The sequence below is a fragment of the Dicentrarchus labrax genome, unplaced genomic scaffold, assembly GCF_905237075.1.
Source record: "Dicentrarchus labrax unplaced genomic scaffold, dlabrax2021, whole genome shotgun sequence".
Taxonomy (NCBI): Eukaryota; Metazoa; Chordata; class Actinopteri; family Moronidae; genus Dicentrarchus; species Dicentrarchus labrax.
In genome coordinates this window covers 23,527,249-23,671,427 of record NW_026136702.1, presented here as the reverse complement: position 1 = coordinate 23,671,427, position 144,179 = coordinate 23,527,249, and the positions used below count along the sequence as shown (strand labels likewise).

At 40.4% G+C, this 144,179-nt stretch overlaps 5 protein-coding genes across 11 annotated transcripts; all 5 read right to left on the bottom strand.

The window, feature by feature from the left end:
* Nucleotides 1-65,631: 65,631 nt before the first annotated feature.
* On the bottom strand, nt 65,632-94,484 carry tbc1d12a (TBC1 domain family, member 12a). The gene is made up of 13 exons (XM_051418059.1): nt 92,690-94,484; nt 80,283-80,418; nt 75,714-75,868; nt 75,348-75,430; nt 74,944-75,061; nt 74,732-74,838; nt 74,058-74,141; nt 73,808-73,899; nt 73,512-73,583; nt 72,171-72,299; nt 71,960-72,069; nt 71,456-71,714; nt 65,632-71,367 (listed from the first exon to the last, which is right to left on the bottom strand). Exons 1-13 carry the CDS (start codon nt 94,168-94,170, stop codon nt 71,296-71,298), a joined length of 2,898 nt encoding a protein of 965 aa, XP_051274019.1. The 5' UTR covers nt 94,171-94,484; the 3' UTR covers nt 65,632-71,295.
* A 1,692-nt stretch (nt 94,485-96,176) lies between these two features.
* Nucleotides 96,177-99,919, bottom strand: LOC127373713 (SLAM family member 9-like). Of its 5 annotated transcripts, none has more exons than XM_051418442.1 (2): nt 99,799-99,919; nt 96,177-96,970 (listed from the first exon to the last, which is right to left on the bottom strand). In XM_051418442.1, exons 1-2 carry the CDS (start codon nt 99,901-99,903, stop codon nt 96,461-96,463), a joined length of 615 nt encoding a protein of 204 aa, XP_051274402.1. In that variant the 5' UTR covers nt 99,904-99,919; the 3' UTR covers nt 96,177-96,460. The 5 variants fall into 5 exon arrangements, with proteins under 5 accessions (XP_051274402.1, XP_051274420.1, XP_051274411.1 ...); XM_051418460.1 differs by having other exon boundaries at nt 96,177-96,653; nt 99,482-99,903; XM_051418451.1 differs by having other exon boundaries at nt 96,177-96,789; nt 99,618-99,903.
* Nucleotides 99,920-100,880: 961 nt separating this feature from the next.
* Nucleotides 100,881-119,609, bottom strand: slc22a15 (solute carrier family 22 member 15). Of its 3 annotated transcripts, none has more exons than XM_051418186.1 (13): nt 119,479-119,609; nt 118,087-118,236; nt 117,815-117,947; nt 114,729-114,893; nt 114,361-114,490; nt 113,960-114,020; nt 113,259-113,425; nt 110,864-111,004; nt 108,743-108,828; nt 107,302-107,410; nt 107,047-107,119; nt 105,307-105,465; nt 100,881-104,231 (listed from the first exon to the last, which is right to left on the bottom strand). In XM_051418186.1, exons 1-13 carry the CDS (start codon nt 119,560-119,562, stop codon nt 104,187-104,189), a joined length of 1,503 nt encoding a protein of 500 aa, XP_051274146.1. In that variant the 5' UTR covers nt 119,563-119,609; the 3' UTR covers nt 100,881-104,186. The 3 variants fall into 3 exon arrangements, 2 of the variants coding, with proteins under 2 accessions (XP_051274146.1, XP_051274154.1); XR_007886920.1 differs by lacking the exon at nt 100,881-104,231 and adding an exon at nt 109,046-109,142 and having other exon boundaries at nt 105,389-105,465; XM_051418194.1 differs by lacking the exons at nt 100,881-104,231; nt 105,307-105,465; nt 107,047-107,119 and adding an exon at nt 109,046-109,142 and having other exon boundaries at nt 107,288-107,410.
* A 110-nt stretch (nt 119,610-119,719) lies between these two features.
* On the bottom strand, nt 119,720-121,620 carry LOC127373674 (uncharacterized). Its single transcript, XM_051418352.1, has one exon. The coding sequence runs from the start codon at nt 121,482-121,484 to the stop codon at nt 120,600-120,602; it is 885 nt and encodes a 294-aa protein (XP_051274312.1). The 5' UTR covers nt 121,485-121,620; the 3' UTR covers nt 119,720-120,599.
* Nucleotides 121,621-123,069: 1,449 nt separating this feature from the next.
* On the bottom strand, nt 123,070-138,516 carry kif11 (kinesin family member 11). The gene is made up of 27 exons (XM_051418047.1): nt 138,364-138,516; nt 138,045-138,153; nt 135,700-135,829; nt 135,060-135,157; nt 134,683-134,761; nt 134,404-134,589; nt 133,965-134,089; nt 133,761-133,851; nt 133,368-133,513; nt 132,889-132,985; nt 132,627-132,722; nt 132,329-132,417; nt 131,545-131,632; nt 130,744-130,817; nt 129,895-130,009; nt 129,390-129,461; nt 128,129-128,264; nt 127,508-127,680; nt 126,803-126,928; nt 126,555-126,710; nt 125,704-125,843; nt 125,327-125,487; nt 125,112-125,230; nt 124,759-124,981; nt 124,452-124,627; nt 124,063-124,173; nt 123,070-123,355 (listed from the first exon to the last, which is right to left on the bottom strand). Exons 2-27 carry the CDS (start codon nt 138,116-138,118, stop codon nt 123,242-123,244), a joined length of 3,195 nt encoding a protein of 1,064 aa, XP_051274007.1. The 5' UTR covers nt 138,119-138,153; nt 138,364-138,516; the 3' UTR covers nt 123,070-123,241.
* Nucleotides 138,517-144,179: the final 5,663 nt, after the last annotated feature.

Here is a 144,179-nt window from a genome sequence, read left to right as displayed (position 1 = left end):
GACTTTTACTGTATTTTATGACTCTAAACCCTCGAAAGAACCACTATAAGGAGATTCTGCAAGCTGGGGTGCCCTGGTAGCTCACCTGGTAGAGCTGCTCCCCTGTGTACCAAAGTTGAGTCCTTGCTGCAGCGGCCATGAGTTCAAGTCAAACCTGTGGCCCTTTGCTGCGCGTCATCCCCTCTCCCACTTTCCTGTCCATCTTGAGCTGTCCTATCCAATATTTATAATAATAATTTATATGCAGCCTGGTTTTGATCACTTTAAACTCAATATTTAAAGTCCATAAGAACCACAAACATGAATTTCTCAGGTTAAAAACTGTTTTGAAGATTTCTTTAAGTCTTTTGCCTTCATACTCACCTGTATACACACACATTCACAAGAAGTATCCATTGAGACACACACACATAGAGAAGTTCATCCCCCCGACCCACTTCACCTCCCTTCTTCCCTTCCCCGCCTTTATCCTTCCCCTCCTCCCACTCCTTGTCTCTTTGATTCTCTCCTCCTTTCTCCTTGTCCGAGCCACTAACTGTCATCAGCAGCTCCCTCCAGGGAGGGTGTGTGTGTGTGTGTGTGTGTGTGTGTGTGCGTTGACCTGCTGTGAGGACGTTTTTGTTCATTTAGCTTCCAATGACTTCAATTTTGACTTTTGAATTTTGATGTTTCAACATTTTCATCCATAGTCTGTGGTGAAAGAAGTATTCAGATTACTTGAGTAAAAGTACCAATACTGTCATGTAAAAATATGTAACTTGGAGGAAACATTGCATATTTAAAATCGTACTTGTATACTCGTTCTGTAGTAAATGTGTCTGTCTGTGACTGATATGTGATTGACTATGTGACATTAGATTGTTACTGATGCAGTAAGAGGGCAGTAGTGTATTACTTTACGTACAGTTCTTAGGGGTTGTGAGATGGTTAATGTTGAAACATGTTTAAACACAAAAACGACTAGGTTAAGTTTAGGAAAAAGATATAGGATGTTAGGTAAGTTGACTTAAGGTATGTTACTGAAAATAAATGGTTTACTGTTGGTTTTACATTTCACGTATCTATACTATCTATAATATATCTATACTGTGCTGGATAATGACATCTAATAACTGGTGCACGATGGAGGATTAAGAAATAGCTTGAAATAGTCTCAGTGTGAGTCCTTCTGATTTAGCATGTAACTATATTGAAACAATAAGCAAATAATTCCTTTTTCTTTCTGTTGCTACTATTCTCCACTTATCCCAGTGGTTTTTTGGATCAGAAAGTTGGCTACATGACGTTGTAAACAATATGTTTTTACAGCTGATCAAACTGCAGGACTAGCAAACTAAACGCCAGATGATTGAACAATAAATGTAAGCGAGAAATGTGGAAACCCAGATTTTAAGACAGAAGGTGAGTAAGGTGAGGAGCACTGTGTCTGACCCCCGGGGAAGCCCCGGGGCGAGGGGTAACACCAGGACTACCGGTGGTCCACTTCCTTATCTTTCAGGCGGAGCGCCCCGCCGAGTTTGCTAGCCGGGTATCGGGTTCGGGCTAGGGCGAGGGGTCACGACCTCAGCCAGGAACAAGGGCTACTGTTCTGCTCCACTCGAGCTTTTAAAAGAGACGTCTGTTTTTAGAGAGGACAGGAGGCAGCAGGTCGAACATTTCAGACCGAGTCTTTATGTAATGCCGGGAAAATCAGAAGGTAAACATCCCTAAAAGATCTGACACACACAGCAATCCGATTTACTACAAATAACAGATATTTACAGGACTTCAGACCATCATCCAAATATCATTCCATCAGTTTTTAGACTGATTTCCTTCCTTCCAGAAAGCCTTTAGGTGTGATATATTTCAGCATCCTGTGAACATCAACCAGTTGAAATACAAGACCTTGCTTGAAAAAGGGACATGTCCTGTTGGTGCAGTTGGGGTAACCATCTGGATGTTGGCACACTCCCTTTACACCTTGCATTAAAGTCAAGCAGCAACCTCCAAATGAAGCAAACTTGGTCACTTGCAGCTGGCTACAGAAGTGATCAATATCCGTAAGGCTCCATGTTAAAATAACAGTACAAAGTTTACAGCTTTGTACAAAAGAGAACTTAATTTCCAAATGCAGAATGTTATATTTGGCGTATGGCTCTGTTCTTGGACCTTCTTGCCCTTCCACGTGCATTCGTGCAAAGTATAAGACAAGGAGAGCAGCAGCAAAGACCCCCCGGGTACAGAACAGAGCAAGCATCAGTGGCAACAGAAATGACATTGATTAAATCAGATACAGCATAAAAGGTGCCAGAAAGTCTTCCAGAAAGTGAAAGTAAAACTTAAGTTCCACAAGACATTGTTTCCCTGCACTGCCTTTCTTCATAATGTGTACTCCTTTGTGTTATTTTAGTAGTAGTGCATTTTTTACTTTTTAAAGCCAATACATAGAGCTAAGTATTAGTACTGTGAAGGTTTTGTTTGAGCAAAGCAACTGAGCACATATATAGATATATAGATATATATAGACATATATAGGACCTCACTCCACTTACGAAGGGTGCAATACTTGAATACTTGGGGAAACGTTACAGGTTCACTTGCTTTCACATGTTCTTCTGCTGCTGTTGATTAGCTAAAAACAGCACATAGATGCACCGAACTTAAGACAAAGAAAGTTCACAAACACTGCGTATGAATGGGGATACATAACCAAGCATTATGTAGTACTGCAGTATTAAAAAGTGTAACTCTAAAGTTCTCTAAAATATTATGCTAACTTGCATGTAGCAGTTTTGTGAAGCAAGTTAAAATCTGTGATTCAGGTACATGGTACCCGGGATCACCTCAGTTAGTTGTTTTCAACTTTACTTACTATCAAATGGTAAGTGAATGTAAGTTGAATATAGATTCAATAGGCGTGTGATTCAGATTCATTAAAATGCAAATGAACTCCAGCCTGAGGTACAAGACGTACTGCAAGGTTACAGTTCATGTGTGGTCTCCTCTCTGTCGTTAAGATGTCTAATTGGTGATGGGACACCTCTGCCACCAAACACTTGTAGTTTCTCCCAACCTCTGCTGTGGCCTCAGGGCTGACATACCTGACGGAGGGAAATGACCACTCCACTTCCTACGTGTGTGTGTGTGCGTATGTGTAGGAGGTAGCATTCTTTGTTTACTCTGATGAGGGAGTAAACAAAGGAGAGAGGAAGTGTCCTTTATGTCAAGGAAGAGCGTCCATCCAGCCCTTCAGTAACACAGCAACACCACCTGTTACATAAACACACACACACACATAGCTTCGGTTGCAGAGAAGTGTCCTCAGGCTACGATTACAGATCACACACACACACACTCACACACACACACACACACACACACACACACACACTGTGGTTGTTGCAATGACTCTAATCAGCACAGAGTTGGATCAGCTATGGTGTGTGCGTAAAGTTTATGAGCTGAGATGACGTTCACAGTGAACCACAAGGTAAGTATTTACCCCTGCGGTTTGAATTTGGGTGGGATTATGATTGAAGTGTGTGTGTGTCTGTGTGTGCCCCAAGAAAGAAGCACAGTTGTGTTAAAAGTAACATGTCCTTTTTTTAAGTGGACAAACTTTGTAAAATTGTTGTCAGAGTCCCGGGTACAGTTACAACGACAACAACAATCTTTCTGCCATACTCTTTTATTGCACAAGTGGAATGTCATACACAATATACTATAAAATATTAATAGTTTGGTGGTAAAGTTTCAGTTTTTATTCATAAATCCTTATTCTTAAAACTTCTCCTGGCTGCTTCATTGGGGTAGCTATGTCTCGGCAGGGAGAGCAGCTTGTAATGACTGACAATGGTTGTCAAACGTTTTTCATTAATGTACCATCTTTGACAATACAGTACAATACAGTGCTGTGTCATCAGTGTCTGAATTATTAAGAAAATAAAGTGCTAACAACTAATATGCTTAATTTCAATTGTTTGGAATGCATCACTGAATTCATGGCAAACCTATTTTTTGTCATCTTGTAATAACATTGAAGGGCATTGAAGTTGCACTGTGTCTTGTTGAGTCAGAAACATGGCTTGTGCTTCACAGAAGATCTTTATCATTCCCAGTTGCAGGGAGGCCAATCTGATAAACCACATTTTATATTCAATTTTCCTATTTTCAATGCAATTGTTAACTGCCGTTAAGTGTCAGCTGCAGTAAAACCTCTGGAAAATAGTTTGGTCACTGCATTAATGATTGCATTGAAAAAGGAATACTGAATATAAAATGTGGTTTATCAATCTTAAAGTTGCTTTTACATTTTAAGAAACCATACGTAATCAAAAGTACCCCTAAGGTGTACACGTACCCCCATCTAAGAGTGACGCTGACTTATTTCAGATACAGTATTTGTTTGAGTGATGGGTTGGCTTTTTTGGCTGTGACATTTTTAGATTGGCGGCCAGGGGATGGGGTTTTGGCCGTACTGCCTCTTGATGCAAGATTTTTCGACAAACAACCAGACAACCAGCAGACTGTAACTTATGTTTGTGTGTGTGTGTGTGTGTGTGTGTGTGTGTGTGTGTGTGTGTGTGTTTCAGGTGGCGTTGGACAGAGTGTGACACTGCTGTCTTAACGTGTGTGAAGCTGTTGGCAGTCAGATCTCAGACGTGTCTCACCCTCCAGCACCTGTTCATCCTGCTGCAGGTATGCACAGATTACTGCACTCTGTGACACTGAAAAAGACAAAGAAAGGGACAGACGGAGAGAGTAACAGTGATAGAGAGAAGAGGGAAAGCATTAAAGGACACAAGCTAGGCAAGGAGTGGAGAATGTGTGTTCACATGTGTTCTCTAAAGAATGCAGGAATTTGCCTCCTGTAAACCAGAACGTTGTCGGAGCTGCCTGAGCATCAGGGCCCTCATTTATAGAACTGTTCTTAGATTTACTTGTCTCAAGATAATTTCTGATGGTGTGCTTCTGTTCGATTCATAAAAGATACTGAGCGTAAAAAAAACCTTGTTTACACAGGTTGTAGGACGCCCATTTGTAACCTATGCAGCTGTGATCTATAAATTTAAAAGCAACTTCAAATTGAGGACTTCTTTTTCAAGAATTGTGCTTCTTTTTTTGTTGTACCAAAGACGTCTTTCTTTTCGTACGGCCTGCACTGCGTGCCAATGGAGTTCCACAGCGTACAGAGCTGCATATGCATCCAGTTGTGAGCTGGGTAGCCACATCACCCACCAGAGGCCTTGTGTCTGCCATATACTCAAAGCTTCAACACCAAACACAGGAGGACCTACCTTTAATCAAGACCTGGACTAAGGACTTGGCTGTTGAGGAGGAGGACATAAAATAGGAAATTATTTGGAAGAACATTTTTCAGGCGTCCAAGAACCCTAATCAGCTGATTCACTTCAAGTTGTGTCAGAGGGCCTACCATATTCCAGTTGTGAGTGAGTCCATATGAAACAAAGAGCTAGCCATTACTGTGACTTGTGCTCCCTCAGTGTATCTGGAACATTTAAACACATGCTATGGGACTGCCTGTAAGTATATGACTTTTGGATAAAGTTGCATTGGCTCTGTTGCTGTGGCAAACAAACAACACAGCACAGCACTGACTACCATCGCACAAACTATACACTAAAAGATGGTTGGATTATTTTCAAGATGTGGTTATGTTAGAACTGTCCACAGCCCAGGCAAACAAGGCCACTACATTGGAAATGTGGAAAGGGGCTGCCTCTGTAATAACAGACCTACTTCGGACTCAGACCATGAATTTGCATTAACAGTGTTAGTTTAAACCAAGATGGGGGGAGGGAACAGGGACTAGGCCACCAGGGATATAATGCTTGCACAAATGAGGGTTTAGGCAGGAATAGCCATGGACCAAAAGATACACATGTGATAGACATGTAGTGAATTAACAGAGTTATGAGTATGTGTTTGATTCAAAGTATATCCAATCCACCAACCAGCACTCATTTTAGTGAGATGTTGATTTTTGAAACAATCTCTCATTTCGCAGATTTCTCCCACTACAGTGAAGCTACAACAAGGCTGAGTGACCTGAGGAGACAAAAATGTAATGTTTGGACAGAAATACAGTTCTTCATGGATGATATTGATGCCAAGCAGACTGTCAACATATGTCACCCTTTATTTTGAAATTTTGGAGTAAGTAAGGAGTTCTTAAGTGTCATATTTCTTAAAGGAGATTTAAGGAGATTTTCAAACTGATATGTTTGTTTTATATGTTCTGTCACCACGACAGAAGCACTAAACTATGATAATGTTGTCTGACATCGACTGCTGTTAGTTATTGTCATCATCAGTGGTTTATTAATGTGTGTATTGATTGCTGATGGTGACTGATCAGGCTAATTATCAGCTTATTGTACTTGGTTTCTAATAGCAGTATGCAGTCAGTGGTTTTTGTCTTTTGCCCTTGTCTGCGTTTAAATGTCCCTCACTGCTGGAAGTACAGAACATTTTTTATATATAATAGTACAATGAACTGAGCTTTATAGTGAAAGAGCAGCTTTATTGAAGGCTTTATATTGCAGGAAATGATGCTTTCAGGTGTTAATTAAATCCGATTTATAAATGAGGCCCCAGGACAATAAGGAAATAATGATAGCTGTGTAGTTCATTTACACAGTGATCATGCATATTGACAGAAAGTTGTCCTTACTTTACTTATAGTCAGCCCCTGACCATGACTGGAGGACGGCTTTATCTGGAGATGTTGAGTGTGGAGGTAGTCTCACCCTCTCTCTCTCTCTGTCTTTCTGTCTCTCTCTCAGCAGTGTGTCCTCCTCCCTCTCCTCCCTAATCCATTTATCATTTACAGAAGGAAGCAACCTGCCACCAGTGAGTTATCTGTGCTCCACCCCCAACCAGTGCACACACACACACACACACACACACACACACACACACACACACACACACACAACACACTCACTCACTCAGTTCCTAAACCCAAACTTCCAGTGGTGGAAAGTATCTACTACTACTGTTCAGATTAATATTTTATATATAAATGGAGGATAAGCTTATTAAACATAATGCATTAAGAGGGATTGGAAGGGGAGGGCGACACAAGGTAGTTGCAATCTGCAAATACACTGCTGCCACGAGATCCTACACACTGGACCCTTAATCATCTTGTGACCCCTCAGTTGTACAGAAAGGTGACAAATTAAAGAAAAAACCTGAATGAATGAGTGGGACACATGAAAAATGCAAATGATTTCATGGTAATCAACTGAACATCTATGGGAGAATGGAGAGTTTTGTGTAGGTTTTTCCTTTAAATTGTCACCCTTCTGCATCTTGTGACTCTTTTGATGGTCCAACCCCTAGGTTGGAAACCACTGGACTAACACTAATAGTATATAAAGGTGTTGAAACTTACATAATGTTAGATGTACAACTCTCCTGCTGAGGAGACTGAGGTCCTTTGGTGTGTACAGGTTAAAGTCATTCGATTACACTGTGGTGGCATCTGCAATGCTCTGTGCAGTAGTCTGCTGGGGAGCTGGAAGCACAGAGAGGGACCAGAAAAGATTAAACAAACTGGGCGCGAGGGCTAGTTCTGTCCTGGACTGCCCTCTAGAATCAATAGAGTGGGTGAGAGGAGGATGTAAGCCAAGTTGACATCAATCATGAACAACATCACAACAGTCATGGGTGACACTTTAGTGCAAGATGTGTACTTTTACTTTGATAACCAAGTATATTTAGCTGATAATATTTATGTTTTTTTCTTTAAAGGTCCAGTGTGTTGGATTTAGTTGCATTTGGCAAACAAAGTAGCAGATTGCAACCATCTGAAAACAGCTCAGCCCTTCAAGTGTGAGAAACTATGGAGGCTGCAAAACTTCGGAAAGACCCAAAAGCCTTCTCTAGAGCCAGTGTTTGGTTCTAGAAATCTAGATTATCTGGGAATAATACTGACTGTTGCACAAAATGTGATGTGGGAAAGGATTAATCAAAGAGGATTTAAGGGGGATTGCGTGCAAACACAAAGAGCTTTGAACTGTTTTGTACAAGTTATTGCAAAAGTATTTTAAAGTATCTTATTGTTATCAGCCTACAGAAACCACATTTCTAGTTTCATCTTGTCTCGCTGATTGGTCATAACTTCCTCCTCTCTTCCTGGTACAAAGGATCCATAACTTTAGCTTCTAAAATCAATATATGACAGTATATTTTTGTCAGTAACAGGAACTGATCAGAAACCTGAGTGTGTTCAGGTGTGTGTGTGTGTGTGTGTGTGTGTGTGTGTGTGTGTGTGTGTGGAATGTGTCTGTCATGTCAGATGGAGTTTGTGAATGAACACCTGAACTCCTCACACACATACCTGGACTATAACACATGCACACACCCAACAAGACCTGAACACGTATACACAAACACATACACACCTCTTCATTCCTGGCTGCTCTCTAATTCCTGCCCCGGTGACCTCTGACCTCTATCCATCAACTGAGGTGCTACCTGCCCTGTGGCTGTGTATGTGTGTGTGTGTGTGTGTGTGTGTGTGTGTGTGTGTGTGTGTGTGTGTGTGTGTGTGTGTGTGTGGTGTTTATTTCCTGCATTATAAAAATATATATATAAAAATAATATAATGTTAGTTAGCTTAAATTAACCTTTTTATTTCTGATTGAGCAGTTTAATTGTGTATTAGGTTACCTTGGATAAAAGAGTGCTTTTATTTTGAAATAAAGAGAAACCAGGCTTATGGGCTGTTTGTCAGACAAGACATTTGAAGATGGGAAATCGTGATGGGCATTTTTTACTATTAGTGGATTCATTGAACAAATACATGACAAATGAATCAATAGTGTATTGTTAGTTGCAACCTTAGAATGAGTAGGAATGGAAAAAAACACGTTTTAAAAGGTATCCAGTTATCTGCCTGTCTTGTCTTTCTATATAACTGTCTATTTACTTGTTTATATCTGTTTCTATCTGTCTACCGGATCCTCTGTTTACCTGTCTGTCTGCTGTCACCCATCTGCTTCACTCTCTCAGCTCCTGATGTTCTTTTATGTCAGAAGCACATAAGCACCACAGTTCAAACGCACCCACTCTGACCTCTGTTTCGCCCTCACTGACCCGAGTCAGTCAGCAGCACTCCACAGTGTGGACCGATGCATTTGTGGAAATGGAAGCTTAGATCACACTCATTAAAACTGCTCTGGAAAAACACAGATTCCTCAGTCTGTGGTGGAATGTAATGGAGTATATTTACCCTATTTAGGTACAAATTTGAGTTTTTTGAGCAGCTTTAGTTCCTACAGTTGGATGTTTGGGCTTCACTGTGCTGAATGTGGAAATTACTTTTACTTTTAAACATATGAGACACACATTATTGTTCCAAGCCTCCATGGAAGGCGACCTGCCGCGTCTGTAGATAGAAACAGCTCATACTAACAAAAACATAAATGTTCTTATATTCAGCCAATTAATGAAAACATAATTATGAATATTATATACAATTTCTGCCAATAGAGTCTCCTAAATGTTACACATCAGACCGTTAAGTACTGTTTCCAATGTAGGACTTTTACTTGTAACTGAGTATTTTTACAATGTAGTACTAGTAAAGTAAAGGATCTGAATACTTCCTCGGCCACTGATAACAGTGAGAGTACGTTGTTGCTACAGTGTGGGGTCCTGATGCAGTGGCTTTACACAGAATTATCCACGAAAATCTTACAATCAGCAATAAATGCTCTGTGCTTGTACAAATGAGGGTTTAGTTTGACATATAGCGCATGCATCTTGTTTTTAAAGCTAATGCAGTTAGTCAGTTATATCCCAAACTGCAATACCCCTACATAAGCAGCAGGAAAATCACTTACATCAAGTCTAGACTTTGCTTAGATTTTATTTCCACGTCAAACTAAGGTTTTATTAATTACTACTTATGCATGGTTTTCTGTGTGAGTCATACTTAAGATCAAAATTGATCGTAAGTCCATTTTCTAAATGAGGCCCCTGGTTGAGTTCTTTGTTCTCTTCATTTCGTAGTTTAACTGTTTACTTGCAAAGTGTTTATGCATCTGAAGAGCTTTCACAATCATATTTTACTCAAACTGGACTGGATCAGATCACATAGTCTTAATTGTACTTGTAACAACACGCTCACACCAACCCACAGTGTTTCTTGTGTATTTCTCACTCGTGAATGCTCAGTGTGTGTGTGTGTGTGTGTGTGTGTGTGTGTGTGTGTGTGTGTGTGTGTGTTTTCAGATAACCATTCAATCCCATCCTGTCCCTCTGCTTTGGAGGTTGAAGCTAACAGCTGTAATTATACTGTCTGGCCCAGAACCACCTGTCGTGTGTGTGTGTGTGTGTGTGTGTGTGTGTGTGTGTGTGTGTGTGTGTGTGTGTGTACATTACACCACTGCATAGCAACACATTAGTCACCCCCACCTTATTTGCTGCCTTTGAAACCCGCCTGCCTTCTGGTTAAACACAGCATCGCTCTGAGTGACCGAGATCACACACACACACCTGTAACTAAAAACCTGCAGGTATTCAAACACCTCTGCAGTGGTCGGCACGTCATCCTGCATACTTTTAACATATTTTAGAGACACATCATTCTCTGAGCAGGAATGCTCAGTCTCTGCTCCTTTTGAAACTTCTGTTCAACACTAACCTTATGAAAGAAACAATTCACAATTCACTTACCACATTAGCAACAAGAGGGGCTGGGTAACAAACCTCAGTACTTTTTGTTACGTCTTACATTTGTTTGTTATGTGTTGAAAACTGTCAAATGTCTGCTTCTGTTACCATGCATACAGTTACCAAGGTTAGCATGCTAATGTTAGCATATCAGTATTAATCTCAAAGCACAACTGAGGCTGTAGGAATGACAAGATATACAAGATATTTCCACAGCAATTATTATTTATATTTCTAATATTGTAGACGGCAAACACTGCTTCACTATTGTGATTTGAAACACCGTCAAAAGGATGTCCACAATGGGAAGATCTGAATGCAGCAAAGGCATTGGCACTGCTGCATTGTTGATTGTTTTTCACTTCCAGTAAAGCGGCTGAATGTACAAAGAGGGTGAAAGTTTAAAAAAGCAAATGGAAAACATTTCAGAAACTGAACGTAGGCCCAATCCCAGTCCCCACCCTGAAACCTAAGCACTGAACCCTCACAGACTTAGCTGACGTCACCAGGTTATGTGCTTGAGCATGAGCGCCTTTAAGGGCCCAAAATGGTATAAATAGAAACAGCACTTTGTGACATATCCATGACATCTCTGAAACACTTCTCAAAACGTATCTCAGAAAAGTGTTTTTTTCATTCTAGCACACCTTTGTAATTCCAACAGGTCTTATCTGGTTTATTTTTAGCATTTGTCTTTATTGTTTGGAGTTTAACTTATATCACGTTACCTTGACGACACCAAAGATGTTACATGGCCTACAATTGTGAGTTTTATTTTCCGTTTTCTACTTGTACATAAGGGACCAACATTTGGATTGAGTGGATGAAATTGATCTTTCAAATAATCAATTTATTCGTTTTTGATTACACTTACACATACACTTAATTGTAAACTTCTTTTTTCTATTCCCCACTGTAGCCTCATGTTCAACATCACAGCACTATAAACTTACAGAAAGTGTGGATAAATGGATATGTCTGTTGAAGAGCCCTCATGCACTTGACTTTGACAGTGGGACAGCCCTAAGCCCTTGCAGACAAACTGGAAACGTGCCTCAAAGTCTATAAATCTGTTAGTATATAGATTGGGATTGGGCCATAGACAGGATAAGGAAGGACATTTAATCAATCAGAACAGAGCAAGATAGATAGATAGATAAAGTATTATATATATATATATATATATATATATATATATATATATATATAATTAACAGTAGCTACAGTAAACAGTGCAAATGAAAGTAAAACAGTGGAAATGGAGGTAGAAATTGTCCATTGTCTATTATCTGTTGTCCTCCCTGCCTTTACTGAGAGCTGTTGTACAGTCTGATGGCCAGGGGGACGAAAGAGTTTTTGAATCTGTTGGTGGAGCTGGACTGGGACAGCTGTCTGCCACTGAACACACTCCTCTGCCTGGTGAAGGTGTTGTGCAGAGGGTGGTGGGCGTCGTCCAGTATGACGATGAGTACAAACCGCCTCTGTGTCATAGATTGTGCCTTTTAAAAGGAGATTTAATTGTCCAACAGCCTCCATCAGGAGCAGACTGATGCGTTATCAATACATGAATTGGATAGTTAGATTAACTGTATGAACTGGTGTCAGGTAGGACGAAGCACCAGCTCGGCTCAGACTGACACAAACTGATGAGACGAGCTGCAGGGAAACGGCAAGAACAATGAAAGAGCAAAACACACCGGGAGCTCCCCCGCCTAATGCCCTCCATGGTAATTGTATTGGAGCAAGGCTGTGTGTGTGTGTGTGTGTGTGTGTGTGTGTGTGTGTGTGTGTGTGTGTGTGTGTGTGTGTGTGTGTGTGCTCTCCCCTGCTAGGTGTGGGAGGGTCAGCATCACTATGAAAAGAAAGGAGGAAGGAAGTTTGGCCAGCAGAATAAAAGCTGATTTAATGAGAAAAACCCTCAGAGACTCTTAATTTACTGGAACACTTCTCCTGAGTGATGGGTGGTAGAGAAGTGTGTGTGTGTGTGTGTGTGTGTGTGTGTGTGTGTGTGTGTGTGTGTGTGTGTGTGTGGCATTAAAGTGCATCCACTCAAATCCGCTTTCTAAATCTTTTGTTGAAATGCACATTGTTATTTTTCTATATTATTTTTTATTCATGGTGTAACTAACAGTAAACAATGTCCAGAATAAATTTCCTTCTAAGTCTCTTTGTGGATTTGTGTTGTTCTCATAACTCTTTTCCCACTGAAGGATAGATGTAATACACCATTGATGGATTTTCTCTGATTCTTCCCACCTGTGAACTCCAGATCCAGCCCTAATTGGCTAGATTGAAACTCAGTGGTGCACAACAGGTGGACAGCTCAGATCGTTTTTGCATTCTTCAGTTGAGTTGACTTTGTTGTCTGTTTAATTTTAAGAATTCACCTGAATTGGTTTGAAAAACAAATTTTTCCATTTAATGATATCTTGACATGAAGATTTTGTCTGTGAAGATTCTCAGACATTCAGACTAAACAAATCCAAAAATTTAAATTATTTATGGCAAGTATACCTGTGTTAAACCCCCTAACACCCCTTAACTGAATTCTTGTCTTAGAGTCTTTAGTCGTAAAATCAGTAATTTTGTATTGTGCTTCCACAACATCAAATATTCACCCCTAATAAACACAGCAGCTACTCTCACGCCAAAGGGTGCAACAGACCTGCAGAGCCACCAGAGGATACTGTGTCAGTGTCACATTTTGCCACACCTAGACGTTAAAAGTACACATATATGATGGTGCAGTCCCGGCATTAGTATAAAGACAACAAACTCCATGTTTAGAAGAGGTGCAGTGTATGGATAGGTTAGACCGGGGGTGCCCAAACCTTTTGTCTTGGAGGGACAAAACTAAAACCTAATAGTGGCCCATGCATTTTTACTTCACAAAAACTGAAATGACGCATATGGTGATTTATGCTTATCTTATCGTATTATAACATCCAAATTACTTTAAAATATTACTTTGTAAGAAACATCTAGCGGGCCAAAATGAACCTCATGGCAGATGGACTTTATCCCACTGGCCCCACTTTGGGCAGCCCAGGGTTAGACAAACACACGGCTTTCACCCAGGGGACTGCTGTTTGATTCCTGTGATAAACCAAAAGTCAGTGTTGAGTTTTTTTTAATTTACGTAATACATAAGTGAGTAAACGTATATTGTTGTTCAAATGTATTTATTTTGATAAACCCTTTGAGATGCACCATCTTATTTGCGAGGGGGTCCTAAATGTAGCCTAGTAGTTACATAACCTACGTAACTTATGTCAGGTATGTAATATAACAATATATATATATATATATATATATATATATATATGAAATTTACCTAAACCTAACTAAACTGCAACCTCAACAAGCTTTATTTTGAAAGTGTAACCCAACGTTTATTAATATTTATTAATGCTAACTTGACCACAGAATGAGAATGTGTTGTGAGGCAAAATGTAACACCACAGTGGATTGGGCATGATAGCGGTTCAGACCTGAGCAACACCATGAAAATGTCCCATGCATGTTTGCCTACGTGAAGCCCAGAGAAGCAGTCATAAGGCAGTTCGAACATCGGCAGCATTTTAAACTGAGGCTAAATACTCCATGATGAACTTGATGCCAACACAAAACCCACCACGACCCACAGCAGACAAACATCAGGATTAGGGGGGGTCCCACTGGGGCCACCGTAGTTAGCGTCTATGTACTCATGGGACTGGGAGGTGTCTGGATAAAAGCCTCCATTAAATCAGATGTTTGGGAGGAGTCACTGCTCTGCCTCACCTCTGGCTCCGCTCTGCTGTAATGTGATTATGAATCAGGTTGATGAATTATCTGTCAGACAAAGTTAAAAAAGACATTAGATATAGTGGTAGGAAATCACACACACACACACACAATGGATGCTTTATATAAGTGTGTGTGGCAGAATTAAACTGTGGCAAAGTAAAAGGAAAGAAAGTAAATGACTAAGACAGAAATTAGGAGGAGAAAGGAAGGAAAAAAACTAAATGACTAATTAGGAAGTAAAGTTGAGCAGACAGAAATGAAAACAAGCAAAAAGAAGAGTGAAATTAAATAAAGACATGAACAAAGAAAAGGAACAAAACAAGGGATCATCATCAGGTTCTTTATGTCTTCAAACCTCCCAGCAACAACACCAGTGCTGATCGGCCATTTTTGTTTGTTCAGACCTTCAGAGTGAGGTCGCCTGTCTGAGGAGACGGAGGTCAAAGTTCAAACCAAAAGACAACTCCTCTGTCCTCCTGGAGAACCTCTGACCTTCTGCTCAATGGATTCTGCTGCTGACGCAACTTGTGTCCTTCTTCCAGCCTGATCAGCATCAGCCTCAAGCCCCCATCTAAGTGAACCCTGATAGACCCTTTAAATCCGTCCGTATCACCTAAATGATCCCAGAGCCCCCCTCCCCTTAAAATGTGTCCCCTACAGGCTCCCAGGTAGCATCTTCAAATCTGTCTCCTCTCCCCATTGCCAGTCTTTATTACTTAAAATCTGTGAACCTCAAAATTCTGCCTATACATATAATATAATAATCATTAATTGATAGAAACGGGAACCAGCCCAGGGACTGCATCTACATCTAAAATGAAATAAAAAATATGAATCTAATTCAATGAAAAAATGTGAAATCTTTTGTTTTTCCTGATAAGTCATTTTACAAACAGCGAAAGTGGAAGTAGCATGCATTGTTACAATGTGGCAAAACTCTGGTTCAGTGGTTGATTGTATATTGTAATAGGGATGCACCCATTGGGAAACTCTGGGCAGACACCGCTGTCTACGATAGCAGTTTGGCCGATAGCCGATATTTATTCGCCCCTTTTCACTCTTCTCCTGATTGGTTTTGGTAAGAGTTTGGTATATGGTTTGTCGATCTGACTGTTTGAAGTTGTGATAGACGGTGATAGACAGATGGTTGATCCAATTACCTTCCAAATATATTTCAAAAGTGCTTGTCCCTTTTCCAAACAGTTGATGTTAGTCTGTAGAAGTACAAAAGTTCAGACTTAAAACTGAAAAGGCCAGAGAGGTTATTGGATCATTATTAAAGGTCCAGTCTGTAGGATTTAGTGGTATCTAGCAGTTTAGTTGCAGACTGTAACTGCCTTACTTCACCCTCCCCTTTCAAGCAAAGGAGAAACTATGTTGGCCATTAAATGTGCAAAATATATAAAAGCCCCTATCTAGAGCCAGTTTCTTGTTTGTCCATTCTGGGCTACTGTAGAAACATGGCAGTTAAACATGGTGGAATCCATGAAAGGCGACCCGCGGAGTCTGCAGATAAAAACAGATCCTTCTGAAGTAATGAAAACACAACAATTCCGATATTTAGGTGATTATATACGAATGAAAACATACCTTATATACCAATATTATGTTCCATTTCTGCCAATAGATCCTCCATAATGTTACACACTGGACCTTTAATGATCATATTTGGGATAACACTGATAAAGGTCCAAACAAGATTGCACAATTATACAATACTACTTATTAATAAGTCTAATACAATCAATTTAAACTTCAGAGTGTGTGTCCTCTGCGTGATGCAGTGATGTCATGTTATCAATGCAGGTAATTGTATCTAAAAAATGTCCGGTTTAGCTGCAGCATCAGGGACATAAAGAGTGACAACTTTTCTCAACTTAAAGTATACATCAAATATCTTTGTCATTACAGTGAACTTTATTTGACTGGTTGACTTGACAATTTCTTCCATGTTTTCATAAACATCACAACATTTACAGTATAATGCATAAAAGACCCTAGAAATTCCAAGTAAAATGAATAATGACAATATGTTCTAATGTAAATATCCTTCATCTTTTGGGGCCTGTTTTTTTAATTTATGTACAGTATTAATTCAGCAAGGTTTAACGTTTTCTTTTATGTTACAACCTGTTTCTTTTACCTTTTATGCAGTTATATGCAATTGCAACTACTAGGTTATTGACAAGCAACCACATTGGCACAAGGGATGCTAATAGATAATAGATAATAGATCCTATAAACAAACAATAAAAATGTTCCCTAAGAAGAAAAAGGAGATATAAATGAGGGAAGAAAAAGAATTCCCTTGCAGTTGATGATGAAAACCTGACATCTCCAAAGTGCAAACTCAAAAATGTCCTCTCTCACTGATGGCCTTGTGGGGGGTTTTAACAGGTCCGACCAGGTCACAAAACTCACTCAACAGGCAGACGACCGGGTCAACTTTCAGTTCAGGTAAGAGAAAGAAAAACAAGCGTTGCAGTTTTTGCAGCTTCTTCAGAGACGGGCGGCGTTTCGTTTTTTTCACACCGACTGCTGACACATGCAGCCTCTGAAAGGCAACAAAGATACACTGAAGGGGTCAATCATACACTCACTCAATGCATTCCTTCCTTCCCCCTGAGCTTCTGTCTTTCTTTCATTTCTTTTCTTCTAATGGTAGGCGGAGGGCGGTGGGGGGTTAGTCGCTGCTGCTGGAGCTTGAGAAAACAAAAATCCTGGAAGAAAGAGAGAATGGAGAAAGAGGAGAAGACAGAAAGAAAGAGAGGAGAAGAAGAAGAAAGCAGGAGGGCAGAAGTTAAAGTGAAGGTTTTTTTTTTGGGACAGCCACAAGTGGACGGCGTGACAGGTAGCTTTCATCATGAGCCGCCCTGTCATTCAGTATGATTAATGGACCGCTCAGGGACGACCGGCGCGTTCTGAATGAGAAATATGACTACTATCCTGCTAATTAGTTTAGCATTGAGCTACTTAGAGAGGGGCTGGCAGACGGCTGTGTGTGTGTGTGTGTGTGTGTGTGTGTGTGTGTGTGTTAGAGATAGAGAGAAAGAGAGAGAGGGCCCCATCCATCCTAGAAGAATCTGAAGCAAAAGATGCTTGAGCCAGCAACTGCGACACACACTTTTGATTGACACTCTGTCAATCAGAGGTCAACACAGGCATTGGGGAGGGGATAAAAAGAGAGAGTGGGGGGGAGACCAGTAGGGGGATGGCACCCTGCTGCACATTGTTAGAATGATTGACAGCTGTAGGAACCCAACTGGCAATAAAGTGCCAGCCGTGGAGCGCACATACACACGTGCACACGCACACACACAAGCAGCAGCATCTCTTCCTGTCGTATCGTGTTGTTTAATTAAAGTAATTATCTAAAAATGTCACCAGCTTTATGTGTGTGTGTGTGTGTGTGTGTGTGTGTGTGTGTGTGTGTGTGTGTGTGTGTGTGTGTTTCAGTGCATACTACCTCTAATTAATTGTCTGGGTTACTGTAAACTGTTTATCCAAAGTAAGTGAAATGGGGCCGACCATGACTGCAACAGCTCTGGTTCACATCTAGTCTGTCATCTCTCCACTGTCAGCAGGGAAATACAGGCAAGTTGCCATCATGATGCATTCACTAGTAACACTCTGACTGTGAAAAAATATATCATCTGTGTATGTGGAATTTCATACTGTGTCAAAACACAAACCTTAGAATCAGACATTATGGGAGATGTCTTATTCAGAACACACTGCACCATCCTGTCGCTGTTGAATTGATCGAAAATGAATGAAAAACTTAAAAGTGGATAAGGCATCTTAAAGAAGTTTTAAACAGGCAGATGCAGCTGACAGCAGCAGTATGGATGCGTTAAAACAATATCAACTGATCCAGTTTCTCTTCTGCCCTGGCAGAAATACAGAAGTAACGTTTCTGGCTAAAATATGTAAAAGAAAGGCAAGTGCTAAACAATGAGAAGGAGGACTAGAATCACTCATCAGGTCCATATACTGACAGCGTACACAGATGCAAACACTGCTCCTGATGTTCATGCAAACACTCTTATGCTACTGAACACACAAACATCCCCTCCACTCCACCTCCTTCTTCTGTACGTACACAATTGGAGCAACAACACCATGCGTGCCTGACTGATGCAGCAATGACTACGCAGCTTTAAAAACACCTCCAGACAGACACAGACTGTCTGTCTGTCTGACAGAGGAGAGCGGATCTTTGAAGCTAGGCCGAGGTGAGCCGGGGATCACAGAGATTGATGCAGCGACACGCAGCTTAAGAAACCAAACCCAGAGTTGTGACAAGTGGTGATTAGCGTTTGTGTCTTTAAGCTCCACCCTCTGTCTGTCTCCAAGAAAAGAACACACCCACCCATTTTTTCCGTTTACAGTGTATTTGTGATCCACACAGTAAGGGTCTGTGTGACTGTGTGGGCGAGATTAGGATAATGAGGTTAGGAGGAGATGAATCATAAAACACATTATCTCACAGATTTTCTTTATTACAATGGATGAAGAGTAGTCTCAGTTTTAAGGATTTTTATATATTTTGAGGTGTGGATAAAACTGCAATGCCACAGCGGAAGTTTATGTTTTATGGGGCCAACATAGGCCTTTTATTACTTCTGAGAGCCACTTGTCTGAGTTTAGCTAATAAGTTCAGTACTGTGTTTTTTTTTTTTTACTGTAGACAAAACACTGCATGAGATTCCCATTAATGGATCAATGAAATTATATTACAATAATCTGACCAGCATATATTTACACAGGTCTTATAGTGAGTGAGTCTCAACAATTGGCCCACAAAGATGTAATCTAATAAGAACCGATCATCCCCCCCCCCCCCCTTCGGCAGTGATGGTGGTTTTTTTTTTTTTTTTGTTTTTTTTTCCTCCCCTTTTTTTTTTTGGGGGCTCGCCTTTTTTTTTTTTTTTTTGTAAATATTAATTTCCTCCCCCTCCCCCCCCCCCCCTCCATTTTTTTTTTTTTTTTTTTTCCCTTCCCCTACTTTTAAATTTAATTTTTTTTTTTCTCCTCTCTTTTTGTTTTGTTGTTCCCTTTCTTTTTTTTCCTTTTTTTTTCCTCTCTTTTTTTTAATAAAGAATCGCCTCTGAAACAGTGAGCTAACCAAGGAATCAGCTTACTTTTAAACTAAAGTTGAATGACTGACCACTCTTAACTGGAGTTTGGTTACATTAGGTGGGTTAAAATAAGTAGCCTATGTAACATACACAATCTAAGTATGTAACATGTAACTATGTAACATATTTTAAAAAGAAGTCAATGTTGACTTTTGGTTTCACACAGGACAAGAGCAGCCGTCTCCTGGGTGATAGTCATGTGTTTGTGGACTTCCTCACTCTCTATACTACGTCACCTGACTTCAATGGCACATCAAAACATTACATTTTAGATGGGCGCATCCAGAAATGATTACATCGTCCTCATTTGAAGAGTAGGTCCACTGACCAAGCTGTCATAATCGACGAGTTGTGAGTGAGAACAGGCTGTACTTTTCACCTAAAATCTCAAAACAGGATGTGTTGATGTGAAAATTCCAGTTATAGGAGTTGGTGTGCATGTGTTTCTGTTCTGATACACAGTTTTTTAATAGCCTTCAGGTGCATATAATGACGCTCGTAGCTGAACTGTTTTTGAACAATGTAAATCGATTATGAGCTAATGTGACTTTAAAAGCTTCACACAGAGTCAATGAATCACAGAAGTTAATGTCACAACAGATAAATGGTTGTAGAGAAAAATCAACACCTCCAGAGGTTAAAACAGAGCATGTTTTTACAGTGCACTCCCCTGCTGCCGTTTGGCAGTGGAGGTGACTCTGAGCGGTCGGCAGGAGCGGATCTGAGCACTGAACCGAAGCAAAGCAGAGTAATTGTCTCTTTCCTCCTTAACAGGATTAGAGCCCAGCGGTGTGGCGGGTTCAGCCCTCCAGTCAACCGTACTGCTGGAAGCCGCCAGAGGCTGCCAGCTGGACAGCTGCTAACGTTAGCCGGGGTCACTGAGCTCCTCCGGGGTCTGGAAGTCTACGTGAGAGAAAAAGTAAGAGGAGGTCTGCAGGTTGTTACTGTATGTTTATAGTCGGGTTAAACTGGAGCAAGTGTTGTTTTTATTGTACTTGTGTGGAGGAGGAATACATTTCTGACTTTTGATGCAGGAATTGACTAATTATCAAGCAGCAAGTCAAAATTTTCAATAAGAGTGTGAGCTGAGCTAAATTTAGTGTTATCCAACAAGAACACTTGATTAAACGTTTCATCTGGGATTACCATCATAAATATTCTGTTGCTTAAACTTGCTGTTATAAAATGAATCTGCCAAAGAGAATTTATCCAGGCTGCCCACATTCATCTGAAAACAGAGACTTCTGGTGACATTAATCAAGCTGATAGTTGTCAAGGTATGTTGATTTGGTTAACAATGTTAGACAGACATTCGGACAAACTGACGGTCATTGCTATCCATAAGGGTTCAGCATGCTGTTTGCACACGTCTACTATACTTCTTCTGCTGCTGCGTGACCACTGTCTAACCCCTAATGTGCACTATATACTGCTGTACTTCTGGTTTTTGTGAGTCACCCTTTGAAATCATACCTTTGCAAGCTACCAATTACTTCACTGGAAGAAGTTGAACTACAGAGCTACTGTATCTAGTGTGGTTAACTGAAGCTAATGAGTTAGAGTAGTTACTTTGTATTAAAAAATAAAAAGGAGATATCATGTGTGACATATGGAATTATACATATATATATATATATATATATATATATATATATATATATTATTACTACAGATACTATTATTTCTATAGTCACTGCTCATTGTCCTACATCGTTGTTGTTGTCGTTGTCGTCATCATCTTCTTCATCATCATCATCATCATCATCATCATCAGTCACTACTATTGGTGTAGTTGTTGCTACTGTTGTTGCTGTGCACCTTTGTCTCTGTCTCTGTCCTTCAGTCTTTACCTCTGTTCTCTGTCTCTCTGTCTGTCTCTGTCTGTCTCTGACTATGTCTCTGTCTCTCTGTCTCTCTCTCTCTCTCTCTCTCTCTCTCTCTCTCACCCCAACTGGTCGAGGCAGACTGCCACCCACCTAGAGCCGTGGTCTGTCCGAGGTTTCTGCTTCTTAAAAGTGCTTGCTCATGGTGGAACTGTTGGGTCTCTGTAAATAATGTTCGTAATAATAAAGAGTTCGGTCTAGACCTGCTCTATTTGAAAAGTGTCCTAGATAACTTCTGTTATGAATTGGCGCTATACAAATAAAATTTAACTGAATTGAATTGAATGTCAAAATGTTGTTTTGGCCTCTTTACACTGGCTCCCAGCATGTGTTAGAATTGATTTTAGGATTTTACTGATTACTTGTAAGGCTCTTCATGACCTCTCTCCCTGCTATATCTCTGACCTGTTAGTACCGTACGTGCAGGCTCATACTTCGAGATCCTCATGCAGAGGTCTTTTGTCTGTTCCAGAGGCCCAGCTGACAACGAAAGGGGACAGAGCGTTTGCAGTCAGGGCCCTGGGGCCCTGGAACTGTTTTTATTTCCTTAAATGTTTTTTTGTTTGATCTGCTTTCTTGTTTATTTTCGTTAACATATTCTTTTTAAAACTTGATTTTATGACTTGTGTTTTAGTTTGTTTGTTTTTTGTGAAAGTGCTCCATAAACAAAGATTATTGTTATTATTACATTTAAGATTTATTATTAGTATTAAGAGCAACGACTGACTTTTTGCACATGCACTCCACAAAGTTCAAGAGTGTGGTGGCTATCTGCTCATGCTCACAGCAGTTAAGTTTTTAAGTAATAAGATCTGTTGGTCACACAGACAAGGTGACATAGAGCTGCATACACTTGGCTCCAGGTCCGTGCACTATATAATAATACAAAAATAAAATAAAATGCATTATGAACCCTTTCATCTCCACTCCCTCACCTGCCCAAGGGAATGGGCGTAGTTCAGGGGTGTGTACGTCATTTTTCGAGTTTTCACAGAATTGTATGGGTTTTACTGGATTTTGTCTGGAAAAAGTATATAAAGTATGTAAATAACTTATTTTGCAACTCTATAAAATGAGACCAGAGTCACTTATATTCATGGGGTGGCAAGATGGTAGCAAGTCTTTAAGGGGTGGCAGAAATATATGCTGACTTAACTCAACATTACGCACACACATTGGTAATTAGTAAAGAATTGAACAGAACTATCTAACGGTGGCATTAGAAATGTCACTTAGTTTAAAGTGATCATAACAGATCATAAAATGAATTTCTGTTTGGTAACATGTTATTATTGTGTTTATTTGTTGTGTTGTGTTATTTGTTAAATTTCACTGCATATGACATCAAACTGGGGTGGTCAGTCACCCCTCTACATCCGCCCCGGTCCACATTCCCATCAGGGTCTGCATGACCCAAAAATAGCCATCTGACCATGTTCACGAGGTTCTCCTAGCTGTCCACATGCAGCCCAAAATGTACAATGTGTGGACGTTGTGGGGCAGGCATACGTGTGAACATGTCCACACCCAATGTAGAATAAACAGAAGCATGTTCACTGTCACGTCCGTTTCCATGTCGAGGCCTTCAGGGAGGGCTCTTACAAAAACACAAACTGACACAAACAGTAATTACCAGATCATGAACTTACAAAAGGCTTTACTGACATTCAAAAGAATTAAATAAAACCACCCTGAGCTGCTTAAAACTAGGGCAGCACAGTTAATAGAAATATTTTCAAAATGGCAATATGGCCAATCGCAGAAGCTAAAGGTAAAATGTGTGACAAACAGCATTAAAAGGAAATACTATAGTGCTGCAGAAAACATATTTGGTACAGACCCCAACAAATGTCACGTTGTCATGATTTTAATTTTTTCAGTGAAAATTAAATCTGTGATGCAAAAATGCTGATTATGATGTTTTTACCATATCATGTAGCCCTACTAAAAACCCCTCCTGCCCAATCAGATACCCAACAGTGGTTTACAGGAGGGAGTCTTTTGTGGGTTGCCTGTGGACATGAAAGAGGGCATCAACCCTAGGTGGTCCATCCATTTACACTGTATATACATTCAGTATAGGTCCATCAGTGGGAGTGATTGTTCTGTCTGCTGTATATTCTAACCTGTCTCTTTCTTTCTGTCTCTCTGCCCAGGGCCTTTGTGAACCTGATATGATAATAACAGCACGTCGCCGTAACAGGTCTGATAAGACAAACTGAAGATTAATGTGAGGTGACATAATCACAGCAGGAAGGTTACATCTGCTGATGAAGGGAAGGGGAATAAAACTGCCTCAGGTACTGTGGTATCAACTTAGTAAGTGTGTGTGTGTGTGTGTGTGTGTGTGTGTGTGTGTGTGTGTGTGTGTGTGTGTGTGTGTGTTTCAATCTTTGTGAGGACCTGTTTTAGGGTCTCTTTGAGACAAGTTTAGAAAGTGAGGACAACTTGGAAAAGTAAGACATTTTTGGGAAAGTGAGGACATTGTTGAACAGTGAGAACATTTCTAGGAACAAAGACATTTTTGGGAAGGAAAAGACTTATTTTGAAGGTGAGAGAAGTTTAGAAAGGAGGGACATCTTGGAAAGGGAAGACATTTTTTGGAAAGTGAAGACAGTTTTGTAAAGTAATGTGATATTTGGTGGACATTCAGGGAAGAGAGAGACATTTTTGGAGAGGACAGTCTTGCAATATAAAGATATTTTGTCCAATCTTAACCTCTTATTATATAAGTAAGGGTCCTTGCAAGTATAGAAATAGAACAGGCATGCATTCACACAATGCACACATGTGTCAGTGTTTTACAGTATACACACACACACACACACACACACACACACACACACACACACACACACACACACACACACAGATCAGCAGACAGTTGATTAAGTTCCAGGGTTTCAGGAGACTGACCGCAGACATTAAAAGTTGAAAAGCTTGGAGCCCTACTCCTCCTCCGCACTTTTTCTTACCTCTGTGCAACCCCCAAACCACCATACACACACACTCTCACACACACATCTTCACACGCTAATGACGCTCATTACAAGCAATTACTTGACATATCTTGTGCTGTTGCCCTCCAGCTGTGTTTAAACCATGTTGATTCAGAGGAAGGTACATTGACCTGTGCTGAAGGAACAGCTGAGGGCCTCACACTGAGTCTGTGTACTTTTTGGCTTAAAGGACCATACTACAGTTTTGTGTGTTTTAGCTCATAAATATGACTACAACTATGATATCTCTTAGATCATTTTCTAAAGCATCTCGTCGGTGTTTAGACTGATTTCATAACTCCCAGGCAGCTTTTGGTTTCAGTTCAACTCTATTGAAATAAGCTCACAGGGGAACATTTCTTTTTCTTACTCAACTCCCTGTTGATGCATTCAAAGCTGGGACATTTGATGTTTAAGGAATAAACATTTTAACAATGAAATCTACATCATTATCATTTCAACATGTACAACATGTAAGAATTTAAAGTATCAATAACATTTAACATACAGAAATATGTATAAAAAGAAAAAATACTATAAATACCTAAAACTTTTGAATATTGAAGCCATTTGGTTTTTATGGAAAGTGAGGGCATTTGGGGAAAGACCAGACTTTTTCAAATTTTTTGGAAAGGGAGTAAATGTTTTTTAAAAATGCATATGTTTAAAAATATATATACATATAAGGCATATAATAAAACAAAGAATTACAAATATGTGCATCAAATTTGAAATATGAAATATATTGAAATTTCACTTCTTGTTAAATTTTGATTTTGTAATATTCACTTGTGCCTCTGCCATATACAAACATTTACAAATAATATTAAATTTCTTGCATATAAAGACATGGATCAGCACTTCTGTGCCTGACAAATTACAAGAATATAAAATTATTTAATTGTCATTTGACAACACAGGGTTGTATAGTGAAAGTTGGGTTCTGATTCCCTTTATGATACTCGTAAAACCAAACAAAATACAAATTCCATTCAGTAAAATGGATTCATAAATACAAAAAATAAATGAACAATTGAGTAATACATGTTTAACACTTGAGTTAACATCTGAATGAACAAACCCGTCTGGAGCTGACTGTGATGCACACATTGCAGAGGCCTAATTACAGTGTGTGTGGTTTCAGTGGCAGGTTTAATCCCAGCAGCCATTTGAACACTTATCTTATCTGCCTCAATGAGCTCAGATCCATTTCAGTCCAGTATGCAAATCCCACTGATGTAACTCTGCTACTGTAAATGTTTGACTGAGTCATTGTGGGGGAATGAATGTGGAGGAGGTGAAACCCAAACCTGACGCAAACATCTGTGGTGAGAAGCTAATCTGGGTGGGAGACTTACAGGCGAGCTCAACTAATTACATTTACTCCAATTACCAGCATTGTTGCAGCCTAAAATGCCTGATTTCACGGCAGCTTTTCTACAAAATGGCGATGCATATAGCAATGTTTTTAGGCTTTTTTGTTTTTAACCAAATTGCGAGATTTTTGTATAATTAGTTAAAAATGGATGAAAAAAAAAAACGTAATTTTGGTGACTTATGGCTCAACGTTTTGTGCTTCGGGGACTGCTATGATTGGTGATTGGTTACAATGATTGGTCAAATTTGCAGAAAAGTTGCAGTGATTAGACAAAATTGTAAGGTTGCAGCAGTAAACTTTCATTTTCTAGGCTCTGACCTGCTCACTCCCTGCAGATATGTTTACATACAGATACTGGGAAATGATGGGAAAATACTTTAAACACCCTAGTCAGAGCCTACAGGTGGATGCTGGGGTGGTGGTGGGGCTTACAAAACAGGCAGAGATACTGATGCAGGGCGGCAGCCACAATGAAATATCAGAGGAGAGCTGGGAAATTTTGCAGCTTAAATAGACCAAGGAGCATTTCCAGAGGGGAATCTGATTGGCCACCCCAAGTGCCACCCTGACCTCTTCTTTCAGAGACTGTAGCAGGCTAGATATACTGGTATCATATGAAACTAAATAACCTAACACATTCTTTGGTGCCAACAATGTCATGCTAACATATCTGGAATCTCCAAAGTAAAATTTGGCAATGGCAAAACTGGCATGGCCATTTTCAAAGGGATCGCTTGACCTTTGACCTCAAGATGTCTATATAAAAATGGGTTCTATGGATACCCACAGGTCTCCCCCCTTTGCAGACATGCCCACTTATCAATAACCTAATACAGTTTGGGGCAAAACCATGCAGTTCATGCATGTGGTATGAATGTTATTTTTGCCTAGTGTATTATGAATATTTCTGCCTAGTCTGGAGACGCCACTGAATAGACCGCCAGATTGGAAGGGTGTTTGGTTTGTGATTATAGAGAGTGAGACATGTCGTGTGTAAAGCAGTGCAGCTCGAATTGACTGCCTGAACTAGCTTGCTGGCGTCGCTCCTGAATTACTAAGAGTGATGCTGGTAGTCTCTCTAATAACCCTGTGCATGTACGTGAAAATGTTTTAGCATTTAGACTAATGTTACTGTAGTAAAAGTTTGAGTCATGAGCCTCAGTACTCAATATTGGCCACCCTGAGTTTGAGTATTGTAGCGGGGAGAAAATGTCAGAACAGTGTGTCCCTAGTTACTAAGGCTGCGATACGATGCGTATCACGAATACGGGGTTACGATTCAATATATTGTGATAGTTTGCGATATTGTAAGCATGGCGATATATTGCGATTTTTTAAAAAAAGGTTGTCATCAAGGTTGTTCCAACATCTTAGCCCTCAGTTTACGTTTACAGCACTGATATCTAGAGGTTGGGGGTTTAACCACAAAAATCAATACAGTGTTTTTGAGAATCGATACAATATCACAAAACAAAATATCACAATACAATATTTTTCTATATTTTCTTACACCCCTACTAGTTACTACAGCTCTTTCAAAAATGATCAATTAAATATTTGTGATTGTGTGAAGTGTCTCTCACACTCTAAAATACCCTCAACTGATTAACAGAAGTCAGGGAAAATCCTCTCCTCTAATGTATGTGTTTAGGTTATCAGTGTGTATTTGTGTGTTATCAGCAGCAGGGCAGTTAGTGAGCTGATAGCGCTGATGATCGCCTGCTGTCTGTGTTTACTCTCCATCCTGAGCTCCAGATAACAGCAGATCAAATTATCTGCTGGTTCAGTCCATTCTTAAAGCTAAGCTGCTCAGATATTGGCTCCCCTTGCACCCGAAATCTGGTCAAGCTGTAATAAAATGTAAAAGGTTTCAGTGTTTCACAGCCTGTGGCCAGGTTATCGCCAATATGTGAAAGCATGTTCACAAAACTGTCCTCTTCCTTCAATTTTTTGTTTATCTGTGATTGGCAAACCACAAGTGGTAATCTGGTAAAAAATGAGGTTGGATGGTTCAAACATTTGAACAAACATGGCGGGTTCCTCCGTTCTGTCTCCTCCAACTCTCTGTGAGAGCACCAGATCACTCAATCCAGGTGTCGCCAACCAAGTCTGACAGTAAGGAAGAAGAAGAGGGGCTGGAAGGTAAGAGAACAACAAGCGGGGAAGGAGGGGTGCATATTGTGGCTGAATCAGGCCGGTGCTGAAGTGTTTACACAACAACCCTTTCAATTAGCAACAGGCGACAGCAGGCTAACTGTGCTGATTAGCAGAGCACTGGGGGCATGTGTAAGTGTGTGTGTGTTTGCTGTTGGAAGGGGGAGTTACCTGTCTGTCCTGATAAAATCATGAATGAAATTAAGACCTAATTACAACACAGCAGGCTGCTGCACATGTAGAGTGTAGGAATGTAGCTGATGCAGGAGCAGAAGCGGGGCTGTTAGTATTGGATTTTTTAGATTAACTGAGAATGAAAAGTGAAAATATGAAAAATGTCAGCACGCCCTGACAAAGGGACATCTTCTGATGTCTTATTTTGTCCAAATAACTGTCCTAAATTCAAAGTTATTTCATTTACAATGATATAAAACATTTCCTCCATCCTCCATTGTCTTAAATGATTAATCGATCAGAACTGTTCGATGGCCCAACAAACTGATCAGTATTTAAATGATCCTCCATCAACAGTTTCTCTGGTATGTACACTCTGGTTTTTTAGGGTTTGTAGTTCCCACAGTGGTTTATAGTAGCTCAATTTAGCAATATAATAGCTTACATATTTTATCTATAATTCAATTCAGTTCGATTCAATTTTATTTGTATAGCACCAATTCATAACAGAAGTTATCTCAGGATACTTTTCAAGTAGAGCAGGTCTAGACCGAACTCCTTATAACATTATTAACAGAGACCCAACAGTACCACCATGAGCAAGCACTTGGCGACCGCGGCAAGGAAAAAATTCCTTTTAAGAGGCAGAAACCTCGGACACCCTAGGTGGGTGGTCGCCTGCCTCGACCAGTTGGGGTGAGAGAGAGAGAACAGACAGACAGACAGACAGACAGACAGACAGACAGACAGAACAACAGGGGGGGTAAAGACTGAAGGACGGAGACAGAGACAAAGGTGCATAGCAACAACAGTATCAACAACTACACTAATAGAAGTGATTGACGATGATGATGATGATGATCATGAATCGATGGGGGACAATGAGCAATGAGGTATTAGTAGTTGTAGTAATAATAATAAAAATAATAATAATAATATCAGTTATATCAGCAGTGAGAGTCACTGGCAGTCAGGTAGGACCATGGCAGGAGGCTCCACCACGATCCATGAGAACCTGCGAGACGAGAAAGCACAAGAACTCCAGAGAAGAAGTGAAGTTAATAACATGCATTAATGGAACATGAATGAGTGCAGAAAGAGAGAGGAAGAGAGGAGCTCAGTGCACCATGGGAAATCCCCCGATAGTCTAGGCCTATAGCAGCATAACTAAGGGATGGTTCAGGACTCACCTGATCCAGCCCTAACTATAAGCTTTATCAAAGAGGAATGTCTTAAGCCTACTCTTGAATGTGGTGAGGGTGTCTGCCTCCCGAACCACAACTGGAAGCTGGTTCCACAGGAGAGGAGCTTGGTAACTGAAGGCTCTGGCTCCTGTTCTACTTTTAGAGACTATAGGAACCACAAGTAGCCCAGCATTCAGAGAACGTAGTGTTCTAGAGGGGTAATAGGGTACTATGAGCTCTTTAAGATATGAAGGGGCCTGACCATGAAGAGCTTTATAGGTGAGGAGGAGGATTTTAAATTCTATTCTACATTTTACAGGGAGCCAATGCAGAGAAGCTAGTACAGGAGAGATGTGATCTCTTTTTCTAGTTCCTGTCAGTACTCGTGCTGCAGCGTTCTGAATTAATTGGAGCGTTTTAATGGACTTATTGGGGCAACCTGATAATAAAGAGTTGCAGTAATCCAGCCTTGAAGTAACAAATGCATGGATTAGTTTTGTCTGTGATAGGATAATGTGACCAAATATGTCTATAAAAATATTTTATATTTTATAAGAGTTGCAGTAATCAGCCTTGAAGTAACAAATGCATGGATTAGTTTTGTCTGTGATAGGATGATGTGACCAAATATGTCTATAAACATCAATTATTTTGTCTTTTGCAACTACATTTACCAATGTAAGCATACAACTTAGCTGCATTTTGGAAAAAGTTTGACTTTTGTTTACTTTTTGCAAAGTCAAAATGTCAACCATAAAGTCAAAACATTTCAGAACAAATTGGACTTTTCAGGATTAAAGTGGAAAATATATTTGCTTTCTTTACCAAATTATAAAATCTTTTTTATTTCTGCGGTAGGACATAAACATTGCGTGTCAACTACAGAAAATGGCCTCATATCTCTTGCCATTTCTTGTCTTGTTATCTTCGTACATGTGATTTTCTGACTGAAGCTGCCTCACCTCTAATTTTAAAAGGATTGTGCATTCTCAATTTCACCTGTGGCCACCATGTGTTTGCGTAACACCGTAGGATCTCGAACAAGCAAAGTCAAAAGCAGATGGCACCCCCTGCTGATTAAAAAGTATATCACGATTCACATTTTAACTCACTTTTCTGAATATTCACATATATGTATCGCAATTTACGTGTTTGGCGATACATTGTTACATTCCTAATCTGAACATTTTTACGCTTTTCTGTAAATGTATTTCAACTCCATTCTCAACATTTTTCTTTATTCTCAAATTGTATTTATTTTTTTCTTATGCCTTGCACTTATACTGAAAGTTTGCCTTTATTCTCAACATTTTGACTTTGACTTTTAATTTTGGCCTTATTTGTTTCCGTATAATCCAGACTCCTCTACTGAAGAAAAAAAATAAGATTACAGACAATGAACAAAGTAATGGGATGAAATCTGTACTCTCAGACGATGTTTTGTTGTTTTACTCGCTACATACAGCTCAAATAGCTCCTGAGGCAAATTGTCTGTCTGGTATTTAACTGATGACACTGGGCGAAACCTGGAGCATTATATCTGTGGTGTTTCCATACTTCTGGCTCACTCACCACACAACAAATTAAAATGAATAAAACTATTATGCTCTTATCTAAATATTTTAAGTTTTTGTGCAATATTTGTGGTCAAACAAAAGGTGAAGCTGGTTCCAGCGATGTCTGCGGAATGAAGGTGATTTAAAGTGTATTTTTGTGTCTCAGTCACAACAAAAGAAAGAATGTGAAGGATTCCTCCGCAGAGGCAGCACATCTCCTCTGGACGCTGCAGATTTGTTCTTACCTGTTTGCCGTTGCAGAAGACACATACCTGCTCTGTGAGGCGTGTTTTGCAAACAACGATATTGCAGGATGCTACACACTGACATGTGACAGACACACATACACACACACACACGCTCCTGCACAGAACATCATACACAGACACTGAGCTTTGACATACTTTCAGCATACTTTCATACAATTCTGGTAAACACACACACACTTAAATACATACAGAGGTGTGACATGTACTCACCTTCACATATGAGCACACGTTCACACATGCTTTTTGGGGCCTTGAGTACAATCCAATTTTTAACCCCCCAAGTTTAGCAGTTTCAGTTTGATTCAGTCACTCAAATCCCTGTAATCCCTGTCCTTGTACTGTCCAGGATCCAGAGAAGACAGGAGATGATAAACATGTTAATACACTCAATTATTTCTGTACATTTAAAAGCTTCACAAGCAGTGACAGCTTATTAGACTTCCTAAGGCCCTGGGTTTCATCTTTTAGGCTACACACAGGCTGCCCACTTCAGCAGAGTGGTGGAGGTTGAGCTTCCAGTGGTTTAAAGTTGAATATACCAATCCATTTATTTCTTAAATTAAAACAAACAAACAAATCCTTTACAATAAACAAAACAACAACCAACCTTGGCACGGTCAAAAACCATATGCCTTGCTGTGCGCCACACCTGTACCAATTAGTGTGCACCTTTAATAGACTTCTGGCCACCCACAGCACCAACCCCAGTTAAACATATAAAATGTCTTAATCAGTGGAATTCTCTTAGATTAAAGGTTGTTTTTATGAAGGCGTCATTGTATCCCCCACTACTGAAACCAAACAATGCTAACAATAAAAAAAGAATAAGGAGGTCTCATAGTACAATATTATTAAATATTATAGAATGTAATGTAATAACATAATATATAATGTCACTATTGTTTCATAAGATAAAGTGGTAATAAAAGATTCTATAAAAGTCTACCTGTTCTCTTCACACTGTAAAAATGCCTGTGGGCTAAAATTCATAAAGTCATTCCTGGGCAGGGTGGATGCTCGCCCACACAGGGGCTCGATCATAATGTTGGAGAAGAGCGCATGATGAAATATATGTTTGAGTCAACAAACACTTTAGAAATGACTCACAAGTTCAGCAGGTGAAGGCGTAAAAAGCGCGGTTGGATCGCGCTGAGGTCATGACCTTTGTTGCAGGTCGTCCCGCCCCTCCCATCTTTTCTTCTGCGGTGCACGCCGTCTGTCATCACACATAAGAGAGGTGATGGAATTATGCTCCATTTGGTTTGAGCTTTACCTTTATCCGCCCTCACCTTCAATCCTTCAGTTTCTTTCCTCCTCGTTATTTTCCAACAGTCATCCTTTCTTTTCCAAGCTGTCTGTGTTGATTTTGGACCGCAGGTTTAATTCTCTCCGCGGTAATGTAATCTGAAAGCTTTTATCGCTGTGAAAACACAGACACCTACACCTGGGATTGTTTCCTAATGAGCTATTGTTACAGCTTGTAGGTGTGTTAGTGTGTTACACGCTCAAGGGCTGAGATTCTGGACAACTACTGCAAAAAGCGTAATATATAATATGTGTTTATGTGATGAGACACAGTTGTTCAGTTTTTGTATTTGAGTTGAATTAACCTCATTAACATTAGAATGAAAGTTGTTAGGAATATACAGTGCTTTGTATTTTTTTGGAATTGTTCCGATTTAAAACAAATTTGTTTGTCAAAAAAAAACTTTGTCCTGAGCGTTCTGGGAATTTCTGAAATTCAGAACAAACAGCTTGTCATACAGTAGCAATTCTGGCTTTTATAATTCAACCAAATTTAGCAATGTTTTGCTTTTTATGTGCATAAATATCACATATATTATTCAATGTTTGTTCTATCCTTATTATTTCCAGAATACCACAAGTTTATATTATACGTGGGATAAAAACCTTAAATACTGTAAAACCATCAAACACTATTACACATGTGTACTAAACATTTTATTTATATTATAACTTCATCTTTGTCATGGTTTCTGGTATCTTAGTTTATTTATTAATTTATTTTGGTTTGTCATTTGGTCATGCTCTCACTCTGTTGGCAGCCAGTCTTCTTATTAGAGTCACCTCACCAGCTCACCAAACTCACCTGTTTGTTATTACCTCATTTGCTCCCAGCATATATACTGGTCCATCCTCTACTTCCCTGCCACATTGTCTATGTGCTATGAGCCTTAGCTTTCTAGTATCAGTATTTTGGCTGTAGGTTTCTGACCCTGATCCAGTTTTTGACCAAGCTTGAGTATTTTGGACTCTACCTCAGGCTAGCCCTTTTTGAGTTTATTTATTTATTTTTTAGTTTTAGTTTTTAACCCTTGTAATATCTTCAAGTAAAAACTCTTAAACTGTTACTTTTGCCTATGAAGTTGTGTATTTGGGTTCTGTTGGGTTTTCTTTAACTCTGACCGTCTTGTATGTTGGCTAACGGCACAACATAGAAAAGTCTCACCATGCTTGGGTCTGGTTCTTACCAAAGTGAAACATTTCTGGATTGCCAAACAAATGTTATACTTTCATTCTGTCTTATATTAATATATTTAAAAAATATAATTTAATCCTCCTTTAGATGGGAGCCAGCTCTCACTGTTCACCTGATGAAGATGACACATCTTTACTCTGCGCGTGTGAGGGTGCTGGGTGATTATCATGTCTAAGAATTTTTAGAGCCAAATGTTTTGGAGCTGCCTGGGAGGGAAAAAAATCAGGTCTTTGATGAGTAAATGTTATAATTTTGTAAATACTCGGTTCCCATATATGTAGTGTCTGTGGATTTTCTTTAGTTTTTCCAGCGTTGAACTGATTCATCAGCTCCAAACCCCACCACTGCAGTGTTGTCAGATATATATCTTATATACAGTATATTTATACTGGTGTGTGTGTGTGTGTATATCTATGACTGTGTGTCTTTTTAAACAGTCCTATCAACACCTTCAGTGTCATAGTGTGTGTGTTTGTGTGTGTGTGTGTGTGTGTGTGTGTGGTATATTAATTAAAGTCTGCATCACCTCTTTATGATTCTCTGCCTGCATGTGGATTTAATCTGAGATGTTTTTTTTCTAATTGAGACCCCAGAATGCAGCCATGACCCCTCTGATCCTGAACAATCATCACCCGCTTTCCCAACGCCACCTTATCATTGACATCATTATTTGTCTGTGGGATTACAGCAGAACAAAGGTCATGTTAATGCTTTGGGAAACGCCTCCGTCCCTCCAGTGATCAGCATTTCTCCTCACAGTCGTGGGTCTCAGTGCGGGCTTAAAGGTTCAAGGCGTCTTCGGCTCCATGGCTTCCGTGTCTTTTGTAGACAACCTTGGGAGGCTTTCTATTCAGCCCGGGGTGTATTATAGCCGTCAGCACTCGGGCTATATGTAATTAGTGTCGGGGTCAAAGGTCAAGGCGGGATTTAAGCCTGAGACCTACTGGTCAACAAACCTGAGGACCAAATCTCCTTGGACTCCGGGGACGGAAACCCCGCTGATGACAGATCTGAGCCACAGAAACACACACACACACGAGTTTGTTAGAGTTAATATGGGAATACACACACAAAACAGGTTTAAAGCACACACACACACACACACACACACACACACACACACACACACACACACACACAAAAGTAAGGTAAGCACAAACACAAACAAATAGGTTCAAGAATGATTCAGTGACCAACATAAGAACTGTGGAGCTGTCTCATGCTGGTTTTTGTAGTCACGGTACTCGAATAAATGCACAAAAATACAGTACTATCTAAAGTTGTGATGACCCCTCCCCCCCAAGGTCCTTGGTTTGATGCTGTCTTTGGTTTTGATAAATGCATTACCTTTTTCCACACACAACACTTCACCCATGTCCACACACACACACTCACTACACTACTGACAAAACTGACTTACATATATATTTTGTACTTTGTTTAGTGTGAATATTTGTTTATTAAATTTATTTCTGGCTTGAAACAGTCAAACTGTCTGTCTGGTCTCCATTCTTTGTCATGACCTAAGAGCGGGTTCATGGCAAAGTTCATGTGTCAAAGATACAGTATGACAGTATGCAGAAGATTGCAGACTGGATCTATACAATATGATATGATGTGCAGACATCAACCAATTCTCCAGTCGGAAAACCAGAAGAAGAGGGTGACAGTCAAACGCTAAAAAATGCAGAAAACAGGATGGAAATATGCCATTGCTGTTAGTTTCATGTGTTGATGTAAAGAAGGCTCCATCCGATCTGTGTCAGCGATCATAGATTTATGTTGAGCAGAAACAGTTTATAAGTCATGTGAGTTAAATGTTTGCTATGTCAGAACTTAGGCGACTAACTTTTTTTTTTAATCAATGACTCTTGAGGATGAATGTCTTATTGGTTGAAATTGGTTGGTTCACACTTATGTAAGCACATGTCACATTTTGTTTTAGAGGAAGGAAAAAATTATTGGATTTATTTTTTTACTTTGTTTTGGCATACATTGTTATATGGGGTCATATATGACATAATGGTTAAAAAGACATTTTTAATTTATTCTGGACTTCAAACAGAGCCCTGGAAAACCTGGAATATCTGGAAATTTAGAGACTAGTTCTTCCAGGCATGGAAACACCTGGAAAATGATTAAAATGACCAAATATCCTTGAAATAATCTGCAATGTCATGGAAATGTTTTAGCGATTTTAGCCCCTAACTAAGATCGCATATTTAGTTTGAAACTCGACTGTTGGTAGGGTGAGCTGCGTGATACTTCAAAGCAGGTTTACCAGACGCGGAGCTGAACTGACTTCAGAATGGACAATCTTTTCGACAATCTTAAAAAGGAGGAATGAAACTGGAGTTCAGTGTGTCAATACTCACCCCAAAATTCCACTGGACATGTCTTTATAATGTCCTGTCTACAACACGGTTATGCTATAGTGTGTTCAGAGCATGTTGCCTGCCATACGTTGTTTGCTCTTGCATTTTGTCTGCTCTAACCTGCTTTCGACTGATTGACGTCTGACCTGGTCTGCACGTGGTATTCTATTTTGAAAATTGACCGGATTTAGATCTGCTCTATGCTGCTTGATGAGAGTGGCTTCAGTCAAATAGACTAGCTGCATATTCCAGGCAGAGCAGAGTGGAGAGAAGCTTCAGGGACGCACTGCAGACCATTGCCTGGAACGGGTGCGATCAGTAAATCATATGACCGTTTGTGAGCGAGTGCTGTTCTGTATTGTCAAGAGAACTCCTGGAAAATGTCTTGGAAAGGTCCTGGAAAAGGATTTCTTAAAAACAGTGATAACCCTGACTCAGATTATCGGTTTCAGTCTGATGGGCGCCGTCTTCTCACAACTCCACTCTTACTCTAAACTCTTGTACACAGTTTACTTTCAATACTTGTTTACTTTTACTTAAGTACAACTTTAAATGCACTTATAATGATGTGTTTTGTGGTAATACCACTGTTAATTAAAGGATTTCAGTTGTTCTTTCACACACACATTCATGCAGGAACACACACACACACACACACACACACACCCTCCCTCTTCCTTTTTCCATGCAGTTGTATTACACAACAGTGGGGGCACAGCAGTTCACACCTGTAGCCAGGAGGCAAATAACAACAGCGACTGACAACATAACACACACAAACACACAAACACAAGCAGAAACACACGTTAGACACGTACATACGTAAACAGAAAGACATATTGTACAACACGTAAACACATAGTCAAAATCAAAACACACATATGCATCAGAATAAATGCCAGTGAAAATCGAAACATTCACACACACACACACACACACACACACACACACACTCAGGATCCACCTGCTTGTGCCAGCTTCCACACCAACATGAAAGCCTATAATTTAATCGTCATAAATGCCTGAGTGCGTGGAAAGTTCAGCAGCTTTTCTGAAACCTCGAGGCTCCTTCCTGCGGTTCCTTCTGATGTCAGCACGTACTGGTAGCCACACAGCGGCAGCGAATGTAACCCCCCAATCTGTCAGCGGATCAGAGGGAAGGACTGATCAAATCCTTTAAAATAGAGTTCAATAACAAAGACCACACCAATGAGGATATGGAATTAAAATGTATTGCATATAATGGATGAAGGTGAAAACATATAGTAAACTGCAGGAGGGATGAAGGGATAGGGAAAGGGTCGAGGGATGGAGGATGAGGGATGAAGGGGTATGGGAAGGAAGAGGAGGGACTGGGGGGGAATCAAGTTTCTGGACGGATGGATGGATGGAGGACTTTGGGTGAGAAGATGGGGGCAACCGCGTAGGCGTTTGGGGGGGTTCCTGTATTTGAATGAGAGAGAGGGAGAAGGGGGGGGCGAAAAAAGAAAGGGGTTAGGGGAAAACTGAATTAAAGAGGGAGTGAATGGATAAGGTGTGCCTAAGTGTTCTTTGTTCCCGAGCCTAGTTATAAACCTTCATGTAGTAATAGCACATTGGAAACGCTTTGGATAAAAGCACCCTGTAAATTTAAAGGTACTCTACAGCAGCATGAAAAGGTTAAATGGTGTCATTTTATATTGTGTCTTTTAGTCTGACTTGAGTCCTAATATTTCGTGACAGCAAAATGTATTCCTCAAATACCAGAATGACTGTCTATCACACTGTCTCTGTCTGTTTCGTGTTTATGTCTGTTTATGAAAGCGCAAAGAAACGAACCATCCAGCAAAATCTGCAACCCAAAATGATCATTCCAAAATGGAAAAGAGCAACAATGTGAAATGCAAAGAATTGTGATTTGTGTCTAAAATATAACTGCACTGCCGGTCTTTTGTTTAAACGTATTATTTTAGTTTGCGATTTATCGTTTTTCTCTGCGTTTGTCAGTTGATCTTTGTGTTCATGAGCTCAGTCTCTGTGGTAATCGGACAAACCTTCTGCTGTCAGTCATATCTTGCCAGGAAGCTGAAGACAGGAAACAGACAACCCTCAGAAAGAGATTGAAGACTTTTACAGTGGGAGGTCAAGTTACTGGATTTTATTGTGAGTGAACGCTAGCAAACTTTTTAGCTTGTTTGTTAGCTTGCTAGCTACAGCCATGCTAAGCCAGGTAAATCTGGAGATGCTGTGGAGATGCCTGGTCTCTTCACTTACTGTACAAAAACAACACGACTTTACTTAAAAAAGTCCAGTTTTGTATGCAGTGATACATCAACCCTTACCGTTAGGGAGTAGGGGACAAAGTCAGTGACAATAATAATAAATGTGTCGTTGTGACACGGTCGCAGTTTGGTTAGGTTTAGGCACATCACAGATCATGATGAGTTAAATATGTAATGTTAATTAACTTACATAAGTTATAATAGGTCAACGTTGACTTTTGGTTGCATACAGAACACAAACCTCAGGTTAAAGTCCTGTGTTTGTGTGACTCATCCATCCACACCAACCTCCTCCACACGTGGACTCGCTCTTTATCCTACGTCACTTCACAGAGGGTAATGGGAAGGATTGGCAATCTGCACGCAATATTGGACTTTGGCATAGGCCTACAGTTTGCACTGCACGCTTTTTTGAAAAACTGTGATGCATGTTGTGATGTTTTTTGGCATTTTTGCAAATTAAATTGCTAAAAATTGCAATTTTTTAAGGGGTATAGTTCATAAAAAATCGAAGGCAATTTGTTCCAGTGAGAATAAAATTTTACTGTTTTTGGTGGTAAATGAGATGTTTGCGCGCACGTCTGCATCTTCACAACTAGAAACAAAGGAGTGAGTTTGGTGACATATGGCTCAACATTTGCGGCGTTTGTGAAAATGTTTTGAAGAATTCACAGGGATTGGCTGAATTTGCATTATTACTGCAATCTCAACATCACAACTTCCTGGAAGGACTGGTAAAGTCATGTTATTGGTAAGATTGGTTTTCAGATCATTTTGGTAAACATCTTCAGTGGGAAAGAAATTTGTCTTGTTACTTGTTTGTTCAGCAAACTAATAAAACTGTCAACATTTATTGAACAGTGCAACAGGCTTTGCTGTCCCCTAACCCTAACCCTAACATCCAGTCAGTCCTCTCCTGCTCGGCATCATCACCTAATGTGACTAGTGTAGGAGAGCTGAGGCAAACAGTAAAGTGGCTGTACTGAAAAATCGAATTTGAAAATGTGTGATACGTTTTATAAATTGTGACGTTAAACAGCAGTATGATAACAGATTATTGGTTTTAAGGTTAAATTAAATGACATTGCCTCGTTATTCTCTTTTCTGATTTCATTTATTTTAATATTTTCATCTCATTACATATTTTTTTTTGTCTACTGATAAATCAAGTTTTATTGTTATCATAATAGATATTGTTGAATATTTCGAGTCAACATCGAGCCACCATTATTCATCTGTGGTTCTAATCGTCGGGGTATGAAAGTTTACTCTTCGCTTGATGTTTACTGTGCTTTCCCAAAACTTCAGTTGTGCAACACATAGCTGACAGAGATTTTTTATTATCAGTAATCTGCAGCAGTTATCACCCTCCCACCCCTCCCCTCAAGCAAAATTGGCTTTGATGAAACATTCCAGTCGTGTCGTGTCACATTTTACCGATTAACCCTTTAGTCCAATCAGACCCATACTTCTAACCTAAAAGAGGATGACTTTATCTTCAAATTGAGAGTGTTGATCGCCCAGCTCTCTGAGCGCTGTCTGGTTTGTATGTTAATAGACAAATATGAATATATAAAATAGAAAAACTATTTCTAAATCCATTTTTGCAGAGGATTGGTGATTGTGTGTCCCTCCCCTGATTGTTAAATAGATACAGAGTTTGTCTGTGCAAATTTGTCACGGTCATAATTTGTAAAGTATAAATTTCACACCAAATGTCTAATTTTAATTTAATTAAATACAGACATCATCCTATAACATTAGTTCTATGTCAGTAAGCAATACACTATTTATCTTCTTTGTAGTAATTGTGTAATTTGTTTCTTAATTGTTGATGCAGTAATTTCCAATTGCTGCGTCTTGATTGCTTTCCTTGCTAATGTCATTTAAAATATATATTCTAATAATAAGAAAAAAATCTGTCAAGAGACAGTCAGTGCTGTCAGAGAAAAAAAACATTTTGGTGAAACAATGTGCAAATACATGTAGTGCAAATGAATACATTTCATTATGTTCCCAGGTAGCAGTTGTCCAGTGCAAATATAACTGAAAGTGTGGAATATCCAGTCTAATCTGGTGGTTGATTGGTGTCACCTGCACACATTTGCATACTTCATCCCCAGTTAGGCATTTGCAGGGCAGCTGGGGGGTTGTTGGTGTCCATGGCTCTAGACTGAAGGACCTGGCATGCTGCTAAGTCCTTTTTAATACACGACATAGCTTACTTAATTCTAAGCTGACATAACCAGGCTGACACAGAGGGGGGTCCAGAGATAGAGAGGAAGGAGAAAAACTGCTCTGCTGACCTGGAACCAGAGCTGCATGTTGAGTTTCAGACACAGGAAACACTCAGCAGAGTGTGTGAGTTATGGCAAAATATTGCATCAAAAGTAAAAGAGAAGCATGTTAGCACATACTACTTTTGATGCACTGATCTGACAGCAGCAGCTGGATGTTATAGCTGATCCAGGAGGTTCTACTCAGGTGTGAAACTTGGAAGTGGCTCGACTGCTTATAAAATAAATCCAATAGCTCCTCCTAAATGTTACACTGGACCTTTAAATCTTATAAATAACCTTTAAGCTGCAGCTCTTGTGTGTGCTATGACAAGTTTCATCCAACATCAATTACAGGAATTGGTCAAAAATCAAGTGCTGCTTTTGACCCTGAAACATTTTTAAACATAAAACTGTGGACAGCTGTGGCCACTTGGCTTTCAAAATAAAACCCTCAGGTGTCCCAACTCCTTGAGACAGAGGGCTCAGAAACATCACCACAAACTGCGGATTGTCGCGACTGTGTTGTTGTACATGTGAGGCCGGACGGAGCGGAGAGGCACTGAGGCTCGGGGCTTCATTAAGTGAACTCATGAAGTGTGTGAGAGGTCAGAGCCCACGCAGCGCTGCCTAATAAGAACACTACCACCCCTCCACACCCCCTCTGCCCCATCAGACACTGGGCCTGTCAGTTGGCATCTCCTTCTCCTTACTGGTCCTCTGTTCCGCACCAGTAAGCCTGCCTGGTAACCACTAACCACTGGGTGGTGTGTGTGTGTGTATGTGTTTGCGTGTATGTGTAGCTGTATGTTCACACAGGTCCTGTAAATCCAGTTCTTTGTCATATCTGGTGTTCTCTTGTCTTGTTTGAACAGGAATCTGATCTGTTTAATCTGATTGGATCGAATCTTTTAAATTAGACACAATGCTTGGGTTGAAGTGCAGCTCAGTTTGACCACTGTGATTCAGAGCTTTATCACCTTCATGATACCTCTATGCACTCACCACCACAGGTGAGTGGCTTATGCGACATATGAATGCGTTTTGGATGTTTGAATCTAGATCCTGCCATTGCTTTAACTTCAGTCATTTTCCAGCAGGTATCTTAACTATAACCCAAGTATTTCTGGAGATCATTTTTAGGGCATGTTACATTTATATGACAGTTGGAGACGGGCAGAAAACATGGGTATAGTGATGCAGCAAAAGTCACTGGCTGTATATTAATCAGAATTAGTAGTAGTAGAGTTTTTTTTAGGTTTTTACACCACTGTATTTGGGTATGTGAGGATGTGAGGTGTGAGAGATTGGCGGAAGGGGAGAGTCTATTACAGTCTATCAGGCACACTTACATCCAATCCACAGCCACACAAACTTATCTATTAAGTTGATAATATATAGAGTTGAATCATGAAAATGATAAAGATGGGATTCTTACATTGGATTGTAGAGTTGCATCCATGTAACCCTAATAAACTGGGAACTCTTATTAATGTTGAGTTGCTGATAAATGTTTAACATTATAAAAAAACAGCTGGGTTTGTGGCCCAAAATTATGAATTTTTTTTATGCTGAAGTGAGAACGCCCTGCAGATTGATTGTGGAGATTGATTGTGGATGGATGGGTCAACAAACATCTATAATCTGTAACATTTCCTTATTAAAATGTCTATAAATACTATAGATATGTTCTATATGAGTGCCAGAAGCTGTCATACATTGACTTTTTATCCAGTCTGAAGCCACTTCTGTACCATCCACATGAAGGATTTTAGTCATCGGACGTCTGGATCTTAAGTTATCAGAGAAACAAGCTGAGCTAACGTTAGCCTTTGTCCTTTGTCTGTCCAACAGTGTGGGAGAAGCAGTGATTTTTAAGGTGGAACTGCTTTATTCAGTGTTTTAGTGGTTTTAATCATAATAATATCTAATATATTGGATAAATTACACATAAAAATAAAAGTATGCAAACAGACACATACTCATATGCATAATACATAGACAAACATGATATTAACAATAAACAAAGCTAAAGGCAAACAGAGTGTTCATAAAAAGGCTAACCAATACAAATGAGCAGTTGCTTAAACCAAACACAGATTCAGCGTGTCGGATGGAATATAAACATTGTTTATATATATATTATAAGCCCATCAGATGTGACGTTCAGGAGGGCATGGAAAAATGACACATTTTATCATTTAATTTTAAGGTCTTGATGATAAAGTTAACCCTACAGTTTCTGAACTTTACCTTAAAATGCTTCAAATCAGCTGCTTTGTCAAAGTAAAGGCAATAACAAATCCCAAAAAATCTTAAAATGCTTCAAAAGCCCCAAAAGCATCTACAGTATATATCATTGTCACACATACATTCTGACCTCTTCCCCAATGCTGCTTTGAAACTTCATCACAAGTGAACAACAAGGGATGCTACATCCATGAAATGGAACAATTATAAAGGGCCTGTGCTTTATTTTCCACACATTTTCCATCCAGACAGACACATGAACGCACATGAGCTCCAGCAAAGTGCTTCAGTGGCTGATCAGTGATCTGTGCGTTCGTCTTGTAAAAACATCAACACTTGAAGTACTGCTGGCTGTTTCCGGGCTCTGTGTGTGTGTGTGTGTGTGTGTGTGTGTGTGTGTGTGTGTGTGTGTGTGTGTGTGTAGATGTTTAGAATCAGAGTGTGTAAATCACTGGGACAGGAGGCAGCAGCTCTGCGATTGGCTCTGTCCACTGACCACACACACACACAAACCTAACTAACCTGACTACATGCCTAACCACACACACACACACACACACACACACACACACACACACACACACACTCCAGGCTGTCCCTGCTCTGTCAGTAGCTGGCAGCCCCTCTCTCTTTCCGACTCGAAGCTGATGAAAGCGGTGAGACGGTTGCCGTGACTGCAGTGGTGGTAGCGAGCGAGAGAAGCCGTCATTAAGTGCCACAGCTTGTTTCCACAACAACATGTCAGTGATTATTATATGGTGTCACTTCCTGGTTTGGCATCCCCACGGCGACAAACAACCAAAACTATTAAAGAGGAGGGGCCGGTCGGGCGCCAGTAACCTCTGAGGTGTGTTGAGTTGACAAGATTAGAACAACAAATACACAACGGCTGCAGGAAGTCAGAGAGCTGAACCTCCTGTTACACAGTCCATCACTTCTCATGTTCATCTGATCCTCCGAGAGCTTTCACTTGCACGCAGTACTCATTGTAGAGGTGTTACGGCCTAAAATGCCTGATTTCACAGCAGCTTTTCTAAAAAAAATTGAGACGCATGTAGCCATTTTTTGCCATTTTTTGGAATGAAATTACAGGAGAAAGTGAAAACATCAAAAATAATTGAATTGAAATTACGATTATTATTATTGTATAATTCATTAAAATTCAAAGCCAACTTGTTTCAATGGGAACCAAATCACACTGTTTGCTCAACGTTTTGCACAGGAAACTAGTCAGATTTGCGAAAATGTGACTCGGGTGCCTATTCATACATGAGATTGGCGTGTTCAATTAGATTTACTAAAGGGTCAGTGTATCTTTTGCTTATTCAGTTTTCCTTTCAGAAATGGCTAAAACAACAAAAACAAGTTATTTGATTTCTGTTTTAAGATACAAAAATTTAAATGGAGCGAAATTGTAAAAATGGTTCAATTTTCAAATTTTCTATTTTGTATAATAAAACATAAAAGCTGTTTTTATATTCTCAGACCTGATCAAATGTAGAATTGCCAGTGTGTTTCTTTAGCTCACACTAAAAAGCCTTTGGAACCCTACTCTGATGTGAAATTAGACATGGCAAACGGGTCCTGTCTACCTGCAGAAATGTGTGTGAGCCATCATTTGCAAAAAAATGTATAATAATTTAGGGAAATCCAGCTCAATTCATACCATTCATCATTTTCCCCAAATCTAAACACACACGGTTCTACAGTCGGGAGGCATGTAAAAATAATACATTTAGGTCTGGGACAAAGGAACTGGCACACTGGCAATACATTTGGCTCTCTCGTCTTGTAAATAACCAAAGATTTCTTTTTTGTTCCTGTTTTCTTTTGTTTACGAAATAAAAAGAAGGAAAATCAAAGCATTTTTAAAATTCTGCTCATCCCTTTTTGCCCATGAAAAAGAAAACGCCTTGTGATTGTGTATTTTAAAACAAAAGTCAGATAAGCACTCATTTTTGTTTTGTTTCTGAAAAGGAAATCAAATCAAAAGATACACTGACCCTAAAGAGGTGCTGATCTGACAGGGACTAATGAGAGAGAGTTGAGTGTGAGATGCCTTCGTACAAAGATAAACCTGATTTAGTAAGGTCTTCCCTCTGGAGCCGCTGTCAGGACAAACTTTACGTGTTTTGCCCCATGACTTGCAGTCAGGGTCTATAAACATTAGGCCTACATCTGAAAGTTATCTTTTTTCATCCATCCAGCCAGTGTGTGAACTATACATGGCTTTCAGGAGAGCTCACTTACAGGGAGCTGCAAACATGTATGCTTACTTGCAGCACATCTGATATATAACAAGTTAGTGGCATACTGTACATACATACACTAATAATAGTCTAATTTTACACATAATACACGATGATGATGATACAGAAAAATAGAAGTGCAATATTTTAGAACCCTCCAAAATGTCACAAATCATGTTTTCAGCTTGTGTCTCATTAAGAAGAGCCAAGCTCCCCCTGACTCCCCTGTAGTTCTCACCCTGCATCTATTGCTATATGCTATTTTGTTTTTTAAGTCTTGTTTAAATTCTATACTGCATTTATCACACTCACATTCACATCAACATCATGCCATCTGAGGCCAGAATGAACCTTCAGACTCTGTTGCTGTTTTTCAGCAATTAATGGACATAAAAATGATCTTGAACAACATCTGAACTGAACACATCTTCAAATCCCACCGAGAGCGTTTCAGAGGCGGAGTGTCTTCACTGCGTGTTGTCTGTCCAATGAATTGAAATGAATTGAATTGAAATGTCTTTAATGTCCCCAAGGGGCAATTTGGTTCACAACAGGTAGCCAACACATACACATTTGCACAAAAACACATAAAAACATGAGATGATAAATAAATAAAAACATAAATACACATGTACACTATATATATATATATATATATATATATATATATATAAAAATAGTGAAAAAATTTGCTGTGACATGGGCAGGGATGGAAGATGACCTATAGTTTGTTGAGAAACCCAACAGCTGATGGTACAAATGATCTCAGGTATCTGTTAGACCTGACACGTTTTCGGGAGGTATACCTCCTTCCTGATGGTAGGAGGCAAACTCAGAGTGTAGTGGGTGAGTGATGTTGTTTACTTGTGAATTTTTTACTTAAAAAGAATACAAAACGCTGTGTTTCTCTGCTTAAAAACTACTCTTACCTGTCTCTGACTGACTTCTGGCTTGGTGCTGTTAAATCTACACTGTGTTCCGAATTATTATGCAAATATGATTTCAATTAAAAAAACATTTGATTTTTTGTTTTTCAATGAAAGTTTTCAATTGTGCTGCTTCCCATGTCTGTTTAAATCACTGACATCAATCTCAGACAGGTTTGTCTTTATTAGTTTGCCAGGTGAGCCTAATTAATGGGAAACTACTTAAGGATGTTGTTCCACATTATTAAGAAAGTCACAGGTTTCATGCAATATGGGAGGAAAAAAAGATCTTTCTGCAGTTGAAAAGTGGAAATAGTGCAGTGTCTTTCAATAGGTATGAAACCACTGGATATTTCACAAAATATTAAGAAATAAGAAATACATGAAGACTGTCTAACAATTTTATTCACTGATGAATGCCATGCTACACTGGATGGTCCAGATGGATGGAGTTCTGGATGGTTGATGGATGGCCACCATGTCCCAACAAGGCTGTGATGTTTTGGGTTGGAATCATGGGAAGTGAGTTGGTAGGCCCCTTTAAGGTGTCTGAAGGTGTCAAAATGACCTCCGCAAAATATGTGAAGTTCCTAACTGCCCATTTCCGGCCATGGTATAAAAAGAAGAACCGTGCCTTTCGGAGTACAATCATTTTCATGGAAGACAACGCACCATCCCATGCTGCAACAAATACCATTGTGGCCTAGGCTGCTATGGCCATTAAGGGAGAAAGAATCATGGTGTAGCCACCATCATCTCCTGACCTCAACCCTACTGAGAACCTGTGGAGCATCCTTAAAAGGAAGCTCTATGAGGGTGGGTGGCAGTTTACCTTAAAACAGCAGCTCTGGGAGGCAATTCTGGCATCCTCAAAGGAAATACAGGCAGAAACTGTACATGGACTTAAAAGGTCAATGGATGAGAGAGTTGTTAAGGTGATATCAAAGAAGGGCTCCTATGGTAATATGTAGCTCGATCTGTAAAGATGTTTTTGATTCAAATAGCTTTGATTTGAGAAAAATGATCCCCTCTAATGCAAAAAATACAACAGATTTCGGTTTTCAATCCTTTAGATACTGTTAAGTGTTTTGAAACTCTTTTTGCATGATAATTTGGAACACTGCATTTTGAGTTATTTTGCAAAAAAATCGATTGTCATGATTGGTAATTGTGTTTAATAAAATCCAGATTACGATATAATTGTTGAGGAATAAAAAATCCTTTTGACTGCCAAGTAAGAAAAAGAACAAAAACAGTATATGCATAATAATTTGGAAAACAGTGTAGTGTGAAAATGCAGAGTCTGCACGCAGTATTTCATTTTGAAAATTTACCGGATTCTCTATGCCATTTCTGTGTCTGACTACCTGCCAGTGCGAGCAGAGCAGAGAGGCGCTTCTGGGATGCTTCTTTTTCCTTTTTTTTAGCACTTTTGACACTTTTTGACCCTCCAATGGACTTTGATACAAAACGTCAGCTAAAATGAAAAATAAAAGACATGTATGAATAAGGTGAAGAACAACTGATGTTGTTTTATAGTTTTGTTAATCCAGCTGCTTGTCATTTTAGAAAAATCAAGGTGAAGTTTCATTAAACTCTGTTCTCATCAGCAGCTCCACTGACAGGAGCCTCCCATCCATCCCTCCCTCCATCGTCCGTCTCTCCCTCCATTCTTCAGAAGGGCACAACCTGCACTAATCCGCCACCCGGCGCTGGTTCGTTCCCTCGTTCACCCTTCTCGTTCATGCACAAGAAGAATACCGGCTCCTCTTCCCTCTGTTTTTCTTTCTCATTCTGTTTCTGCTGCTCCGGGGTGAGCGGCAGGTCAGCCCTATTAGCCTTTTTCACTGTTAGCGGTCCGCTAAACAAGACAAGCTTTTATTTCATTCACAGAAAGAGACACGCACACACACACACACACACACACACACACACACACACACACACACACAGTAAACAGGCAGGCATGAATGCTTTTACATCAACAAGCTCTGTTTTATCATTCATCTTTGTTGATTTGGTCATGTTTTAAATCTCTTCTTATCTTTTTTTCCTACCCTTCATCTTTTCTTTCTTCCTTAACTCTGAACAACATATAAACTGCCAGACCTTTCTTTTTAGCAGGATAGCAATGGAGATTAAATGCTCTAATGATTGCAAAGGATCATGGGTACAACAGTTTGCTTAATTTCTCTGTGTTAGAAGGAGATGTTACATAGTGTCATACATTAAAGTTAATGATATGATTCATAATTTCAGATGATATATAATACATATAAATTATTATTATTATTATTATTAGTAGTAGTAGTAGTAGTAGTAGTAGTAGTAGTTGCTGTAGTAGTAATAATTATTTTAAAGTTAAACCTCTAAAACCATTAATGATGTGGCTGTGGAATAATCTCCTATCCCATTAGCAATTTGGGGAAGTCGCTGTTGCTGAGACACATTTAACCATCTCTGTGCCATGATAAGACCATTTGTTTGCTCATCACAAGGCTCAACCAGGAGACCACTGTTCAATGTTCTGTGTGAAACCAAAAGTCAGCAATTAACATGCGTAAATTCATTTACATAAAGTAGAAGAGAAGTTTCGTTAGATAAGGTACATATGTATTCTATGTTTTATTTATGTACTTAAGTTACATCAGTTGTGTAATGTAACGTACGACCTTTTCCCAAAACTTATCAAGTAGTTTTTGCGCCTCAACCTGTGAACATTTCACAACATAATGCTGCATTCACATTCAATACTTTCCTCACTGCATGGGAAAAACAAACAAAACACGCATGACAATATGTTGCGGTTTGTGTCCTTTACAAATAATATATATCCTTGCGTGAGGGAGCTATGTGACATCCAATTTTAAATACCGTTGCAGAGGACAGCAAAACTTTGGATGCCAATGACATCTACTGTAACGGTTCCCGGTATTGTCTGCCAGCTAATTTTACCATCCTGCTTTCATCCACTAACATGAAATCCGGTTTGCAATCTACCATTTCCCTGAATCCATCTGAATGCATCATTGATCATGCAAGCTTTATTTTGAAAGTTAAATATTCATTCTTGCTTGACCAGAAGTTGCAAAAAAAAAAAAAAGACCAGAGGCCGCGGAGTCCTGTGTGTCCAGAAATGGCGCTATAGGTATCCCTTATATTTTGAAGTGGCCAGTGATCAAGCAGTGCTGAGTGTGTGTTTTTATGTTGGCTATGTTGTGATACCTGTTGATGTTAACTTTAACTGAGATTAGTGTTATTGAATTCACTGCCACCCAGTGAAGAATCTGTTTGTGTAAATTGAGTCCAGAGAGCTTACATAACCCAACAACCTCGGACCATGTGAGCTCAGGACAAAACGAGATGTATTATGGGAGGTTTCTACTGAAAAGGACAAGGGGAGGTCAACTGGACAGGAATCTCATCAGTGCAGATCCTATTTAGGCACTCAGCCGGTGGCCTTGAAGTTACAGGAATTGGTTTGTGGCTGGAATGTTGCCGGTTCAAATCTCCCCACTGGTACACAGCATCTGGACAATGTGTTTCTGCTTATCTGTGAGGTGCCCTTGAGCAAAATGCTCAAAAGACAAATCCAGCACTCTACTACTGTTATATATGTATTGATCTTTTGTGAATGTACCACTTTGTGTATAAAGTTAGAGAAGGACTTTCTTTTAAATTCAAGCAGTAGGAATAAAATCATTAAACACACACACAGATTTTTGAAAGTAAACAAAATAAAATATAATAAAAATGACTAAGATAGATCTGTTCAAGGACAATCTATTATTATACAGTGCAAGGCTGTACAACTACATGTAAAGTTTGCAGTATCTTCATGCTACACACAGAAAAAGACTGAAGAAACACTGTCCATCCCCTTTGACTGCATTTAAGCATTACCATCATCGATATTAACACAGAGTCCGCCTCCTCTCGTTGGCTCGGAACACGGTCCACCTGTCACGGATCTGGGATGTGGAAGATGTGCCCACAAAATGTGTTTGATTTCCTGTTGAGTCCCATTTCATCTAGACCTGACGTTACCCAGGAGCAGCCTTAAGTCCAGGCTGGGCTAGTATGGCTCCTACCTGGCTCTCTTCCTCTCCTCCTGGGGTGACAGCACCTGCTGTGGAGGGCTGGTCTGGCCAATCTGGTCGTCTCAAGGTTCCCACTGCTTTCTAAATCAAACAGCATGCTTCCCTTTCCAGTGACTGTAGCATCTGGATGTGCAGCTTTTGCAATAGTCAAGATCTCTTGGTCAAGTTAATTTGAACAATTTTGGCTTAGCCCTTAAAAATCCAATGTATTCAGTATGTGGAAAAAAGACTGGTTCTCTGATCACTTGGCAAACTGTTACAGATTCTTTGGAGCTGTGACCACAAACACCTGATCATGTCTGGTCACCCTTAGTTTTTCATTTTGTGATCACTTTAAAGCAATATTTTTTGTCATCATCAAATTTAAACTTTTATCAATACAAGATGCATCAGGATATGTCAGCTCAGAGGATGAATCTTGAATCGTACAGGTCTCGGTGTCGGTTGTGTAATCGCCACTTACACATGTTTTACTTCATACGTCTGAATCCAGCATTTTTGTTTTTAAGCAGCCAAAGTGGGTTCTCTTTGCTCACTTAACAGTCCATTTCACAAACCTTTCCATACTTTGCTAGTATATGTAGTATCAAAGTACCTTTAGTGTATTCAACCTTGACTGCGACAGAAGTGTGAGGGACCACAGGGTCAGTGGTTCTTATTGACAAAACGATGATTCTTGTGCTTTTATTGCTTTAGGAAAATCAGAGAGTGTGGGCTTACCTTACACCCATGCGCATATTGGAGTACTCGTACTTTGTCAGAAACTTGTTTTCTCTTAGATTTATCTGACCCTCCTCTAGCTTCACTACTGTCTTTCTGAGCATTTGCCTTAGGCTGCCTGGTTTATGGTTTTTTTGGCTGGTAACCCCAGTCCTCCTCTCTCCCTGGGTGTGCCAGCTAGGAGTGGATGTGAACTCTGGGGAGACGCTGGAGCTGATTAGGCCATGTCCTGCTGCTGTCATTAGGACACAGTGGAGACACTCAGCTTAATGGGGGAGACACATCGCAGCTAATTGCCTCAATTTGGATGAAGCCCTGTGACAGCTCGCTGGTGAGGAAGGGCACACACAAGGTCAATTGTCCTGCGCCTGAATGCTAAACTCATTTCTGATGTGTTATGATTGACTGAGTAGACACTAATGAACAAGGAAGGGTCATTATTTCAGGGTTCAGGGAGTACAGAAACCGCGGCGGAGCACATGGAGTCCGTTTTCCGCCTCGGTGCACCAAGCTCAACGAGCGAAATCATATCATTTCAACTTTCGTCATACCAACGTCAGCCTTTGTCATTTGGAAAATGACCTGCTATAAAGTGATTCCCAGGGCTTGCTGTCTTTCTCTTTTGTGAAACATTCATAAAACAAACAACGTAATCAAAAGTACAAGATGAACAGTTGACCCAGACCTTCTGAATATGACAGCAGACTGCCAACTCCAACAGATGGCAAAATGTGATGATGTAAGACGTCACAAGCATAATTTTTTGACAAAGTACATTTCCATTATCGAAATTGAGAGTAAACCATAATGAAAAGTACAAAAGGAACAGTGGACCGAAACCGTCTGAATACAACGCAACACTGCCAGCTGCAACTGTTGGCAAGTTGTGACAATGTATGACGTAAAAAAATCATATGACGATCGTAATCACCAGAAATGACCGTCTTAGCCCATGCAGGTACTTTAACTGGCTCCACAATGTGCAGTTGGGATGAAGAAAGGAGAATAGTTAGAGTAGCAAGGGGGAGATGGTAAAGGACTAGACAGGGAATTATAGTGTCATGATTAATAGAAGCAGAAAGAAAAGGTAATCAGCAAAGAGGAGGTGGGAGAGATAAAGTAAGACAAGGAAGGAGGGGCAGTAGCTCACGAGGCAAAACTGAGTCCTTGAGGTGGCCCACGTTTGAGTCCGCCTGAGGCCCTTCACTACATGTGAAGGCCTTTTCTGTATCTCTCTACTGTCTTGCCATACCAAAGAATACAAATAAAGTATTCTTTGGTATAGTTTGTAAGATTGGAAAGATGTGGGCGGAGGGGGTCCCCTAAGCTTTTTGACCAACTAATCCAGTGGTTCCCAACCTGGAGGAGAAGAGACTGCTCACAGGTGTCACTGGTTCCTGATTCTTCACAAATCAGTTGTAAAGATCATGATTGTGGCTATATTTAAACTTGTAGTGTTGAAGGAATGGCCGACTCTGAACGTCATTGCAAACAGCAACGTTATCCATTTTGGAAACTTAAAAAGATCTCCACACTGTGCAGACATACTTGTCCCTCTTTTACGAATACAGACGTTATCTTTGGCTCGCAAATTTTGCCTAGTTAATAATATAGTTTAAGCATCACCTTATCAGCCTGTCATATTGGCAGAAATTCTAGATGCCGATGTTGTATTTCAAAGCCTTTATCAGCCAATGCCGATGACGTGCCGATATCATCATGCATCACTACCCTCCAAAATGGAAAGCTGTTAACGTAAACACAAGACTGATAAATTCACTAATTTAGTCTGTTTTATCTGAGTAAAAAGACAGGGTGGAGAAAGGGGAGGAGGACTAGGATTTAAAAGTAGTTTAAAAGTTTAAAAGTTAGACGATAATTAAGGAGGTGGTGAAGAAGATGAAACTATGAAGGAGAGGACTGGGAAATGGAGAAGCCAGACAAGAGGAAGACAAAAGCAAGGAGAATGAAGAGACTTAAAGTTATAGAATCTGGAGTAAGAGGAGTAAAGATAAAGGAAGAGGAAAAAAGTGTGATGAGGAGAAAGAGGAGGTGGTATTCTAAAGGCGGGCGGAGGTAAAGAGACATGTGGGAGCAGAACAGGGTGCGTGCCTCCATTCCAGACACACTGGAGACACTTTAACAAAGACAGGAGATGAGACGACATGCAAGCGCAGCACACTAATGACCTCCATCACACAGAAAACAGGCCTGACAGTTACAGAAGTTTCTACCCAAACGCATGAATCCTTCAGTTCACATCAGATCACGTTTTACTGATACAGAGGAGGAACTGTATCTGTATACACATGAAGTACTTCATAGACATAAGCATTAAAAAGAGAGAGAGGAGCAGAATTGAAAGAAGATGTCAAATAGTTTGTTAAAAAATAAAATGTATAATATATATAATAAAGAGTAATCCACTTAACCAATTATGACTGACAAAAATAATTTAAAATGATTATTATGATTGTTATTATTGTGTTTTATATGACTGATTATGCTTCATTATTATTAAAACTTATATAAGTATATAAGTATGTATTTAGGTAAGCATACTTAAATTAATAAAAAGTATAAAAACTCATTATTACTACCAATAATAATATTATTATTAATAATAATAATAATAATAATAATTGTGGTGATCGTGATGATAATGACTAGTACAACAATAATAAATAATAATAAGACTCACTCATTAATTTAGGTATTATGGATACATTTAAAATAAATATAAGACTTTTGAAATTAATTTAGCTATGAACACTTAATTGAAAAGAAAAATTCTAATGAATAATTCTGATGAAATTATTAAATCATCCACATGTTATGCTAATATAAAAAGCAATTGGAGCTGTGATAGAGAAACTGTGAAATAATATATGTATTTGTTACATTTATATATATATATTACTTTTATGTAAGCAGAATGTTCACTTTACAATTAAATTTCATTAAAAAAAACTGTTAATAATTATAATTTGAAAAAAGTGCAACCTTATAATTGCTGAGTAAACGAAACAGCTGATTGCATAACTGCATAAGCATTTGAGTAAAGATGTATTTATACAGCACTTTTCAAAACAAAATGTATACAGTGCTTCACAATAAAAACATCAAATGTAGCTAATACAAGAACAAGAGAAACAGGTTTTAGGACACATTTTAGAGGATTCATATTTATATTGGTTTAACTGTTGTAGCAAGCTCCAGTTAAAAGAATGTGTTACAGTGTAATAATTAAGTTATTTTCCTTAAAAAACAAATAAATCAATAAATAATGTCCAATTTAAATCTAAACACAGTATCAGTTTTATCCGTTTTTTTAAGTGACAAATTCTATTATTATTTAGGTCCGTTTCAATTAGGGAAAACTAATATGAATCCCCCTTCGGGGACATACATGCAGTGGGTGTCATATACTGTATACCCATACAGAAGAGACAGAAGAATTTCAATTGTAACTTTGTTTTGTTTTTTTAAGTACACAACAGAATAATTCAATTTCCAACATTTGTGAAAGATGGGAGGAAGGAAGGAAAACAAGGAGTGAGAAGAAAACAGCAAAAGAGGAGAATAAAACAGAAAAGAGGAACAAAGAAAAGAGAGAAGAAAGAAGAGAAAAAAGAAGCGAGCCATGTTTTGTTCCACGATGCCCTTTTCCACTCTGGGACACCACTGGTGGCACGTTCAACCGCTGAAGCTGCTAGCCAATCGCCTCTCCTCGTTTGCCCTGTCACCCTGCATCATTGGGGTCAAAGGGCGCTATGCCTCCCAATTAATGAGCCAGTGAGCGCCTCAGTCACCCCCCCTCCCTCCCCAAACTCCCACAATTCAGTGGGAGACTAAATTTAAGCAGAAGAGAAATCGACTCGCCTCAGCAGTACCTTCACCTGAGCGTCCCTCCAACTGTTTTGTCTCCTTTTTGCTGATCCTCCAGCTTGCTGCAGAGTCCCGGTGAGGCGGAGAATTTGTTTTCATTTTAAAAAACTGATCACAAATAAGCGCAGTTGCACATTGCGAGTTCCCCTTTTTCCCCTGGTGGTAACTGTTCACCCTTGTAATCAGATCATGCCTGCTGAAGGGTCAGGAACAAAGACATGCAAATTCTAATTAAATGTGCAGCGTTGGGACAGGCCCTGTTTGATCGCTGAGCCCTTTCATGCCCCCTAATCACTCCTGACAGCCCCTTCCAACAGATTCTGTGACAAACTTCTCGATTCAACTGAGGGGGATTTTTGAACTTTGCTTGCTCCTGCAGCCTTGGCTCCCGGTCTGTCAAACAATCCAAATCAATGACCCAATTGACCAGTGGTCCCCTTGTTGATAACCTCAATGAGCTCTATGTTGCCATTCATTGTGTCAGAGGACTAAATGCTGATAGCGTTTTATGGTAATTAAACACTCCTTTGGTTCCTAGCTTGGAGGGGGGGTCCGGAAAGCACGGGGCAACAATTGGGGGGGTGGGATGCAGGTGCAGGAAAAGGGATGTTGGGATGAAGAAGAGGGGGGGCCACCAAGAGATTGGTTCAACGGCGGGACTTTCCCACCAACAAGGCCCGGCGCCACCGGCACACTCATTAGGTCATTACAATAAGGAAGGGGGCATTTTTTTGTTTTATTAAAAATCTCATTAATCCCACAACAAAAGGCACATAGTGACCTCATTGGTGCCCCTGTTATCTGAATATGCCTTTATATAATGGAGCGTCTAATTGCAACTTGGCGCCTAGTGGCTTTCCCTCTGTCTGACCCAGCAGTATTTGGTGTGTGAGGAGTGAAAGGGGAGCTAAAGAGAATTGGCCTCTCCAGGCGACCACTGACCTAATGGGAAACCAGCTCGGACGTGATTTTTAGCTGTTGCTGTAGTTTCCACAGGTGTGACACCCCAGGTTGAAGTGTGTTCAACCATATGAGCTTAGGTAACACTACCTTTCTAATACCGCTGTCTTTTTTTAGTTCAGTAAACACTCAAAAGGGAAATTAATATGAGGGTCTCAAACAAGTTAGCAAGTTTTTCAAGAATAATTATAATCTAAGCCACAGACTCGACAAGTGCACCCCTGTTATTGAATGGACAGGTCAGTAGGATCTGCAGCCAAGCTAGCAGCTCGGCGGGGCTGTATTTAGGTACAGTGGTGCTTTGAGCTAAATGCTAATGTCAGCATGCTAACATGCAGGTTTACCATTTCAAAGTATTGTTAGTGTTGACCTGATGGCATCAACATAGTTTTATATGTGGACGTTGCATCTCCACTCCCTCCCACTGTACAAAAATAAAGCCAAAATATCCCGGATACCGGATTCAGCTACTGCCATCTTTCGACGCTTGAAACCAGATTGTGTGCAGCAGGGATTGGGGCTGATGCCCAGTATCAAAGTCCCGCCCATATGCCTGGCTGACTCAATCACTAGCACAGCTTAGCTGTCAATCATGACCTGAAACCCCCTTTTATACCTTCAAATAACTAATCATGAATCAGAAAAATTAACACTTGAACATACACAGCGTGATAAGACTTAACTGAAATGCCAGAAACCATCTTTGGGAAAAATGATGTCCCATGGGCAGCTAGCTGTATGACCTATACTGCAGTCAGCCACCAGGCTTCACTTTTGTAGAGCTGTCAGGTTGCCCTTCTTTATATATGCCAACGATGTGTTTATTAAAATGAATTAAAAAAAAAAGTATAATAGTCAATTGTTTTTATTTATTTTATCATTAGATTCACATATATAATTTAAGTTAAAGGGATGAATAGTTCACATTACTTTTGACTTAAATAAACTAAAGAGCAGTCATGTTGTCCATGTTTATATTATGTCGATGCCTGATGGTGCCACTCGATGAAAAGTCATTGGCTGTATCAGATTTCAGGGCAATCAATCCAATATCTGTCGATACAGTTTATTGAAAACAATAAATGTCAACCTGCTTGCGGCGCTGGCAGAAAAGTCAGGGGATCACCAAAGTCAGCAGGATTCATCCTCTGGTCATATGCATCAAACAGTTACAGGATATACATATAAAGTCTGATCCTGTATTTTTCATGAAAATTACAAAACCAGCGATGACTCTATCCTACTGGCAAGTATTATGTGTGTCTGAAGCCTGATATATCTTGTTCCTCTGTGCCATCTCAACATAAATACCCACTAGCACATCAACATTTTTTTATTAAAGTTTATTATGTGGCTGAAAACTGGGCCCAACAAATTCTCTTTCTGCTTCAGTAACATTTGCAGTGTCCAGTTTTTTGTTAGTTTTTTTACATAAACTACTTATTTCTGAGCTGTGTTTAAAGTTTATTAGTCAGTATGAAGGGCCTTGATAAGATCGTGAGTTAAGTACCTGAATGTAAATGTTAAATGTAACCTTTATATTGTTTCCTGCCTGCTGTGACATCACAAAGCACTGGCATTTTTAATATAATCCTCTGCATGTTTGTACTGGAGGACAGCGACATGTTTGACACTGGGAAAACAGGGAAGACGACGCACACATGAATGAGCTGCCGATTACAATGTATCACTCATGCAAAACCCTCCATTTCATGATAAAAGCTACGGTAAAGTGCTGCGTGTATGACGGACTGTTTTGTGAAGCAGGCGAGAGGTCATATGGAAAGATATTTAGTGGAATGACTGAACAGGAAGTTGATCAGATCGCTTGTTTGTGTTATTAAATAATAGGTCAGATGGAAACTGTCAAAACAGGAAATTCATCTTTTCATCTTTGAAAATTCAAATCTGATGTTTAGGTTTCTGTCATCTCTGTAGTGGATGGATGACACTGCCGCGCTCACGGCTGTCTAGATGGAGTGATAACACGTTCGCAGTTACATCATCGTCCGGCAACCACAGCTGGCTCCATTATGGAGGTCCAACTCAGTCAATGTGTCCTCCTCCTTTCATACCAGTGAAACTTTATAATAATAAAGGAAAAATCAAATATTCAACCTTTTTTATAAAGGAAGTCAAGGAAATAAGGTTTAATTGTTACACATTTTGCATCAAAAGTCACACCTTCTTGTGAACTTTGCATTATCTTTATAAACAGTGTGATAGGAATTATCCTGTCCTAAGTGTGAGGACTTGATTGCCAGATGTTGAAAACCTGTGGAAATGTGAAATTGTTTAAAAAAGTTTACTTCTAGTGTATTGTGTTGATAGATAGATAGATAGATAGATAGATAGATAGATAGATAGATAGATAGATAGATAGATAGATAGATAGATAGATAGATAGATAGATAGATAGATAGATAGATAGAAAGAAAGAAAACAAGTTGTATCTAATCTCTGAATTCATCTAATTTTACGACCTTTAGAAGAACTGGAGTCTTCAGTGTTGGCTGACAGGTGACTCTCTAGTTTTTACCTGCCAATCAAACAGTGTGGTAGTCATGGTAACGGTGGTACGATCACTGGACATCCCTCTGCAGAGGTTAATGTGGACTGAAACCAAACAGCCTGTGGTGACTGAGTGATGAGTGGAGGAGGAGGGCGAGAGCGAAGGGAGAGATGAAAGAGTGCAGGAGGAGAGATGAGTGATCCAGTCATCCAGAGCTACCAGACATCCCAGAGGACAGGAAACACTGTGTTGACCCATAGTCTGCACCCCCACCCCCCACTCCTGTTTTTTCCTTTTCATCCCGTGCTATTCCTGCTTTTCCTCCTGAGCGCCATACACAATATATGTATATATATATACATATATAGAATTAACTTATTTTATGATTCCCATTTCCATACTCATCAATGACAGGATGGTTCAGATTATTCAAAATGGGCATCCGTTTATACATCCAGGCCCGAGTTTATGTCAGAAGATAATTATTAAAGGCACAGTCATCTTCTATTCATGTTTGATTACTCACAATAATTAGGAAAACTACATGTTTGCAGCTTTAGGTATACTCTGGTAGACATTACTGACATTACCTAGAGCCGAAGGATCTCTCCTAGGTTTCTGCCTTTTAACAGGCAGTTTTTCCTTGCCCTTGTCGCCAAGTGCTTGCTCATGGTGGTACTGTTGGGTCTCTGTAAATAATGTTATAAGGAGTTCGGTCTAGACCTGCTCTATTTGAAAAGTGTCCTGAGATAACTTCTGTTATGAATTGGCGCTATACAAATAAAATTGAATTGAATTGAATTGAATTACTGCCAAAGTGTATACATCAAAGTCTGTGCTTTGAGACAAGTGCTTTTGAGTTTGTTTGTTTTTTCTGGCATTTTTATGACTGACAACCAGTTACCATGGAACTCTGTTGGAAAACTAGAGTGTAATAAATGAGACTTTCAGCCAGAATAAAAAAATTAGCAGTTTTAGTCAGTTTTTTGGATGAACAGTGATGTCACATTGTACTGATGTATCCTGGAGTACAGTTATAAAATACTGCAGCAAAGTGAGACGTGAAACAACATTCTTTTTTTGTTTCTGTTAAGTTGTTCTAAATTAATTTCTCTTAATTATATTATTGTTATTTAATGTTTTGCTTTCTTTTTTTCTTTCCTGGAAGCCTTAACTGCAGGAGATGCATCCCAGCTGTTATAGATACTTGAGCAAATATTGCATTATAATATTAACAATATACCCCTCTGGTGTACCAGAAATGAATATTCTGTACTGTTTTATCTGAACAGATACTGTTACATCATACCGTGCATGTGCCAACAGATACCCGTCAAGCTTTAGAACACAACTGGAAATTCTGTTTTATTTTCAAGCTTCACAAAAAAAGAGTGAAATGTTTTCCCAAAGATTTAATCCATACTTTATGTTAATCATTTGCAAAGAAAGCAGGAGCAATGTGGAATGACAGTTTGGCAGTGTAGACTTTATTCCATAGCTGAGCTTAAAGGAAAAGGAATAACAATATATTTACATTTTCCTTGGCTACCGGATACCGAGTAAATAAACCACTGAATTAAAATAATCTATACAAAATAGAGGGTCCAATTCTCCAACAGTATGCATACAAACATTTATAAAAAGGTAAACTTGTTGTAAGGTAAAATGCTTTTTTCTTTAAGCTCTGAGGACAGCTCACAGTTGTCCATTTCTATTGAGGGACAGCGTTCATCAACACTGCAGCTGATTGATTAATTACAGTTGTTTACACTCGATTGCTGCTGTTTTTTTCCTGCTCTTTAAACACTCATCCATTCCCCTCCAAGCAGCCTCCTTTGCCCTGACCTCGGCCTCCCCGCCTCCTGCTGTGGTATCCCTGAGGCCCCCGGGGCAACAGGCTCCTTCTTCCCCTCCAGCCCAACCTCTACAGGAAAGCCCCCAGACTGCTGGCAAATACCTCCACAGATTCTTCCTCTCACTCGCAGATGCGGCGAGAGGCCCCTCGCGGCTTCGCCTCACTTCCACCGCAGGCCTCGGAAATACCTGAGACCCCCGAGTGCGGCCGCCGTTTATCTGCAGCGCTTTGACCAAAATTGACTACCAGGAGGTTCAAACCACAGATGTTCACGCTCAGATTTAAATCACTGCTCAAATTTTATTCTCTCAATACTGATTTGATCATTTCTAGGATGTAACCGACACAAAACCACTGAACTACCTGTGATGTTGAAAAGGCTCTTAAAGGGACTGTAACTGTAGCAAAAGATACTACACTGTAAAATGATGAAGTTTTTTTAACTCAAAAAATGTTGAAACTGATTACATCTAAGATTTTAAGTAACACTAACTCAATATCAAAAGTTACAGAAACATTCCTGATTAAGTACTTTTTACTAGGTGTTTTGTTTTCACAGTACAAATAAAGATTACAAAATTCAAGTCAGTGTCACTTAAAATTACTAGTAAAAGCTGCTTAATCAAGAATGTTTTGAACTTACAAAATTTAGTAAGTGTTACCTCTATTTTCGATGTAATCTGTTGCAACAATTTTTAGTGAGTTAAATTAACTCGCAAGGTTTTACAGTGATACGTCGATATTTGTAATTTTCCAGCTGTTATACAAATGTTGCTGTGCTTCAGTCTTTCTGAAAAGCTAAAACATGACACTGGGGTTTTCTGTCTGTATTCTAAAACAAGAACCTACAGCTGAAGTTTACAGCACAATTGAATCACCTCCTCCTTTTAAGTTAACTACAACTCTCATAAGACTGTGTGCTAAGGTGTGTGTTGTTGCTCATTTCTGACTAAATAATAAGAATATTAACATGAAGTGAATTATTAATCTGAAAGAGAACATTATAACTGAACTGAACCCTCACACATACTTTTCCACGTGTAGATGCTTAATGAAAATTCATTCGTCTCACAGTAACCTGATGATCAGCCCAAAGAATGAAGCTGTCAGGGTAAAGCTGGTCATCAGACTCCATCTAGTGGTCTGAACTGCACACAGCACAACTTTGCAGGAGCAACTAAATCTCAGTCACTAAAGCAGAGGTTTTCCAGATGTTTAGCAGTGGAATGTACATGTACTCTGTACCATTGTACTTAAGTACAACTTTGAGGTACTTGTTCTTTACTTGATTTTTTTATTTTATGCTACTTTATACTTCAACTTCACTACACTTTTTTATTATTTATGTTTATTGTATTTTTGCTCCAGTTTGTTTATTTGACAGCTGTAGTTGCTTAAGAGAACAATCTTGTGATCAGGGAATGATGCATTGTTATAGATTAAACAGGCCGGTGGCAGATGACTTTGTTAAATGGTGGGATGGGGCCTTTCTGAAATAAGACCCCTTGTCTTATTTCAGAAGGAAATCATCCCATCCACCATCTCAGACCTTCCTGAAAGGAACTGGCATTGAATTTAATAATAAAGATAATAACTTGAAATTTGATATAAATTCTGATGCAGTCTATAAAAAGGGACAGCAACATTTACTTCCTTATAAGAAGTTAATTCCTTTAATGTGCACAGGGAAATGACGTCCTTGTCTTTATTGAATCTGTTCTCATTTGTTCTGTGATTGCTTGGTACAGTAACCTGAACATAAGGGATAAAAGACACCTGAGCCACATGGGAAGGTTATAAGTGTCCCACAGACCCCACTGAAGGCTATTTGTGATCAGCAGGTTCTCCAAAAGATACCAAGGATCAAGTGCAAAGGGACTAAAAACTCTCAACTTTGTTCCATGTGCAATTATGCTGCTTAATTTGCACGTCATTTTAGCATTGTTGTTGTATTATGGTGTAATGTGTATTGTATGTATGGGAATCATTTTTGTACGTTTGTTTTTGTCTGTACTTGTGTTGCTGTTGACTGACCCATCTGGGATAATACAGTGACTGAACTGAATTGAACAGTACTGAGAAGCAGATAAAACTAGCCCCACTGTAACCACATTTAACTATCACTGGTATGTTACTATGTCAATGACAATGATCCAATAATACAAAATTACACAGACAGGGGCCATTCTGCATAGTGACTACTTTTCCTACTTGAGTGCATTTTGTTTCTTATACTTCTGTAATTTTACTTAAGTGAAATTTTGACTTTACTTTTAATGGAATATTTTAGCGTGCGCTACTTACAGTAATACTTATGGAAGCCCATTTCCGCTAATGTGACGGGGGAAAAAAGGATTCTGTCAATATAATGAGAAACTTTCTCAAAATGTTGTCTTAGTATCTCAAAATACTACGCTTCTCAATATTTTGAATTAGTATCTCAAAATACTGTGTTAATAATAGTGATGTCAGTTAGTTTAGGTTTAGAACAGAGCCGTGGAACATTAAATCATCCATCTTTGCTTACCACATCTCAGCCTTTCTTACCTCAGGTGTGCATAAACTACAGGTTACAAACTTATTTTTAAAATAAAACACTTTGAAATGATCAGTTATCTTATCAGTATCGGCCATGAGTAGGAGGTAGTATAATGGTGAAAAAAATCCAATTTGTGCATCCCGAGATATAACTCCAGAGATGGTTGTTATTTTGCAGTTTACACAGGAATGATGTCAAATGTTACTCAGAGGGGCTTTTATAACCATTCATTCGCCATTTCTCTGTTAATGACTTTTCATTTGATCCTGACTTGTAAAGCACTTTATAAAGTCTGATTCAGTATGAGCTGTATAGATTAATCATTGATCATCCTTCTGGTAGATACACGTGACGAGATAGCGGTACCAGTGCTACAGCCGTGCATAATGACAGCGGCTCTTTTCTTCACTGTAGCTTTAGTCTCACTAACCAGCTAATGATTGATGTAAATTAGCTAATTATCTTGCATTTTCCTTACTTTAGCTAACTTCAGATGTGACTATAAATTCACATCACTTTGATATTTTAACCATCTTCATAATGTGGTTGTCTTTTCAACACAAACTAGCCTAGCACATAGCATAATGAATGTACAGGAAAAGGAGAAAGCTGAGGTCAATTAGATTCTAGTGTAATCCGTCTACAGGCAAGTATACAATTCAACAGACCATATATATGGAGCATAACATTTTCCAATAATAAATTAATAAGGGATGAAAGTTTTTCTTTGACTTAAAAGGAGCAGAAATTAGACGAAATTCCAATTATTCCAATAATTAGAATCCCACTGCATACTTCCTTCCAGGAAAAGACTGAGCCTCATAATAAACAATTACCAAATGTAAAAACTCCCAGTGGCAAACCCTTGTGCTGCTGTTCCAGTCTGCCTCCAGTATGTAGTGAACGAACTACAGTGTCTGTTCAGTATCTTTCTTTGTGACATGCCTCACAGCTCTGTTCAGTAGATTGTTGTTATAGTGTCTTATCTCTACTGCTCAAGATTGTAGTTTATCTTTCTGCTGCTCTGATTATGTAAGACATGTGCCAGTAAAATGTGAGAAGAAATGACATCATGTACAAAAGCTTTTTGGGCAAGACTTGGGTTGGAGTTTTATTTTACCCAATGGAAAATCAAATCCTTTCTAATCCAGTGTCTAAAATTAACTTTTTGACTCACCAGCCAAGGGGACTGCTAGATTAAAAAATACAGGCCAAGCATATTTTTCTATATTTTACCGGCCAATAGAATACATTGCCTTATTGTATCACATATACATTGCCCAGCATGGAGCCGGCCAGCATGTAAACCATGTTAAAAAAAATCAGGTTCCTCTGGCTCCTCCTAGTGCTCCTGATGGTATTTGCAAGAATCTACAGGGCCTGAATGAAAACAATCATTATAGAAATGTTGTCGATTTAGTCTCATTATCAGGGCGTCAAAAACAGACGCTTTGGGATTCCGGGAATCAGACTCGACAATCAACTATCTTCAAGTCTCCAACCCAAAGAATCTTTCTCAGCTCTGATTGGTTGTTTTCATCCAGGCCCAGTGGATTCTTGCAAATGCCATAGATTAGAGCAGTTCATTTGGGTACTTTGGTCTTGCGTCAAGCCACCAGGTAGTCATGATGTTATGCCCGATTGGTGTATATGGAACACTGAATTCATTAATGAATGGCAATATTAATTGTAGCTGCACTAATTGTATAGTAGCAGCTTTCGAAGAGGTACAACAGTAAAACTGCAATAACAAAAATAAAACAAGAACAATCCAGAAAATGTTGCCGTTATCTGTGGCAGCAGTGGTATCAGTAGCATTAGATATTCCTGAGTCTTTGCTGCAGCGGTCATGGGTTCAGGTCTGGCCTGTGGCCCTTTGCCATCCCCTTTCCTATCTATCGTATGTTGTCCTGTCAGAAGAGGGCAGACGTCTCTATGGCCGATATCTTGTTTTGAAAACGCTGTTTCCATCTCGTAGACCTACCAATCTAAAATGTTCCCCGTAGATCCTCAAAAGGTTCTCTAAGGTGAGGAGAAGAGACTCTCTCTCATCACTGGGAGGGCTGAGGCAGCTGCAGTTTGAAGCTGTGTAATTCTGTAAGATATTTCACATCATGGTTCCGACACCTGCTAGAGCCTGCTGGATGGGTATAAACACCGGGACGTGCAGCTTACCCTGTATATCAGTCTTCATAGTCAAAGATATTTTTATAAAAGTGACCTACTGCAGCTATAATTAGGGCTGTATAAGATTGGTTGGTTGGACGACGGGGCCTTAAAAAATTTGATTTTTCTGGCTCGTAGCACTCCTAATGACATTTGCAAGAATCCACCGGGCCTGAATGAAAACAAGTTGGAACTAATGATTTATTCATGTTAATGTATAATCATTAATTAATGGTTCATAGTGTAGTCATCATAAGCTATTAACAAGGATAACTTCTGGCAACCCAACAAGATTCACCACCTAACAGTGGTGGACACATAATAGTGAAAGCTATTAGCCACAGTATTATGATCATGTGCTGTTATTTATACGGCAAACAGAATCCACTGCTGTCCTGTTCCTGTTGTTTTATATGTTACATACAGTATGCAGAAGAAGTTAAGGTTTTTGTGTATAATTCATAATAAATCATATACATACATACATACAGCTCATGGTCTTCATCGTGTCCTCTTTGACCCCTTTTCGGTGGACTTCAGACAGCTGATCATTAGGTCAAAGCACCAGAAAAAGGTAGAGTTCTCTACTCGAGATGACTTAACCTTACTTTGTGTTATTTATGACAGAATTTTGTGATTTATTTAAATTTCTCTGTGATTATGTGCAGGACTTTGTATTGCAAAGTTGCATATTAGAAAATGATCTATATCAGTTGAACCTTTACGCTTCCTGCAAAGACATTTAAAATGTGTAATTTGTTGTAGATGTCAGCAAATGTCTCTTTTAACCCATGCTGAATCCTTCTTTAAGTTTAAATTTAAAAAGGACAGAACTCAGTTTGCTTGAGATATTTATTTACACATTTGACTAGTGGCCATTATATGAAAAGAACAAACATTTTTACAGTTTATTTACATCACCTGTAAGGCATTATGAAAAAAACTGTACACTGAAATTTGACAAGAAAACAAGAAAACACACATAAAACAAAAAACAAATCTAAATGAATTTACATTAAAGTAAAAAATACAACTTAATCAATGTGGGAACTTAAATATAATGAATACATGGAACATATGGGGGGATATCACATTAATCTCGTCCTCCCTCTGCAGCTGTCTGAGTAGTTCATCAATAATCTGGAGTGAGTCAATGTATCTCCTGCCTAAACCCAAGACCATATTGCACTTTTATATCCAAACTGAGGAGTCTAACAGAGTGAACGAGTACAGACACACAGATAATATCCTCTTTCAGCTTCAACACATCTGTGTGTCTATTTGGGGTTACACATCTTCTTACTTCTCAACGTTAAATATGCATCGACAGCAGCTGATGTTTACCATCATTACCGCCCATCAATACAGTCTGAAAACATCAAAATGTTTTTTCCTTGCATGTTTAAAGCTGCAGTAGGTAACTTTCGGCTAACACTCAGCTCAGATTGGTTGTTTTCATTCAGGCCTGGTGGATTCTTGCAGATGCCATTAGGAGCACTAGGAGGAGTCAGAGGAACCTGACTGTTTCACAGATTATCTGTCTCGTGTACTACTGTCAGGATATAGTGAAAGTTTCAGCAAATATGACAAAAATCTATTTTTATAAAACTTACCTACTGCAGCTTTAATTCATAATTTGCTGTAACACTATAATAATTGAATTTGATTTGACTTTGTTTTTCGTTAAGCATTATGGTAAAAACTGTTTTGCACAAACAGAATATTTGCAATTAACTGACGTGACAACAAATAGTGTATTGTGTACATAATACTGGAACAAACCCATAACAATCTACAGGCTCAATTTAAAAATATCTGTCATATAAAAAAAGGCCTTGTTGCTATTAAAACATGCAGGTGTTTCACCCACAACTTTACACGTTCCAAACAGAGACAAAACCAATTTAAAATCAGAAATTGTTTGTTATTAAAATTCAGAGTTACTTGTTAAATTCAATGTTGTCAACATGAGGATTTTTGGGTGGCAAATAGATATTGCTATCTAAGAACCATGTAACTCCAACTTTGTCCATTTCCATTCTCAATTTAAGGAAACCTTCTCAGGATCCATCAACAGTCCATCAGGCTGTAACAGACCAGGCTGTTGACAGTTTGGAGATAAAAGGTTATTACCCCTCTAGAATAAAATACGCTCTTCATTTACTTCACTGTAAACTTGTGTTGCCCCAAACTCACAGATGTGTTGAGAATAGGGATTCAGAAAGTGTTTTCATACAAAAATGAACCACACGTTGGTCACATTAGTCCATCTGATTTGTGTTTGGAGTTTTGTTATTGAAGTTAAAAAAAGATTTAAGATGGAACCCTGGCAATGAAACCTGTTAATTAACTATTACCTGCAAACTGATGTTAGTAATAATGAGAAATCACCTTAATGGAAAAAGATTTGTTTCTCTGCATTATTGCAAGTTCATTATTGAGCATCTTGTAATTAGTGTACCTGCAAAAACAAAAAATGTTCACAAAGTGCTAATTTCTTTCATCTTGCCTTCTATGATTCATTATGAAAGGAACTGAAGTGTGTAGACCAACTGGAGGTGTTCTGAAAGTTTGCAGAATGTGGTAGTTATTATCTATCAGCAATAACCTCAGTCGCCCTGAGAAGCTGAATAGAGCAGATAGTGCAGTTTCTAACTGAGGAACCAGTGTAGGCCTCTTGTTCAATTGTCCGTAGACTTGAAGAACATGCGTTGGCTGATGCATGTTTTTATTATGTGACTTTAGAGTTAATGGGACTGTAACTGTATGAAACCATGCTGCTTGGAACGGCTGTAATCGCTGACTCCATCTGGGGAAAATGTATTTATAACCTGAATTAATTCCCAGTCTCTATCTTTATTGCCAAGTGCTCCATTAACACTTTAGTCAACTTCCTCAGTTAACTTCCTAAATGGCTGAGACAGATAACATTTTACATTTAGTGTAAAATAATATTTTTAGTTAAGTATCACCTCCACTGAATCTACAGCACTTCTACAATGAACACAGCGTTTGGCAGTTCATACAAACACCTACAATACAGTTGGATGGTGAGTTTGTCCCCCTAAAACAACACTAACTCGTTTGTCATCTTGCACTCTTGCATACTGGCTTCTGGTCGGTTCATGTGCAACAAACCCCTACTTATGGAGTCATTTGGTGTGTAACACTGGTAAGATGCAGAAAAAATCACCAGAGAAGAAGCAACCTGGAGGAAAAGGTCTAACTGTCTCTCCTCGATCATTCTGACGCTCGACACCTCTCGCTGCCTTTGCTCAAACTCTTCTCAAAGTATTTCCATTTTATGGCTCTACACAACAGCAGCAACAGCAATCGCTGTCCTGTTGCTCTTTCTCTGTTTGAGCTTTCACCTTGTGTCTCCCCTTGTGTCTCTTGTTTCTTTCTACCACCTCCTCTTCCTCTCTCTTCCTCCAGGGTTGCCTGCTGTCTACAGTGAATTTTCTGCTTTAACACTACAAAGCGGCTGTTGGTCCACATTTATAAGGCCCGCGCATCTGCTGGTGGGTAAGTGGAAAGTATCATTAGTTGTGTGTGTGTGTGTGTGTGTGTGTGTGTGTGTGTGTTATCGAGAGGTAGGGATGAAATGGAGGTGAAGGTTACATTTATAGTGTGTGTAAATCAAAGGAGTGTTAAAACACAAAGTGACAGAGACAGAGGTGACGTAAAGCACTTCAACAGGCCACAACAGGCCCTGACAGGGCGACGTACTGTGTCTACTGGATTATAATCCAGATTGAGATCACTCATACAGGGAATCACTCTGGGCTTCAAGCACAGGCTGATCTTTGTTGCTTTCAATGACAACATCTGTGTGCACGATAGAAGCATCCTTTGTTCATTCGGAGTGCTGGATGTGTGCGTGCTTAGGAGTTAATGCGACTTATCTGCATAAAACTTATTATTTTCATTATCATTACATTTGGCAGTTTTCTCAATTAATGGAACACGTTTTCTGTAAATCAACAAATTGTTTCAGCTCTAAAGACAATTAATCTGCAATTATTCTGAAAATGAATTCATTGTTTTTAAGCAAAAATGTTCTGTTTCCAACCTCTCAAATGGGAATATTTACTGTTTTTTAGACTTCTATGACAGTAAACTAAACATCTTTGGGCTTTGGACTGTTTGTTGGTGCTTTGGGAAATTGTCAGACATTTTTCATAACTTTCCTGACATTTTTAGAGCAAACAATCAGCAGATGAATCGATAACGACAATAATCGTAATTCGCAGCCTTAATTGTTTTCACTATAAAAATGTCAGAAAATATTTTTATAAATGTCCCAGAACCCAGCATGATGTCTGGACATGTTCTATCCATCCAGCAGTGTAAAATCAAAAATCAAGTCAATTTACAATAATATAATATAAACAGAAGCAGAAAAACATTTAAGAAGCTGGATTCAGAGAATGTTTGCATAATTATTAAAAATAACTGTTAGTCAATTAATTTTTTCATTGGCTAATTGCTTTAACTTGAGTTCAATTTGCAGTTACGCCAATAAACAGTGGGGGCAGCATATTGGGATGTGAAAAAAAGTCAGCAGACTGTCAACAGAACATAACAACAGAGGAAACATGGGAGGAGTTACCTTTAGTCACAATCTGAAGTTCTAGAGGAAGATATTCTGGTGTTAGAATCAAGTACATAAGCAATCTCCCAGGGGAAAAATACTAAACCTTTTACTTCCTCATATGGAAATGCTGTGTGTACGAGAGCTGTTCAGAGATTTCAATTTCAGTCTATTGCTGAAGTTTCTTTTTGCATTTTCACAGACGATGAAACGAGCGAGAAGAATGCAAAGAATAAAAAGCTTCATTCTCAAGCAGAAACTAGTAAAAGCTGAAAGCCAAGCCAGTAGTGTTGCTGCGTTCTGCGTGATGCCTATGTGTTACTATCTAATCTACCCTACGGGAAACCATGGCGGTCTAGTTTAATTCCCTCTAACCACTGACGGACAACAATGAGTCACTTAATGCCCCGTTAAATTAGTTTGAAAGTATCTTGCACCTCTGGCAGCCAGGGTTCATGATGTAGCTTCAGTGCTGCATTTCTAAAGTGCTCTGAGGGTAAATCTGGATCTCTGAAACACTGATTAAGAACTGCAATGGTCCAACACTTCTACATTTGGCTCAGTAAAGATTTGTACGGAGAATTTTGACCATTTGGATATAAATCCACATTTCATGAATTCATGTTGACGAGTCGCTAACTGTGGTAAACGGGATACAGACCAGATGTTTTACTTTTTACTCTAAATCATCTGAAAATAATCTGTCCGGTTAAACACCAGCAGTGACGGTGAACTTCTATATTCACCGTCACATTTTTGTATTCAGGATTTCAGGACATTTTGAAATTATTTAATACATGTAGGAAAGACTTCTTGAGCCCAGCGGACCGTTTAATAATTAATTTCCTATAAAGCATAAAAATCACAAAATAATTACTCACAGTCTGCATGAACTTATTTAGGATCACTAATGAGATGTGTATTATTATTTTAGTCCTACGTAATGATTAGAAAGACTACAATGTACAAAATTATTATGTCCGCGCCTTTTTCCCCTTGAGTTTTGCTTCCAAACGTCCCATTGTTTGTTTGTTCTTTTGTCTAGATGTAAAAATATGATAAGCTAGGAGGGGAGGCTGATTTCTCAGCTACAACCAGGGATATTAGCATCAGCCATGCTACTACAGATTCCCACCAGTTTTAGATCCAGAGGCCTGGTTCAAGCTAAAAATGCAGCAAATGAATAATAGTGTGAAGTCAAAACCACAAGGACCCTACATTAACGTTTAAACCACAGAGGTCTTTTTTTTTTTTTTAAGCCTTTAGAAAATCATTAGCACCGAAAATTAGAATTTGAGTCTTTGAGAATTACACAGGGCATAATGCTCAGTGTTAGTGTAGTGGTGTTTGTGTCCCAACATGGACTTTGGGCTTTCCCTCCCAGCTGGCCTGGGGATATAACACATAATGTTATCTGAAAGTCAGTTTGAATTTTCCAGGTTTGGTCGGCTGGTACAATAGTGACACTGCTGCAGAAACAACCAGTCGCTTCTCCACAAGTGTAATCTGTCTGGTGAAATACTGACAATGGCTGTTGGAGTTTAGAAAGTAACCAACCGCTCTGGTTTCCCGTTCTGGTTCCAACACAGATTTCGGGAAACGCCGGAGCCGCTTCTTCCTTCTCCTGCACGTCTCGTCTCATCTCAGCTCAGCTCGTGTTTGTTTGAGGCTCGTTCAGCCACTAACGTCAGCTCCCACCTTCCTGGCTGGCTCGTGCTCACTTCAAGCTCCGTAGCTAAGCCTCTGGAGGGAGAGCTTCGGGCTACGTAGCTTCAAGCTTCACAGCTAGCCTCCGTTGTTAGCTTAAGTGCTGACGTGGCGAGCTAGCGTTTACCTCCGACGGTCATGACGTTCGCGGCTGAGTTCAAGTTTGAAGAATGTTGGCATTAGCGTCAAGGTTAGCTAGTGTTAGCTTCTCAAAGCCGGGCTGTTGTTTTTGTCCACCTCTTTATTTCCATCCTTCATCAATGCAGAAAACACCTGAGAGAAAACACAGAACGTTTTTGGTTTATTGTGATTCAGAATCTGAGACACTCACTTTGCCCTGGACTCTGAAGGCGGTGCTGACCTGAGCCCAGCGGCGGTTTCTGCTGATCATGTGCGTGTTGGCCATGGCGGTGAAGAGTGTGTGTGACTGCAGGTCCTCCGGCAGGCGGGTTAGGAACTGAGCGATGTGGATGAAGTCCATCTGGAGCAGGACATCCTCGAACAGACGCAGGATACCCAGTCCCGTCCGAAACAAGCTCTCTTCTCCGTCCCGGCAGAAGACGTCCCACACCCGACACGCCACGTCCAGAGGGAGGGACTTACTGTACAGAGTGAAGATCCTGGACAGAGACACACAAAAACATACTTATATGGAACTCTCATTCGAGGTAAGTAAGTTTAGGTCTCAGTGCATTTACAGACTAGAATATAATAACATTGTGAAATATAGAACACAAAAATAAAATCAGGGTTACTGCAGGTTTTAGTATATTAAATTTAAGACCATTACGAATGCATTATTTTACGTCCATACTTGGCAAAAAAAATAGAATACCAATAACCAATAAAAATGGTAATAACTCACCAGTCGATGAGATAGAGGTCGGGGGTCAGGTTGTTGGTTTGGAAGTGGCTGAAGAGACGAGGCAGATTCTCCTCAAAGAAAACCTCAAAGGCTGCAAAATACTTCAACATCTGACACAGACAGAGAGAGGAGATGAAGGACGAGGCTCTGAAGTGAACAAACTGAGTAACCAGAATAACAGTTTTGTGTCTGTGTGTGTGTCTGTGTGTACCAGCTCGTGGTCGACTCTGAAGAAGGCCATCTGACAGGGTTTATTGAGCAGGTTGGCGAAGGTGATGAAGGCTTCGGCCTCCTCCAGGTTAAGGATGAGCACAGCAGCGATGAATGACATGCCCTGGACCTGAAACGCCACACAAACCAACCCCAGATCAGCGTGAAACATGGACTGTGTGTGTGGATTAATGTGTGTTTCTGTAGCAAGGATGATGAATTTAACCGATAACATTCTGTTTTAAATTACTGAGCCGATCCCTAGTAGAGATTTTCAAACATTTGAAACTGAGTTCTATTGTATATTTCACCTGAGTAAAACCCAAATACGGAGTATATTAATGATGGCATACAACTGTCACATGCTGCTTTTGAGTTGGTCCTTTCAGATTTAACAAAACACATGTATTTTCAAGGAAGTAATTTTAAGTCTCTTCAGTCAATTTGCCTTATGTTTCTTCCTCACTATCTAGAATAACCAAAAATAACAACCAGTGTGGGTTCTAACTGAGAGTCAAAGCTCTTAGAGATGTATTGTGACCATTTCAACATGCTGCATTAAATATAACTCGGGATCATTGACAGTATAGAACTGGACAAAGATTCAAGGTCTGTGAAGAGAAGCCAATGCAGAAGAGTTTTAAACATGCATTCTACGCAATGGCCAGCAGGGGGCAGCTCCATCGGCTGCAACAAACATCTGAAAGAATAAGCACTGAGTCTTATGGAGAAATGACCCTACTTCTCTAATGAGTTTATGGTCTCAATCTCTAGTTTCAGTCTTCCATACAGTATGATATTCATTTAGTAAATGATGGTCCTATTTAGAGTAAAATAGACCATAAAGCAGGGTATGCTTTAGGGCGGGGCTGCCTCATTCCAGCTCAATGCACCAAACTCAGATTAAACTGGCAATGCTGATCAGATATGAAGCAAAATTCTGTTACTGCGTTCACTATTTCTCTCCTCAAATCTGTTCACAAACATATTTCAGTGTACTGTAGCTGTAACGAGATTGTGTGTGAGCAGGCGAGCCGCCATTGTTTCCTGCTACGGATGGGTCGAAACTTACTTAAACTACTAACTTATTTCGTTTCTGTTTTTTGATTTGATTTTTGGCTTCTTTTGTTAATGAAAAATGTGTTTTGTTGACAACAATTTGAAAATAATATCATTTTGCGCAGGTCTATCTCAACTGGTATTTAAACAATACCCAGGCCTAAATGCTGGACACCAAATGTCTCAATGTAAAGACAATCAAATCGTCAGTAATTTCAATTCTGTCTGTAAACAGCTGAACATCGACTATTAGTGTTGATGGTGGAAGAAACAGTAAACTCACGTAGCCAATGTCTGGTCTGTAACATGTGTAAGCCCCCAGTACACTGTGGAGGAGGTCGTGGTAGGGACCGCCCTGCAGACAGAAAAGAGAGAGTTGAGATGAATAGATAGATGGAGGAGGAAGAGAAGAATAAATGAAGGACTAACTCACTCAAAGTAAGACTTTTCTGCAGCTTTCAACAGGTAAAATTTGATACCTTCCATTAGTGCCGGGCTTTTCTCTTATGAAATTCTAAAACTACCTGGTTCTCCCAATGGTAGAAATACAAGAGCACACACACTCCTTCCTTCTGTTACCTTCTGGAAGATGAAGAGAGAGGGAAAGGTTCTAGAAATGTCCAGTTTGATGAGGTCCAGACTGGACTCTCTGTCAGCCAGAGACGCCCCTTCTAACAGAGAAACACAGAGGACAAAAGATTCAACGTGTTATTTCAGTCTAGACAGCTGTTTTCAGTTGTTAGCCAGTAGAGGCTCATCTCAGACCTGAATATTCACGGCTAAAAGTTTTTAATATGACATCTATATAAGTGATTTGTTTGAGTTTTACCACTCTCACTGTCGTTGACTGAACTAGTTTCGCTGTAACTCCTCCACTTCTCTTTGGCTCGGGACAGGAAGATCTCATACAGCTCTGCATAAAGAGGAAAAACACACAAAGATTCTAAGTGTTAACTCCATATATCAGGTTTAACATGTCCAGTGTGTTAGATTTAGTGGAATCTAGTGGTGTAGTTGTAAGTTGAATTTTAGATTTTTATATTTAAAGCATATGTCTGGATCTATAGTTTTCTTTTGTCAACAAATCCTATGAAAAGACTGAACCAAGAACGTTTTAGTCTCTCTCAAAACTTTCTGACGTCCTGTTTGTGGCTCTCAGCTCCAAGCCAATTGGGTCCTACTGAAGAAGCTTACTAAAACAGCTGCTCATTGTAGATTTTAAAACAAATGTTAAGTAAACAGGAGGAAATAACATGCATCAGGCACTATTTTCAGTGGCGGATTAATCCACATTTAGTGCTCTAGTGAGTATTTGGGGCAGTAGGATGGTGTGTGTGTGTAATGGTAACGATGAAACGTGTTACCCAGTGCAACATTGTGGCAATGGAGCTCTATGGCACAGGGGAAGAAGTATTTACATTGTTGGTTGGAGTATGCATTTGTTGAAAGGAAGAAACATTTCGCACAGCAGCAAATACATTTAACGTGTGTATCTGTTTGTACCTGGTGTGATGTTGAGCTCGTTGCCGATGGCGAGGCTCCACACCCTTCCTCTGACACTGGGAGGAAGTCCCTGCCACCAGAGTTCCCTGACCCGCCTCGTTCCCTTCCTGCACACACACAGACACAGGCACAATGAGTTAAATAAACATGCTGCACAAACAAGCTTGCACACTGCATGTACGGCATACACACAAAGAGCTGTGGTTACGTACATGGTGTCCCAGTGTGGCAGGATCTCGGAGTTCCAGATGACCATGGCGTTGGAGATGCTGTCCTCCTGTCTGTGTCTCTCCTTCATCTGACGCTTCTTCCTCTGGGCTTCCTTCATCTCTGAGGGAGGGAGAGAGAGGTAGAGATCTATCTTTAGTCTTCTTGATGACTAACTTTGTCCCTGCTGGCCACTGTATATCCGTCTGAGCCAATCAAGTCAAAGCAGGAAAATGGCTGGGCATCAAACAGTGTGAAATATGTTTCCACCAGTAAAAAATGTTCTTGCCAAAAAAAATCTCTGCTGGCTTTTGAGACCAGTGAGGTCAAGAGGTCATTTTACAAAGTGGTAACAATTAGCTCTTGAGATTTTCTGTGTGTGTGTGTGTGTGTGTGTGTGTGTGTATACCTCTCCTCTTGGCTCCTGCCACCATCTCCTCGTACTCCATTTTGTGTCTCTGGGTTTCCTCCAGAGACTTGGCGGGTAGGTTCCTGAAGAACAGTGACACAGTCAGTCAGTCAGTCAGTCAGTCAGTCAGACAGACAGGCAGTCAGTTTGTGCTGTTCTTCCTGTCAGGTATTCGGCCACACACAGTGACTCTGTGTGAGACAGTGATTGCTCTCGCCAGATGCTCACTGTTGCTAAGAGATTTCAGTTAAAAGCATCTTGTCAGTTCAGGTTCTTGCTGCAGATAGTATCAGTAGAATACGAAATCAATATGAACCCAAAGTAAGCCACATTTTCTGGGACTGGATTTTAGTGTCTGGTACTCACGCTGGCCGGTCCTCCAGGATGAGAGCTGTGGTGGAAAGTGGCTCAAACTCCAGGTTCTTCCTCCTCCCTGCGCCCGGGGGGAGCTGAGGACACGAGGACACACCTGAGTCCTTCTCCTCCTCCTCTTCCTCCTCCTCCTCCTCCTCATGTGGACACTAAACAAAGAAAAAAGCTATTACAGAGAGCGGAAATCCAGCCCGTCTGTTTCGTAAGCTTCTCTGGCTTTACAGAGAGACCAGACTAAATTAACTTACCAACAGGTCCATTATTTGTGCCACATGATCTTCCCCAGCAGAAAGAGTTTACCCAGTTGTCATGGCATTGTAGATGTTCAAATTTCCATATTTTGTGAGCGTAAAAAAAGAACTTATTCCATAACAGCTACCACATGGACCTTGTTGTGATGTTTCCAAAGTCAAGAAAGTTGCAATCTTGACTTTTAAGGCAACATGGACAAGAACTCTTTACAGCGCTCAGAATTTTTTTTTTTTTAAACACATACAGGTTTGTGACTGTTGGGCAAAGTCTAATTGCTGAGGAACATGCTACTTAAAGGTCAAGGAGGAACCTGTTGAAGTTTTATGTTTTGATCCATAGCTATTTAAAATAATTTAAATTCTTCAGAATAATCAATTCTCTAGAATACCCTATATTGTACACTATATCTAACTGCAACTGTCATCTGTGTTCAAACATTTTCCTATAAAATGTATTTCCAACATATCTTTGTCACAAAATGTTTATGTGTGATGTAAATACTAACAATAGAGAAGTTATATCAGACCACAATCTACAAACAGCTATACAACAGGCCTACACACACACACACACACACACACACAGAGATAAACAGAGCAATTGTTCATCAGCTTCGGCACAGAGAGATGTTGGTGTGTTGGAGGAAAGGCTCTGCTGAAAGAATCACTGAGTCTGAATAAATCTCCTTCTGTGGGAGACTGTGTGTATGTGTGTGTACGTACGTGTGTGTATGTGCACTCAAACGAACCGACAAAGCTACCAAGCACATTTGTGGTGTGATTTGTTTCCGAGTGGATGAGTGCATGTTCATGTGGCGTATCTCGGCTGCTGAATAAATGTCAATGATTGTGTCCATCCGTGTGTGTGTGTGTGTGTGTGTGTGTGTGTGTGTGTGTGTGTGTGTGTGTGTGTGTGTGTGTGTGTGTGTGTGTGTGTGGGTGTGTGGTGTGTCTGCGTGTGAAGAGCCTGCACAATCAATAGTTCATTCATAGGAGCAGGGCAGCTGTGGGTCAACAAGACAACAAGCCTTTTATAAACTGATTTCTGAGCATCACCAGCAGAGGGAGACGGAGTTCCCCCTCTGACTCTGAAGAGTTGGTGCTCTGTCACCAGTTTGTCTATGAAGTGAAAGTCATATGTATAAAATCATGTGACTGATCCAGTGATTTCCAAGTAAGCTATGCCATGAAAGCTGCTCTGTATCATTTACAGAGCACGAGGGGAAATATTGTGATTGTGCTGATGGCACATTGTGGAAGGCAAATGGAAACATTACTACTTCTATAAGATCAAGTATAATATAAAGTATATAACATACTTATAATATTTCTAGTTTAACCCTGACTATGCTGTTTCTAAGCCCTTTTTAGTTTTCAGCCCCTCCCCCTCAAACAGCCTGAGTCAGAGCATCAGCGAGGTCCGACTCTCATGAGGCCTTCAGGTTCATACCAAAGGTGTTGGATGGGGTTGAGGTCAAATTAACACCAAAAGTGGGTACAGGTGGATGGTAAATAATCTGGAATCACAGCCAGGTTTACATCGCAGTGTTTTTTATGTGTACTGGCTGGGACTAATGTGGTCCTCACTGTCCACCGTACGTATCGTGACATGAGCAAATTAAATCAAAGAAGATAACTACCATTTGGCCCTTTCTACACAATGTCCGCTTATATTTTTGCCCTAAGAAACATCTGTGTTACATATAATTAGAGATGTGGCGACACGTTCCCGGTGTTAAACCACCATAACGAAAACATGAAGAGAAAAGTCACAGAGGACTGCGTTTTTGCAAGATGAGGACCAAGATCCTGGCTAAACTATGATGCTCAAAAAAAAAAGAAAGCCTCTAAACTTTAGGAAATTATTTTAGTCAAATGATGCATTAAATGTTTCATTAATTTTCTCCATTCAACTGCAGATGAGCCAAAGAGAAAGTTCACTAAGGACCCTGTGGCCAGTCAAGTTCTTCCACACCAAACTAGGAAAACCATTTCTCTATGGAGCTGGCTTTGTGCACGGGGGTATCGACTCGTTGAAACAGGAAACACGGTTGTCTAAAATATCATTGCATGCTGTTGCGTTCATTTTTCCCTTTATAGGAACTATGAGGCGTAGACCAAACTATGAATGTTAGTATCTGAGTGGATCAAGCAGGATCTTTATCAGCTCTGATCGTGTGGTACATATTTGTCACCATAAGAGAAAAATCTGTTCGTTAATTGCAGAGCTGCGGCCAGTGAGTGTGTTCTCTCTATTTTTAAATTCTGTTAGGGTCGACGGCGAGTTTAGAATGTAACCTATTATCTTTTCTTTTTTTAACTAATTTATGCACATTGGGTTTGGATAGGTTTTCCACAGATGTTACAACCCCTACCTCAGGCCAAATATAGACAAAGACAAAAGTATGTTGACAGGGGCGTCCACTGACTTTTGGCTATAGAGTAGATCACATCTAGGACAGGATCTGGAGTAGACAAAAGATGAAAAATGTGTGCAAACTACAGAAATGATACTCCTCAAATGATGGAGGCTGATGAGAATGACTACACATGAACAGCAGGATTATTATTTTGGCAACTAATCCCTGGTTGTCCCTCTGAGCTAACTGCGTTGCTGCACAACCTGAATTCAAAGGAAACATTTTGAATGAAGTCCTCCCCCTCCTCCTCCTTCTCCTCCTCCTCCTCCTTCTCCTCCTCCTCCTCCTCCTTCTCAATTTTGTGTCTGACGTGTCAACCAACTGAAGCCAAACCACATCTGGCCGGCTCCTTTCCTGATGAATCATCTGACTCTGGCTGCCGTCATGTGAGCAAAGCGGGCGCAAAGGCCAATGGCTGTCTGATGGCCTTCATAGTACACAACAAGGTCAGAGGTCTACCCTGGAGCTGGAACAAGGATAGTCTGGATTTGGGTTCTTGCTCAAGGGTACTTCAACAGATGGGATTGTGTCCTCCAGCTGATGGATGATTAAACTGACGATTGTTCGGTGTGTGAGACAGCTGCTTTTCAGCGTTTGTCTCATGTGAAAACCAGACCTCATCTAATTAAATTCACCCAGAGAGTAGGAAGCTGCTGCTGTGTGTGTGTGTGTGTTTGTCCAGGATACCACCTGCTCTAAAGGACAGGAGAGGAACAGCTGTGTGTGTGTGTGTGTGTGTGTGTGTGTGTGTGTGTGTGTGTGTGTGTGTGTGTGTGTGTGTGTGGTGTGTGTGTGTGTGTATCATTGCTGGCAAGGCCTTCTACAACGCAGCAAGTGGGGGATAGAGGGGTGAATTGCATCTGTGTGTGTGTGTGTGTGTGTGTGTGTGTGTGTGTGTGTGTGTGTGTGTGTGTGTGTGTTTTTGGAGTGGGATGGGAGGGCGAGGGGGTAATAATCTGCATCTCAGCTGCAGGCAGTGTGTGGAAGTTGCCTAGCGACCACATACACACACACACACACACACACACACACACACACACACACGCACAGGCAGTAAATCCATTTTACAGTCTTATTTCAGCCACCATGTTGTAAACAGACGCAGGCTAACAGTATTGGCCTCTGGAGCATCGGGCTAGCAAACACATCATCACGCTGCACTTCACTGTGTTTGTAGGGTTCAACTTCTTTAGTCGGATAAACAGTGAGGACGTCACACTGGAACATGATGAAGCATCTGGACTTAATATTCAACTGTATATAAAAAGATTTACTCAAACGCAAATGCTCCGTGTGTTCTTTGATATGATTTACTCTTGGGCTGCAATAAACGATCTTTGGATTTATTGGCTGATCTCTTAATTATTTCTTAAAAATTAAAGATCCAAGCTCTAAATGTTGATGTCTTGAACTCCAAAACACAAAGATATTCAGTCATAAAACTAGAAAAAAGATTAACATGTACATTTACATACAGAGCTGCATGCTCAACCATTCATATATGATCGCTGAAAAAAGTGGATTCAAGTGGACCTTTGAAGGTATAGTAAACTGCATCCAAACCGGAATTAAGTGCTACTAAAGTCCGCCTCTTGCTTTATTTGATTGCCAATTGTAACATTGATAAGCGGTGCAACTCTGTGCCTTGTACTTTAAAGTTGGACATATTGTAACTACTAAAATGCACCTTGTGAGTTGTGTGTAACTTCTATCCTTTTACGTCCACAGTCTTGTTCCTTTGACTTATTTTCAAAGAACCAGATAAAGTCCAACCAACATCAGAAATGACTCCTCCAACTTCACTACTCCATTCAGACTTTCACCAACTAACACCCTGAAAACGTTCCCAGGATGATGGTTATTATGTCAGTGTGTGTGTTTAAAGAGCCAACCTGTTGCGTGGACAATGTGGAGGCAGGGTCTTTAGTTGGATCGCCCTCTCTGGCTGCTGTCTTGCCAAACAGTCGCCACCCCGTTGCATTATGGGACAGCGCCTTGGGCTCTTTGGATTTCCTAGAAAACAGGCTCCTGAAAGAGAGACAGAAAGAATGGGTTTAATCATTATTACTGCTCAACGGTTCATACCAAACTTTAGCAATACTAAATTCTCTAATTTAAAGAGAGCTGGAAGCAATGAAGTGGGTGTATCTGCACAGTATTTTATTGTATCCCATAAATATAACATATCTTTTCTCATATTTCCTTTAAAGCCTCACTGGACAAAATGTTTACCCAAAAACCTGAATGTCTAATCAGCCTTAAATCACAACGCGTGTGTGTGTGCTGCAGAATGTTGCACATTCTCCCCATTTGTTCAAATTTAAAGCCGATGTGGGTGATATGATCGCTGCAGGAAACCGTCTCCACACAGGAGCACAGAGCCACAAATCCAAACATAAAAGAAAAATCCAAATGTGTCTCTTTAACAGCATCGAGCGCAAAACTTTCAGATTAAACCAGATTAAATGGTTGTGATCTGCAATTTCACTGCTAGAAGCCCATAAATCCTACACACAGGTCCTGTAGGTTAAAGCTGTCAGTACATAATTTATACATTAAAAATTACATAAAAATGTACTGAATCACTGTAAACATTCACCAGTGTTCCTTTCTTCTTTTAAATCAACCTAATGTTTATGCTGATGCATTGAAAGCCTGTTGGTTTTTTATGGGTCACATAGTCTGCTATTGTCTTCCTTGAAAGGAACTGACACTCGTTTTTAGGGAGGCTCCCTGAAGGCATGTAATTTAGTAATGGTGATAGGGTAAATGGACACTGCCCATTTTTTCCTCTGTGCTCCAATAAAAGCCTCGGTCAGAAACAACTTTTCTCTTTCCTGTACTTAGATATGCTATGTGCTAGGCTAGTCTACATTGAAAAGACACAAACCATGAAAAAAAAATAAAAGCAATGCTATTTCCATGAAAACTGAGCAAATTCTATCCACTGAAAGGAACTGTGGGATGTGGTTGAAAGCCTCAGAAAAAGTTAGTAGGTGAACCTTTAGTTACATCTATATTTTCTTATAACTAATTTCGAATTACAAAAAAAAATGTCCTATGCAATTATTAGGAACATATTATGGATGTAAAATAAAGCATTACTGGCCTGTTTTACCGAATCAAGACCTTTAGAATAAGACCGATAATATTTGTTACTCTAGTTATTAACTTTTGTAAATGCTCTTTTTTGCTCAGTCAGACATCCTTTCAATTTCCATCTGGCATTCATTTTCAGAAATGGTGAACATTATAATCAGAGTATTTCATTATTACTCCACCAGCCTCTAAAACATAAAACTGTTGACGTCAGACTCCAAAGCTCCAGAAAAACTATTCAGTTCCTCAACAAATGAAGGAAGAAGTGCCGTTATAAATAGTGAAGACGTAATACGGTGAGAATTAATCCTCATCATCATTCTGACCACAGTCGTGCAGTTGCAGCAGTTTCTGAAGGGATGCTGGAGAAAAAAAGCTGCCAGATCAACAGTTTTATTTGTTTCAGTGGAAGACTCTGCTGGTCGGTTGGTGGGAAGAGAAAGAGGGAAGGAGGGAGAGGAACTGGAGAAATTTAGAAAAAGTGGAGCTGCGAAGGAGAATAAGAGCGAGAGAGCAAACACACACACACACACACACACACACACACACACACACACACACACACACACACACACACACACACACACACACACACACACACACACACACACACACACACACACACACACACACACACACACACACACACACACACACACACACTCTGGTAGACAGCCAGGCAAATATTATTCCTCTCCACTCTGCGGGCTCAAGTTTCTTCACTCTGAAGTGTTTGTGTGTGAGAATCCAGTGTCAGAAACAAACGCTTCCTTTCAAAGACCAACAAATGGACGTCTTGGTATCACTAAGTGTTTAGGAAAGTATTTTCATTTGAATGTGAATGTGCTATGTCTGTCACTTTACAACCTACTGTTTGTAGTAATTTAATCTATTAGAACATATTGCACGTTTTAATTTTAAGCTCGATTCATTCAAGATTCAAAATCTATAGCACGGTTCAACATTTATGGTTTTTTTCCATGTCTGGCAAGTAGGTGAGAAATCTACTTGCCCAAAGTTCCTTTTTACTGTTGGCTCCTGTTACAGAACTCCAGCACCGTTTGTTGGAAACTTGACGTGCCTTTTATCTGCCTTGCTCACAAACTTGTGGCAATATAATAATATAAGATAATACACAGTTGGAGTTTCACAGACACATCTTCTAACGCTACCCAACAGAAGTGAGAGGAAAGCAAGACAGTTCACTCCTTAGCTACTTCCATCAAAAAAATGCTTAATTCTCTTTTATCAGGAAAGTGAGCTGCTAGATGCAGAAGCAGGCAATCCTTACTGTTGAGCCCTGTATAGATTTAAGTACTGTACATCACAGAACACTAGGAATGTAAAGATACATTAGTTCAATTGTAATACAAATATGTGAAGATTAAAATCGGTATGATAAAAAAAAATCATGATATCAGTTGTGGTATCAAGGTGCAAAGAGTTCAGTGTCACTTCCCAAAAGGAAATATGCATTGTTTTGCACAATTTATACCCTACCTCAGAAATAAAAAAGCATTCTATAATTTGATGAAGAAAATATAAGAGAAAATACATTTTGTAGATTTTATCGTAGATAATTTGTATTGAATCTCATTTTGTTAAAACAAATTGTACCATAAACCCAGTATCACGATTCAAAATGGTGAGTTGAGTGCATTGTTACAGCCCTACAGGAAACTGAACATAAAGGGATGCAGCTGTGAAAAATGTCAGCTACATCTTCTTTTTCACTTGTAGTTGTTGTGCAACAAGTTAAAAAAAAACATACTAGAAACAGAAAAGAGGAAGTTACTTTCTACATGTCCTGCCCATTTGGTCTGGCTCTGCCACCTGGTAGGAGCTGCTGTTTAAATCAAATTAGTCCTACTCTACGTCACATTAGACTTTTTGGTGCAGTAGTGGGTAGCCTGAAGGTCACAGACAGAAAGTAGAAAAATTCAGAGGATACTGAATGGACACTGAACCTACTATAGTATCAGACAAATGTGGGTCATGTATTTGAGCTGAAATGCTCAAATACACTAAATAAATGTACCTGCCATTCGGAAAGTAGAACAAGGGCTGCTACCAGTGCTGCTTGTCACTATTCATACAGCATGAGAAAAATAAAACACAATGTTTTCCTTTGTATGTCGGCTACATCAAGCCTGTTCCTTAGATGAGAAGCAGCCTTGTTCTCCCGGCGGTGTCAGACACCTGAACAGCACACCTGTAGCTGCAAATCTAAAAGGCATTACATTGTGATGGAGAGAGAAGCCATAAATGCAAAGTAACAAATACAGTGTGAGCGTGTGTGTGTGTTCGGGGTTAGGGGTGTGTGTGATAGGATCTAACCTAATTCCCAAAGTGGAATGAACAGGATGTGTGTGTGTTAATAATTAATAACGGAGGTGATTAGAGCTAATTTAAGTGTGTGTATGTTAATGAACAAAAGGAAATGCTGAACGAGCAGCTGTTTTGGTTTTGGTCATAACATTTGGAAAGAGATGCTGCTGATGGGTTTTATAAGTGCATTTATAGACCATCAAGTGACAGCTGATAGCTTAAAACGGCAGCAAATTGCCATTTCGTGATGGTTAAGTCTCTCGACAGGAGTTCAAGTTTTTTTTATTTTTGGCCTATCTGCTCTGATATTCTTTATCCGTTTGCCATTATATTATAAAAAAGTCAAGTTTTCTTTTAAAACAAACCTTGTACTAAAGCCAAAATTCAGATTTAGTGACAAACTGCTATGCTAGGCAATGTGATGTTATTGTTTCATGCAAAAGTATTCAATTTTAATTCATTGTTTTTTAGAGCAATTTAACTACTTAAACTACCCCTACAGATAACACCAGACACCAGTAAGAATCTCAGTACAGATACAGCTGAAACTGTTCTGGAAGTATAATGGAAGTTGATTAGGATGGGATTATTATTATTATTATTATTATTATTATTATTATTATTATTGTTATTATTATTATTTCTATGATTCTAAGGCTAGATAAACTGAACCTTATGCTATAGGCTAATAGTTGTATTTTCTATAAAGTACCATTCCTGATTGTATTCATTTTGAGTGGATTTTATCTTCTCTGCTCTCAGCACTGTGAACCAAACAGCCAGCGTGGAGGTTTCCCAGCAGGGCTGTTTTCTCCTCAGCGTTCCTCTCCATCTGTCTGGATTTCCTCTGAGACGCTGTGACATTCAAGCCAGCTGCTGCGGCCCGCGTCCAAACCAAAACCAAGCCCGACACAGACTGAGATTTAGCAAACAGAAGTTTTCCTACACCTGCCAGACAGGATTTTACTGCATGGTAATCAAATTGAAAAAAGAACCCCTCTGGGTCTGAACTGCACTGGTGTCTGCTGGAATTTGCAGGACAGAAAGTGCTCAACCTTTACTCCTCTTTCACTTCCTGGTAGTCTTTTACAGGAATGCTGGCAGGGTGCAGTGCAACTCACTTTACTATTTAGCACTGCTGCTGATCAAATATTTAAATTGCTTGCTAATTAAATTGCTTTGAACTCAGTCTAAGTCACACTGGATGAAGACATCATCGCCATTTAGTGCAGTTAGTAACTGAACATGAAAAACTGAACCCTCCCCTAGTAAACAATACAAAACACAATACAAGCTATCATAGATAATCATTACCAAGGACAAATCTGATGCTGATCGCTGAAGCTCATCCCCACTGGTTGCCATTTACCTGGCTCTGGTACAGGAAGATGATGTCCTCCTCCTTAATTTCAACAACCAACAGCCGTCAAGAAGAAACAATTTGACACTATTTGAAAACTAATCACTTAAGAAATCAAAGATTTAAGCATAAATTCAGTAATTAAGTCTGGAAGCAGTATAGTACTGAATAAATATACAACTGAAATAAGTACTGGATCTGACCCTGTGTCATCCACAAACACAAAAACAGTTTAACACTGGAAATCCCAGATTCACACCACCTTAGCAGTAAGCCAAGAGTGGCAACTTCTCAGCCAGGTACAGCTGTTCCACTAGAGGTCATGCTTACACTTAAACATTTTAAAATTCTTTTCACTTCTAATAATCTCATATTTTGAGCTAAAGACTAGCATGGAAAATGGAAATGTTCTTTATTTCTGGGCTTCTTGTCATCTGTCTGTTACACAGTAGCTTTGTATTGGTAAGAATCTGGTGCTACAACAGCATCAGGAGTTAAGATTCAGAATGTATAGTGGACAGAGCTTCCGCGTCTGGAATGTGAAACCAATGCAGAAGTGTGTGAAACATGCATTCTATGTAATAAGATGAAGTCTTAGAAATGAGAAATGACCCTACTTCTCATTGGATTTATTAGCTCAATACACAGTTTGCTAATGAGTTTATAGTCTCAATCACTAGTTTCAGGTCTTTAGGCTTGAAACTAGCCAATGAGAACAGCTCAACTCACAGTACGTTACTACCGCTGGCTCTGAAAAAACAACTTAGAGTATGAAGAACACCCCACTAGGGATGGGGCCGATCCGATCCCGTATCGGTATCGGGACCGATACCAGCGTAATTGACGTATCGGAATTTCCCGATCCAACCTGCGCAGATTTCCGATATCCATGAGCCATGTCTGCGCTTTAATGTTGTCTGCTGAAATGACTCCACAGTTGATTCCTGCCGGCCAGTCTGCTAGCTGGCTGCAAACTGTGGAATGGATTTCCTGAACGGAGGCGCGGCTCAATGAGACACTCAGGAAATCCATTCCGCAGTTTGCAGCCAGCTAGCTGGATAGCATTGAGCAGCATTGTGGCTAGCCAACATGTCCGCTGTATGGAAATACTTTACACTGGAAACACCGCAGAGCAAGACAGCAAAATGCAATGTTTGCAAAGCCGTAATTCAGAGACGCGTACAACACTACGATCAAACATTTTAAAAAAGCACCACACGAAACAGCACAAGGATTTTTTAGGCGAGCTGTCAGGAATCACTTCTGGAGTCATTCCAAAAACAAGGTAAACTCCAGGCAGACAACGTGAAAGCTAAAGGGACCAAGTGTGTGTGTGTGTGTGTGTGTGTGTGTGTGCGTGCGTGCGTGTGTTTGTGTGTGCGCGAGCGTGTGTTAGATGTTTACAGTTACTGCACTTTTCTTATATTTCAAGACTCAAATATTTGACATTTGGGGAATTTAATAAATATTGACATGACAATCAATTTGAACCCCGTTGCATTTGTTTTCAGAATGGATTTTCCTGTTAAAAGGATTTGTTTCACTTCCACCTTATAATACCCAATCCTTCGGGACATACAGCAAACACCAACCCGTTGAGGAGTTTATTCATATTATCTCATATAAAATCAACAATAAATAATAATAATATTAAAGAAAACAGAGCTCTGGTATCGGAATAGTATCAGTATCGGCTGATATCCAAATTCAGGTATCGGATCAGAAGTGAAAAAATGTGGATCGGTGCATCCCTACACCCCACCATATGCTTAAAATCTGAGTAAAAAGGTTACTATTTTCTGCAACCACAACAGTGTCATCTGCATTTGTATTTATCACAGTTCCTGTAGTCTGAGTGTTTCTAAATGCAAAGCAGTTGCTTGAATGTACGCCCCTTCCGTCAAGGACACACCTCACCTGAAACAATGCTCTTCCCCATTTCTCCTCAGTAGTGAAACAAACTGGGGATATAGTAAATCACTTTTTAACACGGAGAGAGCGTTTTAAAACAAGTCACCGCCCTCAAGACTTTGGATTGGTTCTGCAATGCTGTTTTTCAACTCTAATTAAACAAAAGCTGGGAGAAAGGCCTGAGTTTCTATTGAGTGTTTAGAGACTGGCCTCAGTTTAGAGACCTCAGTTTATGTTAACAACACTGCTATCTAGCTGTTTGGAGTTTAAACACAGAAAAAAAATCAATCGTGTTTTTGAGAATCAAGTGTCGTGACACTCAAGTGTATCTATATCGTACCGTTTTGGGCTTTTGGCCTTGGCAGCAGGGATAAGAGCTGTAAAAGCAGTCTGAACTATCCAACCTGCAGTTTCGAAGGTTTGAACAAACAGCCCTTCAGTCATCAGTCGACCTGTCTGCCTCCAGGCTGCCGCTTTGATCTCCTCAACCAACCTGCCCGGCTCTCCTGTGATTTCTGAAAAGGCTCCATGTGCTTCGTGGTGTCAGTCTGAGCACCAGAGATATTCTACTATATCCTAAAACTTGTTTTTGCTCAGCTATGAGCCAGATGACACTGCCAGCTGTAGATTTCTAGAACAGTGCTGTTAAGTGTTTTGGCTAGGACGAGCACAGTTTGGAAAACAATGTTTTGATAAGGAGGTTAAGGTATTATATATAATAGCAGTATGAGAACTAATAGCATTAAAATAACTTTAGGCATTAATAAGTAGCTTTAGTTTTTATGATGGCCTTTTCTGTATTATACTCACTACTAAAACTGTTTTTATCTTTGTGGTTCTTTGTTTCATTCAGATTTTGTACATTATGAGTTAATGGCTGTAGCTGAGTAAAACACCCTTTACTCATTTGTTTTAGGATAGTGCATTGTTTGAAGAAAAGGAAATATCTGTATATGACGTTAATGTCTTACAAATCAATACTTCTTTACCATTAACTCTTCTCTCCAGTGCAATATCAAATACTGTAAATGCTGATTAATGAGTCCAACCCTTTTACAGATGTAATTACAATCTATTTGTTGTGTGGTTGTTCAAACCAGTTGTGAAAAAGACCGTGTGATTGTGACATCAGGGTTTCCCGCAGCACTTTGCAGCTAAGGCGGCCGCCTTAGCAACACACACCTTCCGCCTTGACTACGTCGTCAAAAAAAAAAAAAGTAGGATGATATGAGCAATATGAGCGATATCCGCCATGTTACTATCCTGTTTTCTCCCTTTCATTCCAAACCGTGTTGCCTTTACACGTGGTTGTCTTATAGCTATACGTTTGATGATTGCACGTGATTTTCTCTCGCATTGCACACAGCCAAATGGACAGAAAAAAGCAACCACAAATTGTGGCCTTCTTCGGAGGCCTACCTCACCATCCGCCCCCCCCCGGTCTGATGGCAAGCAAATCCCCACCCCCCACCCCGGTCTGACGGTCGACCACCTTGACTAACACATTTCCTGCGGGAAACCCTGGACATGCCTAAAATGTCAACTTTTCAGGAACTGAGAAAATGTGCTCTTAGTCTCAGTGCCCTCATCTCTGAGGGAAGCAGTGCAGAGGTTAAATGGTGCGATGAATCGGCCTGATGGTTGAATCAGCTTCAGAAATAGAAAGCAGAAGAGCAGACGGAGCAGTGAATGTGGGCTAAGCCCTGAGGAAAGAGGCTGCACTGAGTCAATGCTCACTGAGCCCTGCTGTATCACTTACTGCATCTATACATAACTGGGGCACAATTAACATGCAAGCCATTGCACAGCTATAGGCCCCAGACTGCAGCTCTGAGATTCTATACAAAGACACAGATATACAGTATGTCAAATGGCCAACATGCCCCGCTAACATCCTCTGTAATCTCTCTATTATAACAGAAACTGATCCCTGTCCATATCTATTTGGAGATGTAGAAACCAAGAGGAAGGTTCTGGAGGTTCAGACACACGTTTGTAAAATATGCATGTATCTGGTTATTACCAATTTTGGATATGAGAAACTTGTTTCCATTCCCTGTGTGAGGGATTAAAAATAACTAAATTAACACAATTAGATTCCTGTGGGAGGAATCAGATCAGTTTCTAAATGTCAAACAACATATAACAGCTTGTTTATTGAAGTTTCTGATGAGCACAAATCAACAAATGTGCAGATGAAAAGATGGAAGTAAGCCGTGGTTGTAATGTAACATGCAGACAGATTTCAGGAATACACTTTCAACCTCGGTGCTCATGCAGCGTTGCAGCTCCATGTGCACTTCAGTTGGTCTGTGCATATAAGAAACCTCAATAAAGTGTTTCCTAAAGGAAGGTGATCCCACCTTTTTGTTTCGTTTAAATCTCTTTTCTCCGTTGCATTTGATCTGGATAACTTGTTTTAGTGTGCAGATGGAAAGGAGCTCTGATTGTAAAGTCACATTTAAATGTTGTCCCTAGGGCTGGGCGATAAATCGATTTTATCGATTAATTCGAAATTGTAGTTAAACACGATTTATTTTTAGGTAAAATCGGTTTTCTCTTGAACTTCCACAACACCGGCGCTCCCTTTGGGCTCCCCTAGGTCAGAGTGCACTGACCCCTCCCCCCCGCCTCTCCACAGATAAACACAACATGGCAGCAAGCCAGGATGAGCTCATCCCCAAAAAAGGCACAGTGTCGTCGGTTGTTTGGAACTGGTTTGGTTTTGTGGCGTCCGACAGCGAACAAACAGCGACCCGCTGCAAAGTTTGTTTGAAAGCTGTTGCAACCAAAGGTAGCAGGACGACCAATTTATTCCAGCACCTCAAGCAGAGGCATGCAGCCGAGTGGGACAAATGTTGCTCTCTGCGTGATATACAGGACCGCAGCCCACAAACACCCGCTAGAAAACAGTCTACAAAAAAAACGATTAAAATCGTAAATCGGGTTTGGTGTGAAAAAATCAGAGATTTTATTTTTAAGCCATATCGCCCAGCCCTAGTTGGAACACACTCATTTTGGGCCTACTGGCAATAATCAAGACAAATTGAGCAGTTGCTAATGTTTCATTCATAAATGAAAGTATAACTGGCCACAGTATATATCAACTGGTGTTTTAGATCTGTCGATCAGGACCCCCAGAACCACATGCTGATGCCACTATTGGTTTCTATCTCATGAGATAAAACCAGGGCAGAAAATATACAAAATTGCATTTATTTTTTACTTTTCTTATTTTATTAATGTGAAATACTGGATAGTTTTACCTCTTCAGGTCGCTATTGATTTCCTTTAAATGAAACAGTATGAGAGGGGAAGATCACGTTTCAATTGAACTGCTCGCTCTTTGCACTTACGTTGAGTTTTTGTAAACCTGTGCTGTGGGGTAGTCTGGAAGATTTCTGCACTTTTTTGACGATTTTTTGAAATTCAGTAATTCCCACCGATGCTTTCGTTACTCTTTGAATTTTTCTCACCATTTCTTGTTTACTCACTAAACTCCATGTATCCATCTACACAGTCACGGAGGTCATTTATCAAACAACACTGTGTGCCACTGAACATATTTGCATGCAACAATGTGTCCGACTTGGTTTCTGTCTCTCGTTCTGTTGAAGTACAGCTGCCTTTAACAGGAGCGGAAAATTCACAGTGCATGTTAACGTCTCTGTCCCTCCTTCCAAAACAGATGAAACCACTCTCTCTCTCCATCTCTCAGTCACAAAAGAAGAGGCAGGTGAGGAAAGCAGGTATGCACTACAGTCACAGAGACCACCCATTAACCGGCAGGGCACAGCTTGTAATACTAGTGCGGAAATGATTAGTCGATGAATCAGTAAGTTGATTAATGAATTAATTTTGAGAATTTATTAATCATTTACAATTGTTCAAAAATGACCTATCACGCCTCTGAACAAACATTTGTGATTTCACTGGGGTATGAGGAATAAGTTCTTTATATCGTCATTTATTCCTCTTCGAATCACTGTGATATCTTTCTCGTTGGACGGACGCAGCACTGACCAAACAGGGGGCTCATCTGCAAGAGTTAAACCACAAATATCTCCAAATAAAATCAATTTGTCACATTCGCAAAAGCAGTCCAGCTGCCGAACGAATGCCAGGTCATCATTACAACCAGAGGTCTGCTTATTTAATGGCATCCGGACCAGATGGAGGAGGTTACAAGTTGAGGTGGAAGGACATGTGGTGGGAGTTGGAAAAAACATGCCTGAAGGGACTTAACAAAGTCAACAGGTCCCACGACACGGCTGACCAGCTGAAGATGGGGCATATTGTGGAGCAAAGAACAAGACTGTGAACAACATTTTACTAATCCGGGCACCGGTCAAGGTAACGTACACGGAGAGCTGGGTACCGAATTTGGATACTTTTATGGCACCGGCCAAATTGCTTCAATAATCTCAAGTATTAAAGCAATGTGTGGTTGAACAGCTTCCTCCTTTAAAGGGAGTCATTTACTGTAATGTGTACTACATATTCTCTTTGCTCAAATGGATTTTATAAAATTGGTATCAAAAGAAGCAGAGTCCAGGAACTAGTATCCAAGTCAAGGTTTCTGTACCGCTACTGATATCAAATATTTTGACCAATACCAAGCACCAGATCCATTTCTCATTTCCTTCCATTGAAGCCCAGTCCAGTCACAGTTCACCTGTGTTGAACTTTGACCTGTGGAATATGGAGACTCCAATGTCCAGCCAGTTTTACAGAGGGTGGGACTAAACTGACCTTCAGAAAGTGTTGACTGTTTATATCCTTGTTTATGGTGAAATACAACAAGCACAGAGTGTGAGACAAGCTGCGTGGCAGCAGTGAGTGCGAGGACAGGGAGTCACAGCATTTGATATTTACTACTGCTGCTGCTGTTAGCCTGCTAGCCAAGTTAGCCTCAGAGGCTTGGGTAGGCAACCTTGCACATGTTATTTCCTCTCCATCAGTTCTGGTCTGACCGCAGCTGTCAGCGGGCCAGGCTACACACACTGCAACGGCTCAAACCAAACGCAGCTCTTGATTCCAGTGGCAAAGAACTTTACCGACCAAAACACCTGTGTGTGTCTGGGCTGTATCGCAACACCCGCTGTGTTGTACCTCTGTATTTGAGGCAAAGATCTTGCTTTAGTTTTTCTCTCCATCATTATACAATCAATCATTTAAGTGTTTGGGCTATTTGAGATCTTAACAGATGAACTGAAAGGCATGGAAATAACAGTGACTTGCAGCTCCACTGTGTGGTATGCAGCCTTTGTATATTTTCAGACAGAAGGTGACCGAGCAACCACTGATTCTACCTTTCAGCTGTGTTCCTGTTGGTTCTTCAACATCACAATCAGGAATGGTGGGAAGATGGAGAAAGATACTAATTTTATTTTTACAATATTGTGCAGAAGGATAGAGTTGGTGGTTGTTTGGTTTGCTGGCAGTCGTGGCTTTTGGGTTTTTATATCATACCACATCACTGGATTGTGTGTTGACACACTCACCGCCTGTTTGTGTGTGTGTGTGTGTTTGTGTGAGAGAGAGAGAGAGAGAGAGAGAGAGAGAGAGAGAGAGAGAGAGAGAGAGAGCACTTCATTTTACCTGGTGAAGAAATCAGCGATGCCGAACCTCTTTGGCATCAGCTTGGGGTCCGAGCTGTCTGTGTGTTCGGTCAGGTCTGGCAACTTGTCCGGTGCGCTCTGCCTGCGACCCGCTTCCATTACGTTCCGAAAGTCCTCTTCATACCCCTCGTCTCCAAAATAAAAGCCCCCATCATCATTGGGGGACAACGGAGTGGCATCACAGCTGAGGGACACTGCGAGGTTGGGGTTAGTTCTCAAACTGTGCGGCCTGATGGGTAAACTAAGGTCACTGAAATCCTCCTCATCCTCCCTGATGGTGGGTTCAGACAGCGGGCTGTCACACTTCCCGCTAGGTGAGGGGAGTTTGGCACTTGATTCTAGGGCGGGGGGGTCGTTGGACGGGACCGGGGTGGGGGGACCGAGGAAGGGAGGGAGCTCTGCCGCAGCTGGTGCATCCCTACCCGGGCACTGAGCGACCAATGTCCCGCTGCAGTCGCTTTGGCTCCTCAGACAAAACCCCGACCCGGCCCCGTTTTCTTGCCCTGCACCCAGGTCGCAATGAATGTCGGTGTTGCTTTCGGGGTCCGAGTCGGGCCAGTCACATGTTGAACTTGCGGTGTTGACAATGTGTAAACCACCGTTGGCTACTTTCACTTCCTCACCTTCCACGTCGCATATACCGAGTCTCTGGCCCAGCAACGGAGTGGGAAACACCCCTGTCTGTTTACAGTAATCCGCCTCGTACCCTGGGCTGTCAACATCCCCGTTGGGCATGTTTACATCTGGACAGGAGGGGGCCGTCGCGGTGCAAGCACAGTTCGGCTGGTGCTTCCCCGTGCATTGCAGCCCATCGAGGGAGAGAGAAGTCCTGTTACAGCCGGTGACTGCGCCGCCGTCAGCCGACTCTTCTCCCGGGCTAACGTCGCCAGAATCCGGAGTTTCCCCTTCGCTCTTGCCCGCAGGGTGCTGCCGCATCTCTCGGCTCGTCTCTGCTGAAACCCGATTCAGGATCACAGCTGGACAGGAAGCTGCTGTGGTTCCTGCGAGGCAGAGCCCTCCTCCTTCCCCTTCTCCTCCTCCTTCTTCTTCCAGCCCGACCATTGTCGGCTCCTCCTGACTGAATGACTCAGTGAATCCGTTCAGGCCGCCGTGGTCGCCGCAAACCCCTGAAATCACACAGCTGTCAGTCAACTGGCCGGGGAGGTACTTCTCCGCCGCGACCAGATCCAACATGATCTCCCTCTGGTGTGGGGGCGGCTGTACCGACGCGTCTCTGTTTACATTCCTCCCGTTACCGGTCACATAAATATGACCCTTCCCAGCTTCCTGACACCCGCTGACACCGGCTAGCAGCGCTGCGCTGTGGTCTTTGAGTGCGATGTAAGATTTAAGAGCCGCTTTTCCCCCTCCTCCTCCTCCCCCCCCTCCTCCTCCTCTCCCTTCTTCGTTCTCGTTCAAGTCGACGGCAAACGACCCTCGGTTCTCCTCCGTGGTTTCCATGACCACTCAGTCCGCCAAGCGAGCCTCGGCCCCGGACGTAAAATCCTGCAACGAGTCCTGCCCCGTCGGCCGAGCTCCGCAGCAGCAGCAGCAGGTTTTGTTGTTCCTGGAGGAAGGGGCTACCATTTTAGCCAGGGATACTTCAGCGTTACCTGACACCCACCGGATGTAACATGTTATTTTCTGGTGTATAAAACAATAATATTTACTCCGTCTTTCGAAGTTTACGTCGCCGCCGAGCAGAAGATTAATTAAATCCCTCAGCGTCTGGCTGCAGCGGCGGCATTCCAGCCACAGTCCAGCGCCATCTTGAAAATACCCCAACAATGACGTCATGCCCCTAAACTCGCTCGCTGTGTTTTGATTCGCTGAAGAGTTTACAGCGACGTTTACTGGTCACTCCGTGTAACTGCATCCGGGATTCCTCACCCCGTTGACCCCGTAAATAACCACAGCCGTGATGAGGTAAAAGTTGCAACGCAACATGTAAAAATTATCAATTTCTCTGGTTTTACTATTTATAGGTATGTGTTTGAGTAAAATTAACATTTTTCTTTTATTCTATAGACTACTGACAGCATTTCTCCCAAATTCAGAAAATGACAACTGGTCAAAATAGCAAAAAAGATAGTGTTTTCAGACTTCGAAAAAAAGAAAACAAGTTAGTAATAAAACAAGTTAGTACTCATTTTTAAATAAAACAATGTGAATGTGGAAGAGAATAACCCTGATTTTCAATCTCAGCTTTCATGCCTCTTGGCATGCTCTCCATCAGTCTTTCACATTGCTGTTGGGGGATTTTATGCAACTCCTGGCGCAAAAGTTCAAGCAGCTTGCTTTGTTTGATGGCTTGTGATCATCCATCTTCCTCTTGATCACATGCCAGAGGTTTTCAATGGGGTTCAGGTCTGGAGATGGGGCTGGCCATGACAGGGTCTTGATCTGGTGGTCCTTCATCCCCACCTTGATTGATCTGGCTGTGTGGCATGGAGCATTGTCCTGCTGGAAAAAACAATCCTCAGAGTTGGGGAACATTGTCAGTTGTCATTGTCAGAAGTTTTGGAGTGGTCTCTTAATTTTCTCCAGAGCGGTATTTTCTTTTAATATGAAGAAACTGCAAGCTCAAATTGTCAAAGTACAGAACTTGCTCTTAAAATGAAAGGTCCTTTTCTACTGGTCCAGTATCAACTTGTACAGTGTGATGTAGAAACATGAAGCCACCAGTGCACATCCACTGAGAATGGACTTTACAGTGAAGGAGGAGACATCTTGTGTCCAGCAGGAAAACTTTAGAAATGAACATTTGCATATTCAGAAATTCTGGAACTTTTAATGAGATAGAAGGAGGAGATGACTTTTTAAGCAATTTAATGTGGAAATTAGACTTCTTTTGCTGAAAATAACCCATCAGACACACATTATTGTTCCAATCAGACTATTTGTATATATGTTTTAACACATGTCACATTTACAAAGACATATATACATGTAGGGGATCTTTAAGTATAAAATACAGTATAAGATAGCATTTAAATGGAACCAAATGATGTCAAAGATGTACAGTACTTCAGAATGTAGTTACTTTCCACCACACCCATGTATTTCATCATATATGTCTATGTATATATATTTATATAGATGAGCTACTGTGGCTCAAATTGCTGAAAAAGTTAAAGCTGGTTTTGATAGAAAGATAGTTATTTAGTTAAGTTATTTTAGCTTTACCAGGTGAGATTTTTACTATTGTGATCACCAACATTGAACATCTGAAGCTCAATTCTGAGGCTGTTCTGTAAATAGTGAGATCCAGGCTTAAGTCAACAATGTCCGGTTATTTCAGACCATGTTTGATTTAACCCCCACCCATTCCGATTACTGATACCTACAATTTTGTAAGTTGGTTAATAGTGTACTGACTCATCTGGCCTAACACTGTAAAATGGACTAAAATAACAATGAAAATACATCACAAAATTCTGAGTATCAAAGACAATGACAGTCTGGGATCAGTAAGCAGATTTTATTATTTGTTGTTTGAGGACAGCATTTTATCAGCGAGGTGGATGCAGAATAAAAACACTGACAATGCAAACAAAATTACATAACTGTTCTCAGAGCTGTTGCTTTATCATACGTTTATCAACCCATCTACTTCACTCTATCGGGTTTATAATTTTGGGCAAGAGACCCAGTTCATAATCAGACTATTAAAAGGTATCTTGCAGAGTATAACTGATAAGTCAAACAAACGAGGCAAAACAACCCACCAAGAGTCATCAGGCTCCTTCGGTTAGAACAACGGATTGTCTTTGGGTTCACTTTCTTTCTCACTGACTGGGTTCTTCATCCGGCAGGTGAATGTTTTAACATGTGAAATCTCAGTCTTGATGATGAGCACGTCCTTCATCGACTGCTGCCACTCCTCGTTGTCCCTCTTCCAGCTGTAGGTGACAGGTTGAGCCTCTTTAGTTTCTTCACCACAGGTCAGCGTGCAGTTGGTAGAAGCAGAGGAACATGTCAGTGGTCTGCTCAATATGAAAGGTTTGGGAACTTCCTCTATCACTTTAACATCATAACGCTGATCCTGGACCTTGTTGTTGATGTCCACTGTGTACAGACCTTGGTGAGCGAAAGTCATGTTTCTGACTTCCAAACGTCCAGTGGTTATGTTCAGGGTTGTGTGGCCTTGAAACGGGATGAAGTAAGTCAACTCAGCTTCACCCTTCGCCCACTCAGCCAGCAGATTACCATTGTGTTTCCACAGGATGTCGGTGATAACTCCAGTGAAAGGAGGCCTCAGGTCTACGTTACCACCAACCACAACGTATTTATCTTCGGCCAGAGCAGAGTTCAGCACCGCCAAAAGCCCCACTGTCAGGAACCAAAACCCAGACTGTTTCTCCATGTCCACTGATCAGACTGGAAGAAAAACACTGAACATTGTAAGTGTTTCAGAAGACAAAATCTTCACATCAGCAAAAACAAGTTCTTTGTAAGTCACCACAGACTCACCTCTTCACAGTTCCTTTGGTGTCCTTCTGGTGCCGTTAGATTCCGTAGTGGTTATACTCCTCAGTGTTTCACTTTTTGATGCGCTGTTATTCCACTATTTGAACAAGTCATTCTGATTTGCCCCTTAGTGTGATGCCATAAATGGAGGGAACATGGCAGGGGGTTGTGGCAGCCAACAGTGTTTCCAACCAATCACAGTTTTGAGCTTCATAAGAGCTTGTGTTGAACTCTGAACCCTAATGTTTTAGGGAAACTGAATTATATTTGGTGGAGAACTGTTATGTACTTCACAAACACACAGTAAATTCTGCATTTAATTAGTTCTCTATAATATCTCAATAATAATATTTAATAATATTGTATTAACTTCGTCAGTGTTAATTAGGAACACAATTCTAAACAAAATGGAATAAAGTGGTCAATGGATAAATGAGAATGAGGACAGTCACACATGCTCAAAATGAACACACTCTCTTCCAGTGGCAGAGCGAATTTGAATCTATGCTTCGCTTCGCTTGCAGTGAAATTTGTCACTCGCCTGCCGTGCCCTAACAGAAAAAGCCATAGAACAAGATGACATGATTGTTGTTGGTTTGACTACCTGATGCAGCTGGAAGTCAGCTCTGAACAACGTCTACAACACGGTTTTAAAAGCCATACAAAAAAGAAATGCTTTCATATTTTATTTCATATTTAACTGCCAAGCACATCACAGTCCCTCTTCGTGGCTGGAGTGCTGACAAGACTTCATCTTATTCAGCGAGCCTCCTCAACATGAAATGTTCGATACAAAGTTCAACTGTTAGGTAAAGCTGACAGGGTGTTTTTTTTTGGCATTTCACTTTATTTGGATAGTGACAGAGAGAGGCGGGAAAGGCAGGAAAAAATGGTCATCTTAGTTATTTGCACTTTCAGGGACCAAAACCCAGGGTGTTTCTCCATGTCCACTGATCAGTACAGAACTAAACACTGATTCAGAGGCTGTAATCCTCAAATCAGCAAAAATGATAAGTCCTTTTTATGTCTACAGACTCACTCCTTTGATGTTCTTCCTCTTTTCTGGTGCCTTTAGATTCTGTAGTGGTGGTAATCCTCGATGTGGTATAGCTGCACTGTTGCATACAGACTGTCTACTTTACTTTGCGTTGGTGTGATGTCACAAATATAGGAAATATGGCAGGGGGTGGGGCCAGCCAACAGTCTGTTTGTAAAAAACCTGAAGTTGCTCGACGTCTTTCCAGATCCATCCGCTTCATATGTTTACAATCTGTAATTCCGTCATCCTGATTGTCCATACTGTAACTTTGCTACTGTATGCTGTTCTCTTATATTAATGCAATATCCTTGACCATGAACAGAAAGTTTAGCACTTTTTTTACACGATTCATCATATAATTACACCTCTTGCTTCACCGTACACACACTGTGTGCAAGGTTTCTTCCTCTTCTATGTAAACAAGTGTCTTTTTGATTACAGATTTGTTGAGCGATACAAAGTCTTCTTCCAGCTTTACTGACTGTCATAAGGACATACAAAAACAGACACAAAGACCTCGATAACAGAGAAAATAAACATAATGGTCCCACAGTTGGGGATGAAATGCCACACTTGTATTGGTCCCACTGTGTCCCAGAAACTGCAAAACTTTCCTACACAGTAGATAAAGGATTTGTTCCTGACTGACATGTTATGTTATCTATATTAATGTTAAATTTGACAGCATTAGACATCAAACTGAGGTGGCTGCTCACCAATAAATGGTGGATGTAAAAACGTCAGTTATACACTAAAAAAAACAATACAGAGCATGAAAAACAAAGATGACTGTAGGATTGTTAAGCAGATTTTTTTATTCATTAATCATCATCAATCATTATTAGGAACTGGCACTTGGCCTGGTGACTTACTTTAATCTTCATGAGGAAATCAGGTGATTGTCCACTTTAAGCTGAATTATGATCATTTCTGTGTTGACGTGGACCGATCAGTTTTCTGACAGTGTCTCGATTTCGCCATGCTAAGAACCCAGCAGTTCCCCAGAGTGCCACGTGTACTGAGACCCTCAACACAACTTCCCAAACTTCCAGCTGCATTGGAAGTTCCTCTGAGAACAACGGATTGTCTTTGGGTTCACTTTCTTTCTCACTGACTGGGTTCTTCATCCGGCAGGTGAATGTTTTAACATGTGATATCTCAGTCTTGATGATGAGCATGTCCTTCATCGACTGCTGCCACTCCTCGTTGTCCCTCTTCCAGCTGTAGGTGACAGGTTCAGCCTTTTTAGTTTCTTCACCACAGGTCAGCGTGCAGTTGGTAGAAGCAGAGGAACATGTCAGTGGTCTGCTCAATATGGAAGGTTTGGGAACTTCCTCTATCACTTTAACATCATAACGCTGATCCTGGGGCTTGTTGTTGATGTCCACTGTGTACAGACCTTCGTGAGCGATAGTCATGTTTCTGACTTCCAAACGTCCACTGGTTATGTCCAGGGTTGTGTGGCCTTGAAACGGGATGAAGTAAGTCAACTCAGCTTCACCCTTCGCCCACTCTGCCAGCAGATTACCATTGTGTTTCCACAGGATGTTGGTGATAACTCCAGTGAAAGGAGGCCTCAGGTCTACGTTACCACCAACCACAACGTATTTATCTTCGGCCAGAGCAGAGTTCAGCACCGCCAAAAGCCCCACTGTCAGGAACCAAAACCCAGACTGTGTCTCCATGTCCACTGATCAGACTGGAAGAAAAACACTGAACATTGTAAGTGTTTCAGAAGACAAAATCCTCACATCAGCAAAAACAAGTTCTTTGTAAGTCACCACAGACTCACCTCTTCACAGGTCCTTTGGTGTCCTTCTGGTGCCGTTAGATTGCGTAGTGGTGCTACTCGTCTTCTGGATTTGGTAAAGTTGCACTGTTAGACTGAGACTACTTAACTGCGCGTTGGTGTGATGTCACAAATAGAGGAAATATGGCAGGGGGTGGGGCCAGCCAACAGTATTTCCATCTAATCACACCAATAGTTTTTGATTTTCTGAAGAGCTCCAATTACACAATTATTATGAAGATATTCCCTTTGTGCAGAGAAAAGCTGCTGACAGTGAATGCAATTAAACAGAACCAAAAGAAGTGTATCAGAGACAGAGTGTTTAAGCAGTTTTACTGAACTTCAGTGCTGCTGCAAAGCAACAGCTAAAGAGGAAGTGGTTCTGGTCATAGCTTTGTAGGTTTGTGGTTTTGTTCTAGAAACAGCCCACCACTTACATTATCATCTGTTTGATGGTGTGTTTGAGTTTTGCCTCTTGTATGTTTTTTATTCTTCTTCCAGGTCTCCATGGTGGAGAGGAGGTCATTTGACTCAGGTCTGTTTGGAAACACCTGAAGTTGCTCGACATCCTCCCAGATCCATCCTGACCTGAATCAATGGTCTAACGATAGACAGTGTTGTATATTGGACAGAATGTGAAGTCCCTTGAGGCACATTTGTGACTAGTGATACTGAGCGAAATGAATATAATTTGACATGACTGGGATGGATAGTGTACCTTTTGGTCATTCAATTCAATAAAAAAACAAAGAACAAAACATCCACTGTTGCTGTTTCTGTTGCTCCTATTTGAACTGAAGAATGAAGAAAGGCAGACAGACTCTTTCCATGAGTGTGATCGTGATGAACAAAATGAGACGTCTAATAACTGGATTCACTGTTGGAACGTTTACTGCCTTTAACAGAAATAGATCATTGAACATTTTAAGGACCCATACAGTATATCTTCATGGAACACATTGGAATAGCATGATTGTACACAATACAAAATGATGGCATATAAAACATCTCAGTCAACATTTGTTTTCTAATATCTTAATCTTTAATTACATATCAATAATATCTAATATATAGTTTAACACTTCAGAGTTAAAGGCACAGGAGGCAAAATGCTCGTCAAGTGTTTACATCTTTAGTTGCAGGGAAAACTTGTGGGGGATGTTACAGCCGCTGTAGTTCAAGCTCAGTTTCACAAAAAGGTAGGAAGGGTTTGTTCAAATGGTTTAATGCACTTTTAAAAGTTTTGCCCAGAGTGGTAGTTTGACTGATGACTATTTCTGCTGTTTGACACAGGTTGGTCCCATTATTAAATAATGTGTTCTATTCTATGCATTAGCTTGGATCTTGTCATGAGCCTGAGAGTCGAGCAAAACCTGACTTTCTCATGCAAATGTTGATGCAATGTTCTCCATCATGACCACATCCTCTGGTGGTTTATTTTAAACTCACCATATAATTGTCTTACGGCTACCAGCACCTCTTGCTTCACCGTACACACACTGTGTGCAGGGCTTCTTCCTCTTCTACATAAACAATAAACATAATGGTCCCACAGTTGGGGGTGAAATGCCACACTTGTCCCACTGTCTCCCACAAACTACAAATCTTTGCTACACAGTAGATAAAGGATTAGTTCCTGACTGACCTTCAGGTTGTAATGCTGCGTGATCATGACTCAATGATTAAACGATTAAAGCTTTGACTAATTTATTAAATAGCTGATTAAATAGCTGCCGTGTATTCCATGATGTTCATTTAATAGTAAATTCAATCGTTATTTTAATTAGAGTTTCTAGTCCTAAAGTTTTGCTAGTATGATACAGCTGAACAGGAGAGTTCATCCCAAAATCAAAAATACATGTTTTCCCTCCTACCTGCAGTGCTATTTATCCATCCATAATTTAACCTGTCAGAGTTCTACCTTGAATTTAAATGAGATGGTGCATTTGGTCTTTAGACATTCATAACTGTGGAGTGCGCATTACAATCATGGTAGCTCATGAAATATGTAGGATTGGTCTGGAGAATCATTATTCATTGTGAAAACTAAATCCATGTGATTAAATGTGCTCATCCGTCTCAATTTCCGTGATCTCAAGCGGCCATCTCATCGAGCTCATACAGGTCTGGAGAACTTCCGTAAAAAGCAACTGGAATAACAAGATCTTTCAAAACGTACAGCAACCCTTTGAGCTGCATGGCTGTTTAAGAAATACATCAGATCTCCAGTGAGTTTTCTATGTAGGTAGGCAGATGATGATGATGGACAACTGATAAACTCATCATTTAGGACACAATGTATGTGGGTGAGCACTGACATCAGGTTCCCTGTAACACGATTGTACTAGTTTGAAGTTGTATCTGCCTTTTTCTACCCAATTTAAGTGCTTGACTTTGTCCAGACCCTCATGAGATTGACAAAACGGCTCTAAAACATGATTGGCTAATGCTGGTTGCCTTCGCTGGTTTGGGTTGGTTAGATTGGTTTAACCTGATGGTTTGTTACACAAAGAACCATCTGGAAAGTGTTTGTTGGAAATTGTTTGAAAAAGGGCTGGATGAACCATCTGACTATCACCGTCTATCACAGGCGTACTTTAACCAATCAGATCAACACACCAAGAGTGAAAATATCTTTTCCATCGAGAAAACTATTCAGCACTGTTCTTTGCTCTTCTTTCAGAGAAGAAAAACTAACTCACTGGCATCTACACTAACCTCTACGGGAGGCGACATTGTTGTTTAACCAACACAACGTTTCTTGCTGTCACACCTAGTGCCCACCCCTGTAGCTGCCAGTACTTCCTTCAAAAGGATGCTCTAGTACCACTGTAGTTAGGCCACAAACGTATAGATTGAAGAATATCAGGGTTAGCCAATCAGAGTCACACAGACATGCGTACTCGCTGACTCCTGATCCCATATTTTAGCTTGTATCAGAGTGGATTGTGGTGGTGGATTGTCATGGCCAGCAAATATAAACAAAAGCGACCAGCAAGTCCCCAAGAGCCGGCAGGAGATCATACCCTAACAGAAAATGCATTGTTTCTTTTATCATACAAACTCCCCCTGAAACTTCCCCCTGTATCTGTGAGTAAGTGTAAATAAACCAACCAAAGTCTTTTTTTGAACAATTCCACCTTTCTGCCGCCAGATTAAATCAAACTTCCTCTCAATAGCTGACAGCTCACTGGTTTACACTTAATGCCTCAATGGTCAGATCTGAAACTGAACTGAAACTACAGCCTGTATGATGGCGTACTAATGGATCAGCAGGTTAAAGTTCAGGGCATCTAGTTTCAGTGTCACAGGTTTGAACATGTACCGTAACCTTTCACAGAGTCAGACACAGAACAAACCCCAGCTAGAAGGTTTTAACGTACATTTATAAAAATACTACAAGATCAACCGCTAATGTTACACCCAAGTATACGCTTAGCAACTGTAAGCATGTATTGGATGAGGCAGTCTCCAATGCTGGTTTGCCTCTGGGCACACACACAGCACTGTATGCTAACACCAGCACGTGACAGAGCTATGTGCCAGAGACACAAGAGAAAGATTTCACGGTTGGGTGTGGAGCACATTTAATCCTGAATTTCAGTGAGGTCCTAAACATGTAACTCAACTGTATTTTGAGGAATATTAACATGTTTAAAGTTAGCATGTCATATAACTCATCCATATAACCTCCATTTTATAAACTCGGGAGCAGAACGCTGTCCTTTTTTGCTTAGCCAGCCGTTCAGTCCCACTTTTGAGTTTGATTTTCAAACGTCCCAGCAATCTCTGGAATGTAATGCAAGTCACATATCTGCCCTGTCACATAGTGACTGTCTCTCTCGATGTCTACCTCCAAGTAAGGCACAAACACCATGACCACATTCAGGAAATCAAATAAAAAGGCAGGGGATCAACTGTCTGGATTTTCTGTAAAATTACATACAGAACAAACCTTCGCGTCAGTCAACAACGCCCTCTTCCTGAAGCTCTGGACAGCATCTATGTCCTTGCTGCATTTAAATTGTCACAGTCCACAGATATAAAAGTGATCAGTCCTTCAAGTTAATTAAAGGGACAGTTCACCCTTTTGAGGCAGCAGTTCCATGAGGACTGAGGTGTGGACAATCTGTCTCGCTGCTCAGAGCTGCTCCGGCAGTAAAGACGAGGTCGCTGGCTTCATTTGTGGTTTGATTTCCATTCCTCATCTTCATACAAAAGAGCCTGGAAAACAAAAGGAAGAGTGAGCTATGACCAATGAAGAGAACAAAAAAAAGTGATGCAGAATGCAAATCATAATAGGAGATGAAGGTAAGTGGTGCTGTTCTGTTTTGGTTCTGTGTCCAATCGCTGCCGTAGCCTGACACACACCTCCCATGAATCACAACTGTGATTGGTCTGCTTGGTGTGTGTGTGTGTGTATTGACTAAGGATGGGAAGCGATTTTGCACACACACACTACAGATACATACACACACACACACACACACACACACACACACACACACACACACACACACACACACACACACACACACACACACACACACACACACACACACACACACACACACACACACACACGAAGAGTTCGGCACATTGTAATTACACTCATTGTATATTTACCTGTTTAATTACTGTGTTTTTATTTACTTGCCTTTTCATGATATACTGTATCTGCTGCCAAGACTGACCATTTTATTTCATTAATATGCAATGGTTGTTATAATTGAAAACTCCCAATAAAAATATTGTAAAAAAAAAAAAAAAAAAAAAGATTGGAGTGTGAAGTTAATCATCTGGCACAAACTACAGGACTGGAATGTGCACCGATAGACCCCAACGCCTCTGTCCTTTTGCCCCAGACCTAACAAGTGCCCTCTTTGATGACGTTAACTGTATTAGGCTATTATTATCATTATCATCATCATCATTATTTTTATTTAATTTTCCTGTCCAGATCTTCTGTAAGATCATTGCCTCACTGATTACTTGCTATGTTCACACTGCAATCAGTCATTATAGTTTTGTATTTTTTATTTTTATTTTGTTTTAATTTTTGTTTCAGTTTAGTTTTTATTGTTTAATTGTTGTAAACTCACATTCGTGCAGACTTCCCAGTCTCAAACGTATGCAACACCTCCTAATGCTTGTATTGACAAATATTAACGTAATGTAATATCGCTTCAGGGATATTTTTTTTTAGGCAAACTAGTTTTATTTCAGTTAACTCAAATGTTTTTGTTTTTTTTCACACTTGGTTTTAGTGTGCCTCTCTATCAGCTCAGTGCTGTGTCACCTTGCTCTCCAGCACTCGGCTGTGGGTCGGGCTGCTGAGCTCCTCCAGAGTCTCTGCAGTAGGTCCGTTGAGGGTTTCAGGCAGCAGGAGGCCCAGACAGCCTGCAGACAGACCGCTAAGACAGAACACAGTGAAGGGCAGGGAGGTGTGGAGAGCCCGCTGCAACACACACACACACACACACACACACACACACACACACACACACACACACACACACACACACATCAGAGAAAGAATAAACTGCTCAAACACTAAAATAAAAACTAAACTAAATTGTCATTAAAAATTTAAAGAGAATAAAAATAAATACTGTTTGAGACCCAATTTTATGGAAATCTATGTGGAGATGACCTACAGTAGATTTGATTAGCTACAGTAGTTAAGCACATGATGTAAACAACCTACCAAAGCCCACAGGAATATTCCAGTTTTACTGGTTTAACTTTCCTGTGCACCTCCATTTAATGATAACAATATAATACATACTGTTTAATCGTAGGAGCTGTTGCTGTTTCTGTTGTATAAGTCAAAGATCTGTTTGCTGTGTTAGCAGATGCTATGGTTCAAACTTGTGCCTGTGCTTTAGCTGCTACATCTTGCTGAAGTAACCTAATCCACCACTAGGTGTCACTGTATCTTCAGCTTTAAGTTACAACTGCTGCTCACAAGGGTTAACTGGGGTCAACAGTCCAAGTTTCACTCCATTAAAGGGGAATTTCCTGCCATTGTGATCTTAATTTCTTTCAAACAATCTCAACTCTGAAACAAGTATACAATGTCTTTTATTAATCCCTGAAGTGTCAGTGGGGTATGTGGGATACTAAAATGTTGAGAAATTATTGAACCTGAAGGTTCATTCTTGACCTTGGAAACACCCCAAAAAACCAACCCTTCTCGTTATTTACAAAACCATCTCCACGGCAACCGGGAAACTCCATCCACTGAGTGAGGTAGGGGTGTGGCTGAAAGCTGGAAAAACCCCAAGCGAGTGGGCCTAATCTTGATTATGTTTTCCAGGTTGATTAGTCATGCTGAGGAGGTTTCATCATTCAACATGAAACACCACAGTAGTATTTCATCTTTCTCATTCACTAAATCGTACCCAATTCTTTTGGTTCAACATGCCCCTTTATTGGTTGTTAGAACATCTTGCCAAAGGACTGCAGTTGAAAATTATCCAGCTGGATAACACAGTTACAGAAATGTTGATTAATGAGCGTCCTCAATGAAATGAAAGAGAAGGGCAATCATTCTGTGAGCTCAGCATCCCCATTGGATATAAGAAAAGCTCACATTCCATGTTTTCTCTTCATTGGAACAAATACAGGAGTCTCAGAAAGTTCACTATCCATTCCTTCTGGATCCTACTAACGGTCATAGGTTACTGAATGGCTCTTTAAATTTCACTTCACATCTGAGATGAAGTGCTCGCTGATGTTGGCTCAAGTTTTCTCAAGAGGAGATGTGTACTGTTGTTTAGCTATGAACCTACACCAGGGTCTCTGCAGGTTTCAACAGGTTACACTAAAGGGTTTTTAAGAGAACTATGAATGCGATTTAAAACCTATTTTACGTCCATACTAGTAAAATAGAAAAAAAAAAAAAAAGCGTGATCAATGAAATTGATCATTTAAAAATGAGAAAAATTAAACAAGTAACATTAATTTCATTAATCCAATCAATGTTTAAGACCTGTCATAATCATATTTTAAGTCTTAAAATACAGATTATTCTTACCATGGAAGGAACAAATGGTGCAAGGATTCCTCCAACTCTGCACGACATAGAGCAAACTCCTAAACCAGCGTTCCTGGAACAAACGCACACAAATACCCCCATAAAAAACTGAAAACCATTGACTTGAATATTGAACATCACTTGAAGGTTCTCACTGCATTACATATATAGAAGACACACTTGAAGCCCACCTGGTCAGCTTCAGGCAGCGTGATGTGTGTGAATAATTCAACATGCAGACTGTGGTCAGTTCACCTGATTACTGTAGGGTAGAGTTCAGAGGTGTAAACGTAGGCAATGTTGAATGCTGCACTGACCATCAGTTTTCCCAGAAGCGCCAATGACGTGACACTCAGCAAGGTCCCTGCAAACACAAATAAACACCCTTAACTTAACACCAAAAATACTGCTGAGGAGAACAAGTGACTTCGTGACCATCAGGCACACGGCATGGACTGAATGCTTGACTGGATTCAGGATGTCAAACTCATTTTGGAACATGAATTGAAGAATTAGTTTGAACCATTACACAGTAGAAACTGATTGTCTGATAGCTCTGACGGCTCATCAAACCTTTTGCCATAACTTCATTCACTTCTATATAACCCAATAATGCATCACATTTGGCAGCGAAAGCTAGGTAAACTCCCAATATAAATCATTCCCAGGGGTCACCGCAAAACTACAGCTCTGAGCCCCTGAACGGTTGGCTCTATGTGCTGCTGATAGTGTAGATTTTAAATCCAATCTCATCTTGATCTAAAGTTGAATTCATTACAGGTCACTTAAAACAAGAGCTCCTCAAAACCATTAGGTAAAAATGTAAAAGAATGAGATAAGATGGGTTAAATATGTGAAATATTAATATGTGGGACTAGCAGCTTGTTTTTCCCCCTCATCAGTTCACAGTTATTCTGTCACACTGCGATCACACTGCAGGTTTTAAAACAACTAGCTAACACTGTAGTTGTGTAATGTGATGAAATCAGCCTCACAGAACAGCTCAGCTAGTTCCAGGCTTTCAGTTCAGTTTTTCACTTCCTTCCTTTTTTTACTTGATGGTTTGAATCACAGAAAAGTGGGCACACGTTTGAACAGTTAGTAGAGTTTGTACCAACATACATTTCCCTGTGTTCCGTAATCAATTATTACATATTGTGGTGGTTTAGTTTTACAATGACAATGTAATAATATGGTGCGTTATGGAATAACCAGCCAAAATAGATGTCTTCATCTGTACACTTTACATTTTTGACAATTAACCTACATTAAACCTCCCAAATATTGAATCAGACACTGATTATGGCCTGTGGTGCCTCCCTCGGCATTATAGCTGACCGTGATCTTAGTCTAAATAGCCACATAAAAGCAGTGACAAGATCAGCTTGTTATTGTCTTATAAATAAAGCCAAACTCAGGGACTTCAGGTCAAATGCAGACTTGGAAAAACTCATTCACGCTTTTATTTCTAGCAGGGTAGCAGTGGTCTTTTGACAGGGCTCCCCAAAAAGACCCTCAAAAAGCTTCCGCTTGTTCAAAATGCAATTCATAAAAACATTACTACAACTGGTAAAAACTACTACAATATGGAATAATTCATTACACAATGTGGGGAAATGTATTATATGTTTGGTCCAGGCTGTTTATCACAAATATATTTAATTTTGTTGTGTTATTACCTAACTGTCTGTCTCACCTGTGTTTTCGGGGATAAACATGGTGCAGAGGCAGGCGGATCCGGCCAGACACAGGAAACTGGCCATGCTTTTCCTCCTGCCAGCCCTGCACAACAACACACACAACAGCTCATCAGTGCAGGCTTTAACCAGAACACCTCACATCGCTATCCGCTATATCTACATGTACACATCAGCACATTAATTAAAAGAACTCCAGAGAGTCAAAGTTGTTGTTCCATCCTGTTTCATCCAACTAAAGTCGAAAAAATTCATTTTTATCCTCTGGTGGTCTGCAAAAAGTGCTGAATGCTTGTACTTACTCTAGGCCTGATTACTGCAAAGCACTTTACTTGGCTATCACCCAGGGCTCCCTTCACCATCACCAGCTGGTACAGAATGCTGCAGCCCGACCCGTTACTGAGACAAGGAAATATAAACACATCACCCTGTGCTTGCCTCCCTACACTGGCTCCCTGTCAAATTTCAAATTGATTTAAAAATCGTATAACTTAATTTTACAGATTTAAACGGATTTGCTCCCACATCTATTTCTGATTTATTATCCCTTTATCTCTCTCATCTCATATTCATCCGCATATCCGGGATCGGGTCACGGGGGGTAGATAGTCCAGCAGGGGACCCCAAACTTCCCTTTCCCTGGCCACATGGGCCAACTCTGACTGGGGGATCCCGAGGCGTTCCCAGGCCAGTGTTGAGCTATAATCCCTCCACCTGGTCCTCAGACTGCCCCGTTGCCTCCTCCCAGCTGGACGTGCCAGGAACACCTCCCTCGGGAGGCACCCTGGAGGCATCCTCATCAGATGCCCGAACCATCTAAGCTGGCTCCTTTCGACGCAAAGGAGAAGCGGCTCTACTCCGAGTCCCTCGAAGATATCCAAACTTCTCACCCTCTCCGGAGACGCCGGCCACCCTCCTGAGGAAACCCATTTCGGCCGCTTGTACCCGGGATCTCGTTCTTTTGGTCATGACCCATCTCTCATGACCATAGGTGAGGGTAGGAACAAAGATCGACCGGTAGATCGAGAGCTTCGCCTTTCGGCTCAACTCTCTTTTTGTGCCAACTGTTCGATAAAGGGACCGCAATACCGCCCCTGCTGCCCCGATTCTCTGGCCAATCTCCTGCTCCATTCTACCCTCAATCGTGAACAAAACCCTGAGGTACTTGAACTCGTTCACTTGGGGTAAGGACTCACTCCCTACCCGGAGTAGACAAGTAGACACCGGTTTCCTGCTGAGAACCATGGCCTCTGATTTAGAAGTGCTGATCCTCATCCCAGCCGCTTGACACTCAGCTGCGAACCGATCCAGTGAGTGCTGAAGGTCACAGGCCGATGATGCCATCAGGACTACATCATCCGCAAAAAGCAGCGATGCAATCTTCAGCCCACCAAACTGCAACATCCCCCCTCCCCCACGACTACGCCTCGATTTCCTGTCCTGAAAGTCATGAACAGGATTGGTGACAAAGTGCAGCCCTGGCGGAGGCCAACGCCCACTGGAAACGACTCCGACTTACGACCAAGAATCTTGACACAACTCTCGCTTTGGAAATACAGAGATTGGATGGCCCTGGAAAGTGGCCCCCTCACCCCATACTCCCGCAGCACTTCCCACAGGTTATCCTGGGGAACCCGGTCATTACATTCTCCAAATCCACAAAGCACATGTAGACCGGACTGGCATACTCCCAGGCCCCTTCCAGGACACCTGAAAGAGTAAAGAGTTGGTCTGTTGTTCCACGACCAGGACGGAACCCGCACAGAGGTTCGACACTCAACCGGACCCCCCTTTCCAGCACCTTAGAGTAAACTTTCCCAGGGATGCTGAGTAGTGTGATGCCTCTGTAGTTTGCACACACCCTCTGGTCCCCCTTTTTAAATAGGGGAACCACCACCCCACCAAAACTTTTCTTTTTGTGCAAGCTTTTGGACATTTTTGTTGTTTTCATTCCTATTTATTTGTTCTTACTCATTCTGTTTTATTATCTCTGTGCTCATATTCCTTATTGTCTTTTTATCGGCTTTTTTTTTTTCCTTTGTAAAGCAACTATATAAATAAAGTTCATAATTGTACTGTGTTACTGAACTGAACAGTGTGTATTGTTGTGTGTGTCTCACCAGTGTTTGTTGATGAAGTATATGCAGAGCGGATAGGCGGGCAGCTCCACCAGGCCGTACATGGCTACGTTCACATAACGGCTACCAGACGTGTCGCTGGCCCCCAGAGTCAGACCGTAGTACACCAGACTGCATGCATACCTGCAACACACACGTATACTTATGTCAGGTTTAAGGACATTATGTTTAACTTCTTACATTCAACTCCTGGAAATTTTAACTTAACCATAAGCCCTAATGGCCTAACCTTAACCCTAAACTACCCCTAGGCCTTAACCACTGACCCAAAAACCTGCTTTTTTCTAATTGGATGACATGGCTTTCGTCCCGAATTGGATAAGCCGTCCCCAATTAAGGAGGCTCAGGCCCTTCAATGTGTGCTCTAGGCTGCTACGAGTTCTACCAGTGTCGTCTTCTTCGCTGTGGTGTGCTGGGGAAATGGTATCGAAACTTGTGTTAAAGCTTAAATGATCATTTCAGTGTGTTTTCTATTATCATGCATTATTCTGCATTTTTCTTCTCAGTACACATGTGACCTAAAGTACACTGATTCCCTTTTGTATGATACATTTGATGGGACAGAATCTTTTTCAGTACAACTTTGTGTCCGCACCTCTTTGTCAGACCTGCAACATCAGCTCTGTCCTCCCAGCTAAGATAGACTGACTGTTACTTTATTATCCTGAGTCATTAAATAGACTTCACTGCTTGTTGAATCATGTTCATTTGTTCATTTCTCCGTCAGGAAAAACCTAAATCCCACCACACTGACGAACCAGGCCAGCTGGCGAGGAAGGCCAGCTCGGTGGTGAGACTGAATTGGACGGTGTGGAAAGCACTTAGCACTTAAACTGTCAATCACAGCACAGATAGTGCACATGTACATACACAAAGAATACTTTTAGAAACACTGCACATGTACAATGTACATACACACAGGTTAATTCAATTGTATCTATTGTATATATTATTCCTATTTTATAATATGTTCTTTATTCTTTGTACTGAATTCCCCTGCGCTGATCAATAGAGGTACATCTTATGTTAAATGCTCTTCAGTCTGAAATGTGTCCCCAAAGGTACTGTCAAAGTCTCTCACACACTGTGACACACACACTGTGACACACACACACACACACACACACACACACACACACACACAGAGAGCAGGTAAGTGGCTATGATAATGAACATAGATCAATTATATTAATCCAGAATTGTGATTTGAAAAAAGGCTTTGAAAAGGGTTAAAAAAAAGAATTTGTGTCAGGTAATAACAGATCTGCAGCCTACTCAGCAGCTCTGACATTTATCTTCCTTTTCTGTTTTCAGAAACCTGCTTGTTTACTGTAAACTCTGATCAACAGGGTCCTCTGGCAGCAGAATAAACCAGTACGATCCAATCAGGTCTTCTCTTCAAATAAAAGAGAGAAAGAAAAAAACCTTTTCGTGTTAAAACCAGTTCAGCCTAAAAGCTCTGTAGCAGCTGTAATAAAGTAGGTGTAAAACTGGCAAGAGGTTGGTGTCAGACAAAAAGTTTTAGTGCTCTAGATACAGAGTGCTTGAAAGTATTATAGTTTTTGTTGTGAACATCACAGATCACTATGGCCAACCCAAATCCGTTGTTATAAAGCATGTTCAATTCCAAGACTACTTAATACATGTCAGCTATCATCCGTCCACTTTTTAAAAAAAATATACTGAACTTTTAGAAACTCTCAAACGCTAATTCTTACAATCGATTTATAACCTCAGACAGATCGGAGGATGGAATATGCACCATTTTTGGGATTCCATTTACAATAAAACCCAGACATTCAGCTGTAAAGTAAGTAAGATCATTTGTAGATACTAAACCAACCAAGCATTTGTACATTAGATTACTGCTTCAGCCCGCTCTGTCCAACAATATTCAAGATATTTGTGAGATATTACAATACGAACATGAATCAAAATGCTGTGGCAATCCATCCAATAGCTGTCGAGACCACAGAAATGTACAAAAGAAAATTTTCTAAAGATGATTTTTACGCATGTATGAACGGCAGAAAGTACCTCTGAATTCATTTAAAATAGCACATAAATCTTTGACAGTACCTTTGGGGACACAAGTTAAGCAGAGATATTAGCAGTGGTGGGCTAACAGTTGCAAAGGTAGTTTCAGTATGAGCAGCAGTTTCATTAGCAGTTCTGGCAGTAATGATAAAAGTGAAATGATAGAAGTAGCCATATTCGTAGTAGAAATACTGTAGTTAAAGAAGAAGTAGCAGTAATAGCTCTGATTTGAGCCTGTGGCAGCCAGATTTGAACCAACAACCCTGTGTTAATGAGCCTGTTTAAGCAGCTTTGAGCTTAAGCAGCTGCACTAACACTTCTTCTGTGGTGGTATACTCACCAGACATACATGAGCACCATGGTCCTCAGACGGAGGACCGGATGGATCACCAGCTGCAGGACACCCGCGCCCTTGTTGACATGGTTACCGGGTTTAGCAGCACCGACACGTTGCAGCATCAGGTTGTTGGCAGCGTTGCCGTTCCTCAGAGCCATGTAGCGCAGAACCTATTAAGACAAGATAGAGCTTCCTAATTAAGTTACTCAGTGTTAGGTTGTTGACTGGTAACCGTGACACAGGCTGGCTCAATGCCATTTTACAGTGAGGTCGAGGAAGACTCAAATTAATTCTCTTGAAAGAAGAGGCAGAGAAAAAAATAAAATGTAATCTTATTTCAGAAACTTAAGTCCATTTAAAGAAAAAAAAAGTGACTGATAGTCTGTCAATCATTTTCTCGATTGATCGGTTAATGTTTGGCCCATAAAATGTCCCAAAGCCCAAGGAGATGCCCTCAAATGTCTAGTTTACTGTCAAAGAGGACAAGAAAATCAGAAAATATTTTTTTTTTCATAAAAAATGACTCAAAAATGATCGACAAGTCGAAATATCTGCCCAATAATAAATAGTTTAATAACAACTAATCAGTCGTTATTGTTTTACACTGATATTTCCCTCAAACAGGCTTTTGGCTGCCACAGCCCTCTCATACTGATACAAGTACAGCTAAAACAAACTCGGCACTGTTGTATCAATATATTTACCTCCTCAGCTTGCCTTGTCTGACCCTGAGAATACAGCCAACGAGGAGATTCTGGAAGAGTGCTGGAGGAAAGGAGACCAGAGGAGAGATTACAGCTTGTGATGCAAAATGTATGTAATTATAAATGATTTTATCTTATTCTATGGATTTGATTATCTTCTGTGTCTTATCTATGTGTGTAGTAGTGTGTAGTAGTGTGTGTGCTCAAAAATTCACAATATCAGCCAACATCAGTGAATTTTGGCCTCTAAAATTGGTATCGTTTCAAAAATCCAATGAGGGTTGGGCTCTACTGTATTAAAGTCACCCCTGAGGAGAAATGTTTCTTAAAGGCACCAGTAGATTTGTTTTTGTTTTAGATGGATGCGGGCGGTGGCTTGCCTCTCTGAGGTTTGTACTCACACAGACAGCAGGAAGAAAAGGACACCGGACGAGTTGGCCGCTGTGGCCAGGTTCCTCCACGGCTGGATGAAGTAGCCCAGAGCTCCAAACAGAGCGATGCCGACCGCAAAAGACATACTGGTCAACGTCCCTGGAGAAAAAAATAAATACAAACTCAGTCCAAGAGGATCAGCAGGGTGTGGTTAAAGTGACCACATTGTAATGTCAAAATCTCATGTTTGATTACTAAACAGCCATGGGAACTTTTCAAGCCCACACCCACAACTACATCCTGACACAACCAAAAGTCCCTGCTAGCTTTACCATAACACTAAGACCTATAGTCGGCAAATAATCATATAAATTCATGTAGGACAGGATTGTCTTACCAGTCATGGCCCAGTAGGACTTGCCCACGTACTCCTGAGTGAGGACGAAGCAGACAAGCCCGATGCCGCCGTTCATCAGCCCCACTAAGAGACGAGACACGGCGAAGACCTCATAGCTGGGTGCGAAGGCAGTCACATAACCAAAGACCACCTCAAAAAACAGACCTGGAGGGAAGATAAAAGAGACAGAGAGGCAGAGAACACCGTTCTGTTTAATGGTCTTTTTCCATGTCTCTGCATGCAGCGTGAAACCAAGCTGTCATCAACAGCTCCGCTTGGAACATTCAAACCGCCTTCAAACACAGTGGCATAAAAAAGTCATTCATGAGTTTGTCTGTCTAAAACCACAGAGGGGGGAGGCTGATATGGGACTGGGGAATTGTATTATCATTTCTGAGTTCTTCATGTTTATAGACCTTGGGTCGCCAAAGTATCATGGGGGGGTCGTGAGACCTTTTTGATTTTAAGGGGTGTAAGAAAACATAAAAAATATACACAGTGTATATGTCAGAATTCCATTCATTTATGTGAAGAAAAACAAATGAAATTCTTATTTTTAAAGTTTAAATTATGATTAGAGATGGAAACACTGAACACAAGCTATATTCACAGAGCCTTCAGCTTCTGATGAACAGTCTCATCCTGCATTATAACAACAGCCAAGTATCAGGAGAAGAAAAAAGATGAAGTAGGGATGATTGCTAAAAATAGTATTGTATAAAAAAAATAGCAGAACTAATCTCTATTACAGTATTCACACAAAATAATACAAATTAATTCATCCAAATTGCTTGTTTTACACATATTTCATGCTGTTATTGTGTTCTCTATTCGGGCTCATTGTACAGTTTATCAATTGTTCTATATGTGTTGAATACAATATGAAATATCCATATAAAAAGGCACTGAGTCAGGGGTCCCTGAAGGAAAAAGGTTGGGAGTCTAGTCAATGTTAAGTGTATTTACTGCACCGCTGTAAAGAGTCGCTTCAGTAATTAACTTCAGGGAAATTAGTCTAGCTGAACTGGATAGCGTGCTCTGTATTACTGTGAACAGTATTCACACAGTCACAAAGCTTATGCCGATCTCATTTTACAGCTGCAGGGAGGGGGGCCCCCCGCCGGCCACACACTTGCCACGGCATAGGACACGTGAAGCGCTCGGTATACTCGCCGTTCTCGACATGTCGCGCGACAATGTGACGTCACAGGAGCGCCGTAACTATTTATACTTGTGCATGGTGGTCGCGACACTAGATGCAGTCTTCTCCTGAACAGAGGTGTCGCAACTGAGCAAAGGCTACCGACTTTTCTATTACTGGGCACTACTTCTCAGACCGAGACACAAGACATAGCAAGCTAGCTAATATTACTGACAGCTAGAAGGCCAGCTCGCCGTCTTTCTGCAGCCTTTTATTTCACCACGCTCTTGCCAACAACTAAAAGCCAGTCTCAGACTGACTCCTGTTTGGCAGCTTCTTGTTGGATCACGCTCTCCTTTCTCTTCGTAGCTTCCTTCCCTCATCCTCTGAGGTCTTTCCGCCTCAAACAATAACAATGTCCATATAAGCTACTGAGTCCGATTACACTGCCCGCTCAACAGGCTCTGATCTGGCATAACACCAGTGTCAATGCCGCCCCCAGTGTCAGTGTTACCAATGTAAACACAAACCCTCCCTGGGTACTCTCAGCACCCAGCAGTATGGCTGAGCTAACAAGCCAACAGCAACTACTTCATTGTCGGTCAGGAAACTCCGTAAATCACAGAGAGTTGAGGCAGAGCAGCTGGAGGACATCAGAGGGAAAACCAGTAAACAGTATCTCCATATAATATGATCCAGTTTCACCAAAATCCCTGACATAGTTGGTGGTGTGACTTTATGCCGTAAAGTGTTAAGCACTTGTCCCAACCCGGACACAAAGGCTCCATAGTGCAAGAACAGTCATTTGGGGTGCAGAGCGGGAATGACAGAGGCATTCACTGTATTACAACTCAGCGTAGCATGGGCGCTGTTATTTTAAGGTAGAAAAGTTACATAATGTCGCTTTAAGCACCTAGCTGATGACAAAAAACTGTTAGCTAACATGTTCTCGACAGTACATTTATAATTTCTTTAAAATCAGGAATATACTAATCCAACCTCAGTCCCGATACTTCAACTCAGAGCACCGATCCAAAACTAGTGCTCTGTTTTTCCCAAATTCAAAATACAGTATGAATACCTCACTGCATAGAATTTATTGGAATAATCTTGATGAGGGATTTATGGGATTGCTGGGGCAGTAAAAAACGAGTCTCCGGCACACTGACTGAATAAATGTAGGCGATAGTGGAAACGCTGAGTTACTATAATGAAATCCCATCACCACTATATCATATCTGATGTGCTTATCAAGGTCAGCACAATATGTCAGAGGTTGTGAACGACAAAATCTGTGTTTATTTTCTATAAAGTAGACTCCAGGTATAAACTCACATAATTGGTGCTTTGTTAACAGCTGGGAAATTAAAATTTCTAAACCAGGACTAAACCAGTATTTCTTAAATTCTTCCTTTAAATGTTCTAGATTTCTGAATCAGGACTCAAATTTCCAGTGTTTACAAGACAAACAACACAAACAGGACAAACTCTCCGGGACAACTTCACTGAGACAAATCTGTCCTATAAGGTCTGTGTAGGGTTTCTGCAGCTTTCAGCAGGTTAAACCTTTTTAAAGACCTTCTTAAGACCATAAGAACCATAAAGACATATTTGTATGTCCTTACTGGCACGATATGATGGAAAATGGCTATTGGTTCCATGTTGGGTTGGTTTTGTACTTGTAACAGCATGAGCAATACTGTTTCTAAAAACACATTTAAAAGCGGCCACACTTTTAAATGTGTTTTTAGAAACAGTATTACCATGTTCAAATGCAACGTTATACACGTAATGTTAACTTAATTAATCTAATAAATTTTAAAGATCTGTAAAAATGATATTTAGGACTTTTTAAGATATTTTAAAACTTAAAATTCTGATTATTGTATTTTACACTAGAAGACATTTTAAGACCTGTGAATACGTTGCCCGTGGTTTTTCTCACCTGTCAAGTAGACAGGTCTCCTACCAATCCTGTCAGACAGCGGCCCAAAGACGATGTTCCCGACCAGAAGCCCGGCGAAGAACAGCGATCCAGCTAGACTGACCTTGTAAGCCTGCTGCTTGACGAGAAACCACTGGGGAACACAGAGACAGTGACAGACAGCCTTATTTGTGGACTTCATTCAGCTTCATTCATGCAAACGAGCACACATGCTGAATCAGAGGCCTTGGCTGGGTGAAAATGTAAATACACACAGCCTCTGGCTCCCTCACCTCTGTCACTATGGTGTCGATGTCCTCTGTAAAGACGACACGTTGGAGGAGCTCCTGCTGGCCGGGTGGGACGCCGTCCTGCTGCTCGATGCGGTACTCTGGCGTAGATCCAACCAGAACGATCAGCATGGACTGACAGGCCATGTACACCTGAAAACACACAGAGACGGTTCTATTAGAAGTACTGACATCACCACTACAGCAGCTATCAGTGTGTACGTCTGACCACTCTGCAAACCCGGCAAATACATTTTCCAGCTGACGTAGATGTTCTGTATCCTTCTAGTGGAGGATGTTCTAACCCTTCACTGCATTATTAACTTGTTTTGGATCAAAGGCCAACATGAGGCTTGTACATGGTTCTACCCTTCTTCTTAAGTGTTGACAATGTGTAGCAGAACTGTCTTTATGATGTAATATTAGTAAGACATGTACCCAGCCAGGATACTGAGCCCCAGGGAGTCCTTTCAAATGACTCTGAGTGACTCAACAGGTTTTAAAGACCCTGCTACTTTATGTTTAACTTCATTTTAAACTAATTATGAAACCAAAGAAATGCGGAGGATAAGTCCATAAATGAGATTCGGTGGTGTTTATTAAGAAAGATAGCAAACAAATACAGAACATATCAAACCCACACAACGTCAATAACAGCATCATCCACTAACGTTCCTAGCTAGCTAGAGCGGGAGTTAGCTTAACCCTATGAGACAAACTTCATTTAAAGATGCGGCCGTTTGGGATTACATTCGTTATTTGTGACAATTTAGAACAAGTGGGAAATTGCTTAAACCGATTTAGAAATACATGGGATGTTGTAATTAATTCGGCATGCGTTTGACATACCTATGAGCTATATCATTTAAATTATTGTAAAAATACTAGTCTGACAGTGCTGGTCAATGCAGGAATCCGCGCAGGGGATGTTATTTCAGCCAATAAGAGAAGCAGGAATGAAAGGTTCACTACGATTCATTTATGTCTAAACGAGACTTCTATGGTATACCGAATTACAGTGAAACTCGTATAGATGTGTAAAAAGATTTGAATTGTGGCCCATCTTATTTGTAAGCTTGCCCATCAACATGGCAACAACATTCTTTCCGTTTTTAAAAGGAAGTCTGGTGTAAAGTTCCCGGTAGAAAGTGCACTTGCTGCGTTCGTATCTAACGATAGCGATGACAGTTCCAACGTTAAAACGTGAGAACACTCACGCCGACATTGATGTTATTCTGTAAGTCCGCAGTCAAACTCTTAGGAAGCCCTCCGGCAGAGGCTGAAAGCCACGTAGCGATACCTCCGTACTAACGTTACGTCTCCGTCTGCAACGTTATTGCAGGGGACGCTTTCCGCGGTTGTCTAAAACAGATACTTTCAAATACACCAACTAACCTGTGTCAGAACAAGGACAGCCACCGCCCGCTTCTGGTAGGGTCCAAACTCGCCGACAACTTTAAAAGCTTCTTCTAAATCCATCCCAGGCAGGGCGGTCAGGCGGCTCTCTGCTTTAGCATCGCCACCGCGGCAGGAAGGAACGAGAGCGTCATCCGCGCGTACTTCCGGCTTCGCTTCAACCCTGCGTCGTTCGAACAAAGTTCATACTCATGGAAAATAACGAGACAAGGCCAGTCTGTTTAGTGGCGGGTCGGTTTATTTAAAAGGCACTTTGTAAAAACAAATCATACGCCAGTCAGCACTTTGAAATTCTATTTAAAATAAATTAAAAATAGTGGCATGAATACGTATCTCTATCTGAACTAAACAGGAAGACTATATGACAGAAACCACACGATCACACCAGCCAATGTACAAAAATATGATACCAAATAACTTTGAGTACACTGATCCGAGATTGCTCATCACATACAGAGACATTCAAAATGCTGACACAGCCAAACATGCACTTAAATACATCAGTAAAAAGAAAAGCATGTTTATATTGTATATACACATTTCATTAATCTGGCTCTTCACCACTTTGTAGCTGAAGCAAAATAAAAACATTAAGAGCAGAGTGCCAATGTTGTCTTCTCAAGTTAAGCATTTTTTCTCTGTGATCAGTACTTCATCTAGCCCATCAACACAAGATTACGTGGGAAACTGTATACACACACATTCAATTTATTTATGTTATTTTTTTAAATAGGTGGGCAGCAATTTCATATTCTACATGGTTGGCATATTGCATATATAGGATTGGTGTAATACTGTGAAATCAAATGCTGAAAGGACAATAAAAGGCAGGTTGTTTTGCTGTACAATGCAATAAAAAGATCTGTCCATCCATCCAGCCTCCCTTTTCACCTGAAGTATCCATACCACTCAGTCCCATTAGTTATAACCTACACACCAACTCTACTGTTCCTCGAGGACATTCTCTGCTGCAAGTAACAGTCCATGATGTACACAGCTGAATGCTAAAAAACATTAAAAAAATGGACAGAAGTAGCTGTGGACAGGGGCACCAGAGTGCAGATCTGATCCTGTTCTCAGGAGACAAAAGTTCCACAAGTTCATGCAGGGTTAGCATCCCCATCAGGCTTTTTGTGTAGGAGGGCGTCGGTATTTCCCGCTTCAGTCCCTGAGTTTGGATTGTCAGCAGGCGGATTTCCATTTCCAGACTGAGTAACGTTTCCACTTCGAAATCGATTGTATAACTTCATGATTGTGGCTCGCTTGAAATATGCCACAGCCCCAGCCGCCACTACTACCAAGGTTACAATGACAGAGACGATAATCGCAACCGAACCACTGTTAGGGTCATCAGGCTCCTTCTCTGAGAACAACGGATTGTCTTTGGGTTCACTTTCTTTCTCACTGACTGGGTTCTTCATCCGGCAGGTGAATGTTTTAACATATGCTATCTCAGTCTTGATGATGAGCATGTCCTTCTCCTTCATCGACTGCAGCCATTCCTCGTTGTCCCTCTTCCAGCTGTAGGTGACAGGTTCAGCCTTTTTAGTTTCTTCACCACAGGTCAGCGTGCAGTTGGTAGAAGCAGAGGAACATGTCAGTGGTTTGATGATTATGGAAGGTTTGGGAACTTCCTCTATCACTTTAACATCATAACGCTGATCCTGGACCTTGTTGTTGATGTCCACTGTGTACAGACCTGTGTGAGTGATATTCATGTTTCTGACTTCCAAACGTCCACTGGTTATGTCCAGGGTTGTGTGGCCTTGAAACGGGATGAAGTAAGTCAAATCAGCTTCACCCTTCGCCCACTCTGCCAGCAGATTACCATTGTGTTTCCACAGGATGTTGGTGATAACTCCAGTGAAAGGAGGCCTCAGGTCTACGTTACCACCAACCGCAACGTATCTAACTTCGGCCAGAGCAGAGTTCAGCACCGCCAGAAGCCCCACTGTCAGGAACCAAAACCCAGACTGTTTCTCCATGTCCACTGATCAGCAAAGGACAGAAATAATTCCGACCGTCATTACACACAAAATGTCGACTGTTAGCTCGCAGCGCGGTGAAAATGCGTCCACACCCTTCTCTTCCTTGTTCTTCTGACGCAACAGAAAAAAGTGTACCGTGAAGAACGAGGTCCCCGCAGATTGTAGGCGTTCTCGTCAGTGCCTGACCTTAATTCGAATATTTTGTTCTTAGTTTTAATCCATAACTCATATCACAAACAGCATTGACTTACTACCACAGCTAGCTCTTATAAATCTAGCAACAATGTACCGTGTATATTGTCGAAATTACACGCGTCCTTCGAAGCGTGAAGGCAGTAACGTTAGCCAGCTATATGAACGTTAGCTAGCTATATATGGATGTTAGCTAGCTACCCGGAGCGACTCCCTTCAGCGACTCACTTGTTTTAACTTGGAAAGAAAAATAAAATAAAGACCCCCAAAAACCGAACGCACACTCAGTATTCCGGTTAAGGATATACTGTTAGGTATTATATTTCGATAGGCAAGTTTTGACTTTTGGCAGGAAATTTTCCAGTTAGCATGGGCGTCACCAGCGGACCCTATTTGATTGGGGAGACGTTATCAATCGTTACACCAGTAGAAACCGAAAGTAAAGAAAACTTCCTTCGTACTTTGAACTACACATAATTTTTAGCTGACATCACGAGGCGGTTTTTGACCATGTAGAAACTGACTTTGTGACAATAATTACATATTATATTACAGTTAAGACAATAGCGAGAAGGATGCTTCAACTCTTATGTAAATATAATGTGCATATTTACCCATAACTACTGTTATTTCTATGAATGCGGCTCTACATAAACACAGCTTTTGTTAATACAGCCCTACATTCTGTCAAAAAGTTTTTAAAATGAAATCCCATTAATTGCTTACACACTGGTTTAATAAAGTTTCTCCAACCTGGTGTTATTAACTAGAGAAGTGTTCATTCTTGCAGACTATGTAAAGGGCCACAATTCAAAACATCATCCCTTAAAGCAAACCTTTCTTTATGACATACCCTGATTTTATTGTATGTAAAAACTAAAAACAACTTTGAAAAGCCTTCTTGTTGAAATGTATATGGACAAACTTGACTAGCCTTAAGGAAGACTATTGGGGAACATAAATGTTACATACTGGACCTTTAATGTAAATCATGTGCTCCCATATCCATGTGTCATTTATTTAATGTCAAATATGAATTCATGTAATATGAATTAACACCATTCAATTGTTTTACACCATGCAGGGACCCCTGAAGCTTTCTCATTAGTAGTCTGAGGGTTATGGAAGAACGCTGCTGTTTCAGTCTCAAACAATATCGGTGACAGTTTGTAATGTGTCCCAAGAAGCTGAAAATCTTCCACACAGTCAGTAAAGCACTGTACTTTAGCAGTGAGAAGAGGGTGGGTATTGGGGCAGATCCTGTTGCTTCACCAAATCCTTTTAGTTCCTCATTTTGGACAAAGAGGATAAACCCTCTCACAATAAATAGTATATCACTGTATTCCTCTCAAGGTGCATCTGCTGGAATTAAAAACAATTAACAAAAGTATAAAACAAGTATAAATCTCTTTAATTTTACAAGCAACTTGAAAATGTCGAGACACTTCTGATACTAATGCAAGTGAAAGTTCATGAGACAACTTTCTAACATTTAGAAGACAAAATGATTAAAAAGTATGTGAGACAGTAATAACATAGTTTAAACTGTTAAATAAACTGTTTTAGTTCTGACAGCGGAGTGGCAGTCTGGATTTCTGAGGTGTCAGCGCAGCTTCGTTTTCTGATGCTTTTGACCTGGCAGGGATCTTTGACTCCTTCTTACCGCCCTTCTTTTGCTGGAAAAGAGAAATGACAAGAATATAGACCTGTTTTTAATTCATACACAGTAAAAGTTTGGCTGAGCATTCCTATGGAAGCTGATCATTCCTATGGAAGCCCAGTATTCCTGGTAAATGAGGGTTTGACCCAGAACCAGGACCCGCAGGAGGTATCAAGCTGTCGTCATAAATCTACTCTGACCTGACAGTCTTTAAGCTGACTGTAACACCTGCTCTCATCCAAGCACAGAGCAGATACTCTGCAGCACGACCTGGCCTCAAATCTACATTGTATCTGCTCAGGCTAAACTGCAGTGGCGGACCCCACTGGCCTGATTGACAGTCCCGCCCCCTTTTTGCTCTGTGCACTAACAGGTGAGAAAGCCTCAGTCAGAACCTCAGTCAACTTTCTGTACTTTAATGTACTTAAATATGCTATTTGCCAGGCTCATCTCAGAGTTTTTTATTTTTCATTTGTTTTTTTTTTTATTTAAGTTAAATAAACCTTAAATTAGTTTAGTTAACTATAATAACTTTGGCTCATCTACATTCAGACAACCAAATATTTATTATGATAAAAAAGATAAAAGCAACATATATAGTTAAATGTTAAGTTAGCTATTGTTAGCAAAACACAAGGTCAGTTACTACCCCTCCCTATGTAAAGCTTCCAGATATTTTTAAACCTTTAATTAAAAATCACATTCAATATTTTTGCCGCTCACCTTGAAGAAGGGAACGCGTTTGCTCTCATTGAAGACGAGGTTCTCGTCGATGAAGGACGGCTCTGTGGCTAAGCTTTCATTACAAGTACTCAGCTCATCCTCCAGAGAGTCCTAGACACAATGAAGAGGAACAAAGTGAAAATGGAGCAGATATGATACAAATACAAGAAAAAAGAAAATGAAAATCAGCAAGCTAACAATATTCCAGCCAGCAGGTGCCATTGTTTGAGTTCAGCTCAAGTGACAGTGTAATAAAACAGTAAACAAAATAACGGTAATAACATAATGGTTATGTGAACTTGGTTACTGGAGGAAGCGTCCCTTTTCCAACAATAGGCACTGTCATATTATAGACAAGTGACGAAAATAGAAAATACAAGTAAACATACGTGGTCAACTTGGCTGTGTTTGTCATCGTCCTCCTCCAGCTCCTCCTCTTCCTCCTCCTCCATGGCGGCCTGCAGCTGCTCATGTTGCCTCTTCAGGCTCTCCAGCAGCTCGCAGCGGCTCCGCGACTTTATCAGCTGCCTGGGATACACAAACTCCCGGCGCTGAGGGGTTGTACCTGAAGGCAACAACAGAGCTGGTTTATGACCTGGACAGGTGAAGGACTTGAAGACAATACACGATACGTAGCACAACAAAAACAAAAGTGTAGTATTCCACCAGAAAAGACACCCAGGTTAAATCACATACCGGTGGGAACATCCTGCTGCAGCTCTTCCTGCAGGAAGCCGTGGACAAGCTGTTGGCTAGTCTCCACATGGTCCTGTAGCTCAGCCTGCTGTTGTTCCAGGACATTCTGATCCAGGGAGGTCCGGTTCTGCACAGCAATCAGAGCCTGCTTCACTTCCTCGTGCCGACCGGTCAGCTCCACCTTGGCTGTTCGGAGCTGTTCAGTGCAGTGCATCTCGACGTTCTTATGAAAAAAGATGAAGGATTAAAGCTGCAGTTTGTTATGATCCAGTGAAACCTCAACCATAAACCCTGAAAACCTTCAAGTACAAATAAAACTATAAAGACAAAAAAGCAGAGGGTATTTTTTTTACCTGATGGAGGGTCTGAGCTTCAGTAGAAATCGTCCCCATCAGGGACAGGTGTTGCTGGGTTTGCGTCTCTGCGTGCTCCCTGGCTCTGGAGCTCCAATGGAGGTCACGCTCGACCAGACCTGCAGTCACAAATCGTCAGCATCAACACTGAAGTACAGTGAACGTATGCAGCTTCAAGGTTTAAATGATAACTGAAGAAATGATGAGTTCGGTACCGGACACAGAGCTGTGGAGATGGGAGCAGCAGCCCGTCATCTCTTCCAGCGTCTGCTGGCTCTCGTCAGCATTCAGACGCAGAGAGGAGGCTAGAGAGGAGGAGGTGGACGAGAGGATGTCCGCCTGTGCCAAGGCCTGACGCTCCACTGTACTGCAACCACTGCAAGATGGGGACAACGTGAAAGAAATGAATACCACAAACTTTTAGTGGTCGATCATTCTTTAACATGATTCGGTAAATAAAAAAACAAAGCAAAAACAAAACTTGCAATTCTTTTTTTAGATTTTGGAGCAGGGAATTATGATGTTTGACCACTTAATCTGATTTGTGTTTGTAGCTCTGGAAGTAAAAGGAAAACCTTTTAGTGTGACTCACCTGCTGATGTTCTCCTGCAGGACCTGTAGAGGTTTCTGCAGAGATTTGGAGGCAGAGTGCAGATCAGTGTAGTCCTTCTGGGCCTCCATGGCCAGCAGGTTGAGCTGGTCCTGCAGACACTGAATGGTCTGCTTCATACCCTAACAAGAGGAAACACATAATGATGATGATGTGAAACACATAAAAATGTCTGCGACCGAGAAGGCTGACCTTTTATAAGTAAGGGAGTGAAAATATTTATTTTAGCCCATTTTGAGTGATACCATTTTGTTACATAGATTGGTGTACAATTTAATAATGTTTGACCACTTGAAAATGTATTTTAAAAAAATCAATTCATGCTGTGATATGGTATCAAAAACTGTTCCAGACATTACTCACAACGTCTTATTGTCAATGTAGCTAGGAAAGCCACACATCCTCTGAATGCCATTTTATACAATGAGGTCAAGTTTCAAAAAATGACCTCGCTACAATGAAATGGCTTCTAGGGGCTGACATCATCATCATCAATCCCCATGAGTCTCAGCTTTCCAGTTACACCCAATTTATGCAATTCCAATAGAGTTTATTAACCGCAGTATGCAGGAATACAGCCAGCTCTCTTTCTACAGTGAGTTTGCCTCTGTGTGCTCTGACCAGTGCTCAGATAAGAAGCCGTTCTTGTAGTTTCATATTACACCAGTTTCTTCATTCTTTAAAACTAGACTGAAAGAGATAAAGAAATGTCTTGTTGCAGAAATCTAAACTCATGACTTTCTCAGCTGAACTGTTTCTAGTTTTCAGTTTATTTTTAAGGGGACAAAAGATCTGGTTGTAAAAAAGCTGCTTCATTTGTTTAAATTTCTTACCGTCTGGTGTCTCTCCTGCGCCCGTCTGATCTCATCCTCCAGCTTGTCATGTTCAGTCTGCAGTGAGCTCAGACCTTGCACGGCAGCCTCCCGCAGCCCAGCCAGCTCCTGAACCAACCCGCTGAAGAACACACCCACCTCCTTCATCGCCTCCACCTGAGAGGAAGAAACAATGATAACGATAAGGATGATAAAAGGAGGTTTAGCACAGGCGCGTGTAGGAAGACAGAACGCCAATGCGGACCGACCTTGCCGGCGAGAGCTCGCTGCGTCTCCACTGTGGCTCTCAGGCTGTCATTGAGCTCCCTGACAGCCGACAGGCCCATCAGAGTCCGAGCCACCAGGACCTCCTCCATGTCCTGTCGATGCTCTTCCTGCATTCAGACACACACAATCAAGATCAGTCAGATGTGTTTGACAATAATACTTAACGGAGCAATGTGTGTCATATGGCCAGAACTGTAGTTTATCAATCAAAGAAAACTAAAAACAATCTGTATCCGATACGGTATCTACTGAAATTAGCATGCTAGTCAGCTAGCTGCAGCTAATAGGCATTTTAAAAGTTGTTTGCTTGTTGTCTTGTGGACCTGAGGAACCATGCGTTTATGGCAATGAAATCACAGCAAAATCCCATGATCCCACAGTCATATTGTAACCACTTGACTCATCTCAACAGTAATGCCAGTGTGGAAAGTTTGCTGCGTTTTTTGACTTGTGTCTAACTGGAAACCATCTTGAACAGTGTCATCACATCGATGGTGGGAGGAGGTGAAATGCTGTGGCCCAGAATCACACATCGCTGCTTTAAAGTCTCAGGACAACTGATTCTATTATACGGATTCTAATGGCCAAATTAATAGATACTCCACCAGACAGCAAACCAAATATATCAGCCTTCCAAACTCCTCGTCTTGTCTATTAAGCGGCCATCGAGGTTGACCCGTCCTTACCAGCAGCTGCAGCAGGCTCTCCTTGTCCTGCAGACACAGCGCCTCCTGTTGCTGCACTCGGTCCTGACAGCGACTGACGCCCTCGGCGACCAGCTGACCGACTCCGCCCGTGAAGGACTCGAAGGTGGCCAGAGCTCCCTTCAGCGCCGCTTCGTTCCTAACAAGCAAACCATCTGTTCAGGGACAGAGAGACAGACAATTAGAAGGTGAGATGTTTTTATTTATCCATAAATAAAATTTTAAACCAAATGTTAGAGAATTTCTGAGAAAAGCTACATCCTGAATGAATGGGACACTTTACTGTTCTGTCCAATAGCCATCACCAAGCTGTTGTGGTAAAGTACCTCTGGTCCAAAAATCCTTTTATTTTGTGAGGAAGGGAACAGCAATTTGGTCTGGGAAGGTCTAATTTCTCAAGTTACATTCAATAAAAATGCTTCAGAATCTCACATATGGAACCTTTAAGGTGAGCTCACAGGAATGTTGTGAGGGGTCATTTACCAACTACTGATCAGACTGCTGCTCCTAAAAAGGAAGAACCCTTTAGATTTTAATGACCCTGTCATCTTTCTGCTGGTAATACTGCTAAGACTCATGAGCACAGGGTCTCGCTGCTCTTACCGATGGCCTGTGAGTAGCTGCTCAGCATGTCGTGGTGTTTGGTTCCTTGCTGCTGAACGCAGTGCTGCATGTTGCTGAACGCTCCATCCATCCGCTCAGCAAAACTCTGCTGGATCTCTGTGTTGTGCTGCTCTACCTGCAATTTAGGTCAAGTGTTTGTTGTCATCCATGTTTAGAACTACAGAAAGAAATCTGAAACAATTTTGACGATCTACAAAATATTGTCGAAATCTTATCGAAACTTTATACAAGTGACATTAACTCCATACATTTTAAGACCTTGAGTCAATATCATATTTAAGACATTTTAATGCCTGAAATTCTGATTATGGGATCTAAGACTTTTTAAAACCCTGCAGACACCCTGGGAATCACCCTCTGATCCAATCCAACTCAGTGATGTCAGTTACTCAGTAATAGTAAGTAGTAGTAGTCAGTAATGTGTGTGTAAAATGTAACATTAGTAAGCTTACGATACCAGGTGAGGCTGCTGAAGCACAGATTAAAGCAGGTGTGTGTTTCATCTCTAAAGAGGAAATTGCCAAACATTCATTATTTTCTGATTCAAACAATGATTCTCAGTTTTATATAATTTAGGTTGAATATCTTCGACAAACAAAACATCTGAAGAGTTTGTTGCTGGCTCTTTGAACTTGTAATGAGCTTTGTCACAATTTCATGACATTTCTAAAAAGATTAATCAGCTGTCGTAGAAAGAGTCAACAGAATTATTAAGGAAAATAATTGTTTTTTTCACCGCTTTTCAATTCACAGCTACATTGGATTCATTTCAACCACATTTAGTGTGAGATACACAGGTACTGACTTGTAAAACACATTGCATCAGATCCTGAGTGTCACATTATACCAGGCCTGCTGAGAGCCCAAACTCAGTCTGCCACTTTGTTAAATCAAAGAGTGAGCATGTGAACATCAGAGCTTTTTCACTGTCCTGTGAAAAACCTGCATCTCCAAAACTTCTAACTTTAGTCCTGAGCAGAGAATGGTGTCTCACTGTCCTACTCTCTCTTACTCAGCTTACGTCTGAGTTGCTGGTGTTCTAGTGCAAAATCCAGGGACAGGTGAATTGTGTAACCTTAAATTCAATTGAATTAATTTAAAGTCAGCTTAGTAAGCAGGAGACGTTTCTCAATTGTTATTACTTCAGTTCACCTGAAAGATACCTAAAATGGAAAATTGGGAGATTGGGAGATAAATGGTTTTCACTTGACAGTGAATGTGTGTACGTTTGAAAAGTGACCTTTTTCTTCCTGTCCAGCTTGGCATGGAGACCTGACACGTCACTGGTGCTGGCATCCACTGTACTCAGCAGCTAGAGGAGGAAACGCAAGGACAGAAATGTAAAGTTTTTAGAACTACAGATAATGGATTAAGAAATAATTAAAAGGGTCGTATCAACGGTGCTGACCACAATGACTTCTATATATCCTTCTTATTTTTAAACATCTGAGTTATAACAGTATAAAAATCTTTTCTGAAATAGGAAGTTAGGTCAAAAATGGCAGAAAACAGGAAGTTACAAACAAGATGGTACATCAGAAGAGATTATTTATATTATGGAAAGTACATGAACAAAACAAGAAAGAAAAAAAAAGAGGAACAAATACCAGAATAATCAAATGACAACCAAACACGGTACCAAACAGCTAGCCAACATCTAAATACGGTTAAACACATTTAGGAACACGACTTCCATCACGTATATTGAAGCGCCATGTGTCAGCTTCAGTAAAGCCAGTGTGTACCTGTCCTGCGGTGCTGTAGAGGGTTTCCTGGACTGAGGCGAGCTCCGAGCAAATGAACTCCTCCTGACTCAGCTTGTGTTTGGTCTGCTGCAGGTCTTGGCTCGTCACCTCCAGCCTGAAAATAACAGTGGTGGAAATATGACTAAACTTACTTAAATACCAGTTACTGGCACTTTACTTGATTCATTTCATTTTATCCAACTTTATACTTTGATTCCACTACACATCAGAAGCAAACACCTTTTTACACCACTACATTTGTCTAACAGCTTTAGTTACTTTTCAGATTACAGTTTTTCATGTTCTATCTGTCCAGTGAAAACCATGTTTGTGTTGATTTTGAATATTTGTGATAAAATGAAGGATGAAGTGTTCCTTTATGGGTTGAGAAAAATCTTCTACTAAATTAAATAAACTATTTAGAAACCCTCAGATTAGGATTTAGCAACACAGATTAGATGGAAATGCATCGTCACAGCTGAAATTGGGACGTTTTTCTAACTTTTTAGAGATAAATGATTCTCACAGGACAGCCACACTACAAACATATGATGATCTTATGGAATATGATGGAGAAAAATGCAACATACACATTAATGCAGCAGTAATATTAATCCAAAAACCTTTTCACTGCACATTGACTACATACACTTTTCATAGTTTAAATACATCTTGCTGGTAATACTAAGTTAATAGTTTAATTCAGTAAGCTTTTGAATGCAGGACTTTTCACAGGGTGGCATTAGTACTTAAACAATGAAAAGAATGGTGTTCTATGCTTTAAAACACCCAATGGCATTCATCTGCTTATGTCATGTGTTAGCATGTTGTATAATAACAATCACTCACCTCTGCTGCTTCTCATCCAGATCTACAGTACACTGCTCCAGTCTGCTCTTACTGTCCACAAACAGCTCAGTCACCTGCAGAGAGGAACACATGTGAGGACATCCAGTGCAGGTGGTGCCCAATTATTTTGTTCATAGGTGCTGGTACTGGACTTGGTGGCAGTGAATTGTGTACAGAGCCATTACTCGTCATAGAGACTAAAAGAAGTGGCAGATCCTCTCAGAAATACATGACAAAAAACATAATTCCATCACATTTTTTACATAATTTTCCATCATTTGAGCTTTGACTAGAGCTATTTTAACTACATTATTGTTAGGTCTTCTTCTGCAAAGATGGTACTACTGCCACCTGCTGTTTATCTCACAGCACTCAACTTCTGATAGTGGATGGAAACATGCATAAATTCCTTTTTTCTTTGGCTGATTTTCTGTTTCTGAACTTTGGTTCTAAACCTGGCTAGTTTTGTTGCTAATGTAAAGGGATGTTGTTTGTCAGATGGAAACACAACCTTGTTGTAAATAGAGTTCCTTTTGGCTCTGATATCATTAGTCTCTTTCATCTTTCTAAAAGTTCCACCATGACAAAAGTTGATAAGAAATGATTAAAAGCTGTAAATTACGACTAAAACTCAGGATTATTTTCCCAAGCAATTAATCTACCAGTTATTTTCTCTCAATCTAGTAGCCTATAAAATGTTTGTTTTGTTTTGCTTTGCTTTGCTTTAAGTTATACCTTAATTCTACATTGTAACCAACGTGTTTCAGTCTGATGTCAAAATGTAACTGGACAATCACGTACCTTCTTGAGCTCCTCCTCCATGGCGGCGATCCGGTCCGTGTACTCCACTATATTCTCCTCGCGAGAGGTGATCTGACTCATCATACTCCTGAGACGCACACACAGAGCACATGTGTTACACACAACAAGGTGCATCAAGCTTTAATGTACATCTTATCAAAAATACTGTTCTGAAAAAAAATACACTCATAATTTCCTCTTTGTTGGATTTATAAAGTCCAAGAGGCAAACGCCAATCGCACAAGCATATTATGTTACTGACAGAAAAACAAATGTATGGAAAATAATCTAAAATGCACATTGACCAACTTAACACAAAAAATATCAAAAATTAAAGTTTAAATAACATCATATTTTCTCTACAAAGAAAGTTTAAAACAGGCCACACAGATACATTTGCACATTTTGTGTGTAAGTTATTAAATTACTATTAAAAAAGAAACACAAAACTTAAAGATTTCCAGTGTTCTCTACACTGTAAACTAATAAATGTGTGTGTAATGCTTTACTGAGAGTTGACGGTGTTTATAGGTGAATTGATAATGAAAATAAGTCAGTAAGTTGCTGCAGTTTTACTTTCTAGTTCCCAGACAAATTGTCAACCAGTTGAAACACCAAATCCATTAGGAAAGAACTGGCATTAAGTCCTTATTAGAGCTAGACCCACAAAACTCTAGTTTTTACATTGTTTTGGTGATGTACCAGGTGTGTTATGGTTGATGATGCCCCAGTTAAACAAATAGATATTTGTTTAACCCCCCCCCCGTCCTTTCATGTGACCTACTCGTAGTTCTCTGCAGACAGATAAACTCCGTTCTTGTCTCGGGTAGCGGCCAGGTCACGCTTCAGACGCTCGATCTCCTCTGTGTATTCCTGAGTGGACAGAAACACAGCATTTTCCATAAAGATGTTGATGTGAATGTGTTGTTTGACTTCACGGTTTGAATCAAACACATTTTCTGAGAGGCAGTAAGTAACTTGCCTCTTCCCTTTATGTCTGATATCAAACTTAATGAGCTGCACTGAAAAAACCTTTGAATTTAGAGTGAGACTAAAGTTTGTGCCTGATCAAACTCATCTACCTTAATGAGCGTCCTCTTTGTGAGTTTCTGGTTGACCTCAGGTTTGTTCATGATGTTCTTGGCTCTGCTGGCGTACTCCAGCGTGCTCAGAGTCTCCTGTACAGACAGACAGAAGATCACAACCATAAGCATGCACTGAATCAGAGGAGCAGTAAACCTGTACAAGCTCTACAGCTTAATTATCAATTAACAAGGAAAATATATACAAACTTTAGCTTTAAAAAAGCAACATGGGTATGTATTCACAGACAACACAACGTACTTCCAGGTTGCTGGAGGAAGGTGAGACGGTGGCGATGATGGAGGTTTTTGTTCGCCCTCCCAGAGAGTCCTGTAGGATTCTGGTCAGCTTAGACTCTCTGTGGGAAGAGTACACATAATTTAAGTAGGAGCTAGACCCACGAGTCATCCGCTACAATGCACTGGCCGATGCTTTAGAGCTTCAGAGGGGCTGGTAAGGGAATCTTGTTACCTTTGGATAGAGCCTAGCCATTTCCCCGTTTCCAGTCTTTATGCTAAGCTAACCAAATAACAAATAAGAGTGTGGTTTTGACCGTCACATATAAATTCTTAGGAAGAAAATAGGTATCGCAAAATGTCAAATTATTTCTGTAATACACCGCAGGCATTTAATAAGATAACCAGGTCTTAATCTATTGTTTGACTTGTATTAAGGGGAAAAAAGAGAATGACTTCACGCCGCATGCCAGAATACAACCACCAATTGAATCATCAGTCTACCTGTAGGGAACGTGAGGCCTTTTCTCCACCAGAGCGGTGATCACTCTGCCCAGCGTCAGCAGAGACTGGTTGATGTTTCCCGCCTCGCGAGCTCGCTTGTCCACGGCACCTGAACGCCCGATGTTCTCACTGCCGGCGAGATCCACCTGGAGAGGGAAGTTTACACTGTTTTTCTAATTGTTCTGCAATTCGATTTTGTAAATGGAAAATACGGAGACATTTCTTTGGAACAGTCAATTAAAATATACATTACTAACAGCTTATAATGGCCTAACAATTAATGCTAGAGAAATCCTACGAATAAAAGATTGGGGTTATGGCCAATTGAAAAGTTCCTACTACTTCTAGTCTTCCAGTATAAAATCTCTGATATTCAACATGAAGGATTATTACCAGATTGAGTTTGCCAATCTTCACCAGCTCCTCTCCATCCAGAGTGATCTCCTTCATGTGAATGGTGACTGAGAACACAGAGTGGGAGCGACTACACGGAGACACAGAAGGGGAAACAAACAGAGCTTTAAGTGTGAAAGTTGTGAATGGTTGCTGTGACTCCAGCAGCTCAGAAATCATCCTGACAGTTTGTGGACACTTTACCTGGAGTAGGCGTTCATGAGTGTGGAGGCCGTCCTCCTCTTGGCTGATCCCCTCTCCAGGATCTGATAAACCTCATCTTTGTTGTGAACCGTAACCTCCTCCAGACCTTTCACCACCACACCTCGCTGCAACAGAACAGATGTCACAGAAGAAAAAACAAAATGCAGGATGATTATAGGAACTGAATAGGGAATATTTTAATTAATCTTTATGAGCCTGATCAAGTTCCGCTCCCTTCCAGCACTCAAACACCCCACTGTGCTACATTAAAGGAACAGTTTAACATTTGGTGAAAGTGTATTAAAGAAAAGGGCAGAAGTAATACAGCAAGCTCACACAGTTTAATTAGGCAAATGCTACACAGAGGGAGCAAGAACAGCAGGAAACTTTCAGAAGATATTTATTCTTTTTCGTTGGGACGAGCCAGTCCAAGAGTCACCTTGTTGCGCGGGTCGTCGAAGAGCTGCAGCCGCTCAGTGACGTCCTCAGTGGGGCTGAGCAGGTCAAACAGCTCCTCGTTGTAGATCTCCAGCAGGGAGACTTTGACTGAGAACTCTGTGCCGTTCTCTGAAAGCTTCTCAAAGATCTGGTGCAGCGTTCTGGGGATGATGCCAGCCAGAGGGTCCTAAAAACACGCACACACAGGAAGTAGTCAGTTGGTTTTCTGCTGTGGTCCTGACAAAAAACAAAAAGGAGCATAACAGTGATTTAAACTCACCTCCTCCCAGGTGAACTGCTCGTCTGGACTCCTCTCTCCCTCCATGGTGAACGTCTTTCCGGTTCCAGTCTGACCGTAGCTGAAAAACACAGCCGGGAAGGGAAGGCAGTCATTAATGAACAGTTTTTATTTCATCTTAATTAAACACATTATTACAGTACAGAGCAGAGACCAAAGACTTTTGTTTTGTTTTTGTTTTTTTAAGTATTTTTCGGATTCGAACCCTGGGCCGCTGCATTAAGGAATCAGCCTCGGTACATGGGTCACCAGCTCTATCCACTGAGCTAACCGGGCGCCCCAAAGACTTTTGTTGATGTTTTTTACCTCTAATTTATCTGTTTAGTGAAGAATCAGTCTGGCAGCTGCAGAGCACTTACGCAAAAACAGTGCAGTTGTATCCCATGATGACTTCATCCAGAATGGGGCAGACGACGCTCCTGTACACGTCAATCTGCTTGGCAGCTGGACCAAATACCTGTGGAAAAAATGAATTGCATTTAAAATAATGAAATAATAAAATATCACAGAGCCAATTAACCTCAGGTGAAACTGATATTAATTATCTGGAGTGACAGAGGAGCAGCACTATCACATGGTTAGTGTCAATGATCTGATACGTACCTAAATATTGAATAAATATGTATCTGACGCACTGGAATATGTTTTCTGTGCTGAAGTTGATGTGTAACAGAGCACTTTAACCAAACAACAGACAAGTTTAACTTTGTTCTGTCATTAGGTTTGGAATGTGACCTCAGTGCGAACAATCATAACAGATTTCATGTGATTTTTACATCTTGCAGTGTGAACGTATCCTTAGTGACAGCTGATTTGACCAGCCAGCAGCAACATTTGTCATTTAAACTGTTAAAAGGTGACATCAGTAGAAAACCAAACTGAGAAGAGCTACTAGAATGTTTTGCACACTGTAGTAACAACACATGGATTCTCCACAGGAGCAAATACCACACTACTGAAGTGTATAAAGACAAAGAGGGCACGTCTGCATCCACTCACCATATCAAAAGTGTAGGTCTTTCGTGACGCCTTGTCGTTCATCCCTCCTGTCTTCACCATCACCTCCTTCCTGTTTGGATCGCAGTCGATGACCCCATGGGAAGACTTGCGCTCCATTGTGTTAAAGGGCCTGCAATCAAAAACGCAGTAGAGACAGATTTGACTCTCTGAACAACACCATCTGCAGGGCAGTTTCATTTCCACCAACTAATAATGGGGAGGTATGAATTAATAATAATGATTCAATTATCAAACACAGCTAAAAGCATATAATGATAATGAAAGCTGGCACGAATAAGCAATACAGAAAACATATCACAATACCCTCTCTTGAAAAACATTTAAAACACATTGAAAAAGAATCATAAAGATACTGTGATGCAAAGCTGGATCATTCTTTTACTCCACACTATTAACTGCTGTCCAACTGTTTACAACATTTTATAGCCGTTCAACATCTTTGACCTCAGCACATCACGCCCATGTGACTGTGTTTTAGAAATGGGGATAGGGATGGGAATTTATAAAGATTTTATTGATACCAATGCCATCATTCATTCTGCTCATCGGCCTGATACTTTGTCATTCTCTTATTGATTCCTGATCATTTTTTTGTGTGGAAAGGTTTTAAGCATTAAGCAACGGTTTTATTATCAGAGTCTGAACACAGTGTAGACTGCTTTAGACTGTTTCTTCCACTCTGCTATGGTTGCTTCTGTTGCAAGTTTCCAGTAGTGGACACATGAGTTTAACATCATCATCACCGTCATTGTCAGAAGAACATTTGGCATTGATGATAGGAATTGAAATACTCTGTGGCATACGGTTCCAATGGATACCAGTTTACAATTCCCATTTCTAGACACTACACTAGAGCCCAGAGCCCCTGTGGCTGTCAGACGTCAGTGTCTCAGTCTTTGATATAAACCCACAAACAGTGCTCAGACAGCTGGGGTTAAAGCTTTAATCCTAAAAGCTTTCCTTAAAGAACGAATAATGAATGCACAGTTTATGTCTCATGTATTATCATTCCACCAAGAGTTGTTCTTATGAAAGATAAATCCCAGATGGTCTTTGAGAAACCGTTAAGGTCTTTTAACAACACATACCACTGGTATGAAGGTATTCACACAATTTATCAAAGACTAATAATGTGGATAATAAAGATTTTTAACTCAACTTTTCTGTACTAATCTAAACAAAGATGGTAAACAGTGGTAACTGTTGCGGCTCTGTAAATAATTTTAAAGGGAGTACGGTCTGAGATAACTTTTGTTATGAATCGGTGCTAAACAAAATAACGTGTTCTTATTATATTTCTCTATAGGAATGTTACTGTGCATTTATGTGCGCAGCAGACAAAAGATTCTTTGTAGATTCTGTAAATACTTTTTAAAAAGCAGTAAGTGTTGTTAAACAGCCTTCTGGGTTTCGAAAGAGTGTCTGGGACAGAAAGACAGATGCATTTTCTAATGCAAAGCAGGCAGAGAATATACAAAACATATATGTTAAGGATATGTTGGAACACAATTAAATTAAGACCAAATTCACGTCCATACTGGCAAAAAAGTGTGTAGAATATGATGGAAAATCTGTATTGATACCATGCCGGTTTTATTTCAGTCGTAACAAGTCTGTTACCCAAAACACATTTTAAAGCGAGACTGAAAGATAGAACATTATACAAATAACGCAACATTCATATTTACATTTTATTTTTACATAAAAATCATATTTAATATTTAACATTGTAAGACCTTAAGAAACAGCTGACAGTCTGATGTTTTCTATTGCTCGTTTTACTGGGGACTGCAATTTGATAACTGAAAAACAGATATTCAGTTTGTAAATATGAATGACGCACAAAGGTTGAGTTGACTATTGAGACACTGAAACTGGAGAAAGCCTGGGAGATGAGGAAGAAAAGGCTCTTCATCAAGAAAACCTGTATGTCTCTAGCAGTTCCTTTAAGTGGGGGTTTAATCTCAAACTCTTCATACATGTTATTTGAAAGACTACAGTAGTACTCTATAATATGGGGGATTGAGTTCTTTTATCTGTGTCCACTATGTATAGTGTGTAAAATGGTGGTGTCCTGTCATGTGAGATGGACCATAGGTCTAGCATTATAGAAATAAAGATAAACTGAGTAACTGTATAGGACACGTTATAGTTTAGATTTTATACATATATAACACATATCGTCTTCCACACAAAACAACACAATTTAACAGATTTAAACCCCAGGTTGGGAAACAAGTTGATGTAACGTCTCTATTGACAAAACGTTTAGCAGGGACAAGAGCAAAGATGGACAGAAATGAAAGTAGGTTTTCTCTCCATACCTGCATCTGACCACCACCTGGATGTTTCTCCCCTTTTCATCCCGTTTAATTCCGCTCAGGTTGTGTGAAGCCATGGTAGCAGAGAGATGTTCTCCTCTGCTAAACTGGTCTGCAAGGCAAATAACAATACAGTTACACACCTTACATTAGCACATGAACACAACAACAACCGTGAGACGACGTTAAGTTAGCCGACTAGAGGCGAACTATCCCGGTTCACCGACGGTGGCTGGTTGTCGGAGTCCAACGACAGCTGGAAACTAACGTTAGCATGTTAACATAAGTTAGCTCTAGCCAAAAATGAAGTGGCGTTACTTACTGGTGTTCACGTATCTTCCGCTCTCTCTACGAATTATCCGTTTATTATTTCCACCGCTAATAAATATGTTTTATAAGTTTTATGTTCAGAGTATTGTGCGTCCTCTCTCTCCACACACCTCTTTGCTGGCGCTCTAAAGCCTCCGACGAGAAACATTTCAAACAGTACTTTTAAATTTTGCTCAACCAATAACAGCACAGTAACGGCCAAACAAACGACACCATTGGTCAGAAGGACATGCGATGCCTGCGGCGCGGAGCATCACGGGAGAAGGGCATAGTATAAATACCACAATATTTCCAGTAGGTGGCGATATTGTTCTGAAAACTGTTTAATGTTTTAATGGACGCCGAATGCAGGTAACGACGCTTATTCATTTACTATGAAATAACAACAAGCATTAGCATAATACATGCTGATATTTATTCATTTAACTTGTATAAAACATTTCAAAAATGAAATAAACAACTTAACAATTGTATGGAGGAGCACTGCATCAAATATATTTGTAAAGCAATAAACAGACCCATTAGTGTGTGTTCATTTCACAAGTAGTAGACTACACACACACGGGCTGCTTTATGTTATGTTATTTTGGATCAAGATTCATATATATTTTTAATTAGTTAAGGATTGGGAGTGCATCTCAGACCACTATGAATGTGATTAATTTAATGTCTTGGGAAATAAAAATTATTTTTGCGCAACTTTAAAAAAAGAAGAAAGAAAAAAGTTTAAGTTCAGCTTATGTAAGACTTTATTTATTTATTTCTACACGATCACATTTATAATTGCAAATATCCCTGCAAAATAACATTATTTTAAGACACTACTTGGACTCTTCAATGTCTGATTATGAAAAGAAAGCCATTTTTTCCAGAAATACTAGACTATACACTTATAGATGATGTTGAAAGGCTAGCTAAGAGAAAAGCAGGACTATGGAGTGCTATATAAAACATTATAAATGAGCTTATATAACTCCAGCGGACATAGCAGAAAATGTGACATTCATGTTTTATTCTGATGTGTTGAGGTAGAATTTGCACCACACACAAACACCCACAAAATGATACATTAGTTTGTTGAACTAATCAATAAAAGTAACACACTGATAATCTGGCAGCTACACATACAAAACACACAATCATTAACAAACCCACACACACACACACAACCATGTTCATGAAAAAGTACAAAATTATGCAGTTACAGAAATGCACACACACACTAATAATATTAGCAGGAATGCAAAGATGTTTAACTTTTATTTCAATGTAAAAACAAATGGCACGAACATTTAAATAATATAATATTTTTTCATTTGATATTTGTAAATACACAAACACAGAGACACACAAAGGACCCAAAATACAGACAAACACTTAAAAAGAGACATTCCAGTAAAACCACCTCTCTCTCTCTCTCTCTCTCTCTCTCTCTCTCTCTCTCTCTCTCTCTCTCCAAAAACATTTTTTAAAATGCTCTATTTCAATCCAATCAAAAACAATAAATCTAAAGAAATATCAAATGATTTCATACACTTTGTCTGTTTCAGGTTTATGAAGTGACCAGGGGCGAGCAGCAATCCATCTGCTGAGGACCGTCCGCCCACTCAGCCCCCTGAGGAGGACGAGGGGGTTGCCCTTTTTGCTCTGGAAACCCGTTTAACACACACACACACACACACACACACACACACACACACACACACACACACACACACACACACACTTATTTATGCATGGATGGATTCAAAGACACACATGAAAACAAAAAAACTCTGCTCCTTTTGTTGTTGATTTTTTTGTTTACAGTAATGATGTAATCGACCCGGGTCTGGCAGCCATGTTGGGGGTCCAGAACCAGAACTGACATTTTATCACACATTTCTTTACCTGCCATAGCATTCTCTCAGCTAACCAACAGTGTCTTGTTAACACATCTGATAGTACACTAGTTAAATGTACTTCATGCTTTAGCATAAACAGCAGCATCAGTTTTCAGTTTAATTTAGTTTCTTAAACACTCACGGTCACCAGGTTTTCCCTCATTTGAGCTTTAACTGAAGCGCTTTCAGCGACGTCATCTTACGGTGTCCTCCTCTGCAATGGTTTAATGACAGCTCCACCAGCTGTTTATCCATCTACCAATGAACTCATATTCACATAAGAGTAGTGAATGGATACTTGCATTCATTCATTTACTGATTTTCTGGAAATGTGGTTAAAATTTGCACTGCATTTGCATGGAAACTTTACCACTACTATTGATGCTGAAATAAATCTGCATTATCAGGCTGTTCACTTTCAAAAACTACAGTTTCAGCTTACAACCAGAGGGCAGTTCATTGTCTTGCTGAAGCAACCCTGTCTCCTAGAAATTACATTTGTATAGTGATAAATTGATGTCATGTTGTGGTCACAACGTAGACATGATGAAACACATGGTGGATGTGCAGGACAGTCACACTACAGTCCAGGGTTGGCATCCAGACTCAAAATCACTATGGTTATTATTAGGGAAAGATTGTGATTTTAACTAAATGTTAATGAAAACACTTATGCCTCAAGTCCCTGCTGACTTTTGAATAATGCTCTAGTTGCTATGGGCGAATAGTAATGCAAGATAATGCAAACTGATTTTGGCTGATTTGGCTGTAACAAAAACCTATTACAGTCATAGCCACTTTGAGTTATAGGTGGGTGCACAGCTTATACCAAAGGCAGCAGTGTATCAGGAGGCAGCAAACAATGCAGTTTGGCTGAAGAGCCAGTGCAGATTGTCATGAAAGTCTAATGAGGTCTATCTTTTTGGCCATAAAACCCACAATTATGCTTGTGTCAAATTCAGTTCGCTCTTCATATACTTTTAGGCTCAGAGGATCTCTGTCAAAAAACACACCTGATTGCTTTACAACATTAATTAAATATAAACTTTAAGTAGCTCAGTTTAACTGGGATAACAGTTCTCTAAAGATATTGTGTGTGAGTGTGTGTGTGTGTGTGTGTGTGTGTGTGTGTGTGTGTGTGTGTGTGTGTGTTAGCATGTTAACATATCTGCAGATGAACACAGAGATTCATCCACAGATTTTACACATAAAGGTGATTTCAGTCATCATGGTTAGTCCTGCCCATCCTGTATAATGCCTTCTGTGGCTCTGAGGGAGCTTTCTAAAGTCTGGTATCACAGATGTCATATTGATAGCATCTAGGGCTCCAAACTTCAAATGTTTAACAGGAAGTCTGTGTTACAAACTGAGGCATGAAGTTTGAAACATGTTTACCAGTTACAGCAAACACCCATGTTTCTACAGTAGTCCAGAATGGACAAACCAAACACAGGCGCTAGATAGGGGCATTTGCATTTTTTTTTATTTGGCGGCCACCATAGCTTCACCTACACACTTGGAAGGCAAGCAGCATTCAGTTAGTTGCAATTTGCAACTTCGCTGCTAGATGCCACTAAATCCCCCCCCCCCTTTTTCAGCAGGCAAGGGGTACAACATTATATTACCATTCACGTTCACATTTATTTGCCATAAAATAACTTCCATACTGGAACGAGATGATACATGACACGATCTGTCAGTGTGTACTAAGAGTATTTTGACAATCTTAAAGGTCCAGTGTGTAACATTCCAGAGGATCTATTGGCAAAAATTGAATATAATTTTTATAGGTATGTTTATATTAGTGTATAATTGCCTAAATATAAGAACCTTGTTGAATCACAATGTTTCTACAGTAGCCAGACCAAACATTGGCTCTAGGTAGGGGCGTTTGTGTTTTCCCTGCATTTCGTGGCCACCAAAGTTTGTCCTTTGGTCCTGAACTGCGAGGGTGAAGCGAGGGAGTTGCGATCTGCAACTACACTGCTAAATCCTACACACTGGACCTTTAAGGGTAAAACTAGGAGTTAAGGCTTCCCCCACTTCAACAAAACTTAAAGTGCTTTTATACGTTCTTCATCATCATCACCCCCATCATTAGTAGCGGCCTCCACTTCCAGTCAAAGAAACATCTCTCTGTTACAATCTGCTGTCCAGCAAAAAATCCACTTCATTACCATAACAATTTTAACTGCGAGGGTGGAAGCAAAGTGAGGTGGGAACAATCGTATTGTTTCTCCCCCCCTACACACACTCTCTCTCTCTCCCTGTCCCTCTCTCTCTCCCTCTCTATCTTTTTGTCATTGACAGCCCACTCAGACCCCGGGTGATGATGACCCTTTCCGGGGGCGAGGCAGAAATTCAGAGCGGGTAACTTTGTGCTCGGACTGACAAACGTTGGGCTTCATTCACCTCAAGAAACATCTCCGATCCTTTCCCTATCTTCTCCCTCTCTTTCTCTTTCTCCATCCGTCTCCCCCATCTCCGTGGAGAGCGAGGAGGAGGCCCGCTGGACGTCGTCTTGGTGGGACCCTGACAGAGGAGGATTTCTCTTCACTGCAGGTTTAAAGTGAGTTTGAGGCTTGTTCTTTTGTCACATGAGGGTATAAATCCACTTTAATGTGGATACGTAGGGAGCTAGTGGAGGGATACCTGGAATAACTTCACAATTAGTTTTACTAATACAGAGAATTTTTCAGATAAATACCTTTATGAAATGAATTGTACAAACATAGGACAAAAAAAACAACTTCAAAGCGATTTCGTTCACATCAGTCACTCGTCTCACATGCCAACTTAAGATCGTTACATCAGTTAGTGGAGAGGGTACGTCTTAAAGGAAATGATAAAAAGAACCAAACATGTGCGAAAAATGTCTAAAATATCTGGAAATTCTGTGTTTATGACACAGAGAACAGAAAATTTTGATTAATGTTCACAATTTCAGGCCTTTACTTACATACATCTATTTAAGCCATGTTTTCAAAAAGGAAATAATGTAAAAATGAAGTAATTTGTAAAGGTTTTCTTCTCTGGTTGTCAGATTTAGAAAATATGGTGTTTATACAGTTGTGTGTAGCTAAAATATGTTTATTAGGTGAAATATACTACTACTACTGTTTCCATGTTCCTCTGTTATCAGAATTGAAGCTTGATGCCAACTCTATGTTTTCTAACGTATGGAGATGCCATGAGTCAGCAAAAGGCCTGACGTTAGTTGTTAGTTGTCATTCTGTATGATGATGTCATATTTTATGGCAAATTTAGGTATCAGATTTCCTGCAGAGCTGAAACGATTCATCGATTAGTCGATCCACAGACATTTATTCAACTGTTTTTTCAACCAAAAACTGTTTTAGTTTTTCAAGCAAAACTAGTTCCAGCTTCTCAAATGTGAGGATCTCTGCTTTTTTGTCTTCTGCAGTAGTAAACTAAATATCAACAAAATATCTTTGGGTTTTGGACTGTTGGTTGGACGAAACATACTCAGGCTTCAGGAAATTGTTGGGGTGTTTTTAATTTCTGGCACTATGTGTACAAGTAATTCATGTTAATGTAAGGAATTGTTGGGTGTAGCCTTAGATATGATTGTGGGACTAAATTTGGAGATGCTGTGTTAATGCAATGTCTTTGTATTGAACTGTTTGGACTGAAGCTTATTTCTGAGAGCAGGAATGTTGAAAATGTGGCTGGTAAAAGCTACTTTGACTTGAAATGTTTGAAAAATTCTACAACATGCACGGATATAAACAGCAGGAGAGGATTTAAAAAGCAAAACTACAGCAAAACCAAACTGCAGTTCTGCAATATCTCTGTGGCCGTTGGCTTTATTTTGCCAACTTTGTTTTAATTTTTTTTTTGATGCCTTGGAACATAATTCTATGGTATAAAATGCCATATGCATTAGTTTCCTTTCATCTATCAG

Bases quoted from the DNA above. Each gene is read 5' to 3' on its own strand.
- slc22a15 (XM_051418186.1), bottom strand. From the start codon at position 119,562: ATGGATTTAGAAGAAGCTTTTAAAGTTGTCGGCGAGTTTGGACCCTAC. The intron at 114,021-114,360 runs GTGAGTACAAAC...CCTTTCCTCCAG, and splicing joins CTTTTCTTCCTGCTGTCTGT to CACTCTTCCAGAATCTCCTC. The intron at 105,466-107,046 runs GTAAGAATAATC...TGTGTGTTGCAG, and splicing joins CACCATTTGTTCCTTCCATG to CGGGCTCTCCACACCTCCCT.
- tbc1d12a (XM_051418059.1), bottom strand. From the start codon at position 94,170: ATGGAAACCACGGAGGAGAACCGAGGGTCGTTTGCCGTCGACTTGAAC. The intron at 74,142-74,731 runs GTACAAACAGAT...CTCTTTATGCAG, and splicing joins CGAGCTCAACATCACACCAG to AGCTGTATGAGATCTTCCTG. The intron at 71,368-71,455 runs GTCAGCACCGCC...GTTTTCTCTCAG, and splicing joins GAAACCGCCGCTGGGCTCAG to GTGTTTTCTGCATTGATGAA.
- LOC127373674 (XM_051418352.1), bottom strand. From the start codon at position 121,484: ATGGAGAAACAGTCTGGGTTTTGGTTCCTGACAGTGGGGCTTCTGGCG.
- LOC127373713 (XM_051418442.1), bottom strand. From the start codon at position 99,903: ATGGAGACACAGTCTGGGTTTTGGTTCCTGACAGTGGGGCTTTTGGCG. The intron at 96,971-99,798 runs CTGAGGCCTCCT...GGTAACGTAGAC, and splicing joins TGGTTGGTGGTAACGTAGAC to CTGAGGCCTCCTTTCACTGG.
- kif11 (XM_051418047.1), bottom strand. From the start codon at position 138,118: ATGGCTTCACACAACCTGAGCGGAATTAAACGGGATGAAAAGGGGAGA. The intron at 133,514-133,760 runs GTAATAATCCTT...TTCCCTCTCCAG, and splicing joins AGATTGGCAAACTCAATCTG to GTGGATCTCGCCGGCAGTGA. The intron at 130,818-131,544 runs GTACGTGATTGT...TCCTCTCTGCAG, and splicing joins TGGAGGAGGAGCTCAAGAAG to GTGACTGAGCTGTTTGTGGA.